Source organism: Malaclemys terrapin, chromosome 1 (assembly GCF_027887155.1).
Source record: "Malaclemys terrapin pileata isolate rMalTer1 chromosome 1, rMalTer1.hap1, whole genome shotgun sequence".
In the NCBI taxonomy this organism is placed as follows: Eukaryota; Metazoa; Chordata; order Testudines; family Emydidae; genus Malaclemys; species Malaclemys terrapin.
The window spans coordinates 337,116,166-337,260,344 of record NC_071505.1 but is presented as its reverse complement, the minus strand read 5'-3'; the positions used below and the strand labels follow the sequence as shown (position 1 = coordinate 337,260,344).

Sequence of the window (144,179 nt, the reverse complement as noted above, 5' to 3'; positions counted from 1 at the left end):
ATGGGGAGTAAGAAAGCCCACTTACTTTTTTCCCCTCAGTAATAGAGTAGATCTTGGATCTGAAATCGACTTTAGCCAGCACAATACCCAGCCTCTGCTTCTGTCCAAGTAAAAGCAACTGACACTGAGGGCCAACTGAGCCAGTGTTCAAATCACAGCATTGTGAGGTCACACTGCAGCACGTATGTCATTGTTGCCATGACCACGGGTGGGTAATAAAGGAAGGACCAAGGGTTGTTAAAAATATAAGCGACATAAAGTATTATGGAGGTGACTCCAGTTAAGGTTAAGGTTTTGTCTAAAATGGGGCATAAATTCCTGCTTTTCCCTATGAGCAGGTGGTTAACCGGTATGGATTAACCTTTACTCTGACCTTTACTCAGTCAGGGAGTTAGGCACATAAATACCTGCAAAACTCTGGGCCCAACTGCCACTCAGAACTTCCCCTGAAGATGGTGGCCTCATTGCTTCTAACTGTCGACATTCCTATGCTGCTCATAGACATTGCGGATGCTCCATCCAGCTGGATGGTGTACACAATGATACCATCCAAGTAGAAGAAACATCTGCTTAAGTCATTAATCTCTGAGAGGCAGCAGGCCCCTGGGTCATCCCAAAAAGCTGAACTGAACTATAATGACGCAGCCCAATAGTGAAGGTTATCTTTATGCTGAACTTCCGTAAGAGAACCTGGCAATATCCACTGGGCAAATCCAGAGTAATGGATTCCTGAGCACCCCCAAATTGGTCCAGAACATCATCAATCTGTAGGATTGGCGGTGTATGTTTTTTGTAACAGTATTTAGCTGTCTAACAACCCCACAAAAGCAGTGTACTTTATCTTCCCTTGTGACTAGAAAAACTGGTGATGTCCATGAGATGGCCAAATCACCACTCTCTTTTTGACCTGTAACAGGTTTTCTACTGTCTTGGCACAGCTGTGGAAGAGGGTCTCTGTTTATGGGGTGTACATCTCGATGCATCGATATAGTGCTGTCAAATGAGCCCATCCCAGCTTGGCGCTAAGTCCTATCATTAAGATGCCTTTGTAACTGGACAAAAGGATATTCACATCCTCCAAGGGCACTGTTGTATCAGTCACAGAAGATGAAATTGATACATTGGTGTTAGTGTGTAATTCAGCACGATCTTCATCTCACCCTGATGTTTGATTACGCACATGGAATCGCCATCGGATTCCAGTCTACAAAAATCTACTCCCAAACTGGACCATATCAGTGACCACAAAGGGGTGTCCCCTGCTGAGGCCATCCCCAATATGTACAGTGAGATCTGCCTTGCCTTTAACTGACAATTCTTGGCCCTCAGTTCCGTGGACAGGAAGCAGATGAGGATAGGTCAGGGGGATATTTGCTCAAAGTTCTCAAGTCACTAGAGAAACAGCAGCTCCCATAGCCACTAAACCAGGCAGCAGCTGTCTGATTCACAGTGACCCATACAACACCAACAACAGAGGTAATGCTACTTCAGTAAATGGCCTTTGCTCTGCTTCAGTTAGTCCCTATTCTATTCTGATTCACCGTATCCATCACCGTATCCATCGCCGTATCCATCACCATGATAACAGAGGGTCTGGCCAATAAGCCCAGGCCTCACCCCTAATTTCCTGATGGCTTCCAGGCATTATTCTTAGCCCTGCATTCATATTTTAATAAATGGCCCATCTGTGACCATATGTAGCAAGAAACTTTCCCCCCTCCCCTCTTTGTGGTTGCTGGGGAATTGAAGCAGCATCTGCTGGTGCAGCTAGTTGACCCACACACTCTGCTAGTTGTTGTAAGTGCTGAGTTGATCTTCCGCCTTCACCAGGTAGGACAGGTTGTACCTCAGCTACCCAGACTCCCGGCATGGTAACAGATAGCTTCTTAGCTTTGTGGACTAGATGACCTCCTGAGGTTTCTTCCAACCCTGATCTTCTACGATTCTATGATAGCTGGATGCACCAAACTCAGAGAATCTGGGTCCCCTGGAGTCACATCACCGATAATGCCTTTTCCTCGTAGAATCCAGCATTACTCCGTCAGTGTCGAAACTGCACCGTTCTGTAGCTGCTCTCACTAGGAAGCATAAATATCAATGCCCTCCTGCGGTTTCCACATCCTCTCCAGCCACACCAGGAATTTCCCTACACCCCACCCCCGAAAAAACTCCCCCATCACCTTCCCAGGGGTCAACCCAACCAAGCTGAAGAACATACCAAGAACCAAGAATATACCAACATGTCCTCTGCAGGTTCAAAACATCCAAACAGCCCGAAGCACAAATACAGCTACCTACTGAAGAAAGTCTCCACAATCTAAAGGCAATTCCCGATGTTTGTCGGTCAAACTTGTCCCATTTATTGAAGTTACAAAACATGGCTGCTGGTGCACCTCTTGCAAATAAGCTTACGAAGAAGGAAAGCTTCCCACTGTTACAATTGGTAAAACTGGAGGAGCTTGGTTTGCCGGACCGATCAGCAAAGCCAGAGCTGACAAACTACATGAAAAGGCTGCAAAACACCAAGCCTTCTGAAAGCCTTATAAGCCAGTCACTGCCAGAAGTACTTCATGAGGCTGTTAAGAATGCTGGAGACACAACACAGTTTATGCAAACAAACATGGCTGTCGTATCATACTTTCTATTTAAGCAAAAGATACCACATCCTACAAACTGGAGGCCAATGTTAAGTGCATTGTTACTTTTTAACCCTGAAGTTGGATACTGGTTCCAACCAAGACCAGCAAATGCTCACTATCTTTCTGCAAGGTTTCAGAGTGGTAGCCGTGTTAGTCTGTATCAGCAAAAAGAACAAGGAGTCCTTGTGGAACCTTAGAGACTAACAAATTTATTTGAGCATAAGCTTTCGGGGGCTAAACCCCACTTCCTCGGATGCATGCAGTGGAAAATACAGTAGGAATATATATACCGGTATACACAGAGGACATGAAAAAATGGGTCTTGCCATACTAACTATAACAAGCCCACCTTAACTGATTACTCTCATTATAGTTAGTATGGCAACACCCATTTTTTCATGTCCTCTGTGTATATATATATTCCTACTGTATTTTCCACTGCATGCATCCGATGAAGTGGGGTTTAGCCCACGAAAGCTTATCTTTCTGCAAGAAACTCAATGGACTGGTTAGAATCATGCGGTGCAACATTGAAAGACTCAGCAGTTGAAAAAGTGAAGAACTCTCTCACCACATTCAAAAAATGTGCATATATGTCTGATGAATGCACCAGTGCAAATGGGCGTCGAGTATTAAGTCATTGCGTGTCTTATCTTGATGTCAGGGGTAGGCCAGCAGATGCATTTCTAGATGTTCAGGTTATAGAAGACACATCGGCTGCATCTGTGACAACCCACGTCTTCGAAGAGTTAAATGCTTGTAAATTGGACCCCAAGATGTCTGCTTGTGCGTTTGATGGAGCTGCAAACTTCTCTTGAAGACATGGTGGAGTACAAGCTTTGCTCAGAAAAAAAGTGTAACCCTAATCTCTCCTATACACACTGCAGAGGCCATCTTAAGTTCAGTACCCAGAAAGATAAATGGAGCAAATAATTAAGCATGTTGTATTGGGGGGAGGAAGAGCAAATCCAAGATTCCACCCATTTCCTACCCCTCTCCACTCCCTCCCATCCACCTGCATGGGCTGGGGGTGGAGGTGAAATGCCTGGAGCGCAACTCTTCTCCTTCTCCCATACCTGCACCTGCAATGTGGAGAGGCAGCAGAGCGGAGTGGGAGTGTGACCAGGGTCTTGCTTCCCAGTACATCCCTGCATAGCCATGTAAGGGTGGGATACAGACTGGTCTGTAATGATCAAATGAAATATTAAAGCAGCCCAAAGGCAGCCTTTCCCGATGGATGCAAAATTCTGTTTGCAGAGAATCTCAGGCTTCAGCTTTTGTCTTTCAGAAGCTCAGCTCCGTAGAGTACCTCTAGGTGGCACTACAAGCTGGAAGGAGGCACCAGGAACACCCCTGGTGCAACAGAGCGTTTCACCTTACAGTAATATCACTCTATGCCCACAGGCTATATCGGCTGGATTTCTCTGGCCTGGCCAAAGAGCTGAGCTCAACTTTTGACCAAAGACCACTAAAAAACCTCCCTGGGATAGGGCTGGTTTTATGGCAAAGCATGTGCAGGAGTTAGGAGATGCAGCTTCTATTCCTGAGTCTGCCTCACATTTGCTAGGAGACCGTAGGTAAGTCACAAAGTGTCTCTGTGCCTTAGATGCCCCGTCTGTGACTTAGGGATAAAACTTTGTTGTGTCACATGAGGCGCTATTCGGCTGCATTCCATGCTGCTTGTAAACCCGCAGGCGGAAGTTGCTGTAGAAGTTCAAAAGAGTATTTATGTTATTTGTGTATTTTTTATTACCTTCCAAAGGAGCGAGGGGAGAGAACCCATCTCCAGGAGCAGCTCAGTCAGTACTTCTCAGAAATAATCCGATCGGCCAGTCACTTTCAATGCTTCTGTGACGGGGAGCTCGACTCACCACTAGAATGGCACCTCCTCTGGCCTTTCTGGGCATTAGCTTCACGAGGTCAATGTCCCTTCCCGCGGTTACATGCGGTCTCTCCGCCTCTCTGGCCCCCTTCTAGTTCCACAAGCTGCAGCCTGCTCTTGGTGACTTAGCACTCCGGCCAGGTCACTCAGCAGTTTTCCCCTACAGGGTACCAAAGTTCTTCCACATGAACGGTCTCAGGCAGTCTTCTCTGGCACTCCCCTGAGGGTGCCACTTCCCCCGTGGCTAGCAGGGGAACCCAGGCCTGCCCACTACTCCAGGTTCCAGTCCAGGAACCTTGCACTGGGCAACTGCGGTCCGCTTTCCCTCAGACCCCGTTGCTCCTCCCCTGGACTCCTTTCTACAGTTTCTGGTTCCTCCCACTGTGGGTGTAACAGCTCAAACTCCCTCCTCCCAGGGAGCAACTACAGACTGAACCCTGTGACAGACCTCCCTATTCCCAGGGATTCCTTCCCTGTAGCCACATTCTGCTGCCAACTTCCTGGCTTTATAAACCTGGACCAGCTCCTCCCCCAGCTGGACTTTATCAGCAAATTAGGCCGCAGCACTCCCTGACTCTCCTCCAGATGTGGCCTACAGGTTAATTGGCCTAATTTACCCCTTCAGGCCCTGTAGGGGACAGACACCCTGTGACGCTCTATACCTTGGGGAACACCCTGCACCCCCATGTTCATCCTTATAATATGATTGTGTGGTATCCAATGCAAAGTTTGTCACATTGGGTGTTTTCAGAAGGCTCATGGTGCACGGAGCATTGTTGTTACAGCAATGTAATAGGTTGTAATTTTCATGTATATAGTTATGAGGCTGAAAATGTGTCCTCGTGGAGTTCTCTTTTAAACTCTGTTATAGTCCTAGCCTTCACAACCTTCTCAGGTAAAGAGTTCCACAAGTTGACTGTGTGCTGTGTGAAGAAGAACTTCCTTTTATTTGTTTTAAACCTGCTGCCTATTAATTTCATTTGATGATCCCTAGTTCTTGTATTATGGGAATAAGTAAATAACTTTTCCTTATCCACTTTCTCCACATCACTCATGATTTTATATACCTCTATCATATCCCCACTTAGTCTCCTCTTTTCCAAGCTGAAGAGTCCTAGCCTCTTTAATCTCTCCTCATATGGGACCCGTTCCAAACCCCTAATCATTTTAGTTGCCCTTTTCTGAACCTTTTCTAGTGCCAGTATATCTTTTTTGAGATGAGGAGACCACATCTGTACACAGTATTCGAGATGAGGGCGTACCATCAATTTATATAAGGGCAATAATATATTCTCAGTCTTATTCTCTATCCCCTTTTTAATGTTTCCTAACATCCTGTTTGCTTTTTTGACTGCCTCTGCACACTGCGTGGACATTTTCAGAGAACCCCCCACTAGAAGAATTAGATACCGTGGGTCAAGAAAAGCACGTCTGGTTTACTGATGGGAGTGCAATGGTAGTAAAAAGGAAAAGGTGTGTAAAATACGCTGCCATTAACTTAGAAGAGGAAGTTATTCAGGGACATTTAGATCATGGATCGGCTCAGCATGCCGAGCTTCACGCAATTTATCAGTTTTGAAGGCAATATGAAAATTCCCCACAGCCCGTATATATTTATGCTGACAGTGATTTTTTTGTGAAGGGAATACAGTTTTGGATACAGCATTGGTATAGGAACAGGTGAAAAGCAGCAAATTAAAAAAAATGGCATATTCAAAACAAAAAAAAAAGATTTACCAGTGGGTAACAAAAAACCCTAAACAGTTAAAGGTGCTACATGTAAGGGCACACAGTAAAGAAACAGGTATAAAAACCGCCTGGAATAATCGGGTAGATACAATAGCCCGACACATCTGAGCCAACAGATGGCACTGCAAATCACCCTAACCATGTTCCAAAAAAACAGAAGTTACTTAATGGAAAAAGTGGAAGGGACTTTAAAAAGGCTAAAACAAGTAGCAGAATGGGAGTGTATGAATCAGGGGTAGGCAGCCTATGGCACGCGTGCCAAAGGCGGCACGTGAGCTGATTTTCAGCAGCACTCACACTGCCTGGGTCCTGGCCACCGGTCCGGGGGCCTCTGCATTTTAATTTAATTTTAAATGAAGCTTCTTAAACATTTTAAAAACCTTATTTACTTTACATACAACAATACTTTAATTATATATTATAGACTTATAGAAAGAGACCTTCTAAAAATGTTAAAATGTATTACTGGCACGTGAAACCTTAAATCAGAGTGAATAAACGAAGACTCGGCACACCACTTCTGAAAGGTTGCCGACCCCTGGAAAGAATAATATTAAAATATGGGTGCGGAATTGTGTGCGGTACAGTCAGGACGAGGCTCGTCCTCTGCACTGGCAACCCATGATGCACCAACGAAGGCTTGGGCCGTGGCACAGGGTTCAAATTGATTTTATTAATAAATTGCCAAGAAGTAAGGAAAGATTCCAGTATTTATTGGTAATAATTAATTCCTTTTCAGAATGAGTGAAGGCATTTCCTACTAAAAATAATAGCACCAGGGTAGTGGCCAAAAAGTGTTTTAATAAGGTAGTATGTAAATATGGCACCCCCGAAATAATAAATTTTAATAATGGAAAAGTTGAGTCGTTTGGATTCCATCCAGTAGAGGGCAGTGGTGCACATGAATGCGCTAACCCATTTATTACACTATTCAACTGTGCTGGAATGCTGATTGCTTTTGTAGACTGCAGGTTGAAACTTGTAGCTGGAAAGAAGTGTGAGGTCCAGTCTTCTATGTAAAACTAAACATATGGGGTCGAATTCATCCCTCGTGTAACTCCACTGGGGTCATAGGGCCAGATTCTCAGCTGATATAAATTGCCATAGCTTTATTTAAGTCAATGGAGTGACACTGCTTTCCACCACCTAAGAAGGGGGGGAGGGATAGCTCAGTGGTTTGAGCATTGGCCTGCTAAACCCAGGGTTGTGAGTTCAATCCTTGAGGGGGCCACTTGGGGATCTGGGGCAAAATCAGTACTTGGTCCTGCTAAGGAAGGCAGGGGGCTGGACTCGATGACCTTTCAAGGTCCCTTCCAGTTCTAGGAGATGGGATATCTCCATTATTATTATTATTATTATTATAATCCAGCCCATAGTCTTGTAATATAGCCCCGTAGCAGCAAGGCCGGCTCCAGGCACCAGCAAAGGAAGCAGGTGCTTGGGGCAGCCAATGGAAAGGGGCAGCACATCCGGTTCTTCGGCAGCAATTCGGCAGCGGGTCCCTCACTCCCTCTCGGAGGGAAGGACCCGCCCCTGAATTGCCGCCGAAGAATGAAGCGGCATGGTAGACCTGCCGCTGAAGTGCCGCCTATCGCGGCTTTATCTTTTTTTTTTTTTTTGTGGCTTCGCCACTTGGGGCGGCAAAAAAGCTGGAGCTGGCCCTGCGTAGCAGTAGGTCTCAAGTCATGAGTTAGCGAGGGTAAGAATGACAGGGGCTCACTGACCTTTCTGGTGCTTAAAAATGCAGGTGTTTATAGAATGGATTTTCTTCAAAAATTTTAATTGAATGAAATAAAGTGACAACGAAATGGGTGGTTACAAGACAAATGGGTCTTCGTTTCTTTTTCAAGTGACTATAATTATCCAGTCATTTACAATAGAGCCCAACAGAATCAGAAATATCGGCCTGGAAGGGACCTTGAGAGGTCATCCAGTCCAGCCCCCTTCGCTGAGGCAGGACCAAGTAACCCTGGTGTATTCCTGACAGGTGTTTGTCCAGCCTGTTCTTAAAACCTCCAGTGAAGGGGATTCCACGACCTCCCTTGAAATCCTATTCCAGAGCTTAACTCCTATTAAATTTTCCTAATATCTAACTTAAATCTCCCTTGCTGCAGGTTCATTACTTCTTGTCCTCCCTTCAGTGGACATGGAGAACAACTGATCGCTGGCCTCTTTCTAACATATTTCTTAATATTTTGGAAGCAGGGACGGCCCGTCCATGTAGGTGAACTAGGTGGTCGCGTAGGGTGCCAAGTTAAATGGGGTGCCAAATTCAAGGAAAAAAATCAAATTAAAAAAAAATAAAAGGGTGAAAAAAGGAAAAAGATGAAAAAAAATACAAATAAAATAACGAAGATGTCATTATTTCAATTCCCATGTGCATACAGAGGGAATAGGAATTATAATTAATTTCTCTACATTTTGAGAATTTATTAATATGTCAAATCTTTTATTTACTGCAAAAATAAATAATATTTTAGCGATTTTTTTTTCAATTTGCGACATAGGGTCAAGATGACCCACTCCGCAATTTTGAGAAGCAATAACTCAGCCATAATGAAACACATCCGCCAGTGGCAAAAGGTACAATGCTAGTGACACTTAACTCGAACATACATCAAGGTTGCATAGCCAGAAATTAATGTAGAGCGGAGATATCACGAGTTGATACATGTCAAACGGTCATTTTAACACACATCGCGGGTAAGTGGTTAAGAATCGAGCGAATACTGTGGAAAATTGTGTTTCCTGGTGCCAAAGAATAAAGAATAATGTCTTTCAGCATTATATATCCAAAATGTGAGTGTCTTTAAGCGTTATTAAATCTTAGAGTTATTATTGGGCTGTATAATTATGAACTTTTCTTTGTTATAACTGGTTCACATGTAATAAATAAGGTCCATAAAAGAAAAGTGACAGCGTTAACGCTTAATAAACTGCGAAAGTGATGACGTCCCCCTCCAAGCGGGTAACCGTGAGGAAGGGGATTACTTTCCAAACAACCGGTGTCAGGTTATAACGTCAAAAACGGTCATTTTGTTTCCATGTAAACGTAACTAACTGTTTTAATAGGTAAGTGAGTGTATGTTACTAATTATTGAACCTTTAAGCAGTGAAAAGACATGTTGGAATGGCTGCAATGTGGTTTAAATCACCAACCATGTAATGTGACAGCCATCCTCAACACTATAAGGCTTGCAGTCGGGAGCACAGTACATAACAATATTCAAGTGCCCCAAGGCAGAAAGAGGAAAAAGAAAACCCTCCGGAGCTGAGTATCGTAAACAAAAGACTGAGAAGGAAAAGGACCAAGCAAAACAGCAGGGATCCTTCCTGAAATATCTTCTCTTTAATCCAAATAAAGATGGAAGCAGTTCACAGCATCCAGATGAAGGAATTTTACTTGGAGAGAAGGTTATCTCACATCCGCACGGAAGCAGTTTGGAACATCCAGATGATGGAAACTTACTTCTAGATGAAGGCACCTCACAGCATCAGACTGATATGGAAGTGGAAAAAATTTATTCACCTTCGGACACATGCAGAAATTGAAGTAAATGAAGTAGAATTCTGGAAGAAAGGATGAGGAAGTTACAGTATGGGGACCCAGCTTCATGGCCCAGATGTGATGAGAGCGTGCAGCAAATTCTTGTGGAACATGGACCCGAACAAGTTCATGAATTTCCCTTACCTAAGGATGGAAATAAAAGAAAATTCTCTGCTCAGCATTACAAGAGGAAACTCATAATGGGGAAGAAATTCATCTAAACTGGTTACAATATTCAGTGGCGAAGGACTCGGTGTTTTGCTTTTGCTGCAAGTTGTTTAGAAATCAAGCAATTGGTACATCACTTACTGAAAATGGTTCAAAGGACTGGAAAATATATCTTCAATTCTCTCTTCACATGAAAGAAATACAGAACATTTGGAATGTTTTCAAAATCGGAAAGAACTTGAATTATGATTGAAAAAAGGAAAAACTATCGATGAACAAAATTTACGTGTGATCAAGGAAAAAGAAGACTATTGGCAACAAATATTAGAGCGTCTGATAGTTTTAGTGAGAGTTCTCGGTGGGCAAAATGTAGCATTCCGCAGCTGCGGTAGAAATGAAAAATTATATACTCCAGGTAATGGAAACTTTTAAAAATGTGTTGAATACCTAGCTTTGTTTGATCCAGTCATGAAGGAGCATCTACGTAAAATAACTAATCATGAAACACAGGTTCATTACATAGGAAAAAATATGCAGAATGAACTGATTCAAATCCTAGCAAATGCCATTAAAAATAAAATTGTAGAAGTTGCCCATTCTGCAAAATACTTTTCAATAATACTGGACTGTACACCAGATGTGAGTCATGTTGAACAAATGACGATGATCATTCGTTTTGTGAATATGGAAAAGTCTGCAGATGAAGATAATGTTGAAATGCTCATAAAGGAACATTTTTGGGGTTTTGTACCACTGAAGGAGACAACTGGAGCATTTATGACTGAAACTATTCTACAAGAGCTTGAAACAATGTCATTATCTGGTGAAAACTTGCGTGGCCAAGGCTATGATAATGGGAGTAATGGGAAGGGTAAAGACAATGGTGTGCAAAGAAGAATGATGGAAATCAATCCTAGGGCCTTTTTCGTTCCTTGCAGTGCGCATTCTCTGAATTTGGTTGTCAATGATGCTGCTAGATGCTGTTTGGAGGCAAGCAGTTTCTTTGACCTGGTGCAACGTGTTTATGTGTTTGTCTCAGGCTGAACATGCCCTTGGGAGATTCTGACTCGCCATGTGAATTCTCTAACTGTGAAGCCACTTAGACAAGATGGGAGAGTCGCATTGATGCTTTGAAGCCTCTTCACTATGAATTTGGAAACATTTATGATGCCCTAATTGAAATTTCTGATGATACTACCTTTATTGGATCATCTGGAAATATGGCACGTTCAGATGCAGAAGCTCTTGCAAATGGTCTTTCCAAGTTCAAATTTGTGACTTTTCACTCATTTTGTGGTATAATATCCTTTTTGAGATTAACCTCACTACTAAGCAGCTTCAGGAAAAGAAATTGAACTTACATTCTGCTATTCAAAAACTGCAGCAAAATAAAAATATTCTGGAGGAATTGAGAAGTGATGAAGGGTTCGAAAGAACACTGGTAGATTCTCTTGCGCTTGCTGAAGAAATAGACTTTCCGACAGAATTTGAAGCAGAGCCAGATCTGATTCGGCAAAAGAAACAGCAGTTTTCGTATGAAGGACGAGACACACCCATTCAGAATCCAAAACAAAGGTTCAAAGTGAATTTCTACTTCGCAGTCCTTGATACTGCTATTGACTCGGTTGATGAAAGATTGCAATACATGCAGCAGCTAGAGTCAGTATTTGGCTTTCTAGATGATATCCACAGCTGGCAAAAGAAAACAGCAAAACAGATAAGAGAATTTTGTATAAAACTGGTGTCGGCATTGACTCATGAAAATTCAGAAGACATTGATGCTACAGATTTATGTAGTGAGCTTCATTCAGGCTTTTTCCAGATGACTTAAGAAACATTCCACTCCTGAAGTTTGTTTGTGAAAATAAACTCGCAGACAGTTTTCCAAACATTTTTATAACTCTTTTAACTTTGCCAGTTTCCGTAGCTAGTGGGGAACGTAGCTTCTCAAAGTTAAAATTGATAAAAACATATCTGTGTTCGACAATGGTGGAGACTTGTTGGACTTGCCACAATGTCAATAGAGCATGAAAGAGCTGGAAAACTGTATCTAAAAGAACTAGTGACTGAATTTTCAAAACTTAAAGCAAGAAAAGTCATGTTTTAAGAGCACAGAGTGTTTTTTATTCGGAGAGTTTTGTAAATACAGGTTAAAGTTCATTGCAGAGTTTTCTTATTTCTTTCTATATCGGATGTGGTGGTAATGGCAGTTAAAGCAAGATAGCGTAATGGATGATTTTGGATTTGTAATAATAAAAATTATAATTAACATTTTTAATGCATTTTTATTTGTTTTATTTGGTTGGACGGATGGACAAACCGAATAACTAAGTCTCTGTTTAAAAAACAAACAAACGCTTAAAAAACATTAAAAGGAAAAAAGGGGAAAAATGTTTCCCAGTTTACCAAAAACCTCAGCCTAGATCTGCCCTTGGGGGTGCGGGGGCACCAATTGCATGGTTTGCCTAGGGCGCCAGTTCCTGGCAGCTCGCCTAGGGCCACCCCTGTCTGCACAGAGCCCATTGTAGCGGTTCAGAACGGGCTGGTGTCAAGGGACAGAGCCATGGGTCGTTCCTGGAGGGGCAGGGATTCAGCACCGTCTCCAAGTCGCAGCCGAGCATCTGCTGCACAACACGGCAGCAACTCCCCCGCGGGAGACGGGCGCCAAAGCCGAGCATTGGCCCAGTGCTATGCCAGGCTCCGCAGCCTGCTTCTGCACCACTGGGAACAGCTTCACCAGGAGAGAGACCCCAGAGCCCAGGGCCTAGGCACTCTCCTGGGAGGTGGGAGCAGGGTTCGAGGCCCTGCCCCACATCAGGCAGAGGGAGGATTTGGATCCGGGTGAGAGCTCTGATTCCTGGGCTATTGCGCAGGGGCCACCACTACCAAGTGCAAGCGCCTCACAGACTTCAACAGTGGAAAAGTAGATGCCTAGGGGCTTTAGGTGCCTACGGGATAGCAGCTGAGTGGGCTTTTGTGAATGCTAGTGGTGCCTAATTGTTGGATTTAGATGCCTAACTGCCCCTTTAGGCACCGACGGGGTTGTCTACACGGCGCCGCAGTCCGCTCTATGGGGGTGTGAGTTGTGCAGCACTCGCACGTCGCACTCTAGCCAGCCCGTGTAGACCCCGCTGGTGGGAACTAAAGGTACCTAATGCACATTGATGCCGTCCTGAAACAGGCCTGCTGGAGGGTGCAGGGTCTGCTCCCGGCTAGTAGCCTTGTGGACACTGGCCACCGTGGTGAAAGGACTGGAGTGGAGAGACAAAGCTGGTGAGCAGCAGAGGGGAGGGCACCCTGCACCCTGCACCCTCCTGTGGGGCACAGCCGTGGGCCCAGGCTGGGGAGCTCTGCACGCTTTGGGCCTCATACTCCTATGAGCAGTGGATTTGCCCTGCGCAGGGTTGTGCCTCTATGGCACTGTCTAGTCCGTGGGGTTCTTCTTTACGTAATGTATTGGAGGAGCCGCATACAGAACATATACACCTCGAGTGCCGTGCCATACCAGAGGCTTCACCTGTCGCGTCCGTACCCTGCCCAGTTAAGCCATTCCTTGCCACGCAGATGCTCTTTTCTGCATGCAGCTTCACTGGACCAGGCGCATTCTGCGGCTGCGCCCTTAGCAGTCCTGCCCCGAATCCTAGGTGAAAGGTGTTAGTCTGTACAAAGGAACGTCAGCGACCTAATCACAGCCTGGGATCTAAATGCTCCTAATCCCTCCAGCGGCAGCTGGCATTTATGATGGGCAAGAGTGGAATTCCAGCCCCATGGCGCTCGACACCCACATGCGCTCTGGGACGTGCTGACTGCCATGCTGTGAGTCCCAGAAGTGGGTCCCAGAGGGTAGAATGAAAGAAGAAGCCGTAACTGCAAGGACCAAAACCTTTAAAAAGCGTGGGAAAACTTAATACAACCACCAGGGGGCACTAGGGACTCAAGAATTGAAGCATTAACTTAAACACTAAGAAGACATTCTCTGCTCACTCTCTGCACAGTACTGCCACCCACACTGAACAGGAGTCGGAGATTAAACCTGGGGAATGAGGATTATAAAGGATTTCAAAAAAGGAAACCCAGCCTGTGATGCTTCATCCCTCGCTAGCACCTTTACTCAGAGGGTCTCTATGCACTTTACAAACATGCACTGAGTTAGCCTCACTGCACCCCTGTGAAGCAGGTAATTACTATTTTCTACAGATGGGAGGAAAACGAGGCAACAGAGATTAACTTGCTCAGCCCTCGGTAGCTCCTGTTCTCAGCGAGAGCTGCTGGGTGCTGAGAATGTTAGACAGATGGATCTCTTCATTTGGCTGCCTACACAGGAGTTAAATGGTTTTGAAAACTTCTCCCTAACTGAAGTCCAAAGAACTTTGTGGTAGAACTTGGATTAGAGTCTGGATCTCCTGGCTCCCAGGTCATGCCTTTACTGCAAGACTATCTTTCCACACAAAATGTTCATGGGGTGCATTTTTATACCCTCTTTAATATTCCATCAAGAACCTGCCCTATACAATCCAATAATTAAAAAGAGAAAAGAGTGAACACCAGGGCCGGCTCTGGCTTTTTTGCCACCCCAGGCAAAAAAGCCCCCCGCCCAGTGCGGCAGGGGAGGGCGCCGAGCCCGGCCTCGGGCCCGCTCTCCCCAACCGGCCAGAGCGCCGGAGGGAGGGCGGCGAGCCCTGCCGGGTCTCCGCTCTCCCCGGCGGCCAGAGTGCCGGGGGGAGGGCGGCGAGCCCACTGCAGCTCTGCTTTCCCCGGCGGCCGGAGTCGGAGCGCTGCGCCGCCCCCCTCCAGGTGCCGCCCCAAGCACAAGCTTGGTGGGCTGGTGCCTGGAGCCGGCCCTGGTGAACACATTATGAGCTGCTGTTTTAGCTCTTATAAACCAACCTGCCTAGGAATATAAAGAGCACTGACTAGCAACTTTGGGTGCCCAACTTGAAACCCCTTAAAGGGGACTGATTTTCAGAGCGTGAGTTAGCAGTCTGGAACTGTTTCCATATGAGGAGAGATTAATAAGACTGGGACTTTTCAGCTTGGAAAAGAGACGACTAACGGGGGGATATGATAGAGGTCTATAAAATCATGACTGGTGTGGAGAAAGTAAATAAGGAAGTGTTATTTACTCTTCATAACACAAGAACTAGGGGTCACCAAATGAAATTAATAGGCAGCAGGTTTAAACAAAAAAAACACAAAAAGAAAAGGAAGTATTTTTTCACATAACGCACAGTCAACCTGTGGAACTCTTTGCCAGAGGATGTTGTGAAGGCCAAGGCTATAACAGTGTTGCCGGCCCAGAGGGCCCCGAGGGGGCAACAGGGTTCGTTGCCTGGTGTGCGCCACACCAATAGACAGACTAGGGTGGAGAAGCAAACAAAGTTTATTTGAGAACTCAAAGTGGTGCAGGGAGACAGGCATGTCTCAAATCAAGCACAGCACATACAGGCAGGTTTCCCATTTTATATTCCAAACTATTTTGAGTAAGCCTTTTGTTCTGGTTTCTCCCTCCTACCCCTCCCTACCCGACAGCAGTTACAGCAGGTACACATTGTGCATGTTAGAAAAATTCCCGTTCGCATGCTTATCTTCGGCCTTGCAAACTCTACTCAGTAGGCCTTTTCCTCCACTTTCCCCCCCCCCCATCACTACTGTTTCTGCTAGTGCGAGTGAAACTGAAGCTGTCTGCTAAAAAAAGCTGATCATCACATATTCTGCTTCAGCATTGGGCTGCTAGCATATAGGCTGGTCAAGGTTCACAAGATGGAGTTACTGTGGCTCACTTAGACATAGAGCAGAGGGGTTTCATCGGCACTTATGGCCTTCCATCCCCCTGAGTTACCTGGTAGCTATGCCTAGTGACGTCAACAACAGGGTTCAAAAAAGCACTAGATAAATTCATGGAGAATAGGTCCATCAATGGCTATTAGCCAGGATGGGCAGGCATGGTGTCCCTAGTCTCTGTTTGCCGGAAGCTGGGAATGGGCGACAGGGGATGGATCACATGATGATTACCTGTTCTGTTCATTCCCTCTGGAGCACCTGGCATTGGCTACTGTCGGAAGACGGGATACTGGGCTAGAAGGACCTTTTGTCTGATCAGGTATGGCCGTTCTTACGAGTTTCAACTCTGTCTGGAAATCATGCTCCTTTAAAGGTGTCTCATGCTGGATTCCCACAAACTTCAGCAGCCACAAGTCACATGCATGAGTCACTGCCACTTGCAGCACCCAAAAATCACAAGGCACTTCTGAAAATCTTGACTTGATGTTCTAGTGATTAACCTTCAGTGGAAAGTGTTTGAGCTTCTGAAAAGACTGGGCACCAGTTATACTTCACTCTGAAACAGAAACCGTTCTGAACTTTCAGTAATCTATGCTTCACAAGTCGCTAGCTACCATTTTCTTCCAGTGCATTAGCCAGAATGAAGAAGCTCCACCAACAGGAGCTTATCACAATTTCAATGCAGTCAAGTATTGTTTGCTGAGCACTACCCCGCCGCCCACCCGCCCCACACAGGCTTTCTACCACAGAGAACTTGACGAGCAATAATCTGCAAGATACTTGCTGCTCTCCTGTGAAGAAGGCAGTTTCACTCATTTTAGGCCCGTCTTCAGCAGAGGACATAACCAGGCCTTGTATTCTAACTCTACACTGCCTCCTGCTGGGCTCCTGCGCCAGTGTCTTTTCTAAGCCAAGCACAATCAGGCTAGTGTGTGCTTTGATGGGAGGTGATGAAGGAAGCATGTGTATGAGAGGGGCTTATGGAGGCACAGGGCTTTGTGGGTCTCACAGGATCAGTAGGGTTTGTGCTTCTTCCACAGGGGAAGCAACCTCCCACACACATACATTAATGGAAGAATTTGAAAAGAACTCAGTGAGGGATCTTTGCAGAGTTTCTTGCCTCTCACCCACTGGTATTTGCTGCAGGGAGGTGATTTGTACTTTTGCCTCATTTCTTTTACAGTCACAGCTATCTGTTTGTATAGAACCTAACAAAGCAGGGCCCTGACCTGTTTGGCCTCTTGGCACTAGCACAATATAAATGTTAAATAATACTTTCCAGTTACAAATGTACTGTACATCGTCCCATAGATTTGCACAGCACCTAGAACCACTGGGTGGTGCCATAATATAAACAATACAGGACTAGCCATGCCAGGAACCCCCAGGCACAAGACGATTGCAAGGGATACAGCACTCTGTAACACATGGTCCTCCGCCTTGTAAGATCTCTAGCCTCTCAGAGAAAGGGAAGTTAGGAGGATCAGCTAACACTGATTCAGCTGGCAAGGTGAGGAAAGAACAATGGCCACACCCTGTAGAGGAGATTAGCCCCTGAGTGGGACTCACATTTGGGTGTTTCACTTCTAACAGTGTGTGTATGCTCGCGCACACATACCTGCCCATCTCTAGAAGGGAGATGAACACCCCGGTGAGGGAGGCACATGTTAAGGATTAATTAGCTAAGCAATCTGCAGATGAAAGTGCCAGTTATGGTGCAGTATGAATGTACATAGCGGCCGATTAACAGGATTAAGTTGCAGCCTTCAATCCTTATGTAGGTCCCTATGTGCATGTTTTCGTACAATGCGCTTGTTTACCAAGGAATTATTAGTGCCATGGGTCAGTTTCACCTTTCATTCCAACGGGGCTTCAGCTGTTCCCATCCTGTGTTTTGTGAACTGCCTACCTTGCCAGTAAGGGCATCGCTAGGAGAGCTTTTCTTTCCCACCTTCTGCTACAGGAGTCAAGCCTGTGAAATCCCTCAAGGCATTTCATTTGGTTCATTTAACTTCAGGAGGATAAAGCATTCAGGCATGCCATGGTGAGACATGCACAATATTAACTGCATTGCTTTGGTTAGGCCAGGCTGCTGCTGGCTTCCCTTATATGAGAAACTGCTTTCCTGTTCCACTGTGCAAGTATTAGATCACATCTTTGTCGGTATCTATTCTTTGTACAGCTGGAGCACCTGCCGGCCCCAAATACAATCAGGGTCCAATCCCCGCCTTAAAGATTTTACAATCAAAGAGAAAAGACACACACAGGGGAGGGACAATGGAAGAATCTTACACAGGGGGAATTGAGGCAGGGAAAGAGAAAGTGACTTGCTTAGGGTCATGCAGAATTTTGCTAGGACCTGCACCCAGATTTCCCGGGTCCCAGTTCTCAACCACAAGCCCATCCTTCCTCTCTCTTATCTGATGCCTCCGTATTAGATACTGGCATTTAGGATCATTATCAATAAAGCAATTATATTTTCTCTCAACAAGTTTTCAACTAACAGAGGTGGTAGGTGCAACCCTGGGAATCCCAGGCCAGTGCACCTTACGTCAATAGCAGGTAAATTAGTTTAAATAAGAGTTATAAAAATACCTAGACAAACATGATATAGTAATAGGAACAGTAATGAGTGTGGATGCTCAAAGGAAAATTACACCTCTCTCATCTATTGGAACTCTTTGAAATCAGTCATCCAAATAGTACACAAAGAAAAACCAGCGGACAATCTATTGTATTTTATTTTAAAGAAGCATTTTTAAAAAAATGATTGAGCTGATACATCAAGAAGAAACAATCCAGGCATTGAAGGAGGGTTAATTCAGCTGATATGAAGAGATGGAAGAGAGGCTGAACAGCTGACTTTAAAATGGCCACACGCCATCATATTTCCAGATAGCATATGGAGACAGGTTTCTCAGCAAACTCAAGATTGTGGTCGGAAAACAGCAGGTGACGACTGACGGACTTAAATCTTTGTTGAATATAAAGATATATAGCATGACTGATGTGGTCATAAATCCAAAGCATAGGACCAAGGGGAATACAAGCCAGACACCTTTTGAAAGGCAATTGAGAAAGTTTCTCTTGTTCAGTGAATCCTGCATCAGCTTTGCTTCCACAATTTTATGCCGCAACGAACGAACCTGGGCTCGGTCTTCATTTTCCAGTCTCCTGCACTGAATTTTCCAGTTATCCTTTCAGCTGGATTATGGCATTTTTCTGAACCTCCCAGATTTGCTCAAATCCTTCCAGCACGTGCCTTAACTTGGAGGCCTGGCATTTTTCCTCTTTATGCTGCTGCTCTGCAATCTCCAGCTTGTTATGAAGTTGTTTCAAGCACTTCTGGATTTCAGGCGTTACGTTTGCCATACCGGATCTCTCTCCTTGAAAAGATTTGTAATCCTGATATGCAGAAATCTGGAGACACATTCCCTTTATTTCATCAGTCAGTTGGTCATTGGCTCTTTCCAAGTTCCTGTTTTGGAATTCCAAATGTTTAATCTTTACTTCCCTTAGTCCCAGAATCTCCTTGACATTCTCCACCTCTTTGCCGATCTTCCACCATTGTTCTGAAACAGTCTATCTTGGCTTGCAAGTTTCTGTCGAGGTCTTTCATGCAATTATTTCATTTTATTAGCTCCTGCTTTTCAGTATCAAGGTTTCTCTAAGATCCCATATTTGATTCTGTACCCTTTCATTGGCAACAGTCAGGTCCTGAATCAGGGAATTATCCATGTGCTCAGTCTGATGGCCTCTGACTCAGAGAGGAAATTGTGGGCTTTGTGGAAATGAAACAAATCAAAAACCATGCCAAAAAACAATGTTAGCCAGGTCATTTGTAAGCCTGACTTCACCTCTACTAAATTTTAGGAGAATTACATGATCAAATATGCTGTTACACATTGTTTGTGGGTTATGTTAGCTCACATGCTTTGCTGTAAAATATTTTATTTCATATAATCAATTCAAAGTGGAGCATTTTTCTGGGATCTTTGTCTGGACCTGCTTTATGTCAACAAGTGACAGGCAAAACATTCTTTAAAACTTGCATCTAGCTAACTCACAGGTCACAAAATCAGTCTGTTCTCACACATCATAAATACCTTGTAAATATGGCCTATGTGTATTATCATAGCTATTGTGTTCTTGGCCAAGATTTATGAAAGCGACTACTGATCTCGAGTGCCTCAATGTTGGGTTGCCCAACTTTTTCAGAGCTTTTTGAAAACCAGGATCTCAAGTTGGGACACCTACCAAACTAAGGCACCCCAAATCACTCGCACCTTTGTAAAATGTTGGCCTTTGTGTGGATGTAAAGGGCTTTCTCCACGTCTTTACTTAAACTTGGCCTTGAACATACCAAGATCTGTTAAAAAGGCAAATAAAAGAGCAGAAGTGTCTCTATGGAAACCTGGGTCTTCTCAAGAAGAACTCCCACCACTTTTGTTTAAAGGGATATTCCAGCCTGCCAGGGACATAAATAACTCGTCTCAAGCAGTAACAAATAATAGAGCAAATTTATGTTCTGAAACGGTACAGATATGTCCCTTTAATTAAGACATTCCAAGAGTGAAGCTGTGCTATCAAAGCTATAACAATGGGCTGCTATTCACTCAATCCCGTTGTCCTCCTCAGCTACAAGCCTTCTCTTTTAAAAGGCACACAAATAATTTACTTACACACACACACACACACACACCTCTCTCCCTCTTGCATACAAAATCCTAGAAACTCATTAAAATAAATTATTTCTATAAACAGTGAGGAGTTAAGTGAAAAAGACATTTTAACTATTAACAGTTAAACACAGGAAGCATATTGTGTAAGTTCCCATCTGCCTCTTATGTTTTAGGGAGAGGGATAAACCTTTGGATTTGCTATTCTTCAAGGGCCTGTTTCAAAATCCACTGAGGTCAATGGGAGTCTTTCCATCACTTCCAGTGGACTCTGGATCGGGCCTTGATTGCCTATTGATGTCAGCCTAATTTCTTGTTAAGTTTTTGCGAGTCACTGATTTGCAGCGGTGAGCAGTCCTTATTATTCCTTGATGTACTTGTCACGATCAAGACACCTGGAAGCGGGCTGATTTTCAGAGGGTGGGTAGTTGGCAAACGAAGAATCTACTAAGTTATGTTCCAAGCAGCTAATATAAAGGAGCCATTTAAATATAAATAGATATTAAATGGGGAACTAATTAAGTGGCATAATTGAGGAATCTGGCTCACAAACAGGCACGAGGATTGTTGACAATACATTTGAAGGACTAGCGTTTACCTTGAAAAGACCAGAGTATGGAAAAAACCAAAGAAGCGATCATCAAAACGATGCAGATGTATCTTCATTGGAAAGAGCTTTCCTGGCATTTTTTAATTTTTAAATGTGTGTAATGAAAATGTTCTCCAAGTGAACTGAAGAAGTTTTAATGTCTTGAAGTTCTGAAAGCATTGCTCCCGAGACAGAGAGTGATGGCCATAAAATCAGACCAGATTTATTACTCTAGTACAGTAGAACTTCAGAGATACAAAACAGACCTGTCGACCACACACCTCATTTGGAACCAGAAGTACGCAATCAAGCAGCAGCAGCAGAGACCAAAAAATAAAATAAAAGCAAATACAGTACAGTACTGTGTTAAATATAAACTACTAAAAAAGGAAAGTTTGAAAAGATTTGACAAGGTAAGGAAACTGTTTCTGTGCTTCTTTCATTTCAATTAAGATGGTTAAAAGCAGCATTTTTCTTCTGCATAGTAAAGTTTCAAAGCTGTATTAAGTCAATGTTCAGTTGTAAACTTTTGAAAGAACCACCATAACATTTTGTTCAGTTACAAAACTTTCAGAGTTACGAAAAACCTCCATTCCCGAGGTGTTTGTAACTCGGAGGTTCTACTGTACATGGGCATTAGCCAATCATATATGCATGAACTGAAGCAGCACTGAGCCCAGGACATGGGAGGCGATGACTGAATGGGAAAGGCAACGTGTTGATACATGAGTCCAACCAAGTGCTAAAAGTAAGGCAAATACCAGAGTTTTAAACTACATGAGAACTCAAACAGAAGAATTTACCTGATGTACCTGAGGCAGTTAACTTAAATCAGGCCCAGACAGACAGCCATTGTACTCTGCACCACTGACTTTCATGTCAATAGATCAGGGCAATGAAGCCAGACTGTTAGAACGTAGTATGTTAGAAGATGACATAGCTCTGATGTCACAATCCTACAATTTATCAATGGGCCTCAAAAAGCCTTTGGCAAAATCTCTCACAGAAAGCTATTAAGAAAACTAAGTAGTGATGATGGAATCATAGGCAAAGCACCACCATGGATTAGAAATTAGCTGAGGGACAGAAGCCAAAGAATAGATGGTTCCTTCTGACTGTAGTCCCCCCTGGGCGATGGATAGCCTGAAGCATGATTTAACATGGTTATTTATAAGAAGTAATCCTTGGTCAGGGGAAGTTGTGCTGCAATCCTGCTACCAGCACCCATGCTCAATTATGGTAGCAGCCAACATGAATAGAGTCTGATCATGTGAGGTGCTAAATAACTCCTCAACCCTCCGGGCTCCCACTGTGAGGCAAGGACCCACAGTGCCTTTACGGATCAGGTTCTAATCCCTGTTATTTACAAGGACTTTGTCTTAGGCCTGGTCTACACTACGACTTTAATTCGGATTTATCAGCTTTAATTCGAATTAACCCTGTAACCGTCCACACAACAACGCCATTTAATTCGATGTAAAGGGCCCTTTAAATCGATTTCTGTACTCCACCCCAACGAGCGGAGTAGCGCCAAAATCGATTTTAGCAATTCGAATTAGGGTTAGTGTGGCCGCAATTCGATGGTATTGGCCTCCAGGAGCTATCCCACAGTGCATCATTGTGACCGCTCTGGACAGCAATCCGAACTCGGATGCACTGGCCAGGTAGACAGGAAAAGCCCCGCGAACATTTGAACTTCATTTCCTGTTTGCCCAGCGTGGAGAGCACAGGTGACCACAGATACCTCATCAGCACAGGTAACCATGCAGGCTGATAATCGAAAAAGAGCACCAGCATGGACCGTGAGGGAGGTACTGGATCTGATCGCTGTATGGGGAGAGGATTCAGTGCTTGCAGAACTTCGTTCTAAAAGACGAAATGCAAAAACTTTTGAAAAAATTTCCAAGGGCATGATGGAGAGAGGCCACAATAGGGACTCTGAGCAGTGCCGCGTGAAGGTCAAGGAGCTCAGACAAGCCTATCAAAAAACAAAGGAGGCAAACGGTCGCTCCGGGTCAGAGCCGCGGACATGCCGCTACTACGCCGAGCTGCATGCAATTCTAGGGGGGGCTGCCACCACTACCCCACCTTTGTTCGTGGATTCTGGGTCGGGGATAGTCTCGACGCCTGAGGATTCTGCCGATGGGGTAGAGGAGGAGGAGGAGGAGGAGGATGAGCTTGCAGAGAGCACACAGCACTCCATTCTCCCCAACAGCCAGGATCTTTTTATCACCCTGACTGAAGTACCCTCCCAAGCCAGTACCCAAGACTCTGACCCCATGGAAGGGACCTCAGGTGAGTTTACCTTTTAAAATATAAAACTTGTTTTAAAAGCAAACGGTTTTTAATGATTACTTTGCCTGACTTTGCATTCGCGGTCAGTTCAGCTACTGGAAAAGTCTGTAGCTACTGGAAAAGTCTGTTAACGTGTCTGGGGATGGAGCGGAAATCCTCCAGGGACATCTCCATGAAGCTCTCCTGGAGGTACTCCGAAAGCCTTGCCAGAAGGTTTCTGGGCAGTGCATCCTTATTCCCTCCTCCATGGTAGGACACTTGACCACGCCATGCTTGCAGCAAGTAATCTGGTATCATTGCCTGACAAAGCCTGGCAGCGTATGGTCCCGGTGTTTGCTGGCATTCAAGCAACATCCGTTCTTTATCTTGTTGTGTAATCCTCAGGAGAGTGATATCACTCCTGGTAACCTGGTTGAAATACGGGAACTTAATTAAGGGGACAGAGGTGGCCGTTCCTACTGGGCTGTTTGCCTGTGGCGGAAAATAAATCCTTCCCTGCAGTTAGCCAAGCGCAGATGGGAAATTGGCCCTGAAGTTTTCCGCGTTTGGCTAGCAGGGATCTTCCCTGTTACCAGCCACGCGGTGGGGGGAGGGTACCGTGATCATCCCAGAGAATTCATGGCGAGGGGGGGGGTCGGCGGCGGGGGGGGGGGTAGTTTGGTGCCTGCAGGGATCTTCCCTGATACCAGCCATGCGGTGGGGGGAGGGGTACCGTGATCATCCCAGAGAATTCATGGTGGGGGGGGGGGTTAGTTTGTTTTCTGGTGCTGCTGAATGTTAACAGAAAAACCGCAGCACTCTACTTGCCTGAAGGGGCCCAGACAAGCCCCCCCACACTGCCCCCCCCCCCCCCAACTGGCTGAGATTGGCCAGGCTTCTGCAGCACTCTACAGGCTATGCTTGGTATGTGGGAAAGGAGGGTGCAGAAGCTGTAAAACAATGGCTTACCATGGCCGCATGCAAGCCGAATTCTGTTGCCCAGACCTGTGATCTCTAGCAGCAAAGCCACAAGCACTCAGCATTAAGAGGCAAAATGCGACCTTGCACAGAAATCACATGTGCTATGTAATGTGAACAGTGTTGGTCACCGTGAAAGAGTATAAGCATTGTTCTGCAAAATGTAGCTTTTAAAACAATTCTCTCTTTTTTCCCCTCCCTACAGCAGCTGCAAATTCCTCAAGCCTCCCTCCTCCATCCCGAAGGTTATCACAGATAAGGCGTCGTAAGAAGAAGACGCGGGAGGACATGTTTTCTGAAATTATGCAATCCAGCAGGAGTGACAGAGCTCATCTGAATGAGTGGAAGGAAACAGTTTCAAAGTATAGGAAAGAAGTCAGTGAACGTGAGGAGAGGAGGGACCAACGTGAGGAGAGGAGGGACCAACGTGAGGAGAGGAGAGACGATCGAGATGAGAGATGGCGGCAGGAAGACCAGAGGATGAAGGATGCAACGCTGGGGCTGCTCCGGCGTCTGGTGGAGGTTCAGGAACGGCTGCTGGAAAACAGACTGCCGCTTCAGCCCCTGTTCCACCCTCCCCCCTCCCCATGTTCCGTATCCTCCTCACCCAGACGTGTAAGAACGCGGGGGGGGAGGCTCCGTACACCTTCCCATTCCACCCCAGTAGACAGCCCAAGCAAAAGGCTGTCATTTTTTTAACCTTTTCTTTGTGGCTTTCTCCTTCCCAGCAATCCTCCTCCCAAATACCACCCGGGTTCCCTCCCTCTTTTTCTAATCTATTAATAAAGAATAAATGATTTTTAAATGATAGTGACTTTATTTGGTTTGAAAGAAAGCTGGGGGAAGGGGCAGGGTGGGTTCCTTACAGAAAATCAGTCAGTAAAGGGGGAGGGTTTTCATGAAGGAGAAACAAACAGATATTTCACACGGTAGCCTGGCCAGCCATGAAACTGGTTTTCAAAGCTTCTCTGATGCACAGCGCTTCATGGTGTGATCTTCTAATCGCCCTGGTGTCTGGCTGCGCGTAATCAGCAGCCAGGCGATTTGCCTCAGCCTCCCACCCCGCCATAAAGGTCTCCCCCTTACTTTCACAGAGATTGTGGAGCACACAGCAAGCAGAAATAACAATGGGGAGATTTCTTTGGCTGAGGTCAGAGCGAGTCAATAATGAACGCCAGCGACCTTTTAAACGGCCAAATGCACATTCTACCACCATTCTGCACTTGCTTAGCCTGTAGTTAAACAGCTCCTGACTCCTGTCCAGGCTGCCTGTGTATGGCTTCATAAGCCATGGCATTAAGGGGTAGGCTGGGTCCCCAAGAATAACTATGGGCATTTCAACATCCCCAACGGTTATTTTCTGGTCCGGAAAGTAAGTCCCTTGCTGCAGCCCTTTAAACAGAGTAGTGTTCCTGAAGACGCGAGCGTCATGAACCCTTCCCGCCCAGCCCGCGTTGATGTTGGTGAAACGTCCCTTGTGATCCACAAGTGCTTGCAGCACCATTGAAAAGTACCCCTTGCGGTTTATGTACTCGGTGGCTTGGTGCTCCGGTGCCAAGATAGGGATATGGGTTCCGTCTATTGCCCCACCACAGTTAGGGAATCCCATTGCAGCAAAACCATCCACTATAGCCTGCACATTTCCCAGAGTCACTAACTTTCGTAGCAGCACCTGAGTGATTGCTTTGGCTACTTGCATCACAGCAGCCCCCACAGTAGATTTGCCCACTCCAAATTGATTCCCGACTGACCGGTAGCTGTCTGGCGTTGCAAGCTTCCACAGGGCTATCGCCACGCGCTTCTCAACTGTGAGGGCTGCTCTCATCTTGGTATTCTGGCGTTTCAGGGCAGGAGACAGCAAGTCACAAAGTTCCATGAAAGTGCCCTTACGCATGCGAAAGTTCCGCAGCCACTGGGAATCGTCCCAGACCTGCAACACTATGCGGTCCCACCAGTCTGTGCTTGTTTCCCTTGCCCAGAATCGGCGTTCCATGGATAGAATCTGCCCCATTAACAACATGATCTCCAAAGCACCGGGGCCTGTGGTTTCACTGAATTCTGTGTCAGTGTCCGTGTCCATGTCCTCATCATGCTTGTCGCTGCGCTGCCGCCGCCGCTGCCTCCTCGCCTCGTTTTTCTGGTCCTGGCTGAGCATAAACTCCACGAGAACGCGCGAGGTGTTTGCAATATTCATGAGTGCTGTCTTGACCTCAGCGGGCTCCATGCTTGCCGTGGTATGGAGTCTGCAGTGTTCACCCACCCAGGAAAAAAGGCGCGAAAATGGTTGTCTGCCGTCCGTTGCTTTCATGCAGGGAGGGAGGGAGGGAGGAAGTGAGGCTGTACCCAGAACCACCTGCGACGATGTTTTTTGTCCCATCAGGCACTGGGATCTTAACCCACAATCCCAATGGGCGCGGGAGACTGCGGGAACTATGGGATAGCTATGGAATTGCTACCCACAGTGCAACGGTGCAGAAATCGACGCTAGCCCCGGTACTTGGACGCACACCACCGAATTACTGTGCTAGTGTGGCCGCACTCATTTCGACTTTATACAACCTGTTTCTCAAATCCGAATTATCTAAATTCGGATTAATCCCGTAGTGTAGACATACCCTTAGAGATGTCGGGCAGCTGGCATGAAGCAATGTATTTCCATTGAAATCAGTGGAGCTACACGGATATCCACCAGCTGAGGATGTGGCCTGTAGTCCATTTCCCATTACATGGGCCAATCAGACAGTGCCTGGGAAAATATAAATAAACCCCTCGTTTATCCAACAATTACTCAAGGCAATGCTACTTCCCTTCCACTTCTGTCCAAATTCCCCAGGGAGTGTCTATCTGATCAGACTTCCCCTAGGGCTGGGGTGTTCTTGTTTCTGACTAGCCTTGGATTTCTGGGTGAAAACCTAGGACAAAATTTTGTAACTCTGAGGTGTTCTCAGAGTCCTAGGTGTTCACCCAGAAATCCAAGGCTACTCAGAAACAGACGTCCAGGGAAATCCTTAATCACAGAAAGGTGAACAAATGGGATTTTTAATGACTGGAGTTTAAAATTACGATCTTATTGCGAGCTGTGAACATTCTGTGAACATTCAGCTGGTGGGCTGGGGAAAATAGTGACTCGGATCATCCTTTTAGTTGAACCTGTTTTAACTTGTGTCGAGCTGTGAGGCCCTGAAAGCATCTTAATCCAGGTTATTTTAGGCGAGATCTTAACTACAGACTTTTGCAGGCAGAACTATGTCAGACAAGGACGTGTAAGGTGTGATTTGTGCCGGCAAAAGCCTCTAATGTAGATACATTCATACCAGCAAAGGAACTGCTTGCATTTTCATATGACAGTGAATTTACATAAGATATTGAAAAGCAGAAGTGCTCTGCACCAGGAGATGTGTATGTACCTGATGGTGATTGAACTATACAAAGCAATTGTTAAAAAGATGAGGCATCAGAAATTAAAGTTCACTTGGAAAATTATAGTCCAGTGTTTAGGGCACAGATTTCTCCACTCAGATGCAGTTCCAAGTTTCCTGATACTTTAAAAACTGTGGCAACCAGAGGAATTAACAACCCTCTTGGTCCTTCATCTCCCAAATACTGTACATCTGGCAGATATTATGGCTAAACACAGTAACTTGTTATGCAACAAGGGAAGAGGCAGAGACCAGAGTGAGGAAGACGAAGAAAAATCCATTGGTATCCAAGCAGAGAGGGTCAATTACAGGTTTCACCTAGGAGTTGGACTGAGCTACTATGCACTATTACCATTTGCTGGAGGCCTGGAGGGTCCTCCATCATCTAAGCCCTCATACATTGGTTTAATTTATACCATAAGGGGCCAGAAGAGGAGGCCGTGGCAAGGAAAACAACAGCAGCGTGTGAGACAGCAGCTCCCACCTGACTTTAATGCATGCCTTTTTACACGATCTTCTGGTTCCTCAGTATGGAAATTACAGCTGCTTAGACTCCATATCATGTTCATAATTGGATATACGCAGGTCTAGGGAACTCCGAGTGTAAAATAATCTAGTTTGCACCTACCACTTTAGCCATCACCTCTGGACACCCAGTGGCAAACAAAGAATAGCATGAACAGTAGTCCAATTTGAGAGGAGTGTGTTTATGACTGAAGTTAATCCTCTAAATCCTCTCTCCCCCACCCTGAGGTCAGAAATGCAGCAGTTTTTATTAAAATCAACATACAGCTGGTTATAGTCCAGTGTTTAGGACACAGATTTCTCCACTCAGATGCAGTTCCAAGTTTCCTGATGCTTTAAAAACTGTGGCAACCAGAGGAATTAACAACCCTCTTGGTTCTCCAGATAAATCACAGGATAAAGAAAACAGATTATTTAGCTTTCATACACACACACACACCATACCCAACAGCATCTGAACTTGGCATAGAAAATTATACTTTCTCAAATACCACTGTGGCAAACTGTGGGCAAATGGTGATACTGTAATGGTGACCACTGTATCAGTGTTTTATGATACAGAGCAGTGATTTCTTTAACACAAGCTGTGCTTTACAAATGAAATAGTTTTAAAAATAGGCCTGCCACCTTCTTCTGCGATTCACCTTCTAACGCACCAGAAATATTATTTTTTGGAAGTGATCTAATAATTAGCAGAATTGAAAACGGAAGCCTACAAATCTGAGATGAAAACAGAAAGAGGATCTTTTAATCAGAGGCTGAGTCACAAGACATAGCACAAAGGTGATCCATGAATTAAATCCTCCGATGGTTGCAGAAAGTTCATTCGGAATATTTCAGCTCTCTCTGTCAAGGCGTCCGGCAGCACTGAGGAAGTGTTCGGGTGCTGCATACTCTTGCAGCCCCCTTTTCAGTTATTAAAGCTGTTCAGATTTCTGCTGGCTGCTCCATTATTCAAGTAATCCAAAGCATGCAGGAGTTTCAGTAGTGTAACAACTGAGCTGGGCAGAGGCAGGGAAAATGCAGCCAGCGAGAGATTTAATTTATTAAGATAAACATGGTCTAAGGCTCCACACTTATGTTAAAAAATAAACACAGTAAGAGATATGAAATCAAACTGGCTTTGCTACATCAGGCTCAGAGATTCTCACAAAGACCTTGTCAACCATACAAAATAGTCTTCTCCCACAAAGAGGGTGAGAAGGCTGTTCACGGCTTTAGATCAGCAATGCCTCCTTTAACATTCAACAAATACTACTTCTGTGGCCCACTCTCAGGGGATCAAAGTTTTGGGCACCCCCAAGGAGCAGGAAGGCATGTATTCAGGGTCTGAAATGAACATTGAAAAGACTTGGCACGATGACTATGATGATTCCGCGTTAGTGGTTGTTCTTCGCTGCCTCTTTTGCGGCAATAATCAGAGGAGTGAGACTAGAAAGGGGCTTCGCAATTTTCAGGAACTGGTGCTAGGAGAGAAGGAGAAAACTACGTTATTGACGACACCTTTGAGGTCAAGTCTCACCACAGAGGGAAACGTTTGCACTGAAGCCATGCAGAGCTCAAGTGGTTTGCAGTTTAGTTTAGTTACAGGCTCAAAACTCAAACCAGGTTAAACTAAAAGGTTTGCTGAAGTCACAAACCTTTCAAGCAAGCCTGGACTGAGTTCCAGCTTTGCACCAAAATCAGGCTAAATTCCCAGCTTTGTGGCTTGTAACACAAAACTAGTTGAAATTCAGGAAATTCGTCATGGATTCGGAGTTAATTCAAAAATATAAACTAAAAGTTAGAGGATCTTAGTCCTGGACAGAACAAAGACAGAGATCTGCTCTAGTTCACCCACAAGTTATTCAGCTGGATGTGGGAGTCACTGGGTGATTTTCTATGGCCTGTGTCATGCAAGAGGTCAGACTCAATTATCATAATGGTGCCTTCCGGCCTTTCAATCTATTCATATCTGCAAAGCGGAACTGGAGTTTGGCACAGCTATAGTCAAACTGGCAATCCAAGTCATTTACTAGATATCCAGGCGTCCATTTGCTGGACACCTTCCACTTACTACAATGCAACCCAGATATGGTCGCGCATCCATCACACTATACATGGTGCCACAAAGCACTGTATGGAGAGTTCATCCTGAGCTGAAGGTGGTGGGTTTTGAGGTAAATTTCAAGAAATGGCAATACCTGCAGCAGTGGGGAAATAATTCCATGTATAGGGGGTAACAAGTAAAGCTTCTAATGCCCAATCCGACCATAGCGCGTCAAGGGAGGAGAGCAGAAGGCAGACTTAAGTGGATCTCAAGTGAGGGAAGTCAAGTAGAGCCCAGGCATTAATGAATTGAGGGACATGACCATCCCATCAGTCACACATGCACAACTCCCACTGGACTTCTGTGGGAGTGGAACACACGCAAATGGATGGGGTTGAATTCAGTCCTGGAATTGGACATCCGTGGAAACAGAGGGGAGGTGGGTGAGAGGCCAGTACTGTTCTGCTCCCTGGAAGCATTTTGGCTACAACACCCAGGCTTCTGAAACAGAGACAGCAGGGATTTAGGAAGAGCATCAGTGAGAGAATGGCACCCAATACAGGGTTAGCGATTAAGGCATGAGTAGAGGCGTCTCAGGGGAAGCAGACACAAGGTAAGGCAGACTAGCAGAGCATGGACAGGGAGGAAGTCCCCTTTGTAGCCAAGCGGAGGTGAATAAAGGAGAGAGACGGCAGGGACTGAGACATGGTATAAAAAGACACTTGCAGCAGAAGGGCTGTCATGGGAATCATTCAGTTGACAAGGCCAAGAAGAGCAGGGAGAGAAGTCTGAGCAATGAGGGAGAGTGCTGACACACACAGAGTTGGGCACCAGCTGTGGAGAAACCATGGGAGTAAGGGGCTCCGCATCTTGGAGGGCCAGGCCCAGAGTGAGCATTTTGAATTTGGGTACAGAATATTCCACGCAGCTGTTGCCATTAGACAGTGGCTAAAACAAAAAGGGATGGGAACCAGGGAAAGAGTCCTAAAGTAAAAAATCCTCATCAATCCAGTCCCTGTGCTCCTTCGGGCAAGTCACCTAAGGCATGCGTGTGCCATCAGCCATGCCATTTTAAACATGAAAGAAATCCTTAGTAGAGGCCAGAGTGTTGGCTTGACTTGAGCTCGCCTCTCCACCCCCCTCCCAGTGGTTACCTGTAGCAGTTCCTTGGCAGAGCCTCTTTTCTCTACATCCATCTCGAGACAGCGGTTCAGGAAGTCTCGAAATATGGGCGAAAGCTTCTCAGGGTTCTGCAGCTCTGGAGTACCATTGGTGGCAATGAGATACAGGGCCTGAAGGAAACAAACACCAAGGAAACAAAAGGAAAAGAGGGGCCATTCAGATTCACCTCTTGTTTGAGCAAGATCCCTCCTTCTACAAATTACACAGGCTTCTATTTTTCCTGCACATTCGGTTAGGAACAAATTGTTGCATGACTCATACACGCTTATGTCCATTCATGTTTATTATAAAACAGCACTGCTGTCTGCCCTATTTTTAAATGGACAGGATCCAGTCCTCTAGTATTTTACCCTATTAATCCAGGTTTGGATCCTATAGTCATCTGGAGGGATTTGCAAGAAGAAAAAACATTTCATGCCTTGTCTAAGGGCTTTTATACACAGAGGAGTTTACTAGCATAACTATATCAGGATAATTACTCCACTGTGGTTTATATTGGTATAACTCCTTGAGTGGACACTTTTATTCTGCAAGAAGAATGTCCACACAGGGAGTTATACCGCTATAATTACAGAAGCGTAACTCTTCTGGCATAGTTATGTCTGTAAATGTCCCTGCATACACAAACCCAGAGAGCCCATTTTTGTATGACACTGAGTGCCTGTCTGCAATAGCTCAGGCACTCAGCACCTTGCAAGAACAACCAGCTTTCCCACTATGACAGGGTAAAGTCCGACTGCTCCAAACAGAGGGAATTAAGAACCAATGGGCTCAGAGAATTTGATTTAAATGAGAACCATCCTTCTGGAGGAGGAGGTCTCCACCTGAACAGAAAGAAGGCAAGAATCAGTTTGGTGCTCCCAGGTAGTCTGAAGGCTTTTCAGAGCCCCTGAACCTAAGGGGAGCAATTCGACAGCCTGGGAACTGGAGCACCTTGAGTTAAATGAGGCCATAGTGTTAAGTTAATGAGGCCAGTTAAGTAACATTCACTTCCTTTCCCTTCTTTCCTCCTCACTGCCTCCCTCCCTTTGGGCTTTTTCTTAGGCTATGTCTACAGTACAGCCTGTGTCAGCAAAACTTATGTCGCTCAGGGGTGTGAATATTCTATCTCCTAGCAACATGAATTACACCAATGTAAGTGCTGGTGTGCACAGCTCTATGTTGGCGGGAGAGTTCCTCCCACCGACGTAGCTTCTGCCACTCGCAGAGGTGGGTTTTTTATTCCCATAGGAGAGCTCTCTCCCATCAGCACAAAGCGTCCTCATCAGACGCGCTGCAGCGACACAGCTGTATCAGTGCAGCTGCAGTGCTGTACATACAGACAAGGCCTTAGTCTCTTGCACTGGAAACAAACGTTAAACAAACTGGGCTAGACTCTTCTCATCCTCTCAGGAGTCACCTCTGACTGACAGAGGGATAATTTGATCCATTGATTAACTTTGCGGGTCATCTGCATCCCAAATGAATAAGGGAAGGTCTGGTGTCTATCATATATGGAAAAGGACAAGGACAGACATTTTTAGATTATGTAAAAACCCCAACATTTTACAAAACTATTAACAGAAACATTTTCTTTTTTTTTTTTTTAATAGTTGACGAATGTGTTTGGATTTGAAACTTCTCCTGCAATACTTGGGCTCAGCCTTTGCAACCCATCCACCACTGCCACATGAGAACCAGGCAGTGAAATGGAATGGGATTGCACAGAAGGGGCTGGGCTCGAGGACTTGAGAAGCCAGCCAGAATTACAGACCACTATGCCTAGCGGTGCTCCTGCTGCCCCACGCCCATAACTTGGGATAGCAAGTAACTACCCACAATCTGGCCCTCAATGTCTTAGGAGTGAGTCTACAAAAGTGCCTGCCGTGCTTTGAAGTGGGCCACTGGAAAGGTATTCCTGGAAAGACAGCTTGCGAAGGATGGTTAAATCAGTTCACAAAAACGAGACCACAGGCCTCCACTAGCTAGAACCAAACTCAGACTTTTAAGGCTCTGAAATGGTCAGAATTTTCCTCATTTCTAGTTTCTAGCCAGGATAGGGACTGAGAGAAATGGCACGAAAGGCTATTCTTGTATTGCTTCTGGCCTAATATAGCAGAGAAGTTCAGAGAGGCATCCAGGATGCATCCATTCGCCCTAATGCAGAAACTTCGGAGGTTTCCTTATTAACGTATGACTTTACAGTAACTATCACTAAAGCGAAGCTGACTCTCGCACGTCTGGCTGACTCTCGCACGGCACTCCAGTGACATAGCATTAACTTACTCTCAGGGGGTTCTCATTGAGGTAAGGAGGCTCTCCCTCAATCATTTCAATAGCCATGATTCCCAGAGACCAGATGTCCACTTTCGGCCCATAAGCTTTCCGCGTCACCACTTCAGGAGCCATCCAGTAAGGTGTCCCCACCATGGTGCTGCGTTTGCTCTGCTCTGGTGTTATCTGGGCACAGAAACCAAAGTCAGCTGAAAGAGAAAATGGGGGTGGGGGAAGCAAGGAGACATTTTAAAGATAAGTTAGTTCACAAAGATATATGAGAACAGCCATACTGGGTCAGACCAAAGGTCCATCTAGCCCAGTATCCTGTCTTCTGACAGTGGTTAGTGCCAGGTGCTTCAGAGGGAATGAACAGAACAGGTAATCATCAAGTGATCCATCCCATGTCATTCATTCCCAGTTTCTGGCAAACAGAGGGTAGGGACACCATCTCTGCCCATCCTGCCTAATAGCCACTGATGGACCTATCCTGCATGAACCGTTCTCGTTCCTTTTTAACCCTGTTATAGTCTTGGCCGTCACACCATCCTCTGGCAAAGAGTTCCACAGGTTGATTGTGCGTTGTGTGAAGAAATATTTCCTTTTGTTTGTTTTAAACCTGCTGCCTATTCATTTCATTTGGTGACCCCTAGTTCTTGTGTTATGAGAATGCCATTAATGCCAGAGAACTGAGTAAAAACAAGGCTGAAAATGGGTTTCATATTATGCATCAGCTAATGTAAGCGATGGCCGTAGTTATGGAAGGAAGGATAGTTATGTGGTTAGGACACAAGGCATCTGGATTCTGTACAGTAACTCCTCACTTAACGTTGTCCCGGTTAACGTTGTTTCGTCGTTATGTTGCTGATCGATTAGGGAACATGCTCGTTTAAAGTTGCGCAATGCTCCCTTATAACGTTGTTTGTCAGCCGCCTGCTTTGTCCACTGCTTGCAGGAAGAGCAGCCCATTGGAGCTAGCTGGTGGGGGCTTGGAACCAGGGTGGATCGGCAGCCCCACTATCAGCTCCCCTAAGTTCCCTGTGCAGCAGCCACCCAGCAGGCTATCAATTGCCGGCAGTTCAGCTGTCCCTCCCCCCACTGCCATGTGCTGCTCCTGCCCTCTGCCTTGGAGCTGCTCCTGGGAGCCTCCTGCTTGCTGTGCGGGGGAGAGGGGAAGTGGGGGGCTAACGTCAGGGTGTCCCCCTCCTCCCTACTCCTGCCCCCTGCTTACCCCATCTCCATATGGAGCAAGATGGGGACGACAGGGCTCAGGAGGGAGAGAGCTTGCTGGCTGCAGCTGCTGATTCAACTTCCTGATCTTTTTAAAGTCAATGTAGTTAGAGTGGTGTCAGCGTACTTAAAGGGGCAATGCACATTTCTCTCTCTCTCCCACACACAGGGTGTCTCTCTCTGTCTGCCATGCTGTCTCCCCTGTATACTGTGTGTGTACATATCGTTTTTTGTCTGGTGAAAAAAATTCCCTGGAACCTAACCCGCCCCCACATTTAAATTAATTCTTATGGGGAAATTGGATTCGCTTAACATCATTTCGCTTAAAGTCGCATTTTTCAGGAGCATAACTACAGCGTTAAGCGAGGAGTTACTGTAATGACTCACTGTAATGACGTTGGACAAGTGAACACCTCCATGACCACATATAAAATGGGGACAGTATTTCTTGTCTCACAACCTCCCTGAAAAAGTAGTGTCCTTATAGCACCTTGAAAGTGTAAAGCACTATAGATGGTGTACATTCTAAATGTCGTTATTCTAAGTTGACATTGCCAGAAAAGTGAACTGATGCAAAGTCTGATCTGGGATTAGGATAGTCTATGTTTTTTCTCATCAGATGTGTCACATCTGTCTCATCAGTTGTGTTATTTCCACAGTAGATACATCATCCCATCTAGCTGGATTTGCTTTAAAGTGTGAACACTTATGTCCATACTAAAATTAATTTACTTTTAGACATTTAAATTCGGTTATGGTCAAAAGTAGGAATGGAACCTTTAAGTGAAGATTTCTGATCCCCATGTCTTTTCAACTCATCTGCTTATTTTACTGATTAAAACAAGTATTTACTCTTGTTTGCCTTGCAAAGCCAATCCAGCAAGCTGGTTTCTCTCATGCCTCGTGCACCATAAGAAATGGTTACTTACTGGAACTGTGATTCTTCAAGATGGGATACAGATGTGTATAGTCCACGTAAGTGCGTGTGCGCCCAGCGCACCAGAGCTGGAGAAATTTGCCTAGCAGTACCCGCAGAGAGGCAGCACTTTCGCCTTGTCACCATAGCCCGTCCCCTGGCTACATGGGATGGCGCTGTCCCAATCCTCCCTCAGTTCTTAGCACCAAATGCCTGGAAACAAGACTCCAATACAGAGGGGCTGGAGGCTGGGTCATGGAATACATGACTGCATTACATCTCGAAGAACCACAGTTACAGTAAGTAACCGTTTCTTCTTCAAGCAGACATAGCCGTGTATTCCACTTGAGTGACTCACAAGCAGTACCCCACCAGGAGGCGGGGTTCAGGGTCTACCTAAACAGTGACTCCAAGACCGCTCTACCAAAGTCTGCATCCACCCTGGAACGTGCGGTTATGGCATAATGGTTCGTGAACGTATGTATTGACGACCACGTAGCAGCCCTGCAAATGTCCAGTATGGAAATGTCACTGAGGAACGCTATGGATGGTGCTTGCGCCATAATAGAATGAGCTCGCACCCACTGAGAGGGGGTAGCCAGAGCCATTTCCTACACAGTCTTGATGCAGGAGGTTATCCATTTGGAGATGGTCTCTGCAGACACCACTTGACCCTGCATACGACACAAATGAGGCAAAGCAAGAAATGGTTTAGGCCTGTCCAGATGGATAGCCTGACATCTAAGATATGGAGACACTGCTTTTTGGAGATGAATATGGCTTAGGAAAGAACACAGGTATATACATCACCTGGTTTAAATGAAACTGAGAAACCACTTTAGACAAAAATTTTGGATGCAGGCCATAAAGTCACTTTGTCTTTGGAGAATTGTGTATATGGAGGCTCTGCCATCAGAGCCTGCAACTCTGACACTCTCCTTGGGGATGTGATCACTACCAGGAATACAGTTTTCTGACACACAAGCGGTAAGGGACAAGATGCCAGGGGCTCGAATGGAGGTCCCATTAAGGCTGTTAGGATGAGGTAAGGTCCCACAGATGAACTGGCTCTATGAATGGAGGATGTAGATGAAGGAGCCCTTCTAAGAATCTTGCTACCATGGCATTGAAGACGACGGATCTTCCCTGAATGGGGGGAGGGGGGAATGAAATGCCGATATCGCTGCCAGATACGCTTTCAATAAACTAAACACAAGCCCCAATGACAGAAGGTGCAGCAGGTTCTCCAAAATGCCCTGGACAGAGGTCAGCGATGGTTGGATTCTGCAGGCTAACGGCCACACCGAAAATCGCTTCCATTTCACTGAATAGGGCACCCTGGTGGAACGTCCTCTACTGTTAAGGAGGATTTGTTGGACAGCCACCAAACACGGCTCTTCCTCCTCATTCAGCTGTTCCACAACCATGTTGTTTCCAAAGCCAGCAGAGAGCGGATCTGCTCAAAGAGCAGTATCTCGTGAGAGGGGGCCCTGAAGGGGGATGGGGAGGGAGGGTGGGAAGGAGTTGTGGAGAGGAACTGGATGGCATAACCCAATCTGATGGTGCTTAGGGCCCAGCTGTGGGTGGTGATCGAGCCCCAAGCATTGTGAAAGCAGGCCAGCCTGTCCCCAAAGCAGAGACGAGCAATGACTGGAACAGTGCTCTGGACCAAAGAGGAAAATGGGCGCTTGGAGGACAGTGTGTGGACTGGCTGAACCCTGAGACCAACTGCTTTCTCCTGTTGAATCTATCCCTCTTTCTGGGTTTGTCCCATTGCCTTGGAGGAGGGCAAGGCTGGCCAAACGTGTGCTATGGACAATACTGCTGCTGAACGCCACTGGCATGTACACCCCCAAGGACCGCAGGGTAGCCCCGGAGTCCTTGAAGGAATGCAGCTTCTCGTCAGTTTTGTCAAAAAACAGCGTTTGGCTGTTGCAGGGTAAATCCTCAATGACTTGCTGGACATCAGGGGCAATGCCCAGACTCTGCAGCCAAGAAGCCCTCCTCATGGTGACTGCAGAGGCCACCACCCAGGCCAAAGTGTTCACGATGTCTAGCATGGGCTGCAAGGTCACCTTAGCCACCAAGCAGCCCTCAGTGACAAATGTCCAAAATTCCTCTCACAAGGCAGCTGGTCTGTGAACTCTGACACAACTGTCCAGTTAACAAAATCATACTTGGACCACAAGCGTTGCTAGTTCGCATCCATAAGGAAGAGGAGTCCCTACGCTTAGGGGACTGCCCTGCTGGGCTCTGTCATTCACCGCAGATACAACTAGGGAATTTGTGGCTGGATGGGAGTAAAACCCCTCAAATCTCTGCATGGGAACGAAACAGCACTTTTCCATGCGCTTAGCTGCAGGTGGTACTGAAGCCAGCATGCTCCAGAGTGCCTTAGCTGGTTCAAGGAGCACGTCCTTGATAGGAGGGCGACTCTCCCAGGAGTAGACGGCTGCAGGATATCCACTAATTTGTGGGTATTCTCTTGCAAGAACTCCACTTGGATACTGAGGGAAGAAGCTATGCCCCGCAAAAGCTCTTGGTATGCCTTAAAATCCTCTGGTACTGAAGGCAAGGATGAGCCAGGCAGCACAGAATCTTCCAGAAATGAAGACTAGGCCCTTACCTGAGCCTAAGCCAGATCCTGTTCCAGGGCTGACGGACCCGGACGGGACGACTTCGGAGGCTCTGCAGGGAGAAGGACCCCCAGAGCCTGGGACTGCAGTGTACCATGATGGTCATCACTGCAGACCTGGCCAGCAATTTTGCCTTCAAGCAAAACAAAGAGTGGGACCTCTGCAACCGAGGAGGATTCCATGGAGGCCGTTGACATGGATAATGCATTGGTGGCCAGTAAGTACCAGGCCACAGGCCTCCCTCCTGACCATGAGACAAGCATCAATCCTGGTACCGTAACATTCCATCAAAGGGCCCCGGTGCTGGTCAGGCCATGGAGAGCAGGAGAATGACAACCCCGACACAGATGCCAAGGAGCCTCGGGATCCTGGAAAAAAGGGTGGAGCGAGACCAGAGGGAACAAGTAACCTGTCTAACGCATCCCTCGTCCAGAACAAGGCAGGAAGAGGTGCTGCCCATGGAAACGGTACCATCAGTATTGAGCATGCTGGTTCTGGAAGCGTTGTCAATCCCAAAGTCAGCAGCAGTACCAGATTGTCTGATGGTACCGACGTTGAGGGAGGTGAAAGTTGCCATGGAAGCACTTGCGGAGCCAACTGTAGCTGTGCCGAGGAGATTCCTGGTACCGAGGTTCCTGTACCGATTCTGGCACCGACCCTGGAAGGGGAACACTGGGGTATGGTGCCGATAGACCTGAGGTTTCAGCACTTGTTCAGCCAACAGAACTATACATGATGCAGTCCTGGAGAAGTCCTGGACCAATGGAGAGATTGGGACCAAGAGGCAGAGGAGGTCTGTAGCTGCCTGGTACCGACTGTTTCCACATTTATTCGTGTATCAGTATCTCCCTCGTTGGTACCAGACTCAAGACGCCAGAACCGGAGTCAACAGTACAGGGATTCTAGCCTTCCTACTCAGTACCAGGTAAGGGTTAGAGGTACCTGTGCCATCCCGCACACTGGCACCAATTCTGTGCTGGTCCGTGCTTTTCCTGGGTCAGGTGGAAGAGTCACCCCCAGACCTGAAGCAATCTCAGGTGGTGTCATGGGACCTTTTCCTCGGCGCTGTCAGCAGGAACAGCTCCTCAGTTTCTTCAGAGAGGTGACTGCTCCGGAACATGAAGTGGCAGCACTCTCAGAACCCAAGGGTGATCTGCAACCCAGTGAGGGCCCTGGTACCGAAGCAGGCTGCACGGCCTGTTCGAGCAGGTGCTGCTTCAGGCAAATATCCCATGCCTCTTGAGTCCGTTTTCTTAAACGATTTGCTCATCACACAACACTCTGATGTGGGCCTCATCGAGACAGAACAAGCACTGCATGTGGGGATCACTCCTTCACAGAAACCACGTTTTAAACATCGGTGGCAGCATCACCAAGGAAACAAACTACTACAATTAATGCTACTCTAACACTACAGGTACTACTAACTAAAAGAACTAGATAAATTCATGGAGGATAGGTCCATCAATGGCTGTTAGCCTGGATGGGCAGGGATGGTGTCCCTAGCCTCTGGTTGCCAGAAGCTGGGAATAGGCGACAGGGGATGGATCACTTGATGCTTATCTGTTCCGTTCATTCCCTCTGGGGCACCTGGCATTGGCCACTGTCGGAAGACAGGATACTGGGCTAGATAGACCTTTGGTCTGACCAAGTATGGGGCCATTCTTATGTTCTAACTACACACAAGGGAAAATAGTAAACTAGTTGAGAGGTAACGAGGTTAAGATCACACAGGGCGCTGACTCCAGCCACAGGCACCAAGAATAAACTGAGGGAGGGTCAGGACAACACTGCCTCATGTAGCTATGGGAGGGGTTATGGCCACTAAGCATGAGTGCCACCCCCTATGGGTACTGCTAGGGAAATTTCTTCAGCTCTGGTGTACTGGGTGCATGCACACCTAACTGGAATATATATCTGCATCTACTTGAAGAAGAAACATAACTACCAGCAAAAACTTTGCTGGTAGAATTTTATTTCAGGTTGAGGTAAGGGGGAGAACACATACGGCTTAATTTTTAGATCCCAGGTTGAGCCTTGCACCCAGGCTAACAGCTAGAAAAATCATCTATGGGTTATAATGGAGTAAATTTGTATTGGAGCCATTGAGAGAATCAGCCTGAAAGCATACTGCACCATTTTCACAGAGAGACTTTTCTAACTTAACCCGCACTAGGCAGCTATCAGAATGCAGTTTAAAAAAAAAAATTCTATAATGCACACAGCATCTTTGCCTCTGGCTAGCTATTCATAGCTTGCTACAAAGTCAAAACCGTGGGATACTGAAGTGCAGTTCTACTCTGAAAAGGGATTTATGTAAAAAATATAAATGATACCTTCTTACTCAGCAGATCTGCTCGGGGAGTGAATTTAGAGTTATATCTGCTTACGTTACTGACTAAAGCAGAGGTTTATGTCTCCTGTTAACCCTGGAGCAGGTTTCTCTTCCATCCAGTACACCATTAACAGAGTTCTTTACTGGGTTCCAATCATTTACCCCTGTGCCAGCTCACAGAAAGCAATATGATTGCACAGGTGATATTAAGGACATAATGTGGCACGCAGAATCTTTATTGCTGGTGATAATGTGCAAGAAGGAAAAAACTTAGCTTGGCTCTCAGAGCCCAGGCTGAGTGGCATGGCTGACAGTTTGTAAAGATGGAAAACATGGAACCCCAGAATGCTAGTTCATTGTTTTTCATACCAATTGTGCTCATTCTGCAAGTAACGAGATCTCTTCCACCCACCTCAAGTCATCCTTTTTAATCTAGCCCGACCATATTTAAAGCTATGGTCTCAGTGCACAGCGATTTATCCCTGCAGCTACCATCAACACAAATAGGTGCCACTGCCTATTGGCTATCCTCACAACACAACTGTGCCTTGGAAGGACAACCTGCCCTTTAATTTGCAAGCTCATAATCAGAGTCATCATCAAGGCTGCCTTCTGCATACTTAGTTTGACGGAGCCGTCCATTCCTAGTAGAATGTTGTCACTCTTGATGTCTCTGTGAATAACTTGGCTTGAATGCAGGAATTCCAGAGCCTGAAGACACTATGAGAAAACAAAACACAGTATTTTTTTTAATAAAGCCATTCAACAACCTTTGAAATTGCATTAGAAAAGGGGCAACTGACCAACTAGTCGAATCTGAAGATATGCACTTTTAAACAACATGGGCTTAGTTTCTTTACTATAAGCAACATATTCTACCTCCACAGTTTCATGACTGTATTTCTATGTGACACAGAAGTGATATGTCAGAGTATCTCAAATCTGTGTGGAATGGAGATTGATCTGGGTACAAACATCAGACCCAAATTGGAATTAATCGTTACGAATTGGGCAAAAAATGGATTTTTCTGTTCAGTGGCAATTCCTCCCAAAATAAACAAATGCATAAATAAGTTATTTTTTGGGTCAAACTAAAAAAGGCATTTTAAAAACTTTTTAGCAAATCAAAATAAAAAAAAATTTTAAGTCAAAACTAAACAAAATGTCTCAACGTCAAAAAAAAAAAATGTTTAGCTTCTATCCAAAACATTTTGTTTCAGATTTCAGGCGTTCTGACAAAAGCAAAGGAAAGGATTCTCAAATAGGAAGGTTTCAGAGTAGGATTCTCAAATAGGAAAGAGGAGGTTGGGTGAAGCCTCCCTGATAAGCTTTTGTCCACTGGTGAGAGCATCCCAGTGCAAGAGGCTCACAGGCATCTGGGAGTGAGTTGCAGCTGCCCTGACCAGTTGTGTGTACCCCAACTCATTAATGACATACATTACACCTTTTAGAGACAGGTTACGATAGCAATAGAAAGCTAAATCATTACAGATACTTAATATTATTGAGGGTGTATGTACAGGGGACAAATTCAAATTTACAAACGTGGGGAATTAATGGTCTTAACGTGTATCTGCCAGGCAGAGCTGAAGTTACCCGACCCTAGACAAAGAAATGGGGTTCTGCCACCTCGAAGGTATTTCCAAGGTTGAGTAAGTGACAATGACATTACAAACATTGACTCTATCTCCCCTTGTAAGTACTCTCACACTTATTATCAAACTGTCTGTACTGGGCTAGCTTGATTATCACTTCAAAAGTTTTTTTTCTCTTAATTAATTGGCCTCTCAGAGTTGGTAAGACAACTCCCACCTGTTTATGCTCTCTGTATGTGTGTATATATATCTCCTCAATATATGTTCCATTCTATATGCATCCGAAGAAGTGGGCTGTAGTCCACGAAAGCTTATGCTCTAATAAATTTGTTAGTCTCTAAGGTGCCACAAGTACTCCTGTTCTTCTTTTGACAATGAGAATGCAATTTACATAGAAAGTTAATAGGACCATTAAGCAAACAAGGGGAGGATATAACCACTCAGCATCACAGCATGGTGGGGGGCGGGGGGGACAGACTACAAGAAACAGATCAATTTGCATTTTAACAAACACCAGCAGGGGAAGAAACCTGCATGAAATTTCCTTCACCAGGAGACTCCATGTTGCCTTCCTCGCAGCTTGAATGAACTTTACTTTGGGGACATTAACCTTCAGAAAAATCCATTGCAACAGTTCACTGGACTATAAAAGAGAGGGGCAAAAAAAAAAATCCCAAGTTATCTTCCATCTAAAAAGACAATCTTCATGGACTTTGCGGAAGAACCCGACCAGAGGGGAGGTCAGCCATCTTGCTGGAAAGTAGATTGGTACATTGAACAATGGCTGTAGCTTGTTTTGTTAAGTCTTAGCTGCTAGAATAAAGCATTTTTCACTTCTATTTGCCTGTAACCATTTCTAGCTCCATTCTTTATATTGGAACTCACTTAAAATCCTATCCCCTCTTGTTAATAAACTTGTTTTACTTTTAATCTAACCCAACCCAGCGTTGCCTTTGAACTGAAGTGAGAGTTAACTCCAGTTAAAAAGTGATGAGTTGGAGCAAACAAGCTTTATTATTCCTGTGAATAGTCCAGGAAAGGACTGGACATTTCAGAGTTGGGAAAATTCAGGACTGGGGGCTGTTCATGGGCTAGGAGCTGTTCATATCATCATGTCTGACTAAAGAGAGGAAGAATGAACCTTCAGCCTTGCAGTGAGGGCACTTATTTAAAATGTGAGCTGGGAAAACCAAGTTCAAGTCCCTGCTCGGCATCAGGCAGATGAGGAAACTGAACCCGGGTCTCCCACATCCCAGGTAACTGCTCTAGCCACAGGGCTATTATAACAGAGGCACCCCCACCATTTTGGGAAGCCTTTGCTTTGTTTTCTTCAAAAAGCCTGAAAACTGAAATGAATTGTTGTGGGGTTGAAACAAATATTCTTTTCCATGGTTCTGAAACATTTCAACTTTTTCTGTTTGGTTGAAACTGGTTGGTGAACTCAACACAAATTTGCGAATAGCTTCACTCACCCCAAACTGAGATTTTCGGTAAAAAAACTTCTGAAAAAATTTGCCTAGCTCTAGATCTGAGGGTTAAGGCATCAAAATGTTACCATATTGCAAGGGCTCATGTGTTGGGAGCCCTAAAAGTGATTTTGAGCCCCATTAACTAGATGTGGGGTCTGGGATTGCCCTGAAAACAGGGACTATCCTAGAAACTCCAGAATAGGTTGCGAGCCTGTCTGAAAACAGAATATTAACACTGAGATGATGGATCCACTAATGAGGCTGTGAAGAAATAGGACAAACCAAATTTAAAAAATAAACACTGTGTATGGGTTCCTTGGGCAGAACCTGGAATAAATCGTTCTGCAATATGACAAGAGCACTACCAGAAAACTCCTTTGTAATAGTGAACTGGCCCATAAAGGCCTAGGCAACAACAGAGCTTCCACAGTTCTTCGACCTGATGCATGGTTTTCAAAGTTTCTTCAGTATAATTATTGAATTCTAAACAACATTTGAAAAGGAGAGAGATTTGAGAACTGCACCACAAGTGGAAAAAGAGCAGCTTTACATTCAAGAGGAATGCCACCCCCTTCCCCACGTATAATGTGCCAGAACGAGCTCTTTTAGGAACATCCACAGGAAGCCTGGAACCTCTGTGGGGCCTATCTTAACGAGGCCTTAAAATTCCACCTGCCCCTCCAGAAGGAGCATCTTCTTTCTTTCTTCTGCTTTTAAAAAGCTGGAATTCCATTGGATAATGGAATTCACCTTCCAGGGCAGGAGGAAAGGAAAGGCTCTGGGACAGTACAAAAATATGGGGGGAGTTTTTTCAAAGGCAAAGAAGGCAGCTGGGTCAATGGAAAGTCAGGTGCCTAACTCCCATCTATGCCTTTGAAAATCTCCCCCTTCATTCAGCATTTGCTTGCCCCTCACAGCTTGGTTTCTGGGGCAAATCAAAACAGTATAAAGTCATTTTATGCTGATGTAATGGGGGCACTGAATCAGTGCAGAGAATTAATGACATTAAGATTTTCAGGCCAGATGGGACCATTGTGATCACCTAATCTGCCTTCCTGCATTAACACCATAGCACAGAACTGTGCCTGGTATTTTTTCCCATCAAGCCCACAACTTGTTTGAGGTACAGCACAGCTTTTCAAAAGGTATCCAGTGTTGACTTAATGATTGCAAGTGATGGAGAATCCACCATGTCCCTAGGCAGACACTGGCAGGCAGGCCTTACTTCAAACAAAGAACTTTAGGTAACAGAGATTCAAATGGTTAAAGATTTACTCTGTTAACAGGACTGCATCCATTAGCTAATGTTTGCACAGCACTGTGGCATGCTACTTCTGTGCTCAATTCACTGGTGATATTTCTTTTAAATGTTTCTGTCGCAGTTAAGCTATGTCCTATGGAACTATTAAATGTCTCGCTCCAAGTCATACTGTAAAACCATGACACTTCATGGAAACCTTAATTTTATTTATACATTTCACGCTAAGCACTCGTTCTGACGAGTAGAGCATAATCTTACCTCTCGACACACAGCTGCTATTTGTCCTTCATCCATGCAGGTCTCTGTTACAACATCCGTCAGGGAGCCGCCTGCCAAATACTCCATAACTACCCACAGTTCATCTCCTACGAGGTAACTATAAAGGGCCAAAAAAAAAAAAAAAAAAACAACAGACGGTAGTTGTATTTCTTTAGCCAAAAAAGCTCTGAGTAAAGCTATTTTTAAAATGTAGTGGGCCACTAGGCATCTGTGCCTCATTCTAAAGCCCAAAATGCCTGGAGAGTCAGTGTGGAGTGATGGAAACAGCTTACAAGCATGGCTGAGAGCTCTTTTTTGTTCAGAATATCACCAGGTTGAATCATCACTCGGATTCGCAGTCTGCTTTCATCCAACTTTAAGTTCTCGGCCATTTTTACTTTATGCATTGTGGTGAACAGCGATAGTAATGCATGTATCTATGCCATGCCAAGAGTCTCAAACCATTGTTATAGGAGAGGTAACTCAACCAATCACATTACTCTGCAGCTAATTAACATGCAACACTTTCATTGGCTGTCTGAGGGAAACTGATGAATTACTTGGCCAAATTGCCACACCTCTGTACCTAACTGCCACCACATAAACCCACACAACTCTCCCAATACAACACAACCACCCATACAACACCACAACCAGCACGTACAATAAGCCCAAAAATGCACACACTGCTTTATCACAGCACACTCCCCTCATTCACCACCTGTACAAATCAACAAATATTCTAGCACAACCCCTCCTAGAGACACAAATCAACACAACCACCCACACGACATAACCAGCATACACATGGAATTTGCTGTCTGTTATATCCAATTTTTAAGTTCTCAGCCATTTTCATCCTTTGGTTTTATTTTTGACATACGTGACTATGAATTAACCCAGCGACAGCATGGGCTTTCAGCTATTCGTTAACAGACAGTTAATTTAGCAGTGCTAGAGATTTAAGTTATTCAGATATTATTTCTGGTACTCCAATAATTTATTATTTGATGTACCTGCCCCAAAGAGCTTGGATCTTAGTTTAAGACAAGAGAGAACATGTAGTTGAAAATAAAAGGTGTGGGAGAGGAAAGGGAGGATGGGGAGTTAGTAATATGCTCCTGTTTTGTCATGGATCAGCTGTGTGCCCACTAAGTAGAGTCATTTTTAAGACAATATTGTACATTCTTAAAGTCTGATCATTAATTTTTTCCTTGCACCTATGACACCTAAGGATCTCAAAGCAATTTGAGAATGACAGTATCCTGCAAGATACGCAAGCGTTATCACCATTTTACACAGAGGGTAAGTGAAGGCAGAGAGGTTAAACAGATTTTCCCCAAACACCACCAGAGAGAGTAGCAGACCAAGCTTATAGACCAGGCTTCTGGCTCCTAGTTCTGTGTTTTAATCACAAGACCACCCTTGGGCCAGATTCTCACCTGCATCAAGAGCTGCTTGGTGCAGGGGCAAAGGGCATGTCCACGGGGGAGCTGATTATGGCTGCCTGATTCTCAAATTGCCCTGGCCCAGGCATTAAATTAGAGCTAAAGCACCATACTCCAGCTGTGAATCTAGTACAGCAGGGCTCTGTCCTGACCCTTTCCTGGTATGTCCACAACAGGATAGGACAGGGGCTGGGAAAGAGATGGCTGCATATGACCTGGTTCTGTTGGCCAGTTCACAATTTCCCTCTTCCAGGGGGCTGTGGTGAAATCCTAGTCCCTTTAAGGAGTATGTGTGCTCTTGAGGTTATAAACAAGACACTGGGACGAAGAACTGCTATCTCTGGCATTAGCTCGTGTGACCTTCAGTAAGTCATCTTATCTCTTTGCCTCAGTTTACCCATCTGTAACATGAGAAACTACCTTCCTTTACAGAGCCCATAGCGGGAAGCTTAATTTATTTGTTATCCTCACCGTAAATGCCAATTATAACTTCTATCTCATCACTGCTACCCTCCTCTGTTTTTAAAGTTAATTTTGAGGGGAGGAAAAAAATCGATGTGGTCAGCTTTACACATTTTATTACCAGAACATTTTGCAGCCTGTTGGTCTATAAAGCAGACGTGACCAGCAGACAGAAAAACAAGAACTCAAATCAGATTAAGAGCTGCTGCGCTGGTGGTGACATTGTGCACTAGCATCGATTAAAGAACGCTTCAGTCTGATCAGATGACCAATCCTCCTGCATCTTGAGAGCCAGAGGAAAATGTAATAGACAGTCTCAGAGTAATGACTAATTCTCCAAGTTGTCAGAGGTAGAAAGCAAGGTGAGTGTCTGGTTCAATGATTAGCTAAAATCTTTCAAATAGGAGAATCAAGAAGTTTTAACGAATATGCTGGCTTTAAAATACAGTAACTCACTTAAAGTCGTCCCAGTTAATGTTGTTTCGTTGCTACGTTGCTGATCAATTAGGGAACATGCTTTGTCCACTGCTTGCAGGAAGAACAGCCTGTTGCAGCTAGCTGCTGGGGGCTTGGAATCAGGGTGGACCGGCAGCCCCCCTATCTGCCCCCCGCTCCCCTAAGTTCTCTGTGCTGCAGCCGCCCAGCAGGCTAGCAATCGGCAGGTCAGCTGTCCCTCCCCCCACTGCCATGTGCTGCTCCTGCCTTCTGCCTTGGAACTGCTCCCAGAGACTCCTGCTTGCTGTGCAGGAGGGGAAGGGAGGGGGCTAATGTCCCCCTGCTCCTGCACCCTGCTTACCACTTCTCCATATAGAGCAGGCAGGGGACACAGAGAGAGAGAGACAGAGGGAGCTTGGGGCAGCAGCTGCTGTCTCAACTTCCTGATCCACTTAAAAAGACAATGCACTTAAGAGTGGGTCAGCTTACTTAAAGGGGCAGTGTGCATCTCTCTCTCCCCCACACACACACAAGGTGCATGTCTGTCTCTGTCTGCTATGCTGTCTCCCCTCCCTCCTCTTCATGCTTCCTTGATGAGAGGCTACATTAACAACATGTTAACCCTTGAGGGCTCAGCCAAGTGCTAGGTCATAATTTAGCAGCAAGGCATTCCCTGGGAAATATCCCACCCTCTTCCACCCTCTAACTTCACCACTTCAGCCAAACTTCACAATCATCATAGCTGTGAACAGAATTAAATTGTTTGTTTAAAACGTGTACTGTGGGTATATCTATACAATATATAGTTTTTTGTCTGGTGAAAAAAATTTCCCTGGAACCTAACCCCCCCTATTTACATTAATTCTTATGGGGAAATTGGATTCGCTTAACATTGTTTTGCTTAAAGTCGCATTTTTCAGGAACAGAACTACAAAGTTAAGCGAGGAGTTACTGCAGACAGTAATGATTCTGAGGCCACACAGGACTGCTTCGGGGTGTGGGCTTTTACTCCAAAGTAACACAGACCATTTACACTTGCACTAAAGGAGACTCTAGTTAAATGAGGACAGGTATGGTCTAGTCATCTGAGCAGGTGACTAGGAGCCAAGGAGATCAGAATCCCAGCTCACCAATGACTCTCTGCGTAGTACTGGGCAAATCCCTTGAGAATCCTGCAGGAGTGTACACAGGGCCCAGGACTACATCCACCCTGATTGAATTGGCCTTGTCAACACTGGTTCGCCACTTGTGAAGTAACTCCCTGCTCTCCATGTGTCTGTATATAATGCCTGCATCTGTAGCTTTCACTCTATGCATCCGAAGAAGTGAGGTTTTTACTCACGAAAGCTTATGCCCAAATAAATCTGTTAGTCTTTAAGGTGCCACCAGACTCTTTGTTGTTTTTGTAGATACAGACTAACACGGCTACCCCCTGATACAGGGCCCAGGAACATTCACCGACTGGCCTATGTTTTCCTGCATGTGCAGAGAACACAGCCTCCGGACACCAGACATCCATGGGGAAAGGAAGCTGTGGTGAAGTGCCCCCTTTGCTGCTCTGTTTGGAGTCTCTTCCCAGCAGTACAGATTCCATAGGAACGGGGCTAAGACTGGTTCTGCTGTCTGTGCAATAACTCCCTCTTGAAGGAGACTATAGAGTTGGAACAGTACAATTTTCTTCACGAATATTCCTGCTGACACTATGAAATTGGGTTATCCTCCTCCTAATGAACCCCCAAAGCTATTGTATCCCAAAATCCCCCCCACCCACTTTTAAGGTTCTGTGTCTTACCCATCATCATCATCATCATCTTTCCAGTCAAGTACAATTAGACATGGCTGCCTTGCAGATTTCATCAGCACCTTTAATTGATCAGTGGCACTTTCCTTCCCTGCCACTAGTGTCTTCTGCAGCATAACTCAGCTTGCCAAATGGGCAAGAGATTGAAAGATCACATGTCCCGCATGAGCATACACAGCACAACCCAGTGAGCACCAGCTGGAAGCTGAAAAGTAATTCTGAGCAGCGGACAGAGCAAGCCAAGAAGCACGCTGGGAATCTGAAGCTATGCCATCAGCAGCCGTATGTGCATGCCAGAGCCTGGGCACCTAAATACCAGAGATCTTACACAACCTGCAAGGACGCAAAATTAATTCAAGCTTCCTGCCAGCTCCAGCTGCGAAAATGTGATTTGAGGAAGCAGGCTGGGGCCACCTCCAGGCTCATTTTGATCTTTAACCACAGCAGAGGCCAGTATTAGTCACTGCATTGTTTATTGCAGATATGTTTCAAATGCCTTTGGGGGGGGGGGGCAGTTTCTGAGACAGCAAAGGGGACTGTGATTACAGATACAGGACCAAGTTCTGTTCCCTCCCACTGACCTGCTGTATGACCTTGGGCACATCACTTGGGGTCAAATTCTACTACCCTGACTCACGCTATGTAGTCCTACTGAAATGGGGCTCCTTATGCAACAAGATGTTACTCAGCGTGAGTCAGGGTGGGAGAATCGGGCCCAGAACCTCCCTGTACCTCTGTCTCCCCAGCTGTAGAATAGTGATGTGTTTCTCTCAGGCTTCCAGTTTACAAAGTACTTTGAGATTTTTCTATAGAAGACAACATATAAACACCAACCATCACTATAAACCTGCTCTTGTGAAAAACCCTATAGAATTCAGTGGAAAATGACAGCTCTTCTACACAGTTTTTGGACAATCACATAGTATTTGATACAAAGTTATATTCCTACTATAGAGCGCTATTAATTTTTTAAAATCTTATAGTGAAATTAGCATTAGCTATTAAATTTCAGAGGTGCACAGTACAGTATTACATTTCTGTGTAGCCCTGTGATTCTACTCCTATTCAATTGCATAGGGCTTTTCCATATAGGTGACTACAACTGAAGGTTTTTATTTCTGTGGAGCTGATTGGTTGGTTTTGTTGTTTGTTCATTTTTAAAGGAGATTTCTCTCAAAGCTGAGAAACAAAAGGCCTCTCTATGTTTACCTCACTGGGGCTCTGCATAGTGAGGTAAACATATGGGGGTCCACCGTACAGATGTGGTCTCCTCATCTCAAAAAAGATATATTGGCATTAGAAAAGGTTCAGAGAAGGGCAACTAAAATGATTATAGAGATTTGGAACGGGTCCCATATGAGGAGAGATTAAAGAGGCTAGGACTTTTCAGCTTAGAAAAGAGGAGACTAAGGGGGGATATGATAGAGGTATATAAAATTATGAGTGGTGTGGTGAAAGTGAATAAGGAAAAGTTATTCACTTGTTCCCATAATATAAGAACTAGGGGCCACCAAATGAAATTAATGGGCAGCAGGTTTAAAACAAATAAAAGGAAGTTCTTCACACAGCGCACAGTAACCCTGTGAAACTCCTTGCCTGAGGAGGTTGTGAAGGCTAGGACTATAACAGGGTTTAAAAGAGAACAGGATAAATTCATGGAGGTTAAGTCCATTAATGGCTATTAGCCAGGATGGGTAAGGAATGGTGTCTCTAGCCTCTGTTTGTCAGAGGGTGGAGATGGATGGCAGGAGAGAGATCACTTGATCATTACCTATTAGGTTCACTCCCTCTGGGGCACCTGGCATTGGCCACTGTCGGAAGACAGGATACTGGGCTGGATGGACCTTTGGTCTGACCCAGTATGGTCTTTATGTTCTTATGTTCTCACTCATATGCAAAGCACTGGAGGATTGGGATTCAAAGGAAAAAATACATTGCACTTGCGTAGTATTTTGATACAGCGCCTAGCACAATGGGGACCCAATCTGGTTGGAACCTCTAGGCACCTCTGTAATAAAATACATTTCAGATGCAGTTCCTGGTGGTATACAAAAGTGGATAAAGTATGATTTGCCCCATTTTACAGTCAGAGGAATTGGGGCAATAGAAGGGCCTATGATCTGGTTTTCACACAGCTGTTGGAAGCCTATAGATCCATAAGGGGCTTAGATCCCTCTCTCCCTAGTCCAGTCACCTAATTGCAAGGGTATCCTTCCCCACGCTGCCTTTTGTAATAATAGATTTGCTAAAGCAAATTTGGGTTCCAATCAGAAATGCATTCAGTGTCCGAGAAAGGACGGGGAATAGGGCAGGTCAGGCCAGGCCTGATTCACCACTACATTACTCCCTTTTTACTCACCAGCAGAACCCCAGGTTCACACTGGTGCAAAACTGAAGTACCTAATCGGTACATAGCATTCCCCCATCTTGTAACTATTACAGAACTATTTGGGAGTTGCTTTGCCCACTGCCTAAAGCAGTAGAATGAGGAGTTCTGTTCAAGACATCTTTTGAAAGAAGGGCGATGACAAAAGCGGCAGCTCATGTACTGAAGGCGTTTAAACAAGAAGACAGGGCATGTAATTACCCTATAGCCCAGATTTTCTTAATGGAGAAGGCAAGTGCAGTACATGTAGTGTTGCACAGCTTCTCTAATTAGATAATCAATGCCTCCTTTAAGCAACCTTATTGTCAAAGGAAGTTGTCACACTGCTCTCCATCAACCAACTTAAATTCACAGCATTTAATCTTGTGTTCTTTGCAACACTCTACACAGATGGGAAGAGACATTTAAAAGACAAACCAAAAAAAAAAGAACAGTCAAGAACTAACCCCCCGAAGTCACATTACAAGTCACTGATGGCGAAATATTTATAAATGCTCTCCATTCAATAGTGGGACAGTTCAGTCCTCTGCAGGGCTTGAATTAACAGCTCTGTTTTAATTGTGAGAGGGCTGGTAACAGGGTGGAGGGGTCTGGATCCCCTCTCCTGCCTCGGTTCACCTGGATTCAGAATCCCATCAGGATGTGCTACAAGGCTCAGTCCTCTCCCAAGTTTTCCTGGAATCATGGGGAGAACTGTACAAACAGGGTATGGTCGGTGGTATGACTGTGATCTAGTGATTGTGCCGGTGGTTGGGAAGGATTCTCAGGACTTATTTGAATGTACCTAGGGTGTGATTTAGAGGATTATCGTATGCGATGTGCTGAGAGAAGCAGATACAGCAGAATCTCAGAGTTATGAACACCAGAGTTACAAACGGACAGATCAACCACACACCTCATTTGGAACTGGAAGTATGCAATCAGGCAGCAGCAGAAACCAAAAAAAGCCAGCACAGTACAGTGTTAAACTACTAAAAAAATAAAGGGAAAGTTTAAAAAAAGATTTGACAAGGTAAGGAAACTATTTCTGTGCTTGTTTCATTTAAATTACGATGGTTAAAAGCAAAATTTTTCTTCTGCATAGTAACATTTCAAAGCTGAATTAAGTCAATGTTCAATTGTAAACTTTTGAAAGAGCAACCATAACATTTTGTTCAGAGTCGCGAACATTTCAGAGTTACAAACAACCTCCATTCCCGAGGTGTTTGTAACTCTGAGGTTCTACTGTAGGCACAACAACAGCTAGACTGATCAATAACGGACTGGTGTCTGTCTCGAATACACACTGGGAAAAAGCTGAAGGTAAAATAACCCTCCATGTCAACACACCCTTGGTTTTATTCATAACAATTTACATTTATATAGCTGCACCTCTCATCCCTAAAGGTACTAAAATGCTTTACAAGTTTGCAGTACATACAGCACCACTGAACTGCAGCTCACAGATGCAAAAGTGTGAGGAGCAGCATTTTTGGGTAAAGACGGGCAGACCCCTTAAGGAAAGGTCTTGGGGACTTTAATATCTGTGCAGAGCAGATGCGTATTCTGTTACGCAGTCTAACCTGAAAGACCCACAGACAAACTTCATGGCTATTTACCTACAGTGCTTTTGAAGGGCTGGAGTAAGTCAAGATTTAAGTGTGTGGTCCAGAGCCAAGGGTCTGTATTCAGGGTCCTGAATGCCCTGCAGCAACCTGGACCTTAAGTCTGTGGCAGCTCCATTGAAGTTGAATATGGAGAACTTTAATGACGTATGAAAATGGCTAATACAATCAATACACAGTGCTCCAGATTATTTAGTTTGATACTAAATTCATGTCACTGTATACAGTCCCCACAGTTTTGGATATGCCACACATTTTTGTTCTGACAGCTCATAATTGCATCCTAATAGTTATTGGGGGAGGTTACAGGTTCTGGCAGCTGGGAAGGAGACAAGGGAGGTTTCTGGCAATTGGGAAGGCAGTTTGGGATTAGAGTAAAAGCCTTTTAACTGTATGTTCCTCCTAAAATGGTGAACAATAAAACAATTGATAATGCTGATGTTTCTACCGTGATCGTTAGGTGAACACCCTGTTGGGCTGAAAGGGGCAGTTCATGGCTCTCACAGATGTGTTTCAGATTGTCTACAGCAGTGGTCACCAACCCGTCGATCGCAATCGATGGGTTGATCCTGGACACTCTCCCAGTCGATTGCGATCTCCAGGCTCAGCGGCCCCATGCCACTCCCAAAGCCACTCCCAGAAGCAGCCAGCATGACCCGTGGGGGGGGTGTCTCTGCGCACTGCTCTTGCCTGCAAGCACCACCCCTGCAGCTCCCATTGGCTGCAAAGGGAGCTGTGGCCAATGGGAGCTGCAAGGGAGGTGCCTGCAAAGAGGAGCAGCACGCAGAGCCACGTGCCGCCTCCCAAGGGCCACAGAGGCGCGTTGGCCCCTTCCGGGAGCAACGTGGTGCACTACTGGCTGGTGGGGGGTGGGCCCGGCTCGTGACAGGGAGGAGGTGACAATGTGCCTGAGTGGGGCCAGGTCAGGCAGGGAGTCTGCCTAAGCCCCACTGCGCCGACGACTGGGAGCCGCCAGAGGTAAGTGCTGCCTGGTGGGAGCCCACACCCCAACCCCCAGCCCTGAGCCCTCTCCCGGAGCCAGCATCCCATACCCCCTCCTTCACCCCAACACCCTGCCCCAGCCCTGACCCCCCTCTCCATACCCCCTCCTGCGCCCTAACACTCTGCCACAGTCCGGAGCCCCCTCCTGCAACCAAACTTTCTCCCAGAGCTTGCACCTCTCACCCCCTCCCGAACTCCAACCCCCTACCCGGTGAAAGTGAGTGAGGGTGGGGTAGAGCAAGCGACGGAGAGAGTGGGGGATGGAGTGAGCGGGGCGGGGCTTCGGGGAAGGAGTGGGGTCTTAAAAAGGGGTGGCATGGATCTTGGGTTGTCCTTAAATTCAAAAAGTGATCTTGGGCGTAAAAAGGCTGGAGACCACTGGTCTACAGGCACGGGAAATCACCACCACATTGATTTACACACTGTTCACATTTACCTGGTGATTTTCAGTCATGAGGACTAGAAACAATTTTTAAGGTGAACTTGGAAAGGTGGATTTTGTGGCTGTGGTATCAGAACACACAGCACAGCCAGAATGTTGCGTCTCAGGGCTTGTCTACACACAGTTTTGTCAATATTGGCTTAGAAATACATACAGCTAAACTAGTACAAAAAGTACCCGCAGACAAACTGTAAGGCACAGCCTTGCACGAGAGGTGGTGCGGAGGCCCAACAGCCCAGTGGGAGCTCCAGGAGATGGCATGTCTGAAGCAGGCCAGTGCCTCCAGGGAAAGCAGCAGCTGATGTGCTCTTCCAAAGGGCACAGCATGTGCTCCCAACCCCAGGAGGGCCAGCTCTGTGAAGGGAAGAGCCCTGCTCCCTTTGGAGAGGTTACTGCCACCCTAAGCAATAGCGCTGCTCAGCCCGGGGGCTCCCTGAGCAGAAGGGCTTTGATTGTATCCAGCCCCAGACAAGGGATGCGTAGGATGGGGAGAAAGGATCCTTGCACCCACTTGCATGCCACTATTCATACCCAGATTGTGCCCAGCCCTGAGTATGTTTTCTATTCAGTAGCTAAACTATTGTATCCTGACTCAAGGAGGAACAACAGTCATCTTAAGAAGCTGCTTAAGGACAGTGTTCCCTGGGATCCTTATTTCTCTGCAAGCTGGATGTCAGCACCATTTACATCAAGGCTCAAGTGGAAGAGGAAGGAAAATGTACATAGTATGGCTTAGTTTCCATTTCTCCTCGGGTGGCAGGAAGGAAATTGCTTTCAGTGTCTAAAATGCAGCAAAGGAGAGGGATACAACTTGGAATCCTGACTGTATAGCACTAAAGCCGTCCATGCCAGCATTTTTACAGTGAATCGAGTGCCAGTGGAGGCTGTTTGATGCAGACACCTGCCCACTAAGAACTGGACTGAGAGCACCAAACTCCTGGCACATAGTTACTATACAGTGTTACTATCACCCTGGGTTGGATTCAAACAGGATCACCGAGGAAGGTGAAGGGCAGTGGCTATACACAGCCTATCTTTTAAATCAGAACATACCTGTCCAAGTAGTTGACAATGTTGGGGTTTTTGTTTTCCCTCATTACAAGGATTTCATTAATTATAAGTTCTTTCTTGGGCTGTTGTTGCAAATTCATCTGTTTGATTGCAACCTAAAAGTAGGAGAGAAAAAAATATGTAAAGCATTAATATATTAAACATCCCTAGAAATCTGCCAGTTGCTAGTCTCTGCTACTTAAGTCCGATTTTCAAATAAAGTTTAACACCACTTTATTATCTCAGGGTACTCAGCTGTTTTGTAACAGTGCAAGTACTTTCATCCCGTCCACTTCCAGAAGCGTTCAGTGTCGCAAGCAAAAAAATATGGAGAGGCGAGTATTTTCCTACTAGACGCCTGCGTCATAGCTGGACAGGCTTGCTCCTTGCAGTGCTCTTGGCAAAATAACAAACAGCTCCTTACTACAACATGGATTGATTTCTCTAAAAAGCTCATTCTTTAAGGATTCCGGTTCTCTTTATTTTGGATCAGCATCTTCTTTCAAATGCAAGTCAGGCTCCAAGAAATTTGTGGGGCAAATTCATTTAGCTTAAGTGCAGTTTTCCAAGGTCCTAATTTCACTCTGTTATAACTAGACCTACAACGGTGAGCAGCAGTGTTCAGATCCAAAGTTTGGTGGTGTTTAGACCTGAGAGTTTCAGAGTAACAGCCGTGTTAGTCTGTATCCGCAAAAAGAAGAACAGGAGTACTTGTGGCACCTTAGAGACTAACAAATTTATTAGAGCATAAGCTTTCGTGGACTACAGCCCACTTCTATGCATCCGAAGAAGTGGGCTGTAGTCCACAAAAGCTTATGCTCTAATAAATTTGTTAGTCTCTAAGGTGCCACAAGTACTCCTGTTCTTCTTTTTGTAGACCTGAGAGTCTGGTTCAGGCCCATCTCGAGCCACAACTTTGGGGGTGGAGTGGACTCTTATTATAGTCTCTTGGTCTGTATCTTTCTGCAGTGCATCACTGCACATACACAAATGTGTGTGTGTGTGTGTGTGTGTGTGTGTGTGTGTGTGTGTGTGTGTGTGTGTAAACAGACAAAGTAGACAGAGATCTCATACAATGTGCTCTTCGCCATTATATCCAAATAGTCACAATACCAGTATATAAAGGCCAGTTCAGGCACTCTTACTCATAGTATGGTCATGTAACGGTTAAATCAATGGGACTGCTCAGCACGACTAAGCTGGCAGAATCAGTTTGATTGTGTTAACGTCGTGTTGGTTTTATGTACAATATTTAGGCAAGGATCAAGTGAAGGGAATGTAGTTACGCCTTTATGGCGAAGAGCTATTTGCAGAAAAGGCAGCATTTCTAATGGATGGGAGCCAGCAAGGAAAATGCCAGTATAGATAGGTACGATCAGCGCTTATATATTATGGTGATAGATGCTACAGGAAAATCTGACACAGGTGAGAACAGAGAGAACGTGCTGCTTGTCAACAGTGTTTACAAAGCTGTCAAACTGCAGTTTGACAGTAAAACATGTAGTGGTGACATTCGTTCCCTTAGGACAGGAGGAATGAAAAACAGAGGGCATCTGCTCCAGACCTCACAGAGCTGGAAGACAAGAAATCCCTAGATCAGGGGAATTTTAGCCACCCATATATCTGTTAGATAACAAACAGCCTAACAGTCAAAGAGATTCCTTTTACAAACAAGACAGTTTTATGACACATGGAATATAGAACACAGCCAGAGGAGAAGCCATCCTGGATCTAAAGAATAACTGGTGAGAACCTAGGAGCACAGGAATTGCCAGACTGGATCAGAACAGCGGTCCAACTAACTAGCCCCACTATTTTGTCTGACAGTAACCAGTATCAGAAGCTTCAGAGCAAAGAAGGCCTCTAAGTACATAGTTATGGGATAGCCTGCCCCCGCACTCCCCTAGGAAAATTTCTTTCTAATCTGTTAGTCAGAGTGTGGCTTATGCACCGAAGCATCCAATCCTTCCAAAATTCTGGTTTCATCTTTTGTTTTTAATTCGTACACTAGTAACTCTGGATGTTTGTTATCCATATAGATGTAGAGTCTCTTTATAATCCTACTAAATTTTTGGCCTGTTATATATTGTGAGCAGTTGCACAGGTTACATGCATTGTATAATAAAAATATTTCCTTTTATTACTTTTAAATGTGCTGCCGTTCAATGTCAATGAACTTCAGAATAATAGGAAAGATTGATACCGGTGTCCAAAAATGACTTGAACTCAGCATAGCAAGGAATGGGTTAACAGAATACAATGGTTAAGGATTGCAGGATTGTAAAGTCTAGGGCCTGATCATGCTCTCACCATGTTGAGAACCAGGAGTTACTGGAAGTCATTTAAGTCCATGGGTTACACAGTTGTGTACAATGGGTTTGAGTATCGGTACGGAACTCAGTTAAGGGATCCTAAGAGGCAACATACAGGCACAATAAACTTTCAGACTATTTTTCCAAAGGAATTGTAAGAAACAAGCAGCAGCCAACATGGTTCCCCTTTTCAAAAATGTGAAGTCAGACTTTTATTAGTGCTTTGTCATCTCACCCCTTTTCAGTCCCTAATACAGTGTCAGCAAAAAGCAGATAGTTGTAAGACTACTGGTATTTAATTGTTGGCTTTGTATAATTGCAAAATGGACCCATATTTCAAGTACCAATAATACTACAAGCTTTCCTGTTTATCTCAATACTAGCTTCAGTGTTATTAGAATGAACATTATTCTATCATTGCAAAATTCTTATTTGTCTAATAGACATGTAATATATAGGACCTTATTTTCTGTGATGCTGTGACCCCATTGTCATTAGTTTATGGTACTGCCCATGATGTGCTAGGTGCTTTCTAGACATTCAAAATGGGACGGTACCTGCCTCAGTGATCTATCAGCCTTAGGGCAGACAAGCAAGTAGACAGAGATTGTATTGGGAAAGGGAAACAAAGATTTTCTGTGCAGGTCAATTAGTTTCACTGTAGGCAGTGGATGAAGAGTGGGTCTTTAAGGGGGACTTAAATGAGGATAGCGTAGATGGGCCCTTCTATGGAAGAGCTCAGGGAAAATGAACTATATAGGTAAATATACAGTATGTATGTTAATATCACATATAATGAGTATGTTTTTTCACACACACACACACACACCCTCATGGCTGCAAAAAAAAAAAAATGCTTCCAAATGTGAAGTTATGCAGGGTGTAGAATTTAGGAGCACCTGGTTTTTCCCAGTCCTATGCTCAGACCACTAGCTCAGGCCCCTCCATTAAATTGTTATTATTATTATTTTATTTATTTAATGGAGATATCCTATCTCCTAGAACTGGAAGGGACCTTGAAAGGTCATCAAGTCCAGCCCCCTGCCTTCACTAGCAGGACCAAGTACTGATTTTTGCCCCAGATCCCTAAGTGGTTCCCTCAAGGATTGAACTCACAACCCTGGGTTTAGTAGGCCAATGCTCAAACCACTGAGCTATCCCTCCCCCTGTTCTAGTAAACCAAGCGTTCTCATTAAAAGCTAAATGTCATGACTCTTTGAAAGAAGCTCTATGTTTTGTAGTGTCAATGTGAAGAAATAATCTGGCAGCACTCACCTCCTGACCTGTAGCTACATCCATTGCAGTATATACTGTGCCTGAAGCGCTAACCAAAGAGGAGAGAAAACACATTATTAGTGCTAAACAGCAAGAGTGATATCTTTACATAAAAGAAGATTTTTCCAATCCATTACATTTTTTTCTTAAATGAACATTTCATTTCAACTCTGTTTCCACACAACATTTCCAAGAGTAAATAGCAATCTGAAATATTTATGAGCAAACCCCAATGGCTAAGGAGTGATATAGAATATATTGAGGAACTGGCTACAATGCAACAATCTCCTGACGTGGTTAGGGTCTTGGACTGAACCTTGTTCTGAAAAAAATCACTAATTTGGAACATGATTTGATCCCATCTAAACTGACATGACAGCACCAAGGCTCCCCAACATGGCAGAGATTAAAGGGTAGACTGAATCAGAGAGGCAAGACAGACATGGTAATCTTCCCTTGTCGTTAATGGCCCAAAGAGAGAGAGAGAAAAGCCTGCATAGTTTTAAACGGAACAAAAGTTAACTATCTGTACACTCACTACTCGGAGAAAACATTTGTACAATAGATCAACAGCCATCTTAAAAAATTGAGTCAACTTTCAGTAAAGAAAGAGGTAATACATCTGATACTCCTTCTCCTACACCCCACTGCGAGGGGACACAAAACCAACGCGGCGCAGAGAGGGTTAATTCTTAAAGCAAATCTGTAATTTGAAGAGGTTTTGTGCACTGGAAATAAGCGGTTCTTTCCCTGCACACAGACATATTTAGCAACACGGTCATCTAATGACATATATTTTAATATTAAACAATCACACAAAACCTCACAGTCACTATGACTCAAGAGTATGTGGGGAGGGGGAAGGAAGGAAAATGTTATGATACTGTTTCCAGCAAACAAACCCAGCTTGGGTTTTCTGCTGTGTGTATACTGAGTGGGGGGAAACAGCATATACTAACCCTTGTCCGATCTTCTCAAACCGTGTGTATTTCTTTTTGGGGTCACCCACGCTCACGATACTTCCTTTAAAAAAAGGGGGGGGGATTTAAAGTTCTCGTTATACACCAATGCAAGAGCAATCCATTATGCATCAAGGCCCCAACCGCAAAATGACCTCTGCATGGGTAAATACCTGCGGCTGCACCGGGCAGATGCAGGAGCTGCTCACATGGAGTTCTCTGCAAGATCAGGGCTTAAAAGAGAACTAGTTTGATGGAAGGCCATAAGCTTCATTGTCACCACAGTTAACATGCAGTGGATGCTCATACTTTTCCCAGCAGCATGACTGCCCAGCTCCCTTGCAGGGAGAGGGCAGAGTGTAGAGGATACGGATTTGTATTTAGTAGAGCTGGGCAGAGGAAAGTATTCCATTTCACAGAGGATTTTGATAGCTGGAGATCTGGTTTCATTCCAGTTTGGAACAAAGCCCCCCAAATGTTGAAGTTCTCCATGGAAGGGGACAGAACCCTCACCATGGGGCAGACTGCTTAAGGGGCTGCCCCAGAGCCACACCTTGGAAGACAGGGGGTCCCAGCTGAGGGCAGATTGCCTGGTGGGCTTCCCCAAAGCTACAGACCCTGGAACCCCTGGGGGGATGCCTGGTTCCAAGGCAGTCTGCCTGGCTGGCAACCTGGCAGGAAACCAAGCAGGGTTCTGAGAGAAACCTTCCTGGTTTCTAGAGGACCTTTGTCAAAAAGCAGTGGAGTGTTTTGATTTCAATTTTACTTGTCCTTCCAGTTACTGTCTGCAAAGAGCTTTGATCTTCACAACACCCTTGAGGGGTAAGGAAGTATCATCATCCCCCTAGGAATCAGAGGGGAAATTAAAGCCAATCTTTCCGAAAGCACAGGCAGATGGAAAGAGCCAAAGAGGTGCCATTCTAGGGCTTAATATGGGAATTGAGAACATAAGGGTTTTTCAAAGTTAGTGTCTGCAAGTTACCTGAGCAGTCAGCATATGGTGGGATTTTCACCAGTGCCCAGAGCTGCGCAACACCAATTAGATGCATAGTAGCCTTTGTAGACCACTTTGCATTTAGTAATGAGGCCTGGAAACCCAGTGGCGAGTGATGTAAAAACATGCTATTTTCAGACATCACTGGGGTGCGGCCAAACCACAGGATCTGGGGCAGACAGAAGTAATGGAGAGGAACAAGGGGGCAGCCCAACTACACAAACCGAGAATTGAAACCACAATTATAGAAATGACCCTTGCTCCTTGAGGATGAACTGCTGGGCAAGGGTTCAAGAAACCTCTCTTCAAGTGTAAGGCATGGGCCTTGGGTTCAGACTGTAAGTTTGATAACTGCTAGAGACGGGTAATGACAGGATTTAGGAGGAGTTGTGATATTATTAAACGTTGGCCTTAATCTCTGCGTCAGTGTCCTCATCTGTAAAATGGGATAATACATCCCTGCCTCACAGGAGGTTGGCAAGATTAGTAAGGTTTTCAAAGTGCTGCATATGTGCTAAAAGTTCTTAAAATTTTTCTATATTTGTAGTTGCAAGAAAAGCTGTTAAACTTTGCCAGAAGCTGGTAAAGGGTGATGGGATGGATCACTTGATGCCTACCTGTTCTGTTCACTCTCTCTGAAGCACCTGGCATTGGCCACTGTCGGTAGACAGGATACTGAGCTAGATGGACCTTTCGTCTGACCCAGTATGGTCGTTCTTATGTTCTTAATTATGTTTGCAGGAGCTCTAAGTGGTTGTCAGAAGACCCATCTATGAGCCAACTTGAACCCCAGTATGAGCAACTCTGCTCACTTCAATAGAATTACACTGGGGAGACAATAGATGGCAAAGCTTCCAGCAAAAAACCAATCTTGCAGCTGCCAGAAGGTGTTGCTAAAGGCACCAATGTGAGAAAATTAACACAGTGCAGAACACGTGGCCCTTTAAAGCAGATCCAGCGAGGCTGACACATTTATACAACATAGCTGTAGTGACTTTGCAAGTGTTGCACTCACATTACCTTAAATTACTCAAGTGATTCCATTTAGTAGCCTTTTGTTACACAATAGTCACTCCTTCGCTCTTTGGGGCCAAGGAGTGTCTTTTGGCCCTGTGTTTGTGCAGCACCGAGCACACTGGGGTCCAGGTCCGTGACTGGGGACCATGGTAATACAAATAACAGTAATCACAGAAATATAGGGCTGGAAGGGACCTCGAGAGGTCATCTACTCCAGCCCATTGCGCTGAAGCAGGACCAAGTCAATCTAGATCAGCCCTGACAGGTGTTTACTCAACCTGTTCTTAAAAACTTCCAATGATGGGGATTCCACAACCTCCCTTGGAAGCCTATTCCAGAGCAGGACTTCCCTTATAGTTAGAAAGTTTTTCCTAATTGACTTCAGAGGCGCTACCCTAATTTATACCAGCTGAGGGGCTGGTCCTGGGTTTCATTAGGATTCATATTTGTATTACAGTTGATCTGCAAGTTATGTTGTATTGTCTTGCATGTTTAAAATTTGCTTGTGCCAACTGAGTCCTTAAAAGTCAGAGGTTGGGGACCTTCACGATAGCAATTTTACCCAGGCATTTAAAGGGAGCAGGGCCTGGTAAAAGCTTGTGTTTAAGGGAGTGGGAATTTTAGTGAGGAAAGTCCCTTTTATTTGGTTTTGTTGGGAAGATGGGAGGAGATTTTCCGAGGGTTGCTGGTGGTCTCAGCTGTACTGTATTGCCAATGATAAAGGCACCCACAGTACCAGAATGCTTTTAAAATGTTACAAATAGAAAGCAATTGTTGAAACCATTTGGAGACATGCTGGAAAGCTGGGCCTATATTTTCCAAAGCAACCAGTAATTTGGGGCATCTCGATTTTTGAGACCCCTTACCACGGCCTGATTTACAGAAAGTGGTGAGTGAGCAACCGACCCGCTGACCATCAGTCCCCTTCAAAAAGGTGCCTGCCTCATGTAGGGCACCAGTCACTTTAGGCCATGGTATCTATGGGCAGAGAGCAATGAGGAAGTTTTCTAGCTGATCCTTTTGCTGATTTTATTTAGGGGTTTTTTTGGTGGGGTTTTTTTGAATTGTAGTCACGGTAATAAGCTTTGCTCACCTTCAGCCTAACAGAGTTAATTATAATTATCCTAGAGTTGAGAAAAAACAACATCTAGGTTGGCTTCAGCTTTCACACAGGAAAAAAAATATATATATGTATATATTCAGGGCCTAATTGCCACAGGGTTTGAGCATCTGCAGCTCCCATTGGGCTTCACTTGCAATCATCGTGCTCAGCATGCCTGAAAATAAGGCTCTCGGTGCTTAAATTTGCACTTGAATTGGTCACTGAATAACACAAACATTGAGTCATAAAGTGAAGTCTGAAGTGAGAAATCTCAGAATGTAACTGTCACAGGATCTCTGCTTAGTAAGGATTTGGGAACAGAATTTGCCTCTAAGCCACCAAATAAATCAGAATATGGATTTTAAAAGATGACATACTTAATTTTTCCAAGATTTCTTCGTCTGACATCTTCGGCTTTTTCTTCTGTTTCTCTGTATTCCTGGTCATTGTGTCAGGGGATGTTGTGTTGTTTTCAGAGGGTGAAGAGATAGGCGAGGTGGCCACATCTCTGGTAGGAGGTGGTGGAAGGGGCTCTATCACAGAACGGGTGTATACCTTTGTGTGGGGGGAGAAATATGTTTTATTAAAGGAAGATTAAAAATAAAAGACCTCTATGCACTAGACGTATGTCCTTAGCAGTAGCATGTGCCAAGCAATGAAAGAAATATTACTACAGTAAGTAGTATTACTACATTAAGAGCTCCATGGCTGGATGCATGGAGGCTGCTCCATTAAGCTGCTTTATGAAAAGGTATGAAGTAATTTACTCCTCCCCCAGGACAAGGAGGAAGTAATTATGGGTATGCCTCCACTTTGAGTGGGGAGTGTGCTTCTCAGCTCAAGGAGACACACTCATGCTAGCTCTGATCATCTAGCATGCCAAGAAGAGCAGTTTGGCTGCAGTGACGTGCAACGGGAGGGATAGGTGCTCCAAGTATGTCCGCATCTGAGACCATAAACACGTATTTGGGGAGGCTAGCCCCTCCATCTCCTGCCACCCCAGCCATATTGCTATTTTTAGCAATGTCTCCAATTTAGTATGTCTCCTCGAGCTAGGAATCACACCTCCAGCTCAAAGTGTAGACATACTCTGTGACTCTGGGTCACAATTTGTTCTCAAGTATGTTCCTGGCGCAGTGCAGTTGTGCGCCACCCCTTTCCCTGGCCAGACTAAAGTTGCAGTCTAGCCCAAAGTGGTGAAATCTGTAGGAAGATTTCTAGCTGGCTCACTGATTTTGTGTGTTCAGGTCGTGGAGCTATCACTGGGGGTGGAGCAGCATCATCCTCGTCATCTTCATCTTCTGAAACCGGCGGGACTGCAGGGGTCTCGGATACAGCCTTCACATTCTGCATTTTGGTTAAAAGACAAAAGATACCCTTTGGAGTCCCAGAATTTTTTAAATCACTCCTCACAGAAATGGAATCACGCTTCTAACATTCAATCCCTTCAAAACACAACAGGAATTATCAGCAAACGGGTTTGACAAGAAACCGTGGTCAGATCTCTTGGACTATGCTATAAAGTGACAATTTGATGTCCTACGCGTACAAACACTTAAACCCACTAGGAAATTTATGGAACTATTCACATGAGCACGTGGATGTTTGCAGGATCAGGCCCTAAAAAAATCCATGAACCACGTTTCTTGGACTCTTGAAGGCTTGCTCAAACATTCCCTGTTGGAGAGTGATGCACACTGGAGGTGTGGGAATCAGGGGGTAATTTGAGATGCATTATGCAGCAACGCCTCACTATCAGATATTTCTGGTTGCTTATAGAAATAGTATTGCATCATAAATTACTAGCTAAGGCTCCAATCCTGAAATGTCCCTACAGGGAACCTGTTACAAGCTTAACCAACACATTCCATTTCAAGTAAGTTTATCAGAAGCCCTCACTTAAAAGAGACGCCTGCCCAGAAATTAGCATCATGTGGGTGGAGAGTTCCACTGGGTATAGTTTGACCAAAGGTGTGTAGGAAAGAAGCCTGGGAGACACACTGAGTAAGAAGCTGGCAACTTAATCCTGAAAATAACCTAGAGAGATTTGGGGTACTGACTGGAAAGAGTAGTTGGATGCTGAGAGCCAGAACATTGTCCCCTGTTTGATTCATTCTCAGGGGAACAGGATTTTCTGCATTCCTTGTAAATAAACAATGTTGCAAAATACCAGACTCCATCACTGACTTCTATTCCCAACTGGAACAGCCCCAGGGCCTCGAACTTTGACTAGCTGCTCAGATCAACAGGGGTATGAAGTGTCATCGAAGGTGATGAAGCTTTACACATGGTCAGATTGCAGAATGAGGCTAAGTCAAAACTATACTTTGCTACATGATTTTTTTTCATTAAATGAAAACCACAAAGCCAGATAAAAGTGACTGCAACTGCACATGGCTGTATGAAGAGATTGATCTTTAGAAGCAGGAAAAGCTTGTTTCCACATTAAAGACATCCGTGCCTCAGTTTCCCCTCTATAACATGGGGATAACTTAAGCTCATGGCATACAAACAAAAGACAGAGTATTTTATGTTTTTTTGTCTTTCTGGAAAGTTGCAACATAACTACTTTTATTCTTAGAATCCAGAATGATAACACACAGTAAGCAAAATCAGAGATAGACAAAGCAGGCTGCTCCATAAGACAGCAAGGCACAACTCACCCCACCTTGTTCTAGAATTGTTCTCTGCAGACTGATGACTGATTTTATGCTTCCTTGCAGACCCCCCTAATTTATGAGCAGGAGCAGGAAACACCCCACACCACTCAAAGTGATAGCTTGCAATTCCAACAAGTTTTTCAGTGCACCACAATAATAATATTCTTTCATCTGACTAGGCTCTAGGTGCTCCAGGCAGGGACTGTCTCTCACTGCACATTTGTAATGATCAAAACTGAATTTCACAGGATAGAAGTCAGTTTGATCTAGAGATGTGTCTAGGAAACAAAATTTTGGATGTAGATCCAAACTGCATAGTTCAGGGGTGTTTGGCTCCCATGTTTTGGTTCAGGTCATCTAAATCTGATCTAGTACAAAGTACATTGCAATTTTAGGTAAGAGACTTCCGATTTTAGGACTGGACTCAACAACAGTATGTCCAGATCCCATATTTTATACAGCTCCTGCAGTGTGGATATCTGACTTGTTTTTAATCTGGTCTATATGTGCTTAATACCTATGTCCCTGAAAGCAGCACGATTTATGCGTAAAATGTTCCCAAATCAAAGCAACTAGTGGTGACGTGCATATCCAAAACCTCATTATGAAATATACAGACTCCCCGCTGTGCCAGCAGGCATCCACCTCCATGATCATTAGCATTTTTGTCCTGTGTTATAAGCAGTGGCCTTACTCCTTTTACAAGAAAACCATGTAAAAAAAATGATTAAACAAAAATACTCAAACTGATGGATCTGAAAAGTGCCCCATCCAGGAAAATCCAGCTAACTCCATGTGTTGGAAGAGCGCTCTGTAGAGCAAGCAGTTTCTCTCTCCAGCAGATGGTTGGCATCAGGAAAAGTACCTGCCTGACAGCTCTGGAGACAGAAGTTTTCTATTTAATTGTCAGAATGGGTCCTCTGGCAGAGATGGTGGCAGCAGCAGTGTAAGCTTCTCACACACACATGTGGCTTGGAAGGGTCAGTTGTGAGTGTCTGCCGTTTTTTAAATATGTCCAGGCTCTCCCTTAGGTTCTTGGAAGTCCTATGCAAAGTAAAGCATGGCAGACATCCATAACTAGCATACCGGTCTGGGCTAGTGGAGGGGAAGGTCTGACAGCTAGGCAAGCCAGAGATACCTGCCATTAGGGGACGTAGGAGGGTTTTAACAACAGTAGGGGTATGGGCAGAGTTATCGGGCACTTGTCATTAGTGAGGATGGCCGAATAGGAGGAGAGTTTACACATAGGAGGGTGCTGATTCCCCTCCCACATTTTTTCCAGAAGCAGCAGGGGTGGTGTACAAACCACAGTAGGTCATTGAGCGGTGAGTGCTCAGAAGAGATACTCCACAGAGCAGAGCCCTTTGCCCCACCAAGTATCACATGCCTTCAACCAGTCTGATCTTGAGGGGACAAAAAGTGGTTCGGTCTCCAGACACCTTAATCTCTTGCTTCTCTGAGAAGATGACCAACAATGGAGCACTGATGGTATTTTTTGTGACTAGGACACATGTCCCACTTGGAATTGAACCAAGTCTATCAACAGTCATCAGATGATAATGATCTGGGACAGATCTGAATAGGGCTCTTAGAGAATAAAGGGCTCCTTCTTCATTTACCATTCTCCTGAGTCATCATGTCACCCAGCTACAGCTGACGGTAGTTTTCAGGCCTCAGATTTGTTTTGTAGAGAAGGCACGCTTCAAGTCTAGAGTTTTTCCCTAAGTGTGGCAAGTAAACAGACAGGCTCACTACTTCTTTACCAAAGATATTATTAAAAATGGCGACCACACCTGTGATTAGTACTATCCCCCCCCCTTCAAAAAAACCCACCTTTTCCAGCAGATTCTCTCTCTGGGACAACCCTAAGTGACGGGAATAGATCATGGGCAGATTGTTAGCATAGCTAAAGCATGTTGCTGTGCCAACAAAACAAGCGTTGGCAGAAGCACCACACTGATTTTAATAACCAGAGTAATAAATAACACGGCTCTGGGTACAGGTTAACTTCCTTTGCACTGTGTTTGTTATTGTCTCACCTGCTGAGAAATGAGACTGGCTTGTTCTCACCTAAACGGATGGCTGAGATCACTGTGGCCTTGGCTCTATATCCTTACAGTGATACCATATTCTCCAGCAGCCGTCAGACACTGTCCCCTGCACTGATGCTCTGAAAGGTCTGTATGCCACCGCTTTCCATATTATGGTCAGGGTTGGGTCCAAGCCATGAAATTTGGATAAAGATCCACACACTTTCCCAAAGTTAAAGGATAAGGCTACCAGATTTAGTGTTGTGGATCAGGCTCAATATTGATAGGTCCTATGTCAGTAATACATACAGGATACAGTATCTATATGGATCTATAAAGCCTTTTCAAATCTGATAGAGAGTCCTTATTTCTATGTATTCATAACTGAAAAATAATACACTTCACAATCCCTTCCTACATAAGGGACACAGTCAACAAACAAAAACCAAAATCACTTCTGCCTGAATTTTTTTTAAACTTACTATTGATAGAAGTGACACTCTACACTAACTATAATAAAGACTGGTAAAAACAAATGTTCTCTATTTTTCCAGTTTCCTTTGTGTATCTGAGCAAACTTTGTGTACAGTCAATTTCACAGTTTCCCTGTATTGTCATTCTCCTATTTGTGGGGTGGGACAGAAATGGGACAAATATATATTTTTTTTAAGTGTGACTGTAAAAACCACAAAAATTAGCAAGGGCTATTCACGGAGAAGAACAGAACCTGAAACTACTTTTATTTATTATTTTGAAATACTATGATTTTTAAATCTAGTCTTTTACTTTACAAAATAGTGACTGTATCAACGTGTATATTTCCCCTGACCCACCACAACGGTTACACTTGTCCTCATGCTTTAGGTTCGTTTTTAGTTTTGATTGTTCAGTTTTCCACCAGTTCCTTAGAGCTGGCAGAGAGACAATAATATGACAATATTAAACCAAAGTTACATGTGTAAAAGTTCGTAAGTTTAACTGACCTTAAGTCTCCAGCCTCCCTCATGCATTCAAATACTGAGGGGCACTTGCTTTATCAAAATTTGAGGGCCTAATTCTGCAAGTCATTGAACGTTACCTGAGGAGGTTCTGACTAAAAAATTAGTAAGATAAGAGCCTTATCTTACTCACAGAATCAGGCCCCAGGTCAACAGCCTGGCAAGATGACAGCTTCCGGCTTCCTTAGTAGATTGTTAGCACAGTTAAACAGTTTAAGTTACTAATGACAGACATATTTTTACAAGAGGAAACAGTGACAAAAGCTTATAATGCAAGTTTTCCTTTTCCTTTATAAGGCAGACCCAATCAAACATAGTTGGATAAGGATGCACCGCCTCTGGATGAAGTGTCAGCAAACTCGCTCCAGATAAAGGTATTGTAGTGCGGAAATACAAGATGATGATGGAGCGGTTATATTTTTGTAAATGATTTTATTAAATCCTTTTGTGTTTGCTTACTTAAAAAAATACCACACACACACATACCCAATGTCCGACAAATAGCAAAACTTTTAAATTGTATCTTCTCAGTAAAAGGAGGTGCTGAACGTGTGCTGTAATGGTTGGAGTACAGGTCAAGAAGAGAGAAGACCTTTCATTTTATTTGTCAAGATTAATTTAGTTAATCATCAACAGTGGTTCACTAATCAGACCTTGCATGCTAATAATTAAATTTGGTCAGATCATAAACATTTATTGATACCTGATAAAAAGCAGGCTGGCTTTCATTTTCCAGATTATTTTTGCATAGGAGAAACTGCTGTTCACTAATATAGAGTCCAGAAATAGATCTGTTTCTGTGAGCGCAGCAATATTCACTAACAAAAATCACTTGGAATATAAAGCAGTAAACTCAATAGCAGAGAGTTTACAGGAAAAGGGAAAGAAACACTTGTAGGCCAGAATGACAGGCACCCCAATTTATATCAATTTTTAAAAATTAAGATGACAATTAATACTGCTTAGCAGTGTTCCCTCTAATTTTTCCCACACATGTGCGGAATGAATTTTCTATGTGCACCAATATGGAGGTGATGTGTAACGCCTTCATATTGGTGTACATAACAAAATTTATGTGGCAGGAGTGGGGCCGAGGGATTCAAAGTGTGGGAGGGGGCTCAGGGCTGGGGCAGAGGGTTGGAGTGTGGGGGGTGTGAGGACTCCAAGTTAGGGTGCAGGCTCTGGGGTGGGGCTTGAGATGAGGGGCTCAGGGCTGAGGCAGAGGGTTGGGGTGCGGGCTCTGTGTGGGGCTTAGGGCTGAGGAAGAGGGTTGGGGTGTGTGGAGGAGTGAGGGCTCTGGCTGGTAGTGCAGGCTCTGGACTGGGTCATGGATGAGGGATTCAGGGGCTGGAGCAGGGAGTTGGGGGGGGGGCAGGGATGAGGAGTTTGGAGTGAAGGAGGAGGGTCCGGGACTACAGCGGGGGAGAGAGAGGACTCTCCCCCCGTAGCAGCTCCGGGCTTGGGCTTATTGGGGCTGGGCGCTTCTCTGGGCCACAGCACAAGTGAAGTGGAGCGACGGGCCGCGGGGCCCCGTTGAGCATGGGCCCGGCGCCGTGGCGCCAAGACAAACCCAGCACTGTCCGGGCCTGGCTGGGTCGGGGGTGCCCCTGCAGGTCCAGGGCTGGGGGAGAAGCATCTCTCCCCGCCACAGCCGTGAGCGCCTGCGCAGCACTTAGTAGGCTGCTGCACGGCCATGCAGCTCTCAGCTTAGAGGGAACTTAGCTGCTTAGCCACATTTTGGGTAGCCTAGAAGTGAAAGAGGATGTTTACATTAAATATAAAAATGTCTCTACAGCTATACTTTTATTTTATGCACATTTTTAAACTTAAAATTTAAGAAATATATGAGGTTTTTAAGGCCCAGCTTGACAAAGCCCTGGCTGGGATGATTTAGTTGGGCTTGGTCCTGCTTTGAGCAGGGGGTTGGACTAGATGACCTCCTGAGGTCTCTTCCAACCCTAATATTCTATGATTTTATGATTCTATGGAAGAAACATTAATAAAAAACAAAAAGCTCACCAATGTATTTGATGAACCGTACTCCTCTGCAGATTTATCTGAAAACAAAACAGAACAGATACAATTGGAATTATTATAAATTACTTGGATTGCTGCCCAAGCGTGCCAGGCACTGCACAACCTCATAGTGACAGTCACTGCTCCTAAGAACTTTCAAGCTAAACAGAGGGTAGGGGAAAGGAAGTATTATCCCCATTTCACAGATTGTGAATCATGGCACAGAGTGATTAAGGGGTTTAAGTGACTTGCCCTGCTTCACACAGCAAGTCTGTGGCAGAACCAGGGATTCAACCCAGATCTCCTGGGTCCCAGTCCAGTGCCTTAGCCACAAGACTCCAGACTGGCACACTGAGCCCCATTAATACAAATGGAAAACTCAGAAGTGCTCAAAGGTGTTTTTCTTCAATCTCTGGTCTCTAAAGAATGCAAGGTTTGCAGATGATCAGGAACAGCTTAGCACTTAAAAAAAAATTTAAAAGGGCAGAGTATTGTGAAGCAGGCTTAAAGTATGGTTCCAGATGTAGATATTCCATGTTTTTGTCCCACTACTAATGTGACACCTTTTGTTCAGAAAAGTCCAGAAATGCTTTCCAAGATATACACATCACTTCACCCAGCACTGGAATGCAGCCATCTCAGATGCTGAGCCACCACCAGGGGTGTTTGGTGGGTAACAAGCCTGTGACCTTAGCTGGTAGCAACAGCAGGTTCTGATCCTCTATGTAAGCCAGCCCCTACTGTAGGTGTAATACAGGTAGCCAGGGCCTTATGCAGGCTTTTCTAGAAGGGTAAAAATGACAGTGAACAAAAGTCTGTGCAGAAGAAGTCAAGAAACCAAGGGACTGAGCACGAAGCACACAGACACCAGCAGGGGAAGCTATTACAAATTCCAAGACATTGCTTGCTTCTTTGACCAGTTTTGAAAAGAGGCCCCAGAACCACGACTTCCCCAGCCCCAACCTCACTGCCCCAGAAATGCATTAATCATTTCAAATCCAATTAAGTTTAAGAGAACACGAGGCTATTTTTCAAGATTCCTGACTTTTTTTGGGTTGCTACCTATGAGTGATATATGGCTTGGAACTTGTCCAGGTTCCTCACATGCCAAGAAAAGTTTCTGGAGGAAATTAGGGGTGACAAAGGTTAGCGAGTTCACCTGTGAGATAAGGAAACAAGAAATTTAAAACTCTGCAACCACAATGGGGACAAATTCTCTGCTCCCTGGAGTAAAAAGGTGCAATCCCCTGGAGCTATGTCCTAGGGCCCTGAGCTTAAGACGCCTTCATCATAGTGTACACAATGCATCCCTCTTAAATCCATCCTGAAACTAAAGCTGGTGCAGAATTTAGCTGCCCTCTTACTAAAGGAAGTCTCTGACTGGGAGCAGATCTGCCTGTTAGTTTCTAGGTGTTGGTTTTAGCCCATAAAGCACTATGTGTTTTGGGGCCTGCCCAGCTTACAGACTTCCTCATTCACAACTGCAGCACTTTGGCAAAAGGATTAGAGGAGATATTCAAGCTGGATTTCAAAGGAGAAAGGCTGCTGGCAGAGCAGAAGAAAAATCACATTTCTTTTGTAAAAACAACTCTCAAGGTGTTTTGGCATTTGTTTGTTTATTTTAATTTTTAAAAGAAAAATCACAAGGACTTATCAGGGAGTCACACTCAATAATGCAGAATCGGAGATTTACCACATACCTGTGAAACTCATGTACTTCTGACTGTTGGAGGTCTTTTTGGAATTGTAGAATTCTAGCACGTCGAGCACGGCCTGGGGGTTTTTCTTCTGCTCCGATTTGGTGATGTTGGAGGTCTGCAATAACCGAGCCCACTGTTCTGGCATACCCTGTTTGAGAATTCCAAGCAGTTACCACCACACTCTCTTGGATGCAGTCTACACTCAGCCTAAGGTTGTTTAAAACGTTTAGTTCAGCCACTCAGTTTCTGGGATTTTTCATTGTATGCGAGAGGGCTCATTGGATTAACCCCTTCTCATCGCCCAGCAACCTAGGTTTGAAATCTAAGTCCAGATACTGCAATCCGATCCATGCAGGGAAATCCTCATGCTCATGTGGCATTTAATTGAACTCACCAGGCTCTGAATAGCCCCGTAGCTCTGAATCCCAAAGTTCAGATCCAGCTCCCAGAGTTCAAAGAGGAAGAGGCAGACCCAGTGTTTTGGTTCAGTAAGTCTTCTATGCAATATAAGAAATGTACTATTATGTGACTATCCACTTGCAAGAGGACTATCATGGTAATTTAGATTGTAAGCTCTTTTACCACATATCTGCGCAGCACCCAGCACAATCGGGGCTTTGATCCTGATTCAGGCCTCCTGGTGCTATTGTAATGCAGTATTTCGATAGGCACCAAATCATGTTTTGGCCCAGTGCTGGATGTGACCCTGTGGTAATTCTAACAGCATCTAATGGAGTGTCTCCCAAACATTAAAAACAGAATTTCAACAGAGAAACATGGCTTTAGCCACAAGTGAAATAAATTTGGCGACCACATTCGTCAAGCTCACAAAAGACACTGAATAATTTGGTATTATTGTTTTTCATACCAGTGTGTTAGGGACTTTACAGACTGGCCTCAAGATATGGCTCCTCCCGCCTCAACAGCTAGTCTACATTCAAGAATAGATTGGCGGATCTGCTAGTCAGATGTGACAAACTGTTGCATTTTGTATCAGAGGGGTAGCCGTGTTAGTCTGAATCCGTAAAAAGCAACAGAGGGTCCTGTGGCACCTTTGAGACTAACGGAAGTATTGGGAGCATAAGCTTTCGTGGGTAAGAACCTCACTTCTTCAGATGCAAGTGCATTTTGCATTTTGGTTAGCTCAGGAGAGCCCCAGAGGCAGTCATACGAACTACTACTGTAAGCAAGATTACAGCATAACCTGGCCTCCCAATATTCTGCACATCAATTAAAAGGATAATGCGAAATAGATGCCATTAGTTTTAGGAAAGCACATGTCGCATACTAGCATGAGTTTTTGTGGGGAGCTGACTGCTTCCTAAAGGAGAGGTCTGGAGCTCAGTGAGACATAACTGTCAGGGACAGATTAACCTTCTCTGTTGCCCTGGCCCAGCAATGCGAAAAAAAAGCTGGTTCACTGTCCACTTCAACTAAGAACAGGTAGTAAAAAACTGGCCCACAGACCATCTTTCTGGAGTGTACTGGTGCCAGGTTTGACAACCAGGCAAAACGTCCAGTAACCAGGTTCCATCCTTAGAGGTTTTTAAGGCCCAGCTTGGCAATGCCATGGCTGGGATGATTTAGTTGGTATTGGTCCTGCTTTGAGCAGGGGGTTGGACTAGATGACCTCCTGAGGTCCCTTCCAACCCTGATATTCTATGATTCTACTCCTGAGGGAATTCTGTGCCAAAAAAAAAACAAAACAAAAAATTCTGCGCACAACATTTTAAAATTCTGCAAATTTTATTTGTCCATAAATAAATGTGGAGGCTCCAGCCTGGCAGTGGGGAACACAGGCCACTGGGCTGTACAGAGATGGGATATCACCCTGCAGCCCCTGCCCCAGGACAGGGACTCAGCAGTGAGGCTGAACCTAACCCTGACACAGCGCAAGGGCCAGGCCTCCCCAAAAATACCCTGGGGCCCTGCCCCTCTGTGCCAGGTGCACCAGGTGTGGGCAGGCAGGCTCAACCCAGTGGGATCCAAGTGTGGAGGGGCTCAGTGTGGGTTGAGAGGGTTCTATATGGGGCAATCTGGGTGTGGGCAGCTCAGTGAGGATGTGGATGCACAAGGCTCATTGGGGGGTTCCAGGTGCTGGGGGAATGAGACTCTGCAGAGAGGTCCAGGTGAAGGTGGTTGGGGCTTGGCGGGGGCAGGAGAGGCTCAGCAAAGTGGGGATGCAGCTGCTGAGGGGACACCGCATGCCGGGCTTCCACTTCCCACCCCCATTCCATCCCCCTTCCCCACTGCCCCTATCCCTCTCCCCTCAGTCCCACATTCCCCTCCCCCTGCCCTATTCCACCCACCTTCTTTCCACACTGCCCTGCCCCACTGAGGGCACTCACCCTTGTATAGAAAACAGGAAGGCTCCCAAGCACACAGAAGGGGAGCACAACCAGCACTAGGACCCAGGAGGCAGCGTCCAGCTGCAGAGTCAGCAGCAGGAGCTGAGGCAGGTCTGGCAGGTCTGCTCTCGCAGAAATGGGCCCCCCCATGAGCGGCAGTGGCATCAGGAGCGGTGCCAGAGTTTTTGCCGCCCTAAGCGGCAGCGCTCCTCCTCAGAGCATTCGGCGGCGGGGGTCCTTCCGCTCAGCGTCTTCAGGGCACTTCGGCGGCGGGTCCTGGAGTGAGTGAAAGACCCGCCACCGAAGCGCCCCGAAGACACGAAGTGGAAGGACCCCCTGCCGCCGAATTGCCGCCGAGGATGGCAAAATGCCACCCCCCAAATCCTGCTGCCCTAGGCAACCGCCTAGGGTCGCCTAGTGGAAGCGCTGGCCCTGAGTGGCATGTGACCCCACACGCTCCCCCACGCCTTGCCTCCCTTGGAGGGCGGGGGCAATGCCTCCCCCAAACTCGCTGCTCTGTACGCCAGAAACTACAGGGGTGCATGACTGCTCTTGAGGCTTCCCTTTGCTTCCTTGTCATTTTCTGCAGGGAAGCAAAGAGATCTGCAGAGGGACCTGAATTCTGCATCCGCACAGTGACCCAGAATTCCCCCAGGAGTGCTCTACACATGAATTACACAGGGTGGGATTCTCTGGCCCGTGTTATGCTGGCGATCAGACAAGATGATCATAATGGTCCCTTCTGGCATTACTTTATGAAGGATGAATATGTCCCAGCTCCACTAATGATAAACAACTGTGTAATCCTCCTTTCCCCCCAGAATCACTTACCGTGAATTCTCCTGTGACAGCATCAAATCCAACATGAATTGTGTGTTCAAAATCTGAAGGGAGGGAAATTTCTGGGCGTTCTTTCTCCTTCTTTTTATTGGCTGCATATGAGAGAGAGAGGGAGAGAAAAAAAACATCAAGAACAAAGAATACTTCCATGGCCGTTCACAGTATATCCTCTGCAACCAAATCCACAACAAAAACATATGATCTGTGGCAATGTGAAAAAGATTCTGACTGCACACTGATAAAGATTTAAGGTTATGGGACAACCATATTCTGATATTCTTGATATTTGCATTTTAGGCCACACAGAGCCCAGAGAGGGTGACGAGTCCACACACAAATCGGAGAGACTGTCCCACGTAGTTTATGTTTTCCAGCTGCTGTCTTGTCAACTGCAAAACAAATGCTACCCAGCTATATAGACAGACATTGTTCCCCAAAGTATTCATATCACCAAAATGGAGGTTTTAAAAGACACCCACCTACCCTAAAAGCCACCATTTTAACCCATTATATTGCAAACATGTATTGCGTTTTCCAAGTTTAACCGGATAGTCTTATTTGAGTCCTGTGTTCATAAGACCAGATTCTACGCTCAATTATATCCACAAAAATCCAGAGTAACATTATAGAGGTTAATGGTGTTACTCCAGATTTACCATGGACTGTGTAACAGAGCAGAATAAGGTACCTAGCCTTAAAGGTTTGTCTAAAACAACAGTAAGTCCTTGAGGGGTTTTCAGTTTAAGTGGAGAGAGTGTTAAATAGTGACAGCTTTGGAAAAGAGCAGAATGAGGGAAGGGCAGATGGAACACTGGAGGATCCCACACAGAGAGAGAAGCTAGGAGGAACCAGAAGCATCTTCTGGTTAGCAGATGTTGAGCATCTGCAGCATGCAGACCAACCAAAGAGGGGACTAGCGGCTGCAACTGGCAGGAACACAAAAGAAGCTGCAAGTTGCGGGCTGGGAGAAGGAAAGGGAGACAAAGGGATGCTGAGAAAACCAATAAATCAAGGCAGCTCAGGAACTCTAAGACAACTGAAATGGATGTGTGAACTACTAGAGCATTAAAGAATGTTAGAACATTTGCTGTTCAGAATTCAAGGCACAGAACTTTTTGACTTCTATATTTGGATCTACTGAAGGTCAGGATATCCTGCTAAACACCTAAATTCTGCATCTGGAAGGATACAGCTTTTCACTACCCAACATCTCCAGCATCCATTTTCAAACAGCATAATGAGCAAGTCAAGCTTTGCTCCACTGATTGCAGCTACTGCTTTCAAATTCATATTAAATACAAAAATGCATATTCAAGAAGAAGCCTCAATAAACAGGGCTGTAGCTTGGATAAGCCTCAGTACACTGACTGGTAAACAATGTTTTCAATAATGAATTAAATAATTTAATTGCATCTACTGCATTAAAAATTCATAGCTCTCTCAATATCCAGCTCTCATGCAGAGATTAAATTGGAGATAAAGCCGCATTTGCTCATTATAGTAAAAATGATTATGCTTTGTATACATGTGGACGTGAATTGTAATCTTTCTTGGGACTCTCACGATTCTTTTGATGCCCACGTAACTGAAGTGAGTAACCATGTGATCTTATGGCTGTAACTCTGGTCTTTCCTCAAATCACCTGCTTCCTACTGCTTGTCAACCCCACCATTGACGTCACGTCACAAATTTGATTGTAAACTCTTTGGGGCAATCATCAAGGACCTCATTCTAATCTCATTTAATCTGTGCTATTCCTAACTGATGTGAGCAAGATTAGAATCAAGCCCCACATTTTTCTATTTGTCCAGTAGAGCCCCTTTGGAAATGGTAAAAATAAGAATAACTACTTCAAGACCTGATTTAAATAAACAGGCACTCAAATGCTTAAACAGGCTTTCTGATTCTAAGCACATATGAGCCTGATCAAATCGGAGAAACAGATCTCAAAGCATAAATGCATTAAAATATTAACACTATAATTGCTTTTCATTGACGATACTGTATATCACAGAATGAGGTATAAGCTAAAAAGGATTAGATTTAAAGGCACTGCCAGCCTTGCTCTACACTTTAATCCCACTTTATAGTCTTTATGGATATTTTACCCTGGGCCTTGTAATGGCACATATGGGACAAGAGAAAACTCTTTAGGAGTTTCAGAAGAAAAACAGTCTTCCTAGAAACACCCATCTATTGTTGATTACTTTATTTCCATTAATGCCCCATTAAACCGTAAGGTTCTGAGGAATAAAAGTAAACTGAAATGTATGCTTGAAAAATTTCAGTGAGTGTCCATGATTGCATTCTCCCAGTGAATCTTTCATAAACTAGCAAGTTTTTTCGGTAATGTGCCAGAAGCTGGGTATGAGTTCCTCAGATGAAGACAATAATTCTCTCTCAATACAAGGGGGACTTGCGAACTCAAAATCCTCGGTTGAGAATTCCAAGACAATAATAGTGTTTCCAGCTAACTAATGTCTCCCGAGAGATGCTGGGCACCCACAACTCTCACTGAAGACAATGAAGCTGTGGATCAGCACGTCTAGGCATGAGGCCACCTCACTGTTAAGTCTATATTCAAACACCAGAATTATGTCAGAAGCCGTAATACCCAGCAACGAGGCCAGAATTCCACAATGCTACCCGACTCCCACCATGGAAAAGCTAGCAACACAACACCACAGCTGCCAGGCATTCTAACTTGGCGTTCCACCAGGGACAGCTCCAGATTCACCCAATAGAAACTCAAGTGATCTTACCACCTCTTCCTGAGCCACTTGGAAAAGTCACCTGAAACACTTCCCACCCCTCTAGCGTTTCAGTAGGTGGTGCTACTGTAGTCCTACAGCAGGCACAGCACTGCAAAGGAGAAACCATCACCAAGTCTTACATTCAGCTCATTGAATCAAGGAGGTTCTTTGCATAATTGTTTTATATGACTTGCTACCGAAGTATTTGCCAATATTGCTTTCTGCAATCCTCAATTTATAATAGTATTTTTTAAAAAATCAATCTAAAGTCCAATATTATCGGTCAGGCCTGCTCAGTGTGCCAGAGCTGTACAGTCTTTATGCAGTTCCATCACAGTAGAGATTATACCCGACCTGAATTAACCCTTCTTTTACTCCAGGCAACTCAGTAGCTGAACTGTAAGCCTTAATCAAGCTGGGTTCTTGTAGTAAATAAGTTTGTGCATTAGGAGATTCTCTAAGGCTGATCAGCCAATGGATTTTCTATTGACAATTCATCAGCACTTCATGTCAGGAGTGTGGTAGCCAGTCAGGGATTACTTGAATGAACTTACATATTAGTCTGTCAGTCGTCCTACCAGGAGCCAGGGTGGCAATCAGGCTAAAAGGCCTCAGAGAGGCAGCAGGAGAAGGCTGCCACTCTGGTTCGAGCAGGTGCATTGCAACAGAAGACTCTTCTGGCCTTGGCAATGATTCTCTTTTGCCTGAGTGGCTACCATGTTGGAATGTCTACAAGAAGCCAACATCCACTGACTTCAATGGCGGTCTGCTCATTGCCTTCAAATTGAAGCTGGATCACACCCTCAACGCAAAGAGAACCCAGAGCTGCTGAAGCATCACATTATGGCACTCCTCCTCTTTAGCTCCCAGTTTTGGGGTGGGGGGGGTGGGAGGGGAAGGAAACAATCATGTCATATGCATCCGAAGAAGTGGGCTGTAGTCCACGAAAGCTTATGCTCTAATAAATTTGTTAGTCTCTAAGGTGCCACAAGTACTCCTGTTCTTCTTTTTGTGGATACAGACTAACACGGCTGCTACTCTGAAACTAATCATGTCAGTGTAGAAACAGACCTGGTAGCGTAACCCTTTTATGGAAAGTACGCAGATATTGGTCAGCAAACAAGGCTGCAATAGCCAATAGCAAGGGTACTCTCCCATCTGATAGAGACAAACACTACAGAGGACTGAGATCTGGAAAGCTCCTTTGGAACAAGTTACATAACCTCAAAAGGCTCCAGTACCTTGTTGTCGCCTGTTGGTAGAAAAGAACTACGTATCTGGTGCTCAGATACCAAACACTGGACTTACCATTCTATACACAGAGGGAGAGAGAAACCTGGGCCAGTTTTTAAAAAAAAATAAGTAGATGATATTTTATTAACGTTTGAGAGCATGACAGGTAAAGGGGGGATAAGGAAGAGTTACAGACGTGTTAAGACATCCAAAGCTCATTTTCACCTAACTGCATGTGAACTGATTCACTTTTAATCAAGTGCTTTGCATTCATGTTTAACAGCATCACGCATCCTTAACATACCTACAGCCTTACTGGAGATTGGCACTATAATAGACATGAAACTGTCTGTCTGCTTCCCAGAGCAGGTTAAATAGTATAAACAGCAATTAAGTTGCTCTTAGGCCACAGAACTAGGATTAGTCCTTTCCTTCTAGCAAGAATTTAGGAGACTGACTCCTTATTGAAACAGTTGAGAATGTAGATACAAAAATTAGAGAAAGATCTTATTTATTTAGCACCCAACTACCATGGCGATGGACACTATGAATCCTTAAAAAGAGACTGAAAAAGGGAGATAAATATATCACAGAGATGGGTTCCTTACAAACAGAGTAAATCGAGATATAAAAGGAAGTGGCAGATTAAGGACTAGAGAATTTCTTGCATCATTGCAACTGATTCATGTGATAAATGTACAACCTTCAAAATATACTAATGGTAGAAATTAAAATTGCATGTACAGTGCATTAGTTCTGTCCCTTATTCCCATCTTGCCTGTTACATTCCTTATTATAGCTGAAAGAATTCATTCAATACAAGTTAATGTGCAAGAAGTTATAGAGACAGATTATTTTTAGCAGTGGACAATGTTGGATCCAAAATTCTGAAATAGAATAGGATGACAAAGACACATCTTAGACATTAAGCTCTTCAGGGCTATGGACCACATAGCAACATGTGACAGGACTGGTAAGAAATGGTCTTTTGGACATACTTGCACTCTTCCAGCCTGCTTTCAGTTTCACCAACGCAGAAGGCCAGCAGGACTCCTTCAGAAGGCCCATCTACAATGGTTGCAAAAACTAAGGCCAACCCCCCCCCCCCCAAAAAAAAAAAAAAAAAAAAAAAAAAAACAAATCTCACTGAACTTTGGAAAGGCAGCTGTGACAGGCCCTGAGAACAGGGACATTACAGTGTCTATGTCCCTGAAAACTGGTAATCACAGATCTCACACACACACACACACACACACAGAGACACACACACAAACACACACATTTTAACAATCAACAGATTATGAGAAGGAATGGGGAGTTTGTGAGGGGAATGGAATTAATTATTAGGAAAGCAGATACCCAGCTAGTCACCACAGGCAGCCCATATTCCCAGTATGGCCCAAAAAAATTATGTGAAGTATTAGACCTTGTGAACTATGCTCTAAATTCTAAAGAATCATTAACATCATTCCCCAGCAACATGCAAAGAAGAAACTATAGTGAAAATCAAAATACTGTACTTTTATCTCCTGGCAATATAGATCGGTAAAATCGGTCTCTCTTTTTCTTTTCTTCAGGGTTGGGGGGCAAAGGTTTTGAGCCATGGTTTAAAGTCCCAGTATCTTTGCTTCCAGATCCAATCATAGTGCTGGTATTTCTCATTGGAGGGGCTGGAGGCTTGTCTTCGGCTTCAACACCATTATTAGACATCTTCAGCAAAAGAAGCTGTTACTAGGACCAGGAAAAAGAAATAATCACTTTTGTGCATTTTTAATTACAGTTGCAAATTGCTCCTTCAAATAAATTGTGCATCAGCTTTGTCTTTTAGTTTATGTTAATTACCTGCAGATAACAAACTTGCATAAAAAATTTCTTCTGGGGGCCAACGCATGGTTCCACTGAAGTGGATGCCAAAATTCCCATTTATTCACTAGCAATCAGGATTTGGCCCTCGGAACACAACTTTTAATTATTTCCCATACAAAGACAAAGTTTAAAGGTTCTTTCAGAGTTACTGACCATCATGCCCAGCCTTTTTAGGGGTATTTCATTTCATTGAGCTGGTAAAATAAAACTGGATCCTCCACATGTACACAGTAACTCTTCATGTAAATCATCCTTAAAGTGTAGATTTAAACAAAGAAGCTACTGTACTTGCAGAATAACCCATTAGCAGCACAATTAACTCAATCTTTATACAGCCCAACTGCACATAGAACTTGTTGAAAAATGCTGACATTTTTCATTAAAAATTCAAACAATTTCTGACCAACTCTTCTGTAAAACAAACCAATCCTATTCCTCAGAATAACCAAATGACTTTCCAAATTTCACAAACAATGGGGAAAAAACCACACTTCCTAATTTGAGTCCTTTTATTTGGTAGCAGGTTCTGTCACTAGGAAAAGCCCAGCTCCAAAAAGTGATAAAATAAAATCAGAGCAAAATTAATTTACAGCTTCCAAATCTCTGAGTTGCTCCGGCAGATGAAGAATCCATGCAGGGACACAGCTTTTGCGACCCAGACTGAGGCTACGGCTACATGACAGAGCTTACAGCGGCGCTGCTATTGGCACTGTTAGTGCAGACATTCAGGAGAGAGCTCGCCCGTGGGCTGAGTCACTCCAACCCCCGCGAGCAGCAGTAGCGATGTTGGCGGCGGGAGAAGCACTCCCACCGACATAGGCTGCCCACTCCAGCCCTTATGTAGGTGTAACTTGCATCGCTCTGGAGGGTGGTTTATTCACACCTCTGAGCGACATAAATTATGCCAGCATAAGCTATAGTGTAGACATAGCCTAAGAAGGCCCTATTCCAGCAGGGGGCTTTAAAGTATCAAAGCAGAACTTCATTGATTAGTCTGGCAGTCACAGCAGAACCTGAGGGACACTTTCAAGAGAGTCCCTAAGGTCCTAATTTCCGGAGATGCCGTGCTTTCAGTATCTGCAAATCAGGTCCTAGACCTAAGTTTTCCAGAGTGACCACTGATTTTGAGTACCTCCTGCTGGACAGTTAAAATGGAGACACCTTGGCCACTGAATTCAATGAGACTTCTGGGTGCTGATTGCAGAACTGGAACCTAAGAACGCCACACCACAGTAAAGGCAGGTTATTACACCCCACCTAACATATTGAACTTAGAAGTGGTGACTCCACACAAGCCTATCCGAAGTCAGTGCTCCTAGAAATGAAATTTGTTTAAAGAGTCTCATTTGGGACATTGATTTGAATGTCAGGGGGTAATTTTTGGCAGCCAGTTGGGGCTATTCAGCTTTCCACTTGCCTGGGAGTGTTCTGGCATCTACCTCCTGCCTCCTCCATTATTCAGGTCACTGGCCATCGGCCCCATGCCATTCCCCAGTGTGAAAATGAGCAAGAGCAAAGACGAAGCTGACAGCTGGAGCTGCAGAGACCAGGAGCTGCATAAGAAGTTCGGGAGATTTCTTTTGGTACAAACTAAAACGCACCAGTAACTTTGACAGCCATTGGTGGGTAAATATCCTGTTTGACATGAATACACCCGAGACTACGCTTATACTGAGCTGTCTTGCATACAGCAGCATCTCTGGTGCCTATAAAATTAGCAACTCATCCGGATCCAACTGAAACAGAGAAAGGAACAAGCACAGGCTGCCAGGCAGAGTCACTAAAGAAGCCCTGTCTGTGTTCATGGCATTCACACACCTATGATCAGGAAGAAGCAAAGTCAGACACTTTCGGCTACACTTCTCTAGTTACAAACTATAGAAATGATCCCTACTAGGAGGCTGCTAGACAAAGACAGCAGCAGGAAGAGAAACAGGGAAGTTAATGTCAATAGCTGCATACTTTGCCCAATGCCACTCCTCCGGAGCGACAGTCACTTTTGTCACTGCTGCCTCTTTCCCCACTCATCCCAGGTCAGGAAGTGTGTGTGGGGCGGGGGGGGGGGGGGAGGATTATCAAGCCTTCTGGCTACTAGGAACTAGAACAGGGGCTGGCAACCTTTCAGAAGTGGTGTACCAAGTCTTCATGTATATACTCTAATTTATGGTTTCGCGTGCCGGTAATACATTTTAACGTTTTTAGAAGGTCTCTCTCTCTAAGTCTGTATTATATAACTAAACGATTGTTGTATGTAAAGTAAATAAGGTTTTTAAAATGTTTAAGAAGCTTCATTTAAAATTAAATGAAAATGCAGATCTCATCAGTTTAGTGCAGTGGTTCTTAAGCTGGGGTGCACGCACCCCCTCAGTGTGCGAGATGCCCTTTTTGGGGGTGCGAGACATGCCAGATTTTTTTAGAAGGTAAATCATCGAAAACACAAATAAAGCACAGGCACATACGTACAACTACTTTGTTTCATCAAACCTATGTATTTATTAACATTATACATTTTTTAACAATTACTGTAATATACAAAGTTTTTAAGCTAATTGTAGTGTAATTTTTGATAAGGGCTGCAGAGTGCTGGGACCAGGCCAGGAGCAGAGCCCTGGGTTGGCTGCCAGTACCCCAGGCTGGCAGGAGGGCTGAGCGGGGCCGGAGGTCTGGACCCCGGCTGGCAGAAGACGGGCGACTGGAACCCCAGACCAACAGCGAGGTGCGCAAGGCTGGCGGCTGGTATCCGAGGCCCGCAGCAGGCTGAGAGGGGCCAATTGCTGGGACCTCAGCTGGCAAGGGGCCGGTGGCCGGAACCCCAGATCGGCAGTAGGCTGAGCCACTCAACCCGCTGCCGGTCTGGGGTTCCGGCCGCTGGTCTTTGCCACCCGAGGTCCTGGCCACCGGCCCCACTCAGCCTGCTAGAACTCCAGACCATCAGCGGGCTGAGCGGGGCTGGTGGACAGAACCCCAGACCGGTGGCAAGCTGAGCAGCTCAGCCCACCGCCGGTCTGGGGTTCCGTCCGCCGGCTCCTGCTAGCCGGGGTCCTGGGCGCCGGCCCCGCTCAGCCGTTGCCGGCCGGGGGTTCCGTTCACTCAGGCCGGCAGCGGGTTGAGCGGGGCCGGCATCCAGGACCCCGGCTGGCAGCAGCGTGCCAGTAAAAATCGGCTCGCATGCCACCTTTGGCACGTGTGCCACAGGTTGCCGACCCCTGAACTAATACCTGGCCTGGTGAGCAGGCAGGCAAAAAAACCTACCTCCCCCCACTGACTCCCTCTCCCTTGCTGTGCCTTACTGCAGCACACTGCCAGAAAACAGTGAGACACCAGCTGACTGCCACGTTGGAAGGGACGCAGGACCAGCGGAGTACCAAAAGAAATAGGGAAGGAAATTGAGGAGAGCTCTGGGGGGAGAGAACAGACCATTGAGGGGACAGGGCTGGTGGAAACAGTGAGGAGAAAGGACCATAGGGTGGCAAGAAGGGAGACAGCAGTGAAGAGAGGGAAAGGAAGGAGAGAACAATTTAGATAAAAATAGCAGAAGGGCTGGTGGCTAAAGCCTCAGACCGGGAGACAGAACTCCTAGGTTTTATTTCCAGTTCTGCCACTCACCTGCTGTGAAACCCTGGAGAGGTCACTTCATCTACATGTGCTTCAGTTTCCTTATCTATAAAATGGGGATAATACCCCCCTTCCTCACCGGCAGATGGAAGCACTTTATGATCCTCGAATGGAAGGGACTATAGGAATGGGGGAGGGATAGCTCAGTGGTTTGAGCATTGGCCTGCTAAACCCAGGATTGTGAGCTCAATCCTTGAGGGGGCCACTTAGGGATCTGGGGCAAAATCAGTACTTGGTCCTGCTAGTGAAGGCAGGGGGCTGGACTTGATGACCTGTCAAGGTCCCTTCCAGTTTTAGGAAATAGGATAGCTCCATTAATTTATTTTATAATGCCAGTTACAGCTATTTTATTAAATAAGGGGAAACTCGGGGGATCAGAAAATGCTCACTCACTTTACACGCACCCCCAAAAAGCTACACAGCTACAACAGTGGATACCAGTTCTTCACACCTATTTGAGAACTCAGATTTGCAGCTCTAACCTAGGTAGCACACAGTGGATTCCTCCTCCCACTCAAGCCACCCAAACCCTTCCTCGAGATTGTCCCACACATCTAGGATCATGGTATTAAAATCTACACTTCCCCCACCCTCCCAGCCAGCACACAGAATGTGTATGGCCAGCCTCCTTCCTCCCCACAACACTGGGGGGGCGGAGAGGATGAGGGCTAAGAGAACACTCCAAGCTACAGATTTATGGGGTTTGTTTCAGGATTGAAGGCCCCAGTCTCTTCCACGGCTTCTCCAGGAACTTCCTGGGAAAGCCCTGCAGGTTCCAGCAGCCCAGTCCTAGCAGTCATGCTCCACATGCATGCACCTGATGTGGTGTTTGCACAGAACTTTGGGACACCAGCCTCGGATATTTACTTGCCTGAAACAGAAAGAAAACCCCACATTTTGAAGTCCAAAGATTAAAATACAGACTACTGTCAATGGGACAGTGATTCTAAACGTACACTATTGTCAAAATCCCACTAAGATCAGGTTTTGCAAGATAGGTAGGAGCCTCGAGTGGAGCATTCAGATTTGCATCTTCTTAGCGTATGTGCACCGTGCCTCAGGTGGCAGGTGACCAGGATTCATCACCGAATTTGGTCTGCTGGTTGGAGCATTAACTACCCTGGCCCGGGCTGGGTACTGACAGGGAGTGCGATGTGAACGCTGATCCATGCCTGAGTTATTCTGAATGTACCAGAAGGTGGCATTCTCCCCATCAAAGTGCAGCATCCATGCAAATTAATTTCTTACCATGATAATATGTAGCCGACTCACTGCCCTTTCCATCTTTAAATATAAAGGAGCTGTTTTATTTATTCTGCTTGAATTCCAGTAGCTCCAGCAAGTACTTGCTTTCAGCAAAACCACCACAGTTGTCAGAGCTCCATTACACCAAAGTGAGTCACTGAATAATCTCTGTTCTAAGCAACCCAGATTGCAAAAGCCAGTCAAAGTAACATCAATCAACCTAATTTCCCTTACTTTTCACAACACTCTGATTGTTCTGTTTGCAATGACAGAACACTCCACAAGAAACTGACTTTACATTTCAATGGCAAGACTAACAATGGAAATGTTATTACCCAGCAAATAAACCTTTCATCTGAAGTTAGATAAGGGATGCATCTTAGGGCATGTCTTCACTTGCAAGGCGCGGCTGCGCTTTAACGTGGCTTGTGTAGTCAGGGCAGAGGGCTGGGAGAGAGCTCTCCCAGCGCTCTAAAAAAAACACCTCCACGAGGGGAACAGCTCCCAGCGCTGGAGCACGTCTACACCGGCACTTTACAGAGCTGAAAGTTGCAGCACTCGGGGGGTGTTTTTTCACACCCCTGAGCGAGAAAGTTGCAGCGCTGTAAAGTGCCAGTGTAGACAAGCCCTTAGATACAGATACAATTTGCTCAATTCCCATATATTAAAATACCAACACTCAGACCAAATCCCACAATCACCACAACAAGGGCATCTCCATTGTCTAAAGCTATTGTTTCTGTGGTCACTCTGGAACATTAAACGTCAGAAGAACCATACGGTTCATCACACAGCGGTCCTGAAAATACATTGTGGTATATACTAAGGATAGTAAGAAACTTTTGTCTGCCATGAGTCCAGAATACAGTTAGTATCTATACTCTTGAAATCTCTTTTTACCTTTTCAAATCAGTTATCAGCCAAAGTAAGTGATCCCAGTGGCCCAGTATAAATGCACTCACTGAATGTATATGTCCTATCCACATGAATAATTATGAATGGGAGAGGAGGTGATCCAACAGACCACCTCTCCAACACGGATTTGATATGCTGTTCTTCCTAAGAGCAGAATTTAACAGGTGCATAAGAATGGTTTCCGAAAACCCTACATCTAAAATTACCTAAAAAAAGGTTTTTACTCACGAAAGCTTATGCCCAAATAAATCTGTTAGTCTTTAAGGTGCCACCAGACTCTTTGTTGTTTTTGTAGATACAGACTAACACGGCTACCCCCTGATACTAGACAGATTTGTAATTTCTCCCAGTTTGTTTTAAGCAGCTATGGGCCCAAACCACAAAGTTCACATCTGGAGAGGAACTTTCCTAAACTTTGGGGGTGTTTGGATCTGGGAGTTTGGTTTGGACCTTACCCAGGGCCGGCTCCAGGCACCAGCCTGGCAAGCAGGTGCTTGGGGCGGCCGCTCCGGAGAGGGGCGGCACGTCCAGGTATTCGGCGGCAATTCGGCGGATGGTCCCTCACTCCCGCTGGGAGCAAAGGACCTCCCGCCAAATTGCCGCCGCAAATCACGATCGCGGGAGGGTTTTTTTTGTTTTTTTTTTTTGGCTGCTTGGGGCGGCCAAAACCCTGGAGCCGGCCCTGACCTTACGTCTAGTTTTAAAACTTATATGCTGTTTGGGTCAGGGTCTGTCTCTTACTATGCGTGTCTACAGGGTCTAACACAATGTAGCTCTGATCTCAAATGGAGCCTCTCTAGGCTCTATTCTAATATAAATAAAAAGTAATAGCTTTATCCTAATTAAAAATAAAATAAGACCGTCTAATAGAAATTCTACACTAAACATTTATGCTATGCAAATAATGTTTTCCTTTGGAAAGCCAAGTCATTTTAAGTTGATGTTCCCACCACTGAACATCAAGCTGGATTATATTTTCTTGCAGTATTTTCCTTTAGCAAAAGTAATTGCTAAAGAGAAAGCAATTAGGGAAAAAATCAGTATTGTAGCTGAAACCTACCCTAAAGTAGATGCCATAAACATAACTATGTCCAGTATATACTCATTGCTGGAGTGAACATGAAACTCAAAAGAGCCATCTATAATTCATGCAGTCTGGGAAGACGATAGCTGAGAATTAGTCATTATAACTTCTAGATGAAATAAACTATACTAAAAAAAGATTAGCTCAGTTATTCTCTCAACAAGTACAAAATTTTAATTGGTTCTGAAGCACTGTTTTCCCACTGTTACCATGACTATTGGTCATCTTGACCAGATTCCAAAACAAAGAAGTCTTAACTGTTAGGCTGATTACGATCAGCCCGGTTACGCATTTTACCTCTGTGTCAACATTCCTGTTATACTCTGATCCATAACAGTATAACTGATCCCAGTGAACAAGTACACACACATTAAAGTTGCCTTCTTCCTTATAAGACCAATTGTTCCTACAACTAAGAAGCGGGGGAGGAAGGGAGGGAAAGGGGCAAACATTGTACTGCTGTGCCACACACTGTGCTGGGATGCTATAAGTAGAGGAAATTCAAAACACACAAACTAGGGGTCACCCAATGAAATTAATAGGCAGCAGGTTTAAAACAAACAAAAGGAAGTATTTTTTTCACACAACACATAGTCTGCCTGTGGAACTCCTTGCCAGAGGATGTTGTGAAGGCCAAGACTATAACAGGGTTCAAAAAAGAACTAGATAAGTTAATAGAGGATAGGTCCATCAATGGCTATTAGCCAAGATGGGCAGGGATGGTGTCCCTAGCCTCTGGTTGCCAGAAGCTGGGAATGGGCGACAGGGGATGGATCACTTGATGATTTCCTGTTCTGTTCATTCCCTCTGGGGCACCTGTCACTGGCCACTGTCGGAAGACAGGATACAGGGCTTGATGGACCTTTGGTCTGACCCAGTATGGCCGTTCTTATGTTCTTATTCCCTCCAGATGTGTCATGCCCTTATTTGAAGAATCCCAATGAATCATCACATGGAGTTTGCTGGCCTGATATCAACACAGGAAGGATACACTCACGGGGCCATTTTAATCTCCATCAACACTCAAGCACATCCCTGTGCTGGGGGATGATGAGGCTGTATGGCACCTTAGGGAAAAGAGCCCAGAATGCCACCTGGAGCTGTGGGGGGGACGGACAAGAAGGACACACGCTTCTCACAGTTGTGGGAGGATGGACAACAAAATGTAGATTATAAAATGGAAGGTAAATACCAAGCCCTTAATATAGAGCCAGATGTTGTCGTATTTAAGTGTTATGCACAGTTCGCCAATAAGTCAGCCGCCATCAATACATGATCCCAAACCCAGAGTTTACAAGTGAACTAATTTCATATAAAGAGAAAGGGATTAGACATTTTAATGAAAATTCTAGCAAAGTAGAAACCAATGAAGTTGTGTCTCACCATCCCTCACCCTTAACTCACTCTTGCACCATTCTAAAAACTGTTAATGCTTTCTACATTACATGTATTTTGTGTGTGCGCGTCCATTAGATTATAGCTACTGGTTGCAGTTTTGCTCCACTGCTAGTTTTATTATTTATATAGCACTAAAAGGTAATTCCCCAAATCCCTTGGTAAGGTATTGCAATGGTTGAGTTGAGTCTTTAAATCAAGACAGGATGTCTTTTAAAAACACGCTCTAGTTCATATTGGTCTTGATGCAGGAATAACTGGGCGAAGTTCTATGACCTGTGTTACGCAGGAAGTCAGACTACCACCACAATGATCCTTTCCAGTCTTAGACTTGCAGGGGCTATAGCTACCCCGAATTTTTCCTTAGCTCCCCGACCCCAGTCATCCCTCCCTATGCAAAGGTCAGATGTTACACCGAAGTAAGGATGGCATGGTAAGGTATTGCCACCCTTGCTTCCGCGCTGCTGCTGGGGGGCAGCGCTGCCTTCAAAGCTGGGAACCCAGCCAGCAGCCGCTGCTCTCCAATCACCCAGCTCTGAATGTTGACGATGTCCAGGGTCAGCCTTAGGGAAAATGGCTCCCTGGGCGAAATGGGGGGTGGGAGTTCCCCGTATAGTGACCCTCTCCCCGTGACTGGGGAGCGACGGGGGCAGGAAGCGGGGGTGGGGAGGAGTTTCTTGCAGTGGGTGTGACTTGGGTTACCCCCTGCACGGTATTTGACCAGCCTTGCCAGTTTTTTATGGATTTGCCAGTTGCCAGAAAAATAAATTAATCTGCCAAGTTTGGGTTTTTTTATGTGGGTCTAAAGATTTGCATTATCACCACAATACACTGGGATATCTAATGGTAAAAGTTTCTGTGTCCAGCTAAAGATGCTGCAGTGTTAGCTCTTCTGCAGGTTAAGTAAGAAAATGATGTTATCAATCTTATCTACATGTGTCATCTCTCTAGATACTATAAGTGGCTGCTGAAGGGGGTGGGGTGTCGCAGAGTTGCCTTGTGGTTGGGATTGTGGCAGGCTTGCCTTGTGGGGGCGGAAGAGGGGCCGGTGTTTTTATATTTCAGATGTGGTGACCCTAGTCTGACCTGGCCCTGGGAGCAGTCTGTGCAGGGGAAGAGGAAGTCTCAGCCCTCCCCAGCCCAGCTGTGACTAGCAGCAGAAGCCCCGGCCACAGCACCCCCAGTCTTACCCCTCCCCAGCTCTGAACCCAATGCTCGGAGGTTAAAGAGGACTTGTGCTGGCTGAGTGTGAGTGTGTGTGTGGGGGGGGGGGTGTTAACATGTATAGTGCAGCCCTCCGATTTTCTGTCTAGCCCAGCTCAGCCACCCCGCACCAGGAATTGGCTGGCACCACTGCTGTATATGCCCCTTACGTGGTACATTGCATTAGTGCACACGATCACCTCTCTCTTTAGTAGAGGATCCTAGTAATTATCACAGCATTTCTCTCTCTCTCTCTCACATATATATATATATATATATATATATATATATATATATATATATATATATATAAAGGCCTAGGGTTCAGTTCCTGTGACTACCATGGTGTCTGCACATAGATAGCCTTTGTTACACTAACCAAAACCCATTGGTTACTCAACGCCATTAAATTCTCTCCTTCAAATTAACCTAGGTATTTATATGGTTCTCACCACAGAAGTATTTGAATACTGTGTTAGGTGCAGAATATATATTATAGTATTTTCGCTCCATGCATCTGATGAAGTGGGTTTTAGCCCACGAAAGCTTATGCCCAAATAAATTTGTTAGTCTCTATGGTGCCACAAGGACTCCTCATTGTTTTTGCTGATACAGACTAACACGGCTACCCCTCTGAAATACAGTAACTCCTCACTTAAAATCATCCCGCTTAACGTTGTTTCGTTGCTGATCAATTAGGGAACATGCTCATTTAAAGTTGTACAATGCTCCAGTCTTACGTTGTTTGGCTGCCTGCTTTCTCCACAGCTGGCAGCCTCCCTACGGGCCCCCCCCACACACACACACACACAGCGCCTCCCGCCTGCTGGCAGACCCCACGGATCAGCACCTTCCCCCTCCTCCCCCCGCCTCCTGCCCGCAGCAATTAGCTGGCTTGCGGCATTTTGAGGCAGGAGGGAGGAGCGAGGACTCGGCGCGCAGGCTGCCCCCTCCCTCCCCTGCCTCCCGAACGCAGCAAGCCAGCTGATTGCCCCGGGCAGGGGGTGAGGGAGGGGGAGCCTGCGCCAAGTCCTCGCTCCTCCCCCCTCCCTCCTGCCTCCTAAACGCCGCAAGCCAGCTGATTGCCCCGGGCAGGAGGGAGGAGGGAGGGCAATCAGCCGGCTTGGGGTGTTTTGGAGGCAGGAGGGAGGGGGGAGGAGCCAGGACGCAGCGCAAAGTAATGGGGGGGAAGGGGTGGGTCAAGGGTGGGGGCTTGGGGGAAGGGGTGAAGTGAGCAGGCGGAGGGTTGAGCACCCCGCCCCCCACCCCCGGTGCTTGCAGAGTAGGGGAAGCTGCCCTGGAACCTGACCTCCCCATTTACATTAATTCTTATGGGGAAATTGGATTCGCTTAACATCGTTTCACTTAAAGTCGCATTTTTCAGGAACATAACTACAACGTTAAGTGAGGAGTTACCGTATGTTAGGTGCTTATGCTACAAGACCTCAGTAGGGTACCTAAAAATTCCTTCACGGCTGGAGAGATAGCAGAGGTATCCTCCATGTCAGAGAGAATCTTTATTTCTCCAAAATGCCATTGACAGACTGGTCAGAGTGCTTATTCCATGCCAGCCATAGCCCCGTGTGACATAGAGGGTCTTTTGGTGGTTCACTTCTCCGTGTCAGCCAACTCTTAGCCTGACGAACTCACTACACCCAACACATTGCTGTCATAGTATTCATCGATAAAGAATGTTGTGTAAGGTATCAAATGAAAACTTAAATCATACTGGCCACCATAATCATTGTGTGATATATGTATGGGTAACAATTACAAAGTTATAGGTATGTACTAAAAATATGCTCAAACCAGGAAAGCAGATAGGTTGGTGAACAAGTTTGCCACAGACAAAGGAATGATTGTCTGCCTTGGAACCGAGTGTAAATGAAGCAGGGTAAGCCATAGACAATGGGGATTATATTTGCATCTGCAGTCAACAGGAAAAGAAAATGAACAAGGGGATGAGAAAGGGGGACATGGTGCCAACATTCTGGGGAACAAACAGTAAGAATACACTTTTCAAAGGTTTACTGGACTATCAGAAGAAGGGGGGAAAAGACATTGTGGTTATCCATCACTGAGGGAACAAAAAGGAAAGCAACTTTTGTATCCATGAATGGCAGATCCACAACCATATGGGTTGGTGACACTGAAGGGTGGCTTTAGATAAGAATCTGCCTTAGATAAGGACTGCAGCCTGCTAAAAGTATAACATGCTTTCTAGTGACTAGAACTTAGTTTTATTTGTAAACCTTTTCTGTTTCTATTATCTTTGCTTAGTATCCCTTAAATCTCTGTTCTTTTTTAATAAATGTATTCTTAGTTTTTCTAGAAACTCATCTCAGTGATATGTTCTGTTTATAGACAGAACCCAAAAGGACACTCAGATGGAGCCAAGTGTTTCTAATTTAAATGATCTCACTCAGCAAATAATCCTCAGCATTTCAGTGAATGGGGAAACGCTGTTACCCTGCCAGTTCTACACCAGACCAAGCAAGCTGCCTTTATTGCTGCTGTTGCCGTCAGCGTCAGCGTAGGCTCCTCTTCTGCTACCACACTTGAAACTCTCCCTTGGCTTTCATTCCGCTTGAGCTAACAGAATGGCAGGGTAGGGTTTCAACTTTCAGCTGCAAAAGTCAGAGTAGAGCCAGAACTGGCAGCAGAAAATACACACACACACACACTCACTATCTCTCTCTCGCCTCCCAGCCTCCCGCTCAAGAAAAATCTTCATCCCTCATCTAAGTCTCACTCCTCCCGCCCCAGAATGTAAAAGATGATATTGGTGGGAGCAATTAACATATTAAATCACACGCACAATAAATAAAAAGAACATGTGTGGGGTACTTAGCAATAATTCAAATTGCATATAAGCAGCAACAGCGCCACAAGCAACTGCATTATTAATTAGCTTTCTGCTGCAAAGGAATCTGTTCAGAGGACGGGCCTGGGCCACAAAGTTCAGATTAGACTCAAGCCTCCCTCTGATCTCAAACCAGTGTAAACCTGAGTAACTCCATTGACTACAACGGAGTCGCCTTGAATTCCCGTGGCGTAACCAAGATAAAGAGTCTGATCCAAAATGCGTCAGCCTTGAAATGGGGACACCACCTTTAACAACAACAAAAAGGTTATTAGTCTCCATTCTTTTTCAGTATTTAGCATCCTTGTTGAGACTTCCAACACTGATGCTAAATGTTGAGTTGCCCTTGCTCACTTAGAACTCAGCTCGTGCTAATATTTCACACTGATCAATGAACCACGAGAGTTTAAAAGTCTTTCAGTCACTACCAACCTGGACCAGTTTCAAACCAATGACCATTAACCCTGAGCCCTCTGTTCAAGTTTTTATTATTTTTAGACAAACTGTAATTTGACAATCATTATTTTAGCTGTGCGAGTGTAAGATGAACACCTTGCCATGAAGATGGAATACAGGCTAACAATATCACAGAATGCATAGTGGACCAGACAGTGAGGGGGTGAGTAAGAGGATATGGAACCCAAGTTATTATTGCTGCCAATAATGTGCCTGCTCTCTGATAACAGCAGACTTCACTTTCCATGGCGGGCATCTTTCATGAGCACTCATTCATTTAACTCCATCCCCAAAAGTATAAATCTCACAGGGAGGCATGCAGTTTTCAACACTAAAAAACACGTTAGCCACGATTGTTTGTAGAACCACTGTTTCAATCTATTTAATAAGATATCAGACTGATAAACAGGCATTTTAAGTGAAGCCAGAATGTGTTGCGATCTATACACTGAGGGTTACACTCAGTCCCTGCACAGAGTCCCTGAGGGAAAAAAGTCTAAGTGGGGCAAGAAGGGGTTGAGGTGGAAAGTCTGCGAGGCAAGGGGATGTTGTGACAGTGGAAAGCAGATGTGGCTTCCTGCCCACTGGGAAAGGGGTGCACAGGGTAACGGCACTGCCCAAAGACTGGGTGGTGTTGGCTGGGAGCTGGCTTAATCAGCACTCAGAGGGATACCTGGATTCAGTGCTGTCCCTCCACAAGTCCGCTAGCAGGGCTCCTATGGAAGTCACAGTAGATTTAAAAGCATGAGAGAAGAGAACAGCAGCACCGCTCTGGGACACAGGGCAAAGCTGATGCAAGGAAGTACAATTTACACATCCCAGCACCAACCCTACACTGAATCTAGCGCTGAGCATATGGAGATTATAGGCTGATCCTGGAAACGTAATGACTCCTTGCATAGGTCTGAAGCAGGTTCTGAAAATGGGACTTTTAGCCTCACAGTACAGCCATTGTCATTTCAGTTAAATGAATATAACTCTACTTGCTGGTAACAGTATTAGGCTGTTGTCCTCTAGTGGCCAGCCATTAGAGAGGGATGTGACATCTTTGCCAGTGAGTTACTCTACTGAACACGGTGCTTCCTACTGGCGTAATCTCATTGAAGGCAAAGAAACTATTCAAAGGACCAAGCACAGCACTCAGTTACAAATGCTTGTAGGTTCAGGATGCATGTTTCTAATTAATGCCATACTGAGGGCTGTTATACTGACATAAATCATATCAATTGCTTTAGTTTTTTTAGTTATTGTTTCCTTAAGTCTCAGGACTTTGGAGCTAGGCAAAAGAATCATGAACGTTCCAATATAAAGTGAACTTTGCACAAAATCTACAAAACTTCACAGCAACTGGATTAGAAGACAACAAGAATAGCAGCAAATTTAGGGATCCGCCAACTGAAAAAGGAGAAGCTAATTTAGAGTCAATGGAGACAAACTCATTTAAAAAAATGTGCATCTAAATTCTTTGAGTTTGCAATGATTATTCCTTCAACTGTGACAGCATTAATAGCCTAACGGCATTTTACGGAAGATGATAAACCAAGCTAAAGTGACTCTAAAATATGCTAGGGTTTACATCCAATTTAGCTTTTAAAAGTCTCTCCTTGCTGCTACAGCATTAACTATATATGTTTACTATGATATTCTGTCAGATTCTAGTGGAACATCACCAATAGGCACAATTTATAATTCACATATACACAAAAATGTCTGCTGGGAGGTGGAGAACAAGCTAAGATAGAATACCTGAATGCCGCAGTGAAGTCTCATATTGCTAAAACTTCATTACTTTTACCAAGTGTACTGTATAGAACATTTACTAGTGCATTAAGAATCATAATCAATAAATAATTAAAAACTAAACTACAATTGTCACAGTAAGCGAACTAAGTACATTTGATGATGCATTATCTTGCCTTTTATTGTACCGGATTGTTCACTTAGACCCCAATTCTGCAGGTGCGTGGAGCCCTATTAAAGTCAATGGAAGTTTACATAGAAACTGGGAACTACCCAAACACACCACATTGCAGGATTGACTTGTGAAGTTTGCATGTGACTAGTACCTTCCTGTGTATTGGGTCTTCTAGTAACTAGTGAGATTCTACTGCAATAACTTACACTTCGTATATAGTGTCATGCATCCAAGGATATCAAAGCACTTTAAGATGCCTAAACCCCAAAAAATCTCTCTTTTGCAGTTGCTAAATATAATAAACCCTGTTGCCCCACAGAAGGGTTGTAGCGGAACCTCCTGCTTCAAAAAACACAAACCCCTACCATTTAAGCAAAAGGAGGTTCTTCATTAGCTGTTAGCAAAAAGCCCCATGAAACATAGTTGGGCCCTTCAGATTCCATCCAATGGAGGGTAGCGGTAAGCACATACACGTTTATTACAATTTTATGCCCATTTTACAGATACTATGCCTCAGTGCATCTGTGGTTAAAGAACACAAAGTCAATAATGGAACCAGAAAAAGAACCTGGTGTCCCCCCCAAAACAGAGCCCTAATCCTATGATGTGACCTCTTTGGGGCATGGATCATCTTTTTGTTCTGTTTGTACAGCACCTAGCACAATGGGCACTAGCTGCAATACAAATAACCACTATACCACACTCCCTTCACAAAGATGTTTATAAATAAAATATCTATGATAAAACAGCATTATCATGATTCATGTTCACTGTTACTTCTGACTCCAATATTCTTGTTTAATTTATTCCTTCTTGATTAATATAAATAGCAGAGCTGTTGCCTGTTACATTATATGAAATATATAGATTATATTATATTATATGAAAATGATGGCACTGGCTGCAGCTAAACACAATGTAGGCAGGGGCACTGCAGACTTCTATACAAAGTCCTGCACCAGTATCCACTCAAAACGAGTTGGTTGCATCAATCCAATTCCTAGTGGACAATGTCCACATCACAAAATTACAATAGGGCTGACACAGTACTGTTCGGATTATTAGGACAGACAGACAGTAAGTATGTTTTTACCTTCCATATAGGGTCTAGCTATCCATCACTTCTGAATCCTTTAGAAAATAATGTTCCTTCACCATAGGATGGCCAGATATTTTTTGTTGTTGTTACTCAATTATGGAAAGTGTGCTCACTGGATTAGGTCCCAACATCAGGTCTTGCATCTGATCTATGGTTGGTCTGGGAAGTGGTGACCAGGACTGATTTCCCCATTGAATAACAGAAATGGGTTGGTTCTAACACAATTTACAAGTAAGAGCATTTTGTTTTGCAACAGTACTCCCCACCACGCCAGGTGAGCTGCCCGTTGTGAGGATACAATTAACTATCTAGGCAGTAACAGGTGGAGAGAAGCTCCAATTACTCTTACTTTGAGTGACAAAGGCATGTGCACTAGCACACATCCCATCCAGCAGGCAGATCCAGGACACAGAACCTTCTGCACGTTCTGCCCAAGGTTATCTGTATTCTTGCACAATGGAGCTCTGGTGGGAAGGGCCAGAAACAGAGATTCAAGGATGTCTAATGCAGCCTGTCCAGTTCAGAATGTAAAGTGATATGTAGTGTAGCTAGCAATAAGGCCTTGTCAAATATAAATGGGACACTCCATTTCTGAAACGGCCCTTCCATAGCCTAAGGAGCCTATAAGTGTAATTTAATGTGCAAGATTCGAGCAGGAGCTACTTACTCTTGCTGGAGATTTTCCACAGAAAAATCTAAAAGTAACCCTCGTATCAGGCCATGGAGGGGGCGGGGGGGGAAGGGTTCCTAGCAGAGGTGGTCCACAGACCAAGCACAGTCAGAAGTGGAACATAACTTACTAGGTTAGCAAGTCCATTTCGCTGCCAGTGTAGGATTGTTCCCCACAATATGTTCTCCTGAGATTTTTCCAGGCCAAATTCTTCTTTATCTTGGTATTTTCATACTTCAGATATTTGCAGTGGTCATCATGTCCTCCCATTAACCAAGCCGTGGATATTTGGCTCTTTTAATTCTTGTAAGAATCCTTACAGCTCCCCTAGTAATTTTTGTTGCTTTTCCCTGAACTCCCTCCAATGTCCAATATGTTTTTGGTATTATGGAGCCCAGAACTCAATGCAATATTCAAAACACAGTCTCAACAGAACAGTATTGGCCTTTTTTGCCACTCTCCCATGTTTCCAATAGTAGACCATAAACTAGCTGTGTATCACTGCTAGGTCCCTTTCAGCATTTTAGAGATTGGCCAAAACCAGAAACCCTATACTACTTAGCCTTTCAGTAGGGTTTGGATATCTGAACCTACCCCTATGATTTTGGTTCCTGGTCTGATCCCAAACTGCTTTTAGTTCGGATTCAAATGAGGTTGAATCATAAGGAGATTTCAGCCTAAGATTGTTGGCTCCACATGCCACCATTTTGATATGAAGTCTCATCAGAATCTATTGCTAAATTTTAGAGCCATCCCAACTAAAATCATCTGTCTGTTTCAACCTCTAATCCAATCTCCAAACCTCAGCCTATAAACTAATCTAGATCTGAATCTAAATCATGTCCACAGGCCCATTGCTTCTCCAGTCTTCTCCTTCCCAGTATCTATGTTTTGGATTACTTTCCTCCAGATTTGTTAGCTGCATCCTTTTAAACAATCTAATTTTGCTATTTGCTGCCCACATTTCTAAAAGACCAGTCAGGCCAGAGAAATAAAACAAGGGGAACTATATACCTTTCAATTTAGTTTAATCTGCAAGGCTGTGTCTAAACTAGGAAAATTGGTCACGTTTAGAAATGTTTTAACTAAACAGTTTTAAAAACAGACAGTTTTTCTAATCTAGGCATGGTCTGTATGTCATTTAAGCATGGTGTTACTCCAGTTCAGATCATTAATGCCAGAGTGCTGCAGGGAAAATGGGATAAATTACAACCTTGGTATTTCTAATGTAAAAGACAATTATACTAATGACAAGAACACAAATGGCAATGAGTATTAAAAAATACAACTAGATGAATTTTATAATAGGATTATTTGTCTGATTTAATTAGCATGGATTACCTACTAAGAATGCTGCCATGAGCGCTAATTTCCTTGTAGTTTTTAGTTGTTAACCAAAAAAAAAATTCTACTTTTTTATGGTGAACTGAAGAGAACTGCATTTTCTTTTGTGAAATGGATTCTTTCTACCTTCATGCACACTATTCTTTCAAATGGGATGAGGGATAGGAAAATTTTACAGGGGAAGGGAGATTATTTCTTAGTTTCTTTCAGTTACCAATTGATTAGCTGAATTATTAATAGAAAAGAGCCATCTCATAGACCTTAAATATTAAACAACTTCTGTCCTCATCTCACCCACTTTATATTTTCCCTACTACACACTTACCATATTTCAGACAGTTCATCTCATCCCCACTTTTTAATCTTTTTTCCTATTTGCTAAGCAGACTGTGCAGGTTTTCTATGGCTATATAGAGTTTATGGTAATAAACCAGGATCAGACTCAAAAACCTCAGACTGTTACGATTTCAACTACACACAGATCATCTTTAGCTGTCACTAGCATTAGATATCATGTGCCAGACCCTCACTGATTTCAATGGACCGATGCTCCATCAATTGTGGATCTAACCCCATATCCCTTTGTAGGTTACCACTATGGATAAACAAACTACCCAGTAAGGCCATTCTTATGTTCTTTAATTCAAGGTTAACCTCGACCTAACAGGTAATGATCAAGTGATCTCTCTCCTGCCGTCCATCACCACCCTCTGACAAACAGAGGCTAGGGACACCATTCCTTACCCATCCTGGCTAATAGCCATTAATGGACTTAACTCCTGTCTCCCCCCCCTCCCCCCACACACACACTCTCACACACACACACACACACACACAGCCACAGCCCTGCTCCAGGGATGGGGTGCAGACAGGGATAAGGTAGGGCACAAGGTAAGAAGTTTGGGGACCCCTGTAATAGAGTATGATGATACACAGGCAAACCTACTTGCCAGGACATTACAAGTGGACTGAAGCAATGGAGAAGGGCTGGACAGAAGGGAAGGATTAAATGTTAGGTTAGGGAAGGGAAAGGACCAAGTTCAAAACCAAAGTTCACAACAGCATTGAGTTTTGAGCATAGGTGCTGGAACGAGAGGTGCTGGGGGTGCTGCCACACCTAGGGGTGCCAATTTTGGTTGGACATACTCCTGGAGGTTTCATCACATGACAATCTTTAATTCAAGGCTAACCTTTAATTCCTGGAGACTCCAGGACAATCCTAGAGAGTTGGCAACCCTAGCCACACACCCTGGCTTGAAATGGATTCCATTATATACAGCAGTTTGGTTCTATAGCTCTCACCACCCCCACTATAAAAATTGCTCCAGCACCCCTGGTTTTGGGGAGGTTGAACTTTTGCATAAAGACTGATCTCTAGTTAGAAGAAAAACTGAAGGAATGTTTAAAGTGATAAGGAAGCAGAGAGATTGAGGGAGAGTCTAAACAGGTGGAAGATGACAGAAGGCCAAAGAACAAAAAAATAAAGGAACACAGACATTATATAAATATCTTAAACATTTTGCAATATCATGCAAAATTAACCATAAATGGCTGCAGCATTTATGAGCAGGATATCAGAGACAGTGATCAGCAAATGTGGCGGGACGCTTATGTGGCCTTGGTGCAGCCTTAAGATTGATAGTTGGCCCCAATTCAAAAGCTGGAGTATTATTTACAAAGTGCCAAACATGCACTAGGTGCCTTTTCAACAGTCACGGATGAAGAGCTTGCCTCAGCTCCAAGATGCTTAAAATCTGAGGCCCTGAGTCAGCAAAACACTTAAGGGCATGCTTAATTTCCACTGGGAGTAAGTGAGTCCGATTCCAACAGTACTTAAGCATGCACTTAAGTGTTTTGCTCTACTGAGGCCTAAATAGAGAAGACCAGGGAGCAGGGATGGGATTCACCAGAAAAGCAAAGGGATGGATCAGCGTAGTTGAGTACACAGCCTGCTAGCTACTCGTTTTCTGGGTTTGTTTAGCCCTAACTAATTTCCTTCGCACTCCAGAGGGACGATGAAAGTTTCTATTGTTATTAGAACACACACATGCTCAGAAGTACTTTGATTGTCTAACCTATCTGAAAAATACATAGAACAAAAATACACAGTATACAATGTAAACTCTTGTTCATTTGTTAAATCAAATGATAGGTATGTGCAGTTTGGGCATAATTCATCAAATAGCTATCCATGTTTTGGCACTCAACTAAAAACAAAAACCTCAAAAGGACAGATATTTGCAAAATTATTCATTTGCTACATGTGCGTCATCATGCCAACACCACATACTATGTTATAAGGCACATTGAAGGAAGATTTAATGAGGTCCTCAAGAGGAGATTATGTTTATTCATATCTTGGGTTTTCATCTCCTAATGGCAACAACCAATTTATATGAATAAAAGTGATCAGTCGAACAAGACCAAGTTTTTTTGGTGGATGAAATCAAGATTCCAGATTCTTTATGCTTCTCTAGAAGCTCCAGGGAGGCTTTTTCCCCTCCCCCTCATAAGTACACCCTAGTATAGTCGAAGTCTCTGGGATAACAGATGGTGTTAAGAGAAGAGGGGGAAAGCAATTTCCATATAAACAGTTGAAATAAAAAAGGGTCACGGCACAGCGACCAGCAACATTGACCTCCTGTTTAAATCCCCTGAGAAGAATCCTTAGTTTTTAACATCTGTGCAGGCTATATTTACCCTCAAAAGCATGCTCTCCTAAAAAAGCTTCAAGCCCATCTATCACACTGGATTGACACAGTTTCAGTCTCTGGAAATGTGACAATATGCAAACTCCACTGTTTAACTAGGAAGCACATGGTTGTTTGATGAATGAGGATAACTGTGTTCTTACCATGAGGCCCTCAATCAGAACTACCACTGTAGAAGGACTGCTTTTGGATAGAGTAACTGGTTATGGGCAAACAAAAACACTACATATGGTTCTTCAAATACAACCACCAACTTTTCCAAGTTGGTATTGTATCCATATGGCACTGCATAGGAACCAGTCTACAAAGACAAAATTTACTGTGTCAGGACATAGCACTGTAGCGTAGACGCTTCCTACATGGACGAAGCGTTCCCCCCCCCCCGCCCCCCATCAATGTAGTAAATCAACCTCTCCAAGAAGCGGTAGCTAGGTCATCAGAAGAACTCCTGTGTTGGCCTAGCTGCCACTAGTGGTTAGGACAATATAATTACATCACACTGGGCAAGAACATTTTCACAGCCCTGAGCAATATGGCTAGGTCGATCTAATTTTTGGGTGAACGCCAGGCCCCGGGTTCTATTCCCAGTTCTGCCACTGACCTGCAGTGATATCTCCCCCTTTCTTGGCCTCAATTTCCCCTCCTACCCTTTGTCTGTCTGGTCTAGTTAGACTGCAAGCTCTTTGTGGCAGAGACTGTCTAGGTGTTTGTACAGCCTCTAGCACAAGCTGGGTCCTCTAGCCGCTACTGTAATAGGAAGTGTTGTTTGAACACAGGGACCATCTCTCTCCCTATGCTGCAATTAAAAAATAGAGCTGAGTGTTCATCTATCACAACTGCTACCTGAGAGAGGAGGAGGAGGAGGAGAAAATCTTCTCCCTTCCAGCAGAGATGATGGGACAGCGGAGAGAGTGCCACTTTGAAGAACGAATGAGCAAAGAGCCCAGCCTTGGAGGAGGACGAGAATACAGACAGTTTGGGTTTTGGTGCCTCACACCAGCTAGGCATGTTTCTTAATTGCTGTTGGCTAACATTCCATATTGACATTGACACAGTTCCAAGCAGGCTTTGAAGTTAATACTTCACTGAGGTGGAGAAGCAGAACTCTCCCACCTTAGCTGGAGATAATTTCCTGACAGGTCAGGTTAATAGTGCACCATTTTAAAGGTTCTTGGCAATGGGAATTTTGCCCAATAAATCATCTCAGGATTTGTCCGATTCGGTTACGTAACACTTCCCTCCACCCCCAAACATGAAACTGAGCCTAAAACTAGCTGACAGCGTCCTTTATTATTGGCACAAGAAAGATGGCATGTTAATAGCTTCTGAAATGCAGTTCCTGTGTGTTTATTTTGCAGCTATTCAGTTCAACGGCTAAAAAAATATTCTGGAGTTTCCAAATTCGTGGGAGTTGCTGTTTCTGATTTTGTTAAAGGTGTATCATGAAACAAGCCAGTAGAATATCATGCAGCAAACCTATTCAGCAGTCAAGCAACAGTGTCTGTGCCCAGCATTAGTAGACCTGCAGCATGTCATCAATAACTATTCAACAATCCCCAGCGTCTCTTTAAAGGTTCTTAGAGTCCTTCCTTCCCAACTGTCAGCTATTAAAAAGAGGATCAAAGAACAGCACTGGAGATGGAAATTGTCTACTAGGAATCTATACCCTGTATCTATCCTTCTGGGAGGACTGTTTCCCAGAAAATAAATTTGTTTCTTTAACCAGACTAGTTTTGTAGGTCTTTGGGAAGGGGGGTTGAAGGTGAGGTAAAGCTCAACTGATGTAAAACCTGCTTCCCCACATTGGAAAATACTGCGTTAGGACAGGTGACAAACAAGATGTTAAAACATGACTTGCATTCTGTGTAGAAAAAGGACTGTTGTGTTTCATGTCACATCAGCTGGTTCTGATTTATTCCAGGACTAACCATAACTAGAGCTGATTGAGTAATTTAGTTTTTAGTTTGGTGGCTGAACTAGACATTGTTTGACCCAAAACAATTCCTCCTTCCCTCCCTTCCCCCCTATGTTTGTAGGTGCTTTTGGCCTCATTTTTTAAAATAAATCTCGCGACATTTTAAAACAAATGTCATTTTGAAATGAAAGGTCAAAATGTTTCATTCCAACCTTTTTGAGGGGGGAGGGGGGCAGGTTGTCATATTTTCCCCCTGGAAGAAACTATTTGATCAGTTTGACTCAGAACTATTCCCAAGTTCAATCAACCAAACACTGCCGTATTTGGTGAACAAACTATTCATCCAAAAACTTTTGCCCAGCTCTAACCATGACTAGCCATTTAACTTATTCCTTTCTACGTACTGCACTTTCCAGTAGTAACTGTTTGCAGAAGGCTGCCACCATTTAACAAAGCAGAGATGATGCAGTATGTTCCAGAGGAGATGCAGTGCTTTCCATAATTGGCAATAAAAATTACATAGGCTGGAAATATAGGACTGCATTCTGTGGACACTATACAGAACAAAAGAATCCAACTTCGATACATGATTCTCCCAGCGCAGGGCTTGAAAAACCCACTTGCCCTTGGCAAATAGGAATCTGCGGTGAGATTTTCAAAAGCACCCGAGTTTGGAGCACAAGTCCCCCCTGAATTTCTGAAAATTCAACTTTAGTACAGGTAGTAGAACTGTTAGTGCATGTTAATCAAGATCCTTAACAGAAGTTCTCATTAGGAAACCCTAGGGATGGAATGAATCTTTCATTCATAAAGGAATATATCACACATATTACTGGCATGCAGATATTCCTATCTCCTAAAACTGGAAGGGACCTTGAAAGGTCATCAAGTCCAGCCCTCTGCCTTCACTAGCAGGACCAAGTACTGATTTTTGCCCCAGATCCCTAAGTGGCCCCCTCAAGGATTGAACTCACAACCCTGGGTTTAGCAGGCCAATGCTTAAACCACTGAGCTATCCCTCCCCCTCATCTCTTATAGGCAAGCCCAAAGCAGCCACAGAAGAATAAATATGGCCACCATCAGCTTGTTTCATGGCAAGCAGCATAGGAAGGAGAGGACATGGCTGGGGGACATTCTGATCTACCCCTCTGAACAAGGAGCCAGCAGCTACATTCACTCTTCCTGCATTGGTGCTCTGGGTACATACAGATTGTAACAGTATTGATACCCAGGAACGCTACCCTGCCCCTGGCTTGAGGGCACCTGACTATGCTCTCTACTCCTATTTAAAGCAACAGAGGGTCCTGTGGCACCTTTAAGACTAACAGAAGTATTGGGAGCATAAGCTTTCGTGGGTAAGAACCTCACTTCTTCAGATGCAAGATCTGAAGAAGTGAGGTTCTTACCCACGAAAGCTTATGCTCCCAATACTTCTGTTAGTCTCAAAGGTGCCACAGGACCCTCTGTTGCTTTTTACAGATTCAGACTAACACGGCTACCCCTCTGATACTCCTATTTAGTAACTATTTGTTTAGCTATCTAAGATAGATGGCAGTTTTCCTCCAGTGCAGCATTGTTTCAAACAAACCTGTTCAGCCTTGCTCCAACCCTCCTCCTGTGAGGAGTCAAGTGACAGACAGCTGATGTTTTGACTTGTATGAAATGCATTTTAATGGAGTATCTCCTTAGAGAGTGATCATTCGCCCACTGCAATCACTGATTTCAATGAGCACAGGATTGGAATCCGAGAGCCTGATCCTCAGGGCCGGCTCTAGCTGTTTTGCTGCCCCAAGCAGCAAAAAAAAGCACCGCCCCCCGAACCCCCCAGCCGAGCGCCGCCAGAACCCCCCTCCAGCGCCGCGCCGCCCCCCCCGACGAGCGCCGCATGCCAGAGCCTGCCCCCCGTGCCGAGCGCCGCCAGAACCACCCCCCCAGCCCCGCGCTGCCCCCCCCGCCGAGCGCCGCGCAGCGCTGCCGGAGCCCGCCCCCTGCCCCCCGCCGAGAGCCGCCGGAACGCCCCCCCCCACCGCCAGAGCCCGCCCCTGCCCCCCGCCGAGAGCCGCCGGAACGCCCTCCCCTCCCCGGGAATGCTGCGCCGCGCTCCCCCCGCCGCCCCTTACCAGGTGCCGCCCCAAGCATGTGCTTTGGTGCCTGGAGCCGGCCCTGCTGATCCTTAGGTGCACCTTCATCTGGAGTAGCAGGTGCTCCACACATTTCAGGATCAGCCCTTCTTTTGCAAACTGGGTCACAGGCATTTAAGTAATCAATGCAGTGTCTAGGCAACAATATGTAATATTCAACACTGAATATCTATCTAGCTATCAGAAAATGTCCTTGGCACAATGACTAAAAAAAAAACACTTTAAAAAAATAGCCAAGGGGAAACTTGACAGTGTATCTTCTGGGGACTGAAATACGACTCATTTTGGAACAGAAGCATAAGAGGGGATGTGAGCGCACTGTTGAAATGACAAAACAGGTTCTGATTTAAATGAAGCAAAGGCATTTCTGCTCAAAATCGCACAGTTATCAAATGCCAGAGACTTGCACAGATTAGTTAATACGCTCATGTTTAACCCTGAAACTAAGCAAGACCTAACTATTTCAGACAGCGGAGGGAAAAAAAGACTGACTCATCAAAATGCAATCATGAATAATCCCACAGCAGTCATGTTTATATCTTCCATTCTTTAAACTCTTTACAGCAGAAAGACTCTGCCAGCCCTTCCCTTCACTAACACTGAGTTTCACAGTTACATTTTAGAAATATTGGATTTTAAAAGATGAAAATTAAAGACAAAAGTATTTCTAAGACATGCGATTAAAAACCTTAAACCAACATGAAATATCAATGTATTCCATGCAAGCTCATTAAACTATTTTTTATATAGTATAGCAAACAATGGCTACATAGATTCCACTGTCACACTTAAGAGCAAAGCCAGGAAATTCAACCTCATTTGAGCTAAAGGTGTAATGTTAGTTGTAAAGGGGTAGGCTTTTGTAGTCTCTGGAGGGAGACATGCTTACTGTTAACGCTTGTCTAAGTTAAGGCAGACAGGACATGTCATATGATGATTACAGCCTCAAGGAGAAGAATGGATAGCAGTCACATCTATTGGTAATATACACTCATCATGGAGGTTCAAAGATTATTGTGTGTATGTGCATACATAGGTTTGCAGACTGCATGGAAGTGGTATATTTTTAAGAAGGGACTTGAAGGAAGAGAGTATGTGGCAAAACAGAGAATTGGTCAGAGAGAGCTCTAACCATAGGTGAGTAAAGGCAACAAGATGAGTTGTTAGTTGCACAGTTTGCTTGGAGGACTAAAGGTAGCTCTCTAAAGAAGACTTCCATTCTTCCTTTCCCCTTCACCAAGTGCGTAGCATATGATCAGTTCCTCTTTTCTAAAAAGAAACTACTGAGCTACTAAGCTTTATTGCCATAGCTCAATGCTTTCTACAGACAACACAGACCATGTCATCAGAACCTACTGTTTAGTGTCGGTTAGTTTTATTATTAGGAGCACTCTTGATGGTAGGCTTGGAATCAGAGATCGACACTAAGGAGGACAGAGCTATTTTAAGAGGACAGAATCAGGTTGTAGTAGGACAAGAGCCTGAGACATAAGCCCTTGTATCAAAGGCCTGGTATGAAGCCTGAGGCCTGGGCTGAAGTAGTGGTCAAAGCTTTACTGATATAAAGCAAAGACAAACTGTGGGTAAGAGGCAGGACGTGCTCACAGAATCTGGCAAGAACAGGGCTGATATTGCAGAAATACACATTCCTAAGAAGTGCTAGGCACAGAGTACTCACACAAACACATCCTGATATCAAGTGGTTCCAGAACATCCCGATATCAAGGATGGTATAAAAACATTTCCCAAGGATAAGAGAAACATACTGACCCCTCCTAAAAGATAAGGTCTGGATGACAGTACATAATAGAGATGTTTTGATTGAACCAACATGAACAAGGCGATGGATAATAACTAGCCACATGAGGGAGCAGTAACTAACTTGGTCAGAGTGGCAGTATGTAACTTGTTTGTATCAGGGCATAAGAATGTATCTCAGAGGAAGTGTCTTTGTCTAGCCTAGGAAGGAATGAAAAGTCCCACTGTTCACTGAGCTGGTCCATTGTTATGGGCATACATGTATTAGTTGTCCAATAAAGTCTGCGGAATACTAGTACTGTGCTTCGTTGACAATAAACATGGCCTGGTGCCTTCGTACCTTAACGGATCTTGTGATCATTGGGCGGTTCACTCGAGGTCTGCTGTGCCAACTGTCTGCGCAGAGCTGGGATAGCACACAGGGAGAACACACACACACAGCCAAACATCTAACCCACGACCACTGATCTGGTAAGTAAGTGAGCTATCCTCTGTAGGAATCGCGATCTAACATGACAGAAAACCATGAGCTAGGGAACTCCCTTATACCCTCCCTGCATATCCCCACAGAGTTTGATGAAATTTGGACCTGCTGGATTGCCAGCAAGGGGAGCCCATATGAATTTTAAAAAGAACGTGTGGAAACATGGACTGGAATATGTAAAGTAATGGCAGAAACTGAAGTTTTGAAAAACAATAACAAAAGTAAAAAAAAAAAATGTAGAATATTGCAATTAATGGCCATAGCAGTAAAATGGCTTAAACAACATGCCACAATACTGGCCAGGCAAGTCATGGAAAAAAACAAGGAAGTAAAAGAGGTAACCCAGACTTTGGAAGAAGCATCCAGGTTGTCGAGCACTGGAAAGCCCAAACTCTTTTAGCAGGGCAGCAGGCAGTCCAGACACATCATATGCTCAAACAGGAGAATAAAAAATTGGAAACAGCTGTGGAAAACCTGCAAAAGAAAGGTGCCGTCCCCTGTTACCCAACAACAGACTTCAAGTGCTTTTATAGTGCCTGAAGGATGGGGACAGAAATGGAAACAGGTGGCCCTAGCCAAATTAAAAGATGGAACATGAAATAATTGGAATGGATGCTGCACTGGGGACATGTGGAATGACCCAGGTCGGCCACCATCCAATGGCCCACAGGCAGGGGCTACCGCACCGCAGCCACCACCTTATGATGAGAACCAAGTTCTGGAAAAACCTTCATCAAATCCTAGAACAATTCCTGTTAAAGAAGAAGAGAGGGTGAGTCCAGAGTTGAAAAACTGAGCATGGCACCTCATCAAGACCTCAATTCACCTTGATGCCACCCCACAGATAACTCCTACCGGATTAAAATTATTAAGAGAAATAGAACACACGACTCAGAAATTAGAAAACTCTAAAACAGCCATGGTGCAAGTGTTACTACCCAAGCTTCAGATCTGATATCACAGCAGTCTAGTTAAGACACACTATCTTGCAAGAAAGGTTGGTACATTGCGTTTTCTACATAAACACTGGATTAAAGAACTCACACGAAGGCAGGATTATTTTTCCATAAGTAATTTACATTTGAAGAAATAGGCTGAATGAGAACTATACAGTGATATTTTATTTATTCAGAGATCAGGTGGACATAATCCAATAGTTGGTCATTGTCACAGAAAGATATGAGACATATACACCAAAAACGATTATTCTTTGTATTATAGTAGCACCTAGAAACCCCAACTGAGATTGGGGCCCTACTGGGCTAGATACTGAACAAAACGCCTAGTAAGAACAAAGCGCCTACTGAACAAAACGCCTGCCCCAAAGAGCTTGCGATTTAAAAAGGCAAAACTAAGGACAGGGACAGGTTACCTTTCCCAAGGTCATGCACCAGGTTGGTGGCAGAGCCAGGAACAGAAGGCAGGTTTCCTGAATCCCAGTCTGACACCCTATCCACTGGACCATGTTGCCGCTCAGTGTTTCAGGATCTATGTAATACTATGTTTAAAGGGGGAGGGATAGTTCAGTGGTTTGAGCATTGGCCTGCTAAATCCAGCGTTGTGAGTTCAATCCTTGAGGGGGGCCACTTAGGGATCTGGGGCAAAAATCAGTACTTTGTCCTGCTAATGAAGGCAGGGGGCTGGACTTGATGACCTTTCGAGGTCCCTTCTAGCTCTATGGGATAGATATATCTCAATATATTATGTTTCAGTATCTTCAATAGTGCCTAGCTCTTAAACTGAATTAAAAGGCAACCTCTGAAAGCTTAGTGCCTGTGACAGCCTCATATCTCTCTAGTGCTTCTAGTTTAGAGTTTAACAAGAAAGGCTCACTGCTTTCAATGCCCTCACTGCTTCAAACAGAACTTTCTTCTGTACTGGCCAAGAGTGGGGATGTTCAACTCCGTGTGTTCACTTCCAGGAGTCAGTTTAGCAACTTGGCTCCTGAGAAATCTGCAGAGTAGCCCATTGCTGTGTTATCTGACACTTCTGTTTCTTACAATCTACACAGACCTAGATCTTTGAATGCTCCAGATCAGCTGTGTAGCAGAATTTAGCCTCTTTGATCCACAATACTTAAAATTAAGGGCCAGAGTCTGACCGCCTTTGAAAATGCCTTCCACAATGTAAGGTACAAGAACAGCATCATCTTGCATCCATATTCTCACCACCAATATCATTCCCCTCCCAACCAATTCCTGATACAATCCTGCATTTTGTGGATTTGTAGGTATCACTGCAGAATCAACAGGAACATACTCACAAGCATTACAGACCCTCTGCCAAAACCCAGAATGCATCTGCAGTTGGAAGATCTGCAGAGTGGCCTCTTCACAGATTTTGTGGGCGTTACTGTCAACCCTACCAGGTAGCCAAATTTTGTTCCCTCCCCTATTTTAGGATATTCTATGGCCCCCCAATAACCCTAGTATATGAGCACTATAGTGACGAGCACAGTATATGAACACCACACTTCTTTTTCTTAAATGTATTTATCCTCACAACATCTTCAGTGCGATTATCCCCGTTTTACAGATAGGCAACTGAGGTACAGAGAGATTTGGCCATAGTCAAATAGGGAGACTGATGTGTAGCAGGGAACAGAATGCAGGTCTCCCAAGTCCAAAGACTAGTGCCCTAATCAGGGGACCATCCTTCCTCTCCTGCTCCCCAATGTAGCTAGCTCCCCACTAGCTAGCACCAAGTTTCTGTATGAAAGCTATGATCCAGTTCCTATTAGGATTCTTTCCCTTGACTTGGATAGGAGTTGGATCAAGCCCTAATCTTGTTTAACCACACACACACACACCCCACCACCACTAACACCATACTACCTCTGTGTAAAAAAAAAAAAAAAAAAGAGTTTTTAAACTAGTCATCTGTACTAATTTGCAGAAAGCATATCTGAACCTGGATTTCACTCGTTGACCCGCCCCTCAGGAAAAATGCAGATAAGGCTTTAATATGGAAATTAGGTACAGAATGCCCTAAGTACAAAAGCTTATGTGACAGTAGCACACATATTGCTGCATATGAAGATGGAGCTTGAGTAGTTATACGCCTGTTATCTGGAGTTTCTTTCAAATGCATATGGTTCTTCCGCAACATAAGCTTTCAGCCCCAGGAGCTTCCCAAATGAGACCATCTGGAAGGAAACATGGCAGAGACAAAGAAGGGAAGGAAAGTTCATCTCTTCTCTCAGACCTTTTTTTGTTAGTAGCCAGCAGATGCATCTTTGCATGCTTATGATCTTAAACATCAGCTTGATAAGACTGAATATCCAGAGACGTGAGAGGGTTTCCAAACAATAACAAACAACAACAACTTAGAGGAAAGGCAAGTCTATACTTTTGGTTCCATAGAACAAAGGCATCACAAATCCATTCTTGCCCTGTATTCCCCTGGATAGAATTCCACACTGCCTCACTTCTTGAGTAGTCATTTACACCAGTGCAATGTGGGTGTAACGACCATTTTGCTCTGGTAGAACTGTACATCCATTTTGCACCAGTGTAAGTGACTATACAAGTAGTAGAAAAAGTCAGGCCCCTCCATCTTGCCTCTCATTTTCTGTCTCTCTTCCTCTCCCTTTCCAGGTCTAATCTCCCATGTAGGATGCAACCACCAGAAGGAAACACGATCACACTTAATCAAGGCCAGTAATGACATGCCAACCAGTAGAGGACAGGATTTTGGAGAATCACGTGAAAGACTTGGGACATTATCATTCAGATGTTTATTCCATTTTGTATTGGGTTCTGCTCCATATTCTCTGCCCTCTCCTCCCCCTCCACCCCACTCCACCCACCCATATACACACACTTCCTTTTTGGAATTATATCTTTTAAAGGCGGTTTTATTCTGAAAAGAGTGATTCTGTAGAAATGGCACCTTCTTACCTCAGCAGAAGATTCCAAGTACACCGAGGCTCATCTGCTGGCTCCTTTAAAAAAAAAAAAAAAAAAAGTTACTGATTTTTTACTCCATACAGCCCTACAGAGTCAGTATATGTGAGAGAGTGAGCAGGATTGTACTCTTGCTTGTGGATCATCAACAAAATTGCATGCTAAGTTTCAATCAGTTACACCTGTGCAAACCCACTGAAGGCAATAGGGTTGCATCAGTGTCACTGAGGGCAGATTTTGTCCGGCAGAATGTCTAGTGCTAGCTATGAGTCATGAGAAGGAAAAGACCTCACCTGACACTCCCATCCCCAGGCTGATCTTGCAAGGCTGGCAGATAGAGAAAGCATCTCTTTCATTGTGAACAGAGTACATTTGATCTGGAAACACTGAGACAAGCACGGAGCCCTATAAGCCACTTTTTAGAGTCATTTTTCAAAACTGTACCACCCCGAGACCCCCGTTCAGCAAGATACGTCAGCATGTGCCTAACTTCCAGCACATAAGCAATCCCATTGCCTTCACTGAGACTAGTCAAATGATTAAAGTTTGGCACATATTTAAGTACCTCGCTTAATCAGGGTCTAACATAACAGGGCTGCATACAGATTCTTGTAATCTATGATTTAATCTAGTGCCTTGGTATATATAAATAACTTCATTTAGAAAAGTCATTACTTACAGGGCCTGCTGTAAATCTCACTAGGATTTAATATGCTAGTTTCTCAGAGATCATTGTAGCTTTAAAAAAAAACTTTATATAATTAGTTTTAGAAAGAGTAAAACAAACAGTGACGGCTACATTTATCTGTGCAACAATTGTCAACCTCGTCATCATTGGGGATTGAAACTATGACCTCCAGAACAAAGAGCAGGACCACTACAGCTTGAGCTGAAGGACTAAACCCTATAGCTCAGTGGCTCTCAACCTTCCCAGACTACTGTACCCCTTTCAGGAGTCTGCTTTGTCTTGCATAGCCCAAGTTTCACCTCACTTAAAAACTACTTGCTTACAAAATCAGACATAAAAATACAAGTGTCACAGTGTTACTGAAAAATTGCTCACTTCTTCATTTTTCCCATATAATTATAAATCAATTGGAATATAAATATTGTACTTACATTTCAGTGTACAGTATATAGAAAAGTATAAACAAGTCATTGTCTGAAATTTTAGTTTGTACTGACTTCGCTAGTACTTTTTATGTAGCCTGTTGCAAAACTAGGCAAATATCTAGATGAGTTGATGCAACTATGGAAGACCTCTGCATACCCCAGCGGTACTCATACCCCTGGTTGAGATGTAGCAGCCTTATCTCCTCTGTGGATCAGGCTCAGAGGGAAATGCATAACTCACTGTACAACAGATTACCTATGCACATGTGAATAAGATGAACACCACACCAGTCTCCCGATGTGGGAGAATCTTTACATACCTAGTCACAAGAGTATTAGGCCTTGTGTACACTTACGTTGGATATTAGGAAAAACTTTTTCACTGGGAGGGTCGTGAAGCACTGGAATGGGTTACCTAGGGAGGTGGTGGAATCTCCTTCCTTAGAGGCTTTTAAGATCAGGCTTGACAAAGCCCTGGATTTAGTTGAGGACTGGTCCTGCTTTAAGCAGGGGGTTGGACTAGATGACCTCCTGAGGTCCCTTCCAACCCTGATATTCTATGATTCTACAGAGTATTGTCAACAAAAGACAGATTTTGTTGACAAAACAGTGAATGCATACAAACTGCGATGAAACTTTTTCTGGCAAAAATGCCCTGTTTTGGTGACAAAATAAAACCACCTCGATGAGATACATAAGGCTTTTTGCGCTAAATTTTTGTTGACAAAGTGCTAGTGTAGACACCACACTTGATTTTATCACTCTAATTGACCTCCAGGAGGTGTCCCACAATGCCCATCCTGACCGCTCTGGTCAGCAGTTTGAACTCCACTGCCCTGCAGCCAGGTAAACAACCATCCACCCCTCCCCCTTAGAAGCCCCGGGAATTTTTGAAATTCCATTTCCTGTTGGCTCAGTGTGGAAAGGCCTCATTGCATCTTCCCAAGTGACCATGCGGCTTACTGCAGCAAACACTCTCCCACTTGGCTCTGCTCAGTATATGGGGAGAGGAGGCTGTGCGGTCTCAGCTGTGCCTGAGCTGTAGGAATTTTGATACCTACGGGCAGATTTCTTGAGGCTTGTGCAAAAAGGACTATGATCGGGACACGTTGCAGTGCAGAGCGAAGATAAAGGAGCTGAGGCAGACGTACCATAAGGTGAGGGAGGCACCGAAGACCTGCCGGTTCTCTAAGGAGCTGGACACTATCCTCGGTGGCGACCCCACCTTCACCGTCAAGAGCCCTGTGGATACTTCAGCAGGCCTGGAGGCAGCAGAAAAAGAACCTAACCCTGAGGACAAAGTCATTGAAGAAGAGGTGGAGTTAGACAATTATGTGGTGCTCCCAGTGGGGTCGCCCGGTGGGGCAGGCAGCCAGGAACTATTCTTCACTCCAGAGGTGTGTAGCCAGTTGCAGCAGTCGCTCTCCGGGGATCAAGAAGCAGAAGACGAGAAACCTGGTAAGTGGCTGTGGATTGTTTAGTGTGGAGGTAATTCAGGGTATAGAAATGTGGGAGGCTGGCCATGTTTCTATGAGCTGGACATTTCCCTATGCAGCTAATTGGTACGGTGGAACAAGGTGTTGATGCACACCGAGATCTCCCGGGAATCCTCCAGAGAGATTTCCAGGAAACTTTCCTGGAGGTACTCGGCAAGCCTCTGCCAAAGGTTCCTTGGCAGAGCTGATTTGTTCCTTCCCCCATTGTAGAAAACTTTCCCATGCCATTTGGCAATCACTTGTGCAGAGACTAAACCGGCACAGAGGCGAGCAGCATCCGGACCAGGGTGGAAGCCACAAGCGTGTAATAGATGTACCTGCTTAGCCTCAGTAGTGAGATATCTGCTACGACCCCCGCCTGTGAAAAGTGCGGGAGAATTTTAGAATTTTTCCCCTAGTCGGCTGCACCACAATCCTTGAAGAGTGCTCTTTTCCCCATGTAGAGTCCCCTGCCAACACTCACAATGCTTTGGGTGTTCGCAGAGATGTGTGCTTCCCAAGGGTCAGTGAGAAAGTGATCATTACGTTACCAGAGGTGTGTTGCACTGAAATGTTTCAATACTGTGCGTGAACTTAACAATCATGCTTCTGTGCTTTGCTCCTTGTGCTTCGGCTGATGTGGCCTTGAGGAATACCCCACACAAACTGGCCAAGCGTCTCCGCCAGATAAGAAAGCACCGAAGACAGAGCAAAGAAGATATGTTCTGGGAGGTACTGCACTTCTCCAATGCAGAGAAAAGGGAACTCAAGGAGTGGAGGGAAGAAAAGGCAGGACAGAAAAGAAAATCAGGAGTTTGTTAAGGACGCTGCTGAGCAGATGATTAAAGTCATGGAGGAGCAAACACAGATGCTGAAGTCCTTAATAATGGTGCAGAACTGAGCAGATGCATGCATGCCTTCTCCTGCAGCACATTCAGAACTCTTTTCCATGCCCCCCCAAACTTTGCCCACACAGTCCTTTCCAAGACTTCTCCGTTTCCCCTTCACGCCACCCCTCTGTAGTGCAGACAAGGCCTTAATTAATGGTGGGGTTTCCAGCCTTAAAGCCGAATTTCCTGTAGGCTAGTGTAGTTTTAAAATGAGATCTATAATGTTACCTTAATCTTTTTGTCATCATCGTTTAGTAGCATCTTTTAGCTACTGAAATGTTAAGTCAGGGGTGATAGTTTAAGAATAGGTTTAGGTCTGAAGCCACAATCCATTAAATCAGGGACTTGTGTATAGTTATATAAAACATGAACTCAACAACATGCTCCTATATTTTGCAACACCCACAATATTGTGTTTAGCTAGTGTGTTAAGTCGAAACAGGCCTTTTCAAGAAAGCCTTCCTCGAGGAAGGGCACCTACAACAAAGTGACATCCACAGACCCTTGCTCATTAGGGAGCAGAGAGAAACTGCAGCATTTTTGTTCTATAGACAGATACTTAATTGTACAGCATGTAGATATCCAGCTGACAGGCATCTTTCTACAGGAATAAGCTATACACATATAAGAACCTTTATATCAGTATAACTACGCTCACATTAGGAGTTGTAGAAAATTAACTATTTCTCTATTTAAAAAAAAAGTCACCCCCCTAACCAAAAAAGTGTGTAGATCAGGCTTTAGAAATGCTCTAATGTGGGCTGGGCAGCCTAACCAATGGGTCAGTGTTATTACAGTATCTGCTGGACCTATAATCTGAACTGCTTGAAGAAAGTTGACATTTGACTGAACACAGTTGAGCGGCTGGGCCATTTTTATTAGAGACCAGCCTGCACCCCAGAGTTTAAAGCAGGATTCAGAACCCTTCTCGGAGATCACCAATGTTCCTCTGCAGGATTTTGGACACAGACACAGGCACACGCTTAAAGGATACTCAACTCTGGGGTTTTATTCAGATCCTAATAGAGATAGGAGCCATTTGTAGAAGTAAGCTGGATTCCAAACCCCACTTCCTGAAGTTCAGGATGTTCAGAATTAAGGTTTTGGCTCAGGTCCATCCCTGATTTCATTTCTAATTTATCTCTTCAGACCCTCACCTCCAAATAATTAAAGCTGCCAATAGCTAAAACAAAGGTTTTAAGGGATTGGGCAAAGAACACAACATTCCTGTCTGAGTGCAATGAAAACAGTTTGAACAAGCTTTCAAAAGGTCATTATCATGACAAACTCCCAGAAACAGGTCATCCATTTTCAATTACAGCTATGTAATTCAGCTTATTTCAAGCCCAATACTTTTGTTAAATTTGCTCAGTTTCCCTGAATAGCTTCCAGAGTACTAAGAACACCTTGGGCCCCCACACTGGCTGCCACCCAAAGCCAGGTCAAACTGAGCAGTTTGGCTGAGATGTTGGGGTTCTGGATGTCTTTGTACAAGGAAAATCTGAGAGTATCATTTTTTCCAGTTACACCGCATTCCATGGAGCACCAAACTCTGTATAAGGCAGGAAAATGCTCAGATTCCCAAGTGCATTACAGTTATAAATGTGTCTTTGTCCTAAAGGATCATTCTGACTGAAAATGTTAATTAACTGAATTGCTTCATAACTGTGAAGCAACCTGTGGAAATTGATCTGTTTAAACGGAAGAGGAAAATACACGCAGACCACCTATTGCAAGCAATATGGCTTTTCCATCTAATACTTATGACTTCTGTTAAGAACTCCACATATTCTTTTGTCCTGTTATTTTTGTTGATTCAGAATTCCAGGATCAGTGCAAGGCATATTAGCTGTCAAGCAAATAGATGGGAGACAAAATAGAAGAAACAATGCAGGAAAGGAAACAGTTGATATTCCTTCAGCACTTGTCAATACCCGTCACCTAGAGAATAACTCTTCTGGGGAGTTTTTAAAAGCAGTCTATAGAAAAAGTTCTCTCTGCTATAGACTTTTATTGGACTCTCACCCACACCAAGAATTTCTATAGAACTATTAGTTTCATTTCCATTCAACCCTATAAGGTTTTTCCAAGAGGGTAATATAGGCGTGTCTAGAACAGTGGTTCTCAAACTTTTGTACTGGTGACCCCTTTCACATAGCAAGCCTCTGAGTGCAACCCCCCCCCCACATTAAAAACACTTTTTTATATGTTTAACACCATTATAAATGCTGGAGGCAAAGTGGGGCTTGGGGGTGGAGGCTGCCAGCTCATGACCCCCCAGGTAATATCCTTACAACCCCCTGTTTGAGAACCTCTGTTCTAGAACAATAATATTTGCAAATGGGTAGCATTTATCCATAGCCTCATTTCACAGTGGTGTAAACTGAGGCAGAGAGATGAAGTGTCTTGAGCAAGGTCACAAAGCAAGTTAATGGCAGAGAGGCGAACAGATCTCCAGACTCCCAGTATGGTGTCCTGTCCCCTGGATCATGCCATCTGCCCCTCCTTTCCTCCTCTCCACAAGAGAGACTTCCCATCAAAAGAAGCAGGTTAGTTTGTGGTTATCAGATTATAAACCTGTTCCAACATTTTTCCCCTCTACAGATTAGAAGTGATGCTGAACTGTGGAGTCCAGGTACAGATCTACATTCTTACAATGTTAGGAAGCATCTTCATTTTAGCCATTAGAATTAGAGAGGTTCTGACCCAAAACCCTGGCTCCAATTCATCCCCTTTCTCCTCATGAAGATTTCCTACAGTTTCTGCACTTCGAGCAACGTAAAGTCCTTAAAGCTCTTTCACAAACCATCCGCAAAATGCCACAAGATCAGAATATTCACATTTAACATCCATGTTGCACTCGCATTACACTGGAGTAAACGACCGTACATGGTGGAAGGCAACAGGGAATCGGATCCTCTTATTCTGCTTTCCATAGTCCACTTAGAATATGAGCTCAAAGATATTGGTTCAAAGCTAGGTCAGCTCTTTTGGCCCATGCTGTGACATGATCATCAGCTCCCTTTTCCTCCACTGAAGTATGCAATATGCGCTGAAGTACATTCATTTACCCAGCTTTCTTTCAAACATCCCAAGAATATCTTTTTGAACTGCAATTTGCTCAGTCTCGATGCCCCCTCTTGCATACACACTTTTCAGTATCAATCTGCATACTCTTGCAGGTGACTGAAGGCAGATGCTCAGTTTCATTTACTTACAGTTCCAATAGGACATGTCCCTGAAAACCAAGAGTATCCCAGTTTATCCTGATGTCCCTGTACAGTTTTTATGTAATCCTAGGCAGACTTAGATCCTAATAGTGTCATTAATCCACTAATCCAATTCAATTGACAGGTGCCTGGCTGAGCTCATGAGTCCCCTCAGGGACCATTCCTAACAAACCTGTCTCACATCACTACTCTTCCCCATCCAAGTGGAGTTAGCAGAGGCTCCAGAAAACAAACAAACAATCTCCTGAGTTTCTAGGCCCATCAGGTAGCATCTCCCACAACAGAGAACAGACAGTATCCTGTTGCAATGAATACAAGAATGATCCTTCATGTAAACTCCAGGACACAGACTAACCTTACAGTTTTCTGGCTCTCCAGCTCCCAAAACTGCATAATGCATTCCTGCACTGCCTAGAATCACTTTATAATCTCCCTGTATTTTCTCTCAAACTAAGCAGCCTTGGAACAAACTGGTAACTGCACTGCACATCACAGCCCAGTAAAAACTGTTTTTGCTTGTGCAATCTTTCCCCAGAGCTACTCCTAGCCCACTTGTGCTCCGACAGTAAGGAGAAGGCATATTCCCCACTAACTCCAAAATTCTCCCGGCCCTCTCTCCTTGTGCCATATCCTCCTGGCTCTTCACTTTGAAAATCTGTTCAGCCTACAATTGAATCATTAGTGATGTTGCTGATCTATTAGCGCACAGTAATAATTAAGTACAGCTGCTGCTTGGATTTCTCAGCCCAGGATCAAAGCTTTTGGGGATACGTCCATAAAATATATGTAGTGTCCCTGATTCACTCCCCTAGGTTAAGCAAGTGTAATAATAATAAATAAATTAATGGAGATATCCCATCTCCTAGAACTGGAAGGGACCTTAAAAGGTTATCAAGTCCAGCCCCCTGCCTTTACTAGGAGGACCAAGTACTGATTTTGCCCCAGATCCCTAAATGGCCCCCTCAAGGATTGAACTCACAACCCTGGGTTTAGCATGCCAATGCTCAAACCACTGAGCTATCCCTCAGTGTGCTATTTATTTATTTATTTATTTTTAATAGGAGAGATGGTGAAACATACACACAGAGCTAGATAAACTCAGCTTTGTGCAAGGATCAACTTTCAAAGCACGGTGTCAATTACATCCCCCTGCACCAGCTGGGGTGACATTGACACATAGTATGATACATTTTAATATGATTACTACCCTGCTGGCAGTAAATAAATAGAGTGAAACCTGCAGTAAAAGCCACCTCCAATAAGTAACCCGCTGTCTGAAATGGTCACTCAACTTAATCATATATTAACAAACAACACCAGTAAAAATGTGCTAACCACACCTTAGATTATTAGAAGTAAGGGAATTTTTCAAATCCAATTTACTTGCCTTTACTGTGCTCATGGTTTACTTTTGGTATTTCTCTCAGTGAACCATGAAAATCAATTAAGCTAGTTTCACTTTCCCGCAATGTTTGGCTTTTTAAAATTGCAGGGGAACTAGTTGTTAAAAAGTTACTGATTGTATTGGATTTTATTTTAAATTAAGTTATATGAACTCTTGCTGATTTTTTCTGCTCTACATTTTAAATCTGGTCCCAAATTTAAGTTGACAGCATCTCTTTAAAGTAATCCCTTTAAAAAGTCCCTTTGAGTTTTCCTGTACAATTTTGTTTTCCAGTTTTACGCTTTTGATTTCAATGAAATTACACTGGTGTAAAACCTGGTCTGCAGTAGGGATTTCTCCCATTGGTGGCCAGCCACCAATTAATGGAACTCCCCAATGTAGGCAGGCAATACCACAAACCACAATTTGCATGTGTACACTTTACACTTACTTGAAACCGAGACAAGCTCTGCTGATGCAAATTGCTGCTTGTAGTGGCTTTACCCCAGAGAGCCCGGCCAACCAAAGCTTGTATTGGAGCAGATCCCCAGGATAAATAAGGCCTATGGCTATCCTAGAAAGTTTACAGTGGTGCAACTGCACTGCTGGAAGCTCTCTAATCTAGCCCCTGTAAACTGAGGAGAGAGAGCGCTATCCCACTGATTTACCTACTCCAGCCCTGCAAGCAGCATTAGCTCTGTTGGTGAGAGAACCTCTCCTGCCAAAATAGCGCTGTCCACACTGCGCTTTTGTCGGTGTAACTTACGTCGCTCGAGGGGCTGATTTATTCGACATGAGTTATGCCACCATAAGCTGTAGTACTTGTGGCACCTTAGAGACTAACAAATTTATTAGAGCATAAGCTTATGCTCTAATAAATTTGTTAGTCTCTAAGGTGCCACAAGTACTCCTGTTCTTTTTGCAGATACAGACTAACACGGCTGCTACTCTGAAACCTGTCATAAGCTGTAGTGTAGACATAGCCTAAGAGAGACCAAATTTAGGCTCCATGTCTACCAGGCAACTTATTTTTGCGGGCCCCTGAGGCTGTCCCTCAGGGCAGTTTCACTTTCTAATGCAAATCCTGTACAGAGTAATATAAAATAGATTCTTTGCTCTTAATTAACATGCATACATTGCTGAAGGCAGTGTTTGAAATCGCATCAATCAGGGATAAGTCACCTGTCATTAAAAATCTTAAAGCATACACAGTAGAGAAGTGCATTAAGCCTACCAGAGGCCAGAAAATCACCTCCCATGGAAAACTCGAGAAGCAGGGGTCTGGGGAAGGAAGGGTCCATGAGGATACTCCATATCCACTTCTTGGGAGGGCAAGGGAGATGGGGTTTGCCACAGCATAGAAAAGAACTGCAAAATCTACCTCTAAATGTGGCAGATTCCTAGTCCCCCTGCACTGGCTCTGGTCCCTGGCAACCTGTCCCCACACACCTTTGTTACAATGGAACTGTGTTATCAGAAACTCCCCCACCACTGGCTACCCATGTACTCCTGATGAGAGCATCATGGAAGAGACCACAACCTTCCAGGGCCACCCAGAGGGGGGGGCCAAGTGGGGCAATTTGCCCCAGGCGGCCCCTCAAGCCCTGGCCCAGCGGCAGTCCAGGTCTTCGGCGGCATTTCGGCAGCGGTGGTGGGGGGGGGGGGGGGGACCTTCAGTGCTGCCGAAGACGTGGAGCGACTGAAGGGCCCCCCGCCGTCGAAATGCTGCCCAAGACCCGGACCGCCGCCGGGTGAGTACAAACACTGCAGCTCCCCCGCTTTGCCCCAGGCCCTCTGAATCCTCTGGGCGGCCCTGCAACCTTCTGTTAATTTTTCCTCCCCCATAGAATCTCCCAAGGGGCCAGAAACGGGTGAGGGGGAGAAATATGCATCTGCCTCAACCCTGGCACCGCCACCACCCAGCCCGTTCCTCCTTCCTATATGACACCAGAAAGCTGTTCTCCAGGGTGAGTCACCTCTGCCTTGCACCTTTGTGTAATCATTTACATCTGTGCACAGTGGATGTAAAAATGCTACCATGCTGGAGTGGTAGCATTTTACACCCACTTTTCAACAGATTTAGGTGACCACACAAGATGGAAGGTGGTGGAGAATCAAGCACTCTGAATCGGCCCCAACTACCCATTCTTCAGAATACTGATTTACATACTTTAAGAACAAATTGTTTTAGATGGACACCAGTCAGAGGTTCCAGCTCAGAACATGGTTTGTAACTTACTGGAGAATTCTAAATTGTCTTTTTGGTTTTTGAATTGAAGAATCCATTTACTTACCATAAAAGGAGGATTAATTGAGTCAGGCATAATGCAGGCAGCTGCTGTGGAAGCACCACACAGAGCTCTGCCTCTGCCAAGAACAATAATAATTTTATTTCTGAAGCACCTGCTGGGCAAGGTGCTTGGAGCCCTGCATAACATTAAAAACCAGGCTCATATACAATAATTACAAGCGCTATCCAGCCTCAGAATTTGAAATGAATACAAACAAACTGAAGGGGGCTCCAATGCCAGGAAAAGAAAGGGGACTTGAGGAAGCAATAATACAAGGCCCAACAATGATTGTTAGTAAGTACCTTCGGGAGAAGATGCCCTGGGGAATCCACTATGCTTGGCAGCAGGCTCCCAGGCCTTTAGATCCCTGCTCTTGGATTTGAACCACCTGTAGTTTATTTGTTAATATTATTCAACTATATGTCTCAATATTCTCCAAAGCTGAGTTTTGCTAATTAAGATATATGATGAGGAAAGTAGCAGGTCCCTCTGTTCTATTCAACTCCATAAAGGACATCACATAAAAAACTTTACTGACAGAGCACCTGGAAAATGATAACACACAAAAACACCCTATCACCAGTGGGTGAGCTCTTTTCACAAAGAAATCACCATGTCTGACCGATCAGTCCTCATCCTCAAAGGAAACCTGCACAACACTTTCAGAAGACGAGCCTGGGAGCTTAAATTCATAACTCTGCTAGACAATAAAAAATCATGGATTGAACAGAGACACTGGATTGATGGCTTATTATAACAATCTGTAACCCACTAATCCCCCTCATTTTGTCCTATGACTGCAGAAGTGTTAATGTGCCACTCTACCTTGAAATGGTCCCTTACAATATGTGGTAACTACTTAGACTAAACAATCTGTTCCCCCTCACATTTCACTGTGACTCGAGTACCTTTCCCAGACCTGAAGAAGAGCTCTGTGTAGCTCCTCTCTCTCACCAACAGAAGTTGGTCCAATAAAAAATTATTACCTCACCCACCTTGTCTCTAAAGCACAGGAAGTCAGATTTAGAAGTATAGTCTTTATCCTTAAATGTGTGTTACCCAACTAGTACATTTTTTACAATTGTAAAAACAAATGCTTCAAGCTATTTCTCTGCTGACCAAAAACACTATGGGCTTCTATTGCTTTTACAAAGCAATCTGCAGCATAATATTCAGACACTGACTTTCCAAAAAAATCTAACTTGAGACTGTTCCCCATTGAATGGGAGAGGCTGACCCTATAAGGTCTTCACTGTCTGCACAATGTCCTAAGGGTTCTTACAAATTAAAATGTACATTAATATTATGTTTCGTTCAAACAGACCAGAAGGACAGCAGCTGCAGATATGCATACACACAGCTAGAGCTGCTAAAGACCTCTAATCACATGCCAGATTCACAGGAAGACCACTTTTCATCTGCCCATTTTGCTCACATGAAAAAGTCAAGGTCAGCTACAGAACTTCTCCATTCTGCAATCCCAAGTTTAGCTTATTTTGAATTTCAGTACAGAGACTGGAGCTCACACAAGGAACACACCTTTCTAGGGCCAAAACACACTATGGATCTGGCCTAAAAACCCCAACCTTCTAATATTACCTTCGCTACAGAATAATGCAAATGCTACTTGAAAAAAATGTAGGTAAGAAGAAGTTGTTTTATGAAAGTGTGTGTCTCAGGCAAATAAACTAGATCAGGCCCTTGAATACTGAAGCCAAGAGATTAGTAGGATTTAAGAAGTGACTGGGCATTTATATGGCTATATGAGAACATCTGCTGTTAGACCCCTTACACATTTATATCCAGTGTAAGTTATCATGCTCTAAGACATAAGCCCATTACTAACTGTCTGAGGTTAGGAAGAATCTTTCCTTATGAATAGGCTATTACACAGTTGGCATCTTGAACCACTCTCTAGAGTATCTGATACTGGTCACTGTCGGAGACAGAATAATACTAGATGGGCCACTGGTTTGATCTTGTATAGCAGTTCTTAAAACCCTTTTTACTCATTAAGGTTCTCATTTACTTTAATAGCATTTGGCTCAGACTCTAAGGGTACGTCTACACTGGCAGAGTTACAGCACCGGCAGTTACAGCGCCACTCAGAGAGAACTGAAGGGAAACCGCTGTCGTGTGTTCACACTGTCAGCTGCCCGCGCAATAGCATGTTCATACTTGCGACACTTGCAGCGGTATTCGGAGCGGTGCACTCTGGGCAGCTATCCCACAGAGCACCTCTTTCTCTTCTGCCGCTAAGAGTTGTGGGAAGGTGGAAGGGGTCATGGGGCATCTTGGGTCCTGTCCCAATGCCCCATGATGCATTGCTTCACATCCCAGCAATCCCTGTCCTTCCATCCGTATTTGGCACCATCTTTCAACGGTTTGTGTACTGCGCGCCCTGCCTCTTTCGGGCTGCAGGAATGGATCCCAAACTGCTGACCAGTATGCTGGTCGCTCTGACCAACACGTCATGAGTGGCAGTGGAGTTATTCCGTAAACTACAAAGGCAAGAGCAGTTCGACATTGATCTCACCACGCATATTAGCTACGACACAAGATTATTTGTGGCATTTACGGAGGTGCTGACCACAGTGAAACGCTATTTTTGGGCTCGGGAAACAAGCACTGAGTGGTGGGATCACTTCGTCATGCACATCTGGGATGACGAGCAATGGGTGTAGAACTTTCGGATAAGGAAAGCCACATTCATGGGACTGTGTGATGAGATCGCCCCAGCCCTGCGGCACAAGGACACGAGAATGAGAGCTGCCCTGCCATTGGAGAAGCGCATGGTGATTGCACTGTGGAAGCTACTCCAGACTGCTACCAATCGGTCGCTAACCAGTTCGGAGTGGGAAAGTCAACCATTGGACTTGTGTTGACAGAAGTGTGCAGGGCCATTAATCGCATCCTGCTCCGAAAGACCAATGTGCAATGCGCATGACATTGTGGATGGCTTTGCACAAATAGGCTTCCCTAACTGCAGAGGGGTGATAGATGGCATGCAATTCTGGCACCAGACCACCTAGCCACCGAGTACATTAATTGGAAGGGGTATTTCTCAATGGTTCTCTGGATGCTTGTGATCACCGTGGGCATTTCACGGACATTAATGCAGGCTGGTCCGGAAAGGTGCATGACGCACGCATCTTTTGGAACATTGACCTGTTCAGGAAGCTGCAAGCAGGGACTTTCTTCCCGAACCAGAAGATCACCATAGGGGAAGTTGAAATGCCCATTGTGATCCTGGGAGACCCAGCCTACCCCTTAATGCCGTGGCTTATGAAGCCGTACACGGTGCACCTTGACAGCAGCAAGGAGCAGTTCCAACAACAGGCTGAGCAGTGCAGAATGACTGTTGAGTGTGCTTTGGGCTGTTTAAAGGCCCACTGGCGATGCCTCTATGGGAGGCTGGACCTGGCCGATGACAATATTCCTATGCTTATAGCCGCGTGCTGTACGCTCCATAATATTTGTGAAGGGAAGGGTGAAAGCTTCACTCAGGGCTGGATCACTGAGGCTCAGTGTCTGGAGGCTGAATTTGAACAGCCAGAGACCAGGGCTATTAGAGGGGCACAGCATGGGGCCTTGAGGCAGCAATTTGAAGCTGAAAGCCACTAATATTTGTTGCTATGCTCGGGAGTGCAGTGCTTATAATGCTAGGAGATGACTGTGATTGGTGCAGACGATGCACTATGAAGGTTCAAGAAAATTGCCCGTTGCTTTGCAGGGCTCGGTTTGCTTTCAGTTAATGGAATAAAGATTGCTTTCAAACCAAAACAATTATTTTATTAAAAAACAACAACCAGAGGAGAGAGAGAAACAAAAAAACACATCAGCACTGAGGGGGTGGGGGAAGGGAGGGTTCCAGGAGGAGGTGGGGTCCCAGAACAGTTAAAGATTTGTGTATGTCCAGGTAAAATATCCAACCTTCTCCTTTGGAGTACAATGCAGCGGATATTGTACTTCAGCAGGGCTAAACTGCAGAGGGACGGGTGTTGAATGCAGAGGGTACTGAGAGTCCACAGTGCTGTACTGTGACGGAAAGGAGCGGAATGCCGCAGGTACAGACTGGAGCCAGGAGGTTGATAAGTGTGTGTTGGCAGTGTCTGGGGGGAGTATGGGGAAAGAGTTTTGCGACAGCGGCTGCAGGGGAAGGCGGGCACGGAGCTGCTCAGTTTGCAGTGCTAGTATCGCCTGGAGCATGTCTGCTTGGCGCTCCGTAACGTTTAAGAGCCGCTCCGTGGCTTCTTTCTGGTGCGCCGCATTCTCCTTTCAGGCCCTCTTCTCGCTGTCCTGCCACTCCTTCAGTTCTTGTTTTTTGGCCGTGGAGTGCATCATAACATCACGCAGAAAGTCCTCCTTAGTTCTTTGTAGCCGCTTTCTAATTCTGCACAGCTGTTCAGCCAGCGATAACAAAAGAGGGAGGCTGGATCCCAAGGTCATATCTGTGAAGCCAAAATGCAACATTTTACAGAAGCAGTATTGTTTGCAACACACAGACCACTGATTCAGTGATTAAAACACAGCCACTATTCACATACCTGTCTCTAACTGGCTGACCCCAGGCAAGCACACATGAGCCACAAGACCCCCAAAATGGTGAGTAACCGCAGGGGCAGGGGAAATCAGTGTTCCGGGACCATACTGTACACTGGGCATGTGGTTCTTGGGGAGAGCCAGCACTCTGTGCGGTGAGGGGGAAGGGAGCTTATAATCATTATTGTCCCCACATTTTCCACAGGCTGTATTCATTATGAAAGATATCTCGCTGCTGAGGGTGAGCAGGGAATCAAGAAAGGGTCTTCTCCAAGACTATGCCTTTCACCCTGGCCCTTATGCAGCTCGCCTGTGTGCAGCAATGGTTCCCTCCCCGTGACACAGAGTGGCACGGGAAAGTTACCCTTAATGGGGCAAGAAACAAAGCAGTTCTGCCAAAGAACCAGCGGCAGCGGATTGCCCAGTATCTCCGTGAGAGTTTCATGGAGATCTCTGAGGCAGATTCCCGTGAGGTGAGGGAGTCAATCAACACCCTGGTTCTGCTGCTCAGACTAGCCATGTGGTGGTACACACATCATATAGACACAAGGCTGCTTTCTGCAACCCTCCTGCCCCCAACAACTCGCTTCAGCGATTCCCAAAATCAAAGCCACTTACCAGGGGCCTCCTCTCCTGTTTGCGCTTCGCCAAGCTCCAACAGCTGTGACTGGCTAGCCTCCTCCGGGGTAGAGAAGAGCTCCTGGTTGCATGCATCTCTGACCTCCGAGTCGTCCTCTGCCCCTGGGTCCCCCTCCTTCTCCTCATCCAAGATTTCCTTCTCCTGGCTCGGTCCACTCTCGACTGGCACGCGAGCCAATGAAGTATCCACAGTGGCCTTCGCAGTGGAGGTGGGGTCGCCACCGAGTATCGCATCCAGTTCTTTGTAGAACTGGCAGGTCATGGACGCAGCTCCTTCACTTTGACCCCGCACTGCAGCGTGTCCCAATCATGGCCCCTTTCTGTCATGCATCATGAAATCTGTCCGTAAGTATCAACTGGGACTGGATGGCCTCCTCTCCCTAAATGCTGATGAGGTCCAGCAGCTTGGCATTGCTCCAAGCGGGGGATCGCCTGGTGCGTGGAGCAGGCATGGTGACCTGGAAAGATGCGCTGAGACCACTGCATTCGGCACCGAGCAAACAGGAAGGGGGCTTTTAAAATTCCCAAGGAATTTAAGGGGTAGGGCTCATAGTTGGTCACCTGAGGGCAGGGCAGGAGAGTTCAAACTGGTGACCAGAAAGGCGAGAACAGGTATTGTGAGACACCTCCCGGAGGCCAACCGCAGTGCTGTAATCGAGCAGGGTGTCTACACGGGCACTGCAGCGCTATAGCCCGGCGCAGAAAGCTGTACACCTCTCGTCAGGGTGTTTTTTTTACAGCGCTACAACTGCACAGTTTCTGCGCACTAAGTGGCTTGGCAGTGTGCGCACCTCAGGAGTTACACTGCTCAAAGCTGCTTTACTGCGCAGAAACTTGCCAGTGTAGACAAGGCCTAAGTGCTTGATCAATCATAGAAACTAGAAGTGCAGGACTGGAAGGACCTCAATAGGTTATCTAGTCCAGTCCCCTGCATTCCAGGCAGGACTCTGGCCTGGTCTACACTACAGATTTAGATTCACGTCAGGTAGCTTACGTCTACCTAACTGTGTAATCGGCTACGCTACAATGTTCCTCCCAAAGACTGAACACACTGTGACATTACTCAGGGTACAATCTGGACTGTTGAACAGCTGTGTCCCCTCAATTCTCCAACCTGGGGTGCCTTTTACACTGCTTTGCTGTGAGAACATCCACTCCTGGTCTGCTCACACACAGCTTCCAGCATGTAAATTACTCCCAGCTACACTGCATGAGTCTATGGCCAGCCACTCTTGATTTACACTGCAAAGAAACACCAGCAAATTCCCAGTCCCAGACTTGCCCCCAGAAATGTGCATCTTCTACTGCCCAGCCTTCTCCTTCTGAATTATACAAGCACACAGAAAGGTCATCATTTGATTAATAGAAAGTGATATGCAGAAACCCTGTTATCTCAGATGGAGTTTTCCAAACACTTCAATACAATCACACTGGTTTAGATAAAAGAGTACCCGATGTTATAACCGCCAAGACCCATTTGTCTCATGTAATCTGCTCCCACGCCAGCTGAAAGTGGTGGGGAGAGGCCCAAAAGGGAGGGAGGTCAACTGTTGCAGCTGAACATACAAAAACCAGGGCTGATTCTGTCTCTCAACCAGACCATCAAAATTCTGATGAGGAAGGTTGAATGGTTGAACAAGATGTAGTACGTAGTCTCTCTCTGAAACCCTCGTTTCTTCCCACATGGCTACGAAGGTCTTTCGAAACCAGAAAACTGGACAGGGCAGGATCTCTGGGATATTTGGGATTTATTATATTTCCATTTACTTGCAGGTGTATAAATCCCAGAAGATTGCAAGGTGGCTCTGGAGTATTTCAAAGTGTAAAATGACTCATTGGTGGTCTCAGCAAAGAGTTTCAAAACATCAAGAGGAAGATCCTCAACTATATTTTGGATGTCCCTAAGGATCCCAGACAACTGGAACCAAGATGCCCAACACATGACAACTGCTGGGGAGATGGAGTCAGGGCCGGCTCCAGGCACCAGCTGAGCAAGATGGGGTAGGAGACGGGCAGTCCCGATGAGAGAGGCTAGGGGCTCTTGAAAACTGCTGCCAGTAGGCAGCCCCCCCAAGGGTCCCAATACGACCACTAAGTGGGACCATAAGGAATACGCAGTGGAATTCATGGCTGCTCATACCAGTGATGGGGACTCAGATCTGTCTCCTACCTGTGAGTCAACCCTCTCCTTGTAGGTGCCAGGGAAAGGGTTCGTAAGTAGGAGGGTCTTGCACCAAGATGTGAGAGACCGAAGAAAGTTGCTTCTCATCATCCAACAGGGGAGCTCTGCCAGAGAACGGCAGGGAATCAGGTGGTACCAGAGAGACCTGTAATTCCAGTGACCCTGTGGATCTTGCTACCAAGGCGCTTGGTACCCATCAAGAGGGGAGGCTTTGGTTCATTCAACAAAAATAGGTCTTTCCAATATCTAAATTCCTGCAGTACCAGATGAATTAACAGTACTGAAGTAGGTCCCTTGCAGTAGCAGGTCAATGGTACCAACAATGTTGACTGTTTCTATGCTATCGTGGGCTGAAGCAGTTGCTTGGACTTCTGTGGTAACTGAGGGAAATCACAATTTGGGCTACAAGAAAAAGTAACAGGAGGCCCATCAGTACCAACTTGCTAGAAGCAGGCTGCTTCTCTCTGCTGCCCCCATCACTTTTTATGGTACCGACGCGGACTTAGGTACCGAAGCATGCTGAGGGTTGTGGCTCCTAGAGGAACTCCGAGTCTTAGGAGTGTGATCAGTACAGGAGGACCCTGGAGTCTTAATGGTATCCAGACCAGAACTTGAGGGCTTGGACAGATTGATTTTTGCAGAGACTTAAGATCTCTTTGAAGTAGGCTCTTTCTGAGGAGAACTAGAATTTCTTTTCTCAGAGACTTTCCCAGCACCTTCTGACTTTTCCCTTAAAGGTCTAGGTGAACGCAGCATCAAGGTAGACAAGGCACTATGGTCGCTCGGAGACTATTGTATGGGGGCGGGTTCCCTGAGCTGGGTCTGAGGTCAGGCGCAGAGGTTGCTCCATCATAAGGAGTTCCAACCTAATCTCCTGGTTCTTCCTGGCCCAGCTCTTAAGGTCACTTCTGAGGGACGTGCGTGTCCCCCAGGCAATAAATGCACCAGGACTAACCCCTGCGGACCAGGATAGCCTCCTGGCAAGTAAGACAACATATGAACCCAGGTGATCCTGGCACAACCCCTCAACAGAGAGAGAACCTCCCAGAAGGAGTGGGGGAAATAGAGAGAACAAGAGATTGCAATCCTCTTTAGAAAACAAATATAACTAAACACTAACCTCACTTAACTAAAGGCTAGCCCAGGCAAACCTGACAATTGAAGTGAGCACTCTGAATGCTAAGACCAAGGTTACGGAGAAGGAACTGAAGGCAGTCTGCCCACACAACCCTATATAGCCTCGGTGTGCAGCACAAGCATGTGCAAGGTGCCTCTGCAAGCCAAACAGGCACTGCTTCCAAACGCCTTTGATCGAAGACACATGGGGCCACAGTGCACCTGAAGCAGAGCACCCACAGGGACACACAACTTGAAAAACTTATTGCTGTTCTTACATACCACAGAGCTGATTTATTTTTAACTACATAAAGGTGACCTACAAAGGAAACAAAACTGGTTTTGTGTCATGTTTGGCTTTTCACATGTATACAGGAGGCGTGAATAGTTGGGGGTGGAGGGGCGTATGTTTTCTTCAGCATGGAAAAACAAGTCTGCTTTTTTTGCATTTAGAAATATCAAGTGTGGCCTTCCTTAGTTTTGCTGGTAGACTGCTTGGACAATCCCAAATGTGAAGTATAAGCTTTGGACTTAAAGGGAGTCAGGGTGTTGAAGTGTGTGTGTGTGTGTGTGTGTGTGTGTGTGTGTGTGTGTGTGTGTGTGTGTGTGTGTGTGTGTGTGTGTGTGTGCTTGACTGATGTCTTCAGTATCACTCATGTATTGGTTCTCTATTTGTCTTTCAGAAAAATAAGGCAGACAAAACAAATATTTAATGTAGAAAGCAAGCACAAAAACAAGCTTGGGGTGGGAGGGAAGGAAGCAGACAGTACAAGAGTGCTTACATAAAAAAAGTGACAAACCTAACATTTTTCCTTGGCAAATTACATTTAAAGTGATTAGTGTCAGGGCTTTCATTAAAAACAACAAGGAGTCCTTGTGGCACCTTAGAGACTAACACATTGATTTGGGCATAAGCTTTCGTGGGCTAAACCCCACTTCATCAGATGCATGGAGTGATAATACAGCAAGCAGGTATCAATATACAGCACATGAAAAGATGGGGGTTGCCTTACCGAGTGGGGGGTCAGTGCTAATGAGGCCAATTCAATCGAGGTGGATGCGGCTCATTCCCAACAGTTGACAAGAAGATGTGAGTACACTGCTTCTAGATTTAAGGGAGAAACCAGCCTCACACACTATATACATACTTATACAAATGAAGATACAGGGTCAGCTTAATTTTGTGCTTAAAAATCTTGTTTGGGAACATCAGCAGGGGATTAGGACAGGTCCTAAAGGAGCAATTATGTGCCTACTCTCGATGTCTTTTGGCACTGGATTGATGGCATAGGGAGGAATACTTTACAAAGAGGTGAAATTCATTAAATTGCTAAGAAAGGGAGTCAGAAATATACAAGTGATGGATTAAAATAGCAAAGTACAGATATTTAAAGGAATCGCGGGTTTTTATTAATCCCTTTATTAGAAAGATGTGTGGGCTGGTGCAGTAGATTGAGAATGTATTTAAACCAGAAATGAAATATTTAAGTGGTTTTATTAGGTCAATGCAACAGCAATCCGACATGCTCATTTATTGTCCTGCAGCACTTCTTCCCACCTCCAAACAGTTTTACATCTCTCCCCCTCTCCCCAAGGATGCCTAATGGACATTTCAGTGGATATATGGAGCTTTTACAGACTAAGCAGTGTTGTTACTGCAACTTCATTATACTGTACTTTATAAAGGCAGTATTACCAACTCCAAACATTCAACAAAAACAATGAGTTGGGTTCTCAAAAGTAATATATATTTTTTTAAATCTCATTTTATGTTCTTAGTACTTGCTTACTGGTTTTCACATCTTTGGAGTGCACCTGGGCCAATTTCTGAGCTTTTCTCTATAGTCATTAGGGCGAGAAACTTACCGTACTTTGTTTTTTAAGCCAATGCCAAGACACTCAGCAAATTGAATGCCTCCAGGAGGCAGGACTAAGAAAAACTACCAAATATCATGACACTCAGGATATAGATTGCAAGAGTTAGCAACACCATAGAGACCCTAATAAAAGTACTCGTAAGGAAGAGCAGATGCCTTAGGGGTCAGTGGTGCACAAACTTTTACAGACAAGCCCCCTTTACCATTCACTGAATTTGTCACGTGCCCCTGCCCCACTATGTGTAATCTCAAACTGGAGATTTTTTGCAAGTTGGCAGAAGGAATGAAAAAATTGTTTTTATTACTAAATGTATAAGTCCCCCTGCAGCGGCACTGGGATCCCACAGGACCCGCTGCCATCATAGTGGGAGTGGGATAAAAATTCAATAAACAATGTGGGAACAGGTGGGAGAGGGTATTGTGGGGTGGGACAGGAGCAGGATTAAAAAAATAGTCCTGCTGCGCAACAAACATGAACACCCTGGGCAGCAGCAGCCACTCTCCAGCCACCCAGCTCTGTAGGCAGCGCTGCCACCAGCAGCAGCACAGAAGTCAGGATAGCAATGGGGTACTAGTCAGTCTGCTGTAAAAAGGGATAATTGTGTGTTTGTTTTTTAAAAGGGCGAAAGGCCAAAGTTGCTTCACACACCCCAGTTTGCACACCACTGCCTTTGCTCGTAAGTCAGCGTGTCATCGGCATTTATATCTAGGTTACCCCTGCAAGTTAAGTTCCGGTATAGAATAAAAACTGTTCCCATCTGGGAGCCTGTGTGATTCAGTGACTAGGATTCAGGAGCCCTAAACAGAGCAACTGAACTACTTTCTTACTCCTAGAGGTCAGCCTTGATGCACGGTGGCAGGATAGGGTATGGAAAGCATCAATGGTCTTCTGTGGTGAAACAAATAATTTAAAGTCTCCTGGGGAGTCTGGCAATAAAATTCATACAAACATTTGTGAAAGGAAACAATTGTTCACTGGTGATAGTCATTCACTATAAGATAATCACCGAAGACATAGTAATCCATCCAATATATCATTTTCATTTTGCATCTTACAATTTTTTTTCAGATGGAAGCTGGCTATTCCTAAGACAATTTCTATTTTTTAGAAACAGGCTTCCAGAGTTTAGGAATTCAAATCATCTTCAAAAAACCCTGTAACATTAAGGGTGTTACTTAACTCCATAAAATATAGGAATTAGTTGAAAATCCAGCACTCAATCTTTTTTAACCACTAAGGTCCATCAGGTCACCAATACTGCTTGGACCAAGATAGAGCATCATACAGCAAGACCAGTGGTCTTCACAGGCAACATTTCCCTGTTGAAGATGCCCTCCAAAGCAGAAGAGGACTGCTTTTTTCTCTCCCTTCTTTAAAGTGTGCCTAAAGACATTTATTTCAAAGGTTCCTGTATGACTTTAGTTGAAAAGGCAGGGTTGTCAAATCCTTAAAGAAAGTTTCTCTCCCAAGTGTTTTAGTTAACTAAATATCAACCAAGCCAGAAGTGACAAAGTTTTAAACATTCAAATAAAAATCCCTTCCCCTCTCTAACCAGGTTGTTCCTCTGCAGTGCCCGTAATATCACAACCCTACCATTTCTCCAGTCACCCATAGATTCTTCTAGGGTAGACAAGACCTGACTCTACAGTGTTAAAAACAACAAAAACAAAACAAAAAAAATCCTCCAACCAGTGTGTGTGTGTATATATATATAAAATAAAACGCTTCTGGGAACGCTTTATGAAGCAGCAAAGCAGACAAGCCCATTTCTCCCCCACCTCCCTTTTGCTGGTGACCTTTAACTACAATATCATTGGTCCAGTAATAGAACACTCATATTTGGCACCATCTCACTGAATGCCTCTTGGCTAGTAAATGCTGCCAGTGTTAACCCGCTTGGTGTCACTGGTCCATTAAGAAGAACGTGTTACACAGTAAGAAATCTAGGCTCCATCAAGATTTAATATGTTCTGTAGTTTCTGAAGGAAATGAGCATTTCACCCACACTATTTATTTGGATTACTTTCAGGTCACTATATGCAAATTACTTTCTTTCCAGAAAAGATGCACAATGTAATGGAGTTTTATAATTGAGTATCTTATAAATTTTAATAAACTAATCACTATCACATTTCAAAGCCTGATGTGTCAGTTTGTCTTTAATTCTCTTTAGTATATATGCCCCTTATTGACAAGCTGTTACCTGACTGTTAGTTTTACCTTTGAATGTGAAGGGTCACAGAAGTACAAGCTCAGGAGGCCGGTTAAATGAACTAGTGTAATGAAGGGATATCATCAGGACATCATCCACTGGGCCTTGTTATATTTTTTCCCCCCTGACCTCATGGGTCTGAGAACCCAATTATGCCTTCACATACATGACAACTCATTTTGAGTTGTACCTTGTATCGAGCTGAGAATTGCACTTGAAATCCCTATCACAGACACAAAGCTAGATACTTGTCAAATTGTTAAAAACTCAAATCATAACCCAAGTTCTCTCTCGTTATACCCATGCAACTGCATTGACTTCTGATGGGTTATCTTGGTGTAATAGAGTACAGATCATTTGGTGCCTAGCCTTCGTAAACAAATTCATAGCAGGAAAAGAATCCTTAAAGATTAGGATACCAGCTTAAAGAAAAATTTATTTTTTCCTTCATCCTGAATGGTATGAACTAAACATGGACCTGAGCTTTTTAGTTCCAGATCCAAATAGGGGTTTCCCCAAATAAGACAAATTCTTGAAACAGTTAAAAAAGGCAAAAGGTAAATCCAACATCACATGAAGTTTTTAAATTGAGATTGGATATATTTCTAAAAGACATGCTCTAATTCATTCACAAGTTGCTGGGCTGAATAGTTTTCCCTACTATATGAGTGAACATTAATTCCCTCTCCAGCAAAAATCACTGGGTAAAAATTCTAGTGTGACCTCCTGCCTAACACAGGCGAGAGATGATCATAGTGATCTCTGCTGGCCTTAAAATTAGCAATGTATGTGCATGTGTGGCCACATGCATATATATAAAATGAGAATTATGAAAATCTGGAACCATATTTAGCATAAACGGTTTCAAAAAAGAGATCTGATGAGGCATATGTATTTCACAAGCCACAACGCTTTCTATATGCAAACAGAAGAACACATTGTAACAAACACCACTATTTGAAAGCCCCACTATCTGAATGAAAATGATTTCTCTTCCCCATCCCCCACTTCATGAATAAAACATAACCCATAATCCATCAGAAAGTAAAAGAGAAGTCATGCTAGATAGGGGTATGAAACGCTTGTGTCATTTGAGCTATCAGGTATTTTAACAACCATAAAACGTTAGTTTTATTGCATCAAGAAGACTGTTCTTTCTACCAATCTAGAGTTCAAAATAATAATAATAATAATCCAAAGTCCATCACTGCCACCATGACAGAAAACACGTCAGTAGAAGGAGTTATAACCACACCAAAGCTGGAACTCTTTGTTCTGACCTTTGGTATTTCTGTTTTTAAAGTCAGTGATTGCACAGTTGACATTTCATCAACACAATCAGGGTTGATGGATGGACTTGTACTGAAGGCACTGGACTGGGACACAGAAGATCTAGGTTCAATTCCCAGCTCTGCAACAGTTTAGACAAACCACTTCCAATCTTACAGATGAAGAACTGAGGTAACAATACAATAGTACTTCCTTTCTCCCATCCTCTCTCATTTGTTTAGAGCAGAGGTGGGCAAAGTACAGCCCATGGGCCCATCCTGCCCGGCCCCTAAGCTCCTGGCCTGGGAGGGAGTTCTGAGGGTGGCAGTCAGGGGATGGGAAATGGGAGGGGGCAGGGTCCAGGCTGTTTGGGGAGGCACAGCCCTCCATACCATTTCGCAACCCCGATGTGGCCCTCGGGCCAAAAACTTTGCCCACCCCTGGTTTAGAGTATAAGCTCTTCAAGGCATGCACTATATATTATGTGCAGTGCCAAGCACAGTGGAGTCCTACTGTCAGTGAGGGTCTCTGGGTGCTACTGCCATAAATAATTTCAAATGCAGGAGTAAAACAGTACACATGCTATGCTGTTGCAGCCTTTGACATGGTCTGTTTGTTCCTGTGTCGAAGAAAGATACACAACATTGGGGACAGAAAAAGAGTGTTGTGCTAAATCTCTTAAAAAAAATTAAAAACTGAGATTAATTGCAATTATCACACTGTTAAATAATAATCGAATACCAATTGAAATTTATTATAAATATTTTGGATGTTTTCTACATTTTCAAATACACCTCTACCTCACTATAACGTGACCCAACAAAACACGATTTCGGATAGAACGCGGTAAAGCAGCGCTCCGGGGGGGCGGGGCTGCGCACTCTGGTGGATCAAAGCAAGTTCGATATAACGTGGTTTCACCTATAACGCGGTAAGATTTTTTTGGCTCCCGAGGACAGAATTATATCATGTATATTGATTTCAATTACAACACAGAGTACAAAGTATACAGTGCTCACTTAATTTTTATTACAAATATTTGCACTGTAAAAAACAAAAATAGTATTTTTCAGTTCACCTCGTCGAAGTACTGTCTGTAGTGCAATCCCTTTATCATGAAAGTCCAATTTACAAATGTAGAATTATTATTTTTTTACATAACTGTACTCAAAAACAAAGCCTACAAGAGCCTACAAGTCCTACTTCTTGTTCAACCAATCGCTAAGACAAACAAGTTTGTTTACATTTACGGGAGATAATGCTGCCCGCTTCTTATTTACAATGTCACCTGAAAGTGAGAACAGATGTTTGCATGGCACTGTTGTAGCCAGCACTGCAAGGCATTTACGTGCTAGATATGCTAAACATTCATGTGCCCCTTCGTGCTTTGACGTGTAGATTGCACCATCATTTGTTTATCTTTTCTACAATGCAAATATCTGTAATCAAAAATAATATAAAGTGAGCACTCTACACTTTTCACTTACAATGCAGATTCCAATCAATATATTTGAAAATGTAGAAAAACATCCAAAAAGATTTATAATACATTTAAATTGGTATTCTATTATTAACAGTGGGATTACATTTGTTTTATCTCATGATTAATCACGATTAATTTTATCATTTGAGAGCCCTACTTTGTTGCACCTCTTCCACTGATATAACACCATTGATTTCAGTGAAGATACATCAGTGTTGAAGTGGACTAAAGCAGGTACAAAGAGCACAGAGCGTCCAAAGAAACTGTATTGGGAAAAAGCTATTGTTTAACCTGCACCCCAGATCAGATGCAAGATGATGCACCCCAGATCAGATGCAAAAGAGCCCCTGTTTTAGCTTTAATAACAGAAACCAGATGTGTGGTTCTCCAGTTCACATACTCCTTCTGAAGTCTGGATGATGACCTGAAGCACTGTAATTGAGCTGGATGCCTCCACCATGCCTCCATCCTCTCCTTCAATCCCTCTGTGACACACTGTACTTCAAAATGGCAGCCTGTAAACCCCATACTCATCGTTCGTACATCATCGTATTTCATACAAAGCATGCCATGTAAGATACCATATGAAAGGTTATGACCTGCTGAAACCCATTGTTCTGTCCAAATATGTATAGCATTAGTGTGTATAAAGTTATAAAAGTTGCTGTACGGTGTTACTGAAATATGCTGTACATTTACTAGTGACATACAAAGGACCTCCACCCAGAAGGGTGTTCAACGATCGTTAATTAGCAGGGGAGTTGTAATCCAGAGATTTACAATTCAATGAGGGCTGCCCAAGCACCACACAATGGGGACTGCTCAACTCTATGACTCAGCTGCACCAGACTACACCAGGTTGATTGCTCAACCCAGTGACTCAGCAAAGCCTACCAGGGCAAGTCTGGGCAAGTGTCGTCTAGGCACATGGACTAAGGATATAAAATAGGGAACAGTAACAGCAGGTCTTTACCTTTCTCCTCCCCCACACCTATGCTAGAAGCAACAGCAATACGGAGAAGAGGAAGGTGATCTGAGAAGACTGGTCCAGGCTTAAGGAGAAGCCTGTGCATTGAGAACTGTAACATCCAGTGGGCTGAGAAAAATGCTGATCTAAATACTGCCTAGTGTAATAAGGTTTAAGATTTAGATAGTACAGTTATCTTTTATTTTCTTTGGTAACTTTCTCTGATCTTTTATGCCTACCACTTAAAATCTATCTGTAGCTAATAAATCTGTTTTATACTTTACTTAAAACTTCAAAATTGCTTGAAGTGCTTGGGAAATCTCAGCTCAGTTACAAAGGCTAGTGCGTGTCCTCTCCACATTGAGGGAGGGACAGATTGGGTAATAATCTTACACTGGTGAGGCTTCTGACCAGGGCAAGAAGGGGTAAGGCTGGGGAGCTGGAGGGAATTGGCTGGAGCCTCTCTATTGTTGGTTCATGAGTAGCTGGGAGAAGCATTCATGTAACTAGGGCCTGGTCCACACTAACCCCCCACTTCGAACTAAGGTACGCAAATTCAGCTACGTTAATAACTTAGCTGAATTCGAAGTACCTTAGTTCGAACTTACCGTGGGTCCAGGTGCGGCAGGCAGACTCCCCCATCGATGCTGCATACTCCTCTTGCCGAGCTGGAGTACCGGCGTTGACGGCGAGCACTTCCGGGATCGATCCCAGAAGATCGATTGCTTACCGCCGGACCTGGAGGTAAGTGTAGACCTACCCTAGGTTGGGTGTGTCCCTGCCTGTGGATGGCTGTGTACGTGCAGTACCTGCCAGACAACAATGAGAGGGAGTGCAGGCTGGTGGATCAGAGGGCTCAGCAGTACCCCAGTTCCAGGTTGCACCCCAGGGATCCCGTCACACACTCCTGAAAACATACTTGAACTCAAAAGGACTCTAAACCCTACCTCTCCCCATCCCAAATAAGCATTAGATAAAGGAACTTGCAATTCCTATGTGAACAGAGTACTTTGTCACTGGGCTTGCTGTTGCGTCCCCTTCCCCTGTGCTTCATATACACTGTCTGTTTAGACTATAAGCTCTTTGAGGCAGGGATCCCATCCTCATACTTTGCACTGGTGATTTTTAAAAGTTACCCTTTCAAAAGAAAAGCCTTGCAGGACACCTGCACCAAAAAGGGGAAAATCAGAAAGCATGTCTCAGTAAACAGGATTTAGAACTCAAGCCTGCTCCCTCTCAAGTCAATAGGAATATTGCAATTGGCTTTGATGAGGGTAGAAGGGCAGGCTCTAAGTCAGCAAGGAAGGCACTCAGATATTACACTTATGAATGCCACACAAGTGTCTAGAGAGAGAGCAAAACATAGGACCAGTGATTTCCTCCATGCAAACACCACAGTGTCTGGCATAACATCTTGCTGATCAGAAAAATCATCATTAACAAAAATAAACCCCAAATAGCTAGTACTAGTGAGGTAGATGGATGTTTGGAGTTCTGACCTTATTTGGTGAGAAGGTTAGCACTGAATTTAAAACTGTTGCAAGCAAACTGATACAAAGAAAACTTATATTCATCTTTTGTAATTAACTAATTATTGGGAGGGTGGAGGAGAAACCAGGCTTGACATCTTTGAGGTATTAGAAAATTCAAATCTTTCCATTTATAATTTCCCCGCACACACAATTCTTCCTCATCTGGGAAGAAGACCTGAAAAGCAACTCTGTGTAAGCTCCAAATCTTCTCTATCTCACCAACAGAAGTTTGTCCAATAAAGGATATCATCTCATCCACCTGGTCTCACCCATAACAGTCACTGAGCAGAGATACATGATGGTCAGCGCACTAATGTTCTTATTCTACAAGAGTGGTTTCTTCCTCAGGTTTAACTTTTATTTCAATACCACATATAGGAGGGGTACCTTAGTAGCTTTAGCATCACATTTGGAAAAAATCTAGTCTCCCTGCAGAGTTCAGGTCTGACAACTATCCACCTGGCTGTCACCCTCCACCCATTACTTTCAGCATTTCTATAGTGTTGTACATATACAAGGCCAAATTCTGGCTCAAGGTACAAAAGAAAAAGTACCGTAATCAATCTTCAAATAAACTCAAGCAAATACTGGAATAGCAGCAATAACATCTTCCTGTATTCTGGCTGTCCTCTCTCTATACAGATTACACCTGCTTGTAGGAGCAATCTGCATTAAGGGGGTGGGGGGCATAAAGGAACCTCAACTGCTCAGTGGACACCTATAAGGATTGCACCAAAGCCTCTTTCTGAGGGCAGGTCTACACTACTGGGTAAGTCGGTCTTACCTACGTCGCTCAGGGGAGTGAAAAAGACACACACACAGCAATGCAAGTTAAAGTGACCAAAGCGCTGTCATAGAACATACAACAGTGCAGCTGCACCAATGTAGCACTTCTAGTGTAGACCTGCTCTGAGCCGGACAAGTGACAAGCATCCTCAACTTCTCCTGAAGTCCCTGAAGATTGAGGGCACTCAGGCCCTTGTAGGACAAGGCGTAACTCATCAAGCAGCTCCCAAAATATGGGTGGGGGGGGATGCAATCACTGTACCCAGAGGTTAAGTCGTGTATTGGGATTACTCTCTAATTCCCAATGGAAAGAACAGACTTTCTTCCTTCTGTTCCTTGACTTGCTGAAAATCTTTTAGAAACATGCCTCACTCTAAGAAACCCTGCCGAGTCACAACACCCACACTTTTTTGCTTTTAAAACTTGGCTACGACTAAACAGTTTAACAATGCAGTTCTCACCATTATTACCACCTATTAAAGTGTACATAATAATCATAGCATCTAAACATCATTTGCACAGCTTAGAGCAGATGATGTTTCCCAAATATTGAGCCAAATTTTGAAGCCTTTTATTCAGTTTCTACTCATCTTTCTCCCCAGGAGAAACTCTTACTGGAGGTTGGGGATGAATAAGGACTGAGTAATTGCCAGTGCCCGCAAATGTTCTGTGACATCCAGACAGCTCACACAGCGCTGTGATTGTTAAAGCCTCTGGAAGAGGAAAGTAGCCAGAATCACAGTGGACATCACATAGGAATAGGAGGCTTTCTGAATCTGGGCAATTTCACATGGCAGAGTTATAGAATGAGATAAAGTCATTCCTCCAGCAGAACCCTCCTGCGGTGCTCCCCTCGCTCCCCAGGAACTGCCTTGAAGAAAACCACCCACTGAGACACACCCACGCTCCCTGAATTCTCTGTTCATCACATTCAAAAAGTTCAGTTCTGCTGCCCGAGTTCTCTCCAAGCACCAAAAATAAAACCCCCAGAAGAGCTGCACTCTGCATTTTCACCCAACACCCACACCCACTGCAAGAAGCGATACCAACCTCCTGCCCCCACCACCTATTGGCTCTGTTCACTGGGCACACAAAGCGGGATGGGGGGGCATCTCCATTCCCCAAACCCACCCCACTTGTGTCACTAGACATACAACTCGCTCGCTGGACATGCAACCCCCTCCTCAGGATTCCGGGTCCCCAATTCTCTGTATTCACCCCAAACCTCACACAACCTCCCCTCCCCCCAACTCTCAGTTCGCTCACCGCCTCAAAAGCCAGAACTGCGCTCCGAATCGTGACACGATCTTTATTTTCTCTGCGCCTTACATACCCCATCAATTCAGTGCTGAAGCGCCTGCCAGCCCCAGGCACCCCCGTTGTTTCAGTTCACTAGACAAAAAGCCCAATGCTGAACCCCGCCACTGCCTCTTCGGGTCTCCCCCTTACCACAACATCCAAGCGCCCATGCCCAGGTCTCTTTACTACTAGCTATGAGAAAGCAAGGGGGGAACCCCCACCCCCAGTTCTCTCTAGTCAATGAACCCCAACAGAGCCCGGAAAAGCTGCTCCAGTTTAGATCCCAATCCCCGCGCCCCCAACACACACACACACACTATCCCTTGGGTTCACGCTGGCGCAAGCTAAAGGGGGCTAGGAACGAAGGCAGCTCCCTTTGTTAAATGAATGAGCGTCATGTGCAGGAGAGGGCAGGCTGGAAGCACTCGGCCCCTCTCCCTTGGCTGAATGGGTCTCCCCAACCCCAGCCATGCGGCTTAGCCCCCCAGCGCTGCTCGGAGCCCGGCTCGCCCGAGTCACCCACCCCCGCCCAGGGAAACTTGAAGGGACTCCGTCTGCGCTGCGCCCTGGTGAGAAACTTGTCCACACCAGGGACTCCGGGGACCAGCGTGGGAATGAATGAGAGTCGCTCTCCGAACGCCCCCTGCCCGGGGAACCCCGGGTGACGCGAAGATCCGAAGTGCCCCGCAAGTGCGCCGGGCGGGGGGCACCCCCGAGACTCACCGGGTCGCGGCAGAGCTGGTCCCTGTCTCTCGCCCGGCGGCCGCTTTCGCTTCCTCTTTCTCGCTGCCCCGCACTCCCCGCGGCGCGGCTCTCTCTGAGCAAGGCAGCCAGCAGGCGCGCCCGTCCACTGCTCCTCCTCCCGCACGCCGCTCCTGCTTCCCCTATTGTCAGCAATACCTAGCCCAGGCTGCAGCACCCGGGCCTCCTCCCATCGGCTCTTCCCCGCCCACGGCTGGGTTCCTCTCCCATTGGCTGCGGGGGCGTCCGGCAAACCCCCTCTCCCCTCCCCCCTGCGAGGTGGGTTGATGGGGATTGGGAGGGAA

At 44.8% G+C, this 144,179-nt stretch overlaps 1 protein-coding gene across 4 annotated transcripts; it reads right to left on the bottom strand.

Moving 5' to 3' along the window:
* Window positions 1-28,951: 28,951 nt before the first annotated feature.
* PAK1 (p21 (RAC1) activated kinase 1) lies at window positions 28,952-143,975 on the bottom strand. 4 transcript variants are annotated; one of them, XM_054015805.1, is made up of 17 exons: window positions 143,857-143,975; window positions 132,721-132,812; window positions 112,840-112,883; window positions 81,782-81,992; window positions 76,267-76,367; window positions 73,088-73,235; window positions 71,391-71,428; window positions 64,914-65,030; window positions 64,061-64,238; window positions 60,571-60,634; window positions 59,612-59,660; window positions 56,028-56,140; window positions 45,395-45,512; window positions 41,432-41,531; window positions 33,707-33,903; window positions 31,414-31,551; window positions 28,952-29,696 (listed from the first exon to the last, which is right to left on the bottom strand). In XM_054015805.1, exons 4-17 carry the CDS (start codon window positions 81,969-81,971, stop codon window positions 29,610-29,612), a joined length of 1,638 nt encoding a protein of 545 aa, XP_053871780.1. In that variant the 5' UTR covers window positions 81,972-81,992; window positions 112,840-112,883; window positions 132,721-132,812; window positions 143,857-143,975; the 3' UTR covers window positions 28,952-29,609. The 4 variants fall into 4 exon arrangements, with proteins under 4 accessions (XP_053871780.1, XP_053871778.1, XP_053871781.1 ...); XM_054015803.1 differs by lacking the exon at window positions 132,721-132,812; XM_054015806.1 differs by lacking the exon at window positions 132,721-132,812 and having other exon boundaries at window positions 81,782-81,986.
* Between the last annotated feature and the right edge of the window lie 204 nt (window positions 143,976-144,179).

Excerpts from the sequence above, each read along its gene's own strand:
- PAK1 (XM_054015805.1), bottom strand. The coding sequence starts at position 81,971 with ATGTCTAATAATGGTGTTGAAGCCGAAGACAAGCCTCCAGCCCCTCCA. Across the intron at positions 76,368-81,781 it reads TATATTGCCAGGAGATAAAA|CCAATAAAAAGAAGGAGAAA; the intron begins GTACAGTATTTT and ends TCTCATATGCAG. Across the intron at positions 59,661-60,570 it reads TTTGAGAAGATCGGACAAGG|CGCTTCAGGCACAGTATATA; the intron begins GTTAGTATATGC and ends CTCTTTGGTTAG.